General features: G+C 41.1%; 3 protein-coding genes and 1 pseudogene across 6 annotated transcripts; 1 reads left to right on the top strand and 3 right to left on the bottom strand.

The window, feature by feature from the left end:
* Positions 1–22,687: 22,687 nt before the first annotated feature.
* Positions 22,688–39,834, bottom strand: LOC125170461 (putative methyltransferase-like protein 21E). Its single transcript, XM_047867127.1, has 4 exons — positions 39,765–39,834; positions 28,880–29,043; positions 27,605–27,722; positions 22,688–23,351 (listed from the first exon to the last, which is right to left on the bottom strand). The coding sequence occupies exons 1-4, from the start codon at positions 39,832–39,834 to the stop codon at positions 22,912–22,914; spliced, it is 792 nt and encodes a 263-aa protein (XP_047723083.1). The 3' UTR covers positions 22,688–22,911.
* Positions 39,835–44,187: 4,353 nt separating this feature from the next.
* Positions 44,188–122,638, bottom strand: BIVM (basic, immunoglobulin-like variable motif containing). 4 transcript variants are annotated; one of them, XM_047848714.1, is made up of 24 exons: positions 122,254–122,638; positions 115,531–116,127; positions 108,322–108,448; positions 98,675–98,770; positions 97,333–97,437; positions 97,025–97,119; positions 85,755–85,887; positions 84,307–84,393; positions 81,987–82,083; positions 80,892–81,123; positions 70,832–71,007; positions 68,377–68,492; positions 67,822–67,905; positions 66,475–66,535; positions 64,089–64,232; positions 62,110–62,317; positions 60,626–61,726; positions 56,972–57,219; positions 53,705–53,824; positions 53,324–53,537; positions 52,417–52,561; positions 48,038–48,238; positions 46,581–46,665; positions 44,188–44,876 (listed from the first exon to the last, which is right to left on the bottom strand). In XM_047848714.1, exons 2-24 carry the CDS (start codon positions 116,006–116,008, stop codon positions 44,286–44,288), a joined length of 4,944 nt encoding a protein of 1,647 aa, XP_047704670.1. In that variant the 5' UTR covers positions 116,009–116,127; positions 122,254–122,638; the 3' UTR covers positions 44,188–44,285. The 4 variants fall into 4 exon arrangements, with proteins under 4 accessions (XP_047704670.1, XP_047704642.1, XP_047704651.1 ...); XM_047848686.1 differs by lacking the exons at positions 80,892–81,123; positions 81,987–82,083; positions 84,307–84,393; ... (5 more) ...; positions 115,531–116,127; positions 122,254–122,638 and adding an exon at positions 76,332–76,837; XM_047848695.1 differs by lacking the exons at positions 44,188–44,876; positions 46,581–46,665; positions 48,038–48,238; ... (10 more) ...; positions 70,832–71,007; positions 122,254–122,638 and adding an exon at positions 120,936–121,395 and having other exon boundaries at positions 79,456–81,123.
* A 110-nt stretch (positions 122,639–122,748) lies between these two features.
* Positions 122,749–137,786, top strand: POGLUT2 (protein O-glucosyltransferase 2). The gene is made up of 10 exons (XM_047848728.1): positions 122,749–123,259; positions 125,169–125,374; positions 125,497–125,702; positions 126,475–126,552; positions 130,152–130,324; positions 130,432–130,669; positions 132,687–132,896; positions 133,587–133,676; positions 135,488–135,595; positions 137,554–137,786. The coding sequence occupies exons 1-10, from the start codon at positions 123,078–123,080 to the stop codon at positions 137,569–137,571; spliced, it is 1,509 nt and encodes a 502-aa protein (XP_047704684.1). The 5' UTR covers positions 122,749–123,077; the 3' UTR covers positions 137,572–137,786.
* A 3,394-nt stretch (positions 137,787–141,180) lies between these two features.
* LOC125175424 (non-histone chromosomal protein HMG-14-like) lies at positions 141,181–141,486 on the bottom strand (annotated as a pseudogene).
* Positions 141,487–144,179: the final 2,693 nt, after the last annotated feature.

Below are 144,179 nucleotides of genomic sequence, written 5' to 3'. Positions count from 1 at the left end.
CAGTAATTTCATTCCATCCTGATTTTACCGCCCTTCAAATTCATCTCCGCTCGTGTTGCTTATGCACATTTACCCACATGCTCAGCATTCTTTCTTACACTCCTCGCTTCTTCCTTCTGGCTTCCATTCCCTTCTTCCTGGAGTAAATTAATGTCAATGTTTTTCATCAACAGTTTTGATGGTGGTACCCGACTCCGTCTTTCTTTACTTCTAAATGTCTTTATTTTGTCCTGCCCCTTGAGATATAGATTAACTGGTACAGAGTTTTTGCTAGCCACTATTTTCCCTTGGCACCTCGAAAAATATCATTCCGTTATATTCTAGCATCTATATCTGCTGATGATAAGTCTCTCATCAGCTTTTCAGTTATTCTTTTATAGTTGAGCAATGGTTTTTGTCTGGTTGCTTTTAAGATCTGTTTGCCTTTGGTGTTTCAAAATTTCATCAGGATATGTTTCGGTGTGGATTCATTTTCCTTATTCAGCTCTGGACACAGTGAATTTCCTAATCTGAAGACACATGTCTTTAGTCAATTTTTCCAGAGTTGCGGTCATCAAATCTTCAAGAATCTCCTTCTGCTCTTGTTTTCTTTTTTCACTCTGGAACTTCTACTAGAAACATGCTGGACCTTCCAGTTCTATCCTCTGCATCTCTAAACTTCCCTTTAACAAACTTCCACGTCCTACTCTTTCCGTGCTATATGCTTGATAATTTCAGATCAAGCTTCTAGTTCACGAATTCTCTCTTCATCTGATCACTACCGTTCTTTAGCTCTATTGCACTTTATTTATCTTACCTGCTGAGGTTTTTATTCTGATGACTATATTCTTTCATTTCTAGAAATTCTATTTGGTTCTTTGTCAAATAATTCCAGATCATTGTGAGAGTCTTGTTCTCATTCTGATCATTTGTTTTCTGCCTTTAAGTTTTCTGTACTTGTTGTCTGGTACTTCTACACCTCCATGATGTGCATGGAATCTAACCCCTCTGTCTTCTTTGCTCACTCCTCAGGACTTACTGTTTGTTGTTGTTGTTGTTGAATTTTTTTTAATGTTTATTTATTTTTGAGGCAGAGCACGAATAGGGGAAGGACAGAGAGAGAGGGAGACACAGAACCCGAAGCAGGCTCCAGGCTCCGAGCTGTCAGCACAGAGCCTGATGTGGGGCTTGAACTCATGAACTGTGAGATCATGACCTGAGCTGAAGTTAGACACTTAACCGACTGAGCCACCCAGGCATTCCAGGACTTACTGTTTTCTAACAGGTTTGAGTCCTGGTTCTATAACTGAATAGACATGTATCTTGAGTGAATTACTTAACTAAATTTAGTTTCCTAGTCTGTAAAATGCAATTAAGGAGTAAAGCACCCATCCCACAGTAGGGTTGCAAGTAGCAAATCAGATAATATGTATATAACACTGTAAGCTCCAAAAACATAACTTTTGTTACAGATTTCAGCTCTGGATTTTCCCCACTACCTATCACAAGGTCTGCTCAGTGAATATTTGATTAAAAAAATGTATACAAAATATAGATGGAAAAACTTTAAAACTTAAAAATATAGATTAAAAACATTGAAAGTTAAGTCAGTTATGATAAATTTTATTCTAAGGAGTTGTCCAAATGCTAGTACTCCTTGGGCTATGAATGCCCAACTTATAAATATCTCAAACACCCATTCATTCATTCATTCTCTATACAAGAATAGCCACTGTTCTAAAGATGAGATAAATAGAAATGAATGGTGCAGAGTTCCTGCTCTTACAGGGTTTGCATTGCAGTGGGAAGGAACCAACAATAAATAGATCATCTACCAGATAAGGAAGGAAAGAAGGGAGCAGAGAGGAAATAGATTATGATTAAGGCTTAGTCAGAAACAAACTAAATGGATGCATTTTGGAAAGCCGTTGAGTTAATACTTTGCATTTAAAGGACTTGCTCTGTAGTGACTGAGCTGAGATTTGAAAAGAGGGAACCAGCTATTTGAAGATATAAGTAAGAGCAACCAGGCAAATAGGACAATGGCTGCAAAGGTTCTTGGGGAGCAGGTTTTGTTCTTTCAAAAAGTGCAGCAGCTAGTGTGTCTAGAATGTAGTCAGAGCAGGGGACTGGTAAGGTCAGGTCTGTATTTTGTAGGCCTTTGTAAACCAGGGTAAGGGGTCCAGAGTTTATTCTATTGGAGCAGGGAAGCCACTGGAAAGTTTTGAGCAAGAAAATGTCCTCATCTTGAGTTCCATTCTTACAAATATCACACTGGCTGATCGATCTCTGAGATGGAGGACTGTTTGAGGAGATGCGGCGAAAACAAAAGGGGGACACTTGCATACTTTCTGCCTGGTCCCCAATCTGCCCAGAAACTGCTATTGCCACCAACGCAGACCATACTAGCATCAGGCTGTCTATACAGAAAGCTCTGGTCTCATACCGCCATCTGGTGGCCAGTACTGGAACTGCTTGAGCCTATAGCCTCTCAAGATCTACCCGGCTCTTCCAGAAAATCCTCCAGTCTTCTACTTCTCAATCTCTTACCAAATTCTTTCCAGTCCTACTCTTAAAAGCATATGTTATTCAATTTAGCAATTTTTCTGTTTCTACAAATAAAATATCAACAGGATCTCTTATTCTTTTTGATTGTAAGTAAAAACAAAGTCTGAATTAAATTAATAGACGAGGTTATAATCTTATTAGTGAAATTTATTATTAATTCTAATAGGCTTCGTGGAAATTGTGAGAATCAAGGTATCTTTCACCTTACAAACCACTAACAAACACTTGTAGAACATAACTATGGAATAAGCATTATAATTTATGATGTTACTTTACTAAAGAGATTGGAAGTCAATCTCCTGTATATATTTTTAGTGCAGAATGTGGTCCTAGATGTGTAATCATAACATCTGGAACAGCTGGTATGGCTGAAAGAAGTTCACCATTTTTTTCTTTGCTTAAGAAAGTAGCAATTTGAAAGATGAGGCTTTGTTTCGAATGGGAAAGCTATTTATAGCCGGCAATTGGCAATTGTTGAAGCACACTCCGGCTAACTGTGTGTATGTATGTATGTATGTATGTATGTGTGTGTGTGTATGTGTGTGTGTGTGTGTGTGTGTGTGTGTGAAACAAACTGCCTTTTACAGCAGTATAATGGTCAAATCTGAAAACTCTCAACTTTTTCTTGGCTAATACAAAGCAGCTCCTTTTATATTAATTTAAAAATATGACATTGGGGCCACCAATAGCCTTTGAGAGGAGTTGCCACTTGCAATAATATGGCTAATTGCAGTGATTGATATAAGGAGACCTACTTCGTTACACTGATATTTTCTCATCCATCACATTGAAAGATCCTAAGAGCAATGCTTATTCAACTTTATTCAGGAAACTTTGACACATTCTAGCAAGTCTGTTAAACATTTATTTTGCCTGGCATAGGATCTCCTGCTGCTTTTGCTAGGCGGAGGTGAAGCCCTGAATTTTTACCCCAGACGTAATTAGATTGGCTCTTACTTTGGGGATACTTTGGGGTCCTTCCACATCAAAGTAAGATCTGGATAAGAAGTAGAAAAACTCCTCTTTCTGGGAAAATTAATTAAAGCATGATTTCAGTAGCTGTTAATGTACCATAATGAGACAGGCCTGTTGAAAACCACTGTGCTCTTGGTAATGATCTTCTTTTCCCCAGCCCAGCCTTATTGCTGTATTATCCCAAAGTACCTCCTCTCATGGGCATATTCTATACGAAATGAGTTAGGGGTCTCAGCCCTCTTCTTAGCAGAGACTTGTCACAGGATCTTGCACCACCATCGGCAGCAATTAGCACTAATTGGTACCCTGGGCAGCAGTCGAACTGAAAGGTCAGTGATGGAGTGAGCAGGCAGGACGAATTACCCTTTCGCCTCTGGAAGTGAACTTATTGGCTCTATGTGGCGCTGCTCCGTCCCTGCCACCTCTGCCCGGCCTAGAAGCTGGATTTAGGGGGAATTTATTCTCGGAGGCTGTCAAACAAGAGTATTGGGGAAGGTCAGTTCACCGAGTGGGCAAAACAAAACTGCTGAGTTATGACCACGGAACAGCCATAAATAGGTCTCCCCTCTCCACCCCATATTACTTCACCCCTTCCTATCTCTCCCTCTTGCTTTCAGTTTCTTCCTATAATACTATAAATCCAATCAAAGCAGGTGCTCTGTCAGCATTTTCCTCGCCCTTACCACAGAGCCCACACACTGTCTGTGCTCATTACGGTGCACACCCGGGTCACTCGATGGCTGGGAAGAGACGGTGTCATTTGTCTCAGCTTTCCTTCTCTGTCTGTTCGTCCTACCTGCTTCCTGAGAGAGGAGGGGGATGAAGTGAAGAGGAGTAAAATGAGGCCAGTGCAAAAGTCTCTCTTTATAGAATATTAATTCTGCTAAGCGCCTTTGTGTTTGTCATTCGAATACCTTTACCCTAGCTACTTTAAGTCAGCGGTTTGAGAAATCCTTGAGAGAACTGTCAGGGAACAATTAATAATCTTTTCCTCTGCTACAAGTAGCCACCACATGACTTGGCATCACTTTCAAGACAACAGAAGGCAAAGGAATGTTGGCTTTCTGCCACCTTATAAAACTTGCTCCTCCCGTTTACTTAACTCAGATGCCAGCACTATTCTGAAGGCTGAGCAGAGAGGAATATAGAAAGCGGAGTGAGCATCTGATTAACAAAATCACAAGTAAACTAGAATACCAGCATAGAAGCCAACGGCCTTCTTTCTGTCTTCATGCTCAAGAATGAATCTGAAATTCAACAAAAAAACGATTCCGTTTCTGCCTTTGCATTGCCTAGAAAACACTTCTCACCTAGATTTTGAAGCATTCACTTGGGGAAAAGAACCAAGACATGGTTGACCTGGAAATAACTCAGCCTTGCAGAGATGCGAGAGCCCAGGCGTTAGCCAAGCCCAAGAGGAACCTATCAAGATCGTTTATAACTAGATCCGTGTGTCAACCCGCCCTACCCTCAACTCACTCAAGTGTTGGTTGGACTTGAAAGATTAGCCCAAAAGTGAAACCGCCAGAAGCATGCAAGGAACCAAAGTTGTTCTGATGAGTCCTCTTTTCTTTCCCTAGAAACAATTCAAAATGAAGTTAATGAGGTGCCTGGTCTGAACCTCATTCTATCTCAAAGCCTGGCAAAACACCAGGCAATAGGAAGTGTGCAATACTGTTTGTGATATGAAAGAGTGGATAAATACCTGGATGGCCACATAAAAATCTAATAAAGGAGTGCATTTTATGGCAACTAATTGACTTCATTCCATTCAGCCAAATTGATGCTCTTGGCCAGAGTCCAGAATTAAAGTGCCTGGAGCAAAATGAGAAACGTGTAACACTAGCTAGAGGGGTGACGTGCTTTCGTTTATTCGGTCAACAAACCTTCATTCATGCTTATGATGTGGCAGACCCTGTGGTAGGCACTTGAGCAGAGATGAAAAGCATCAACTCTGCCTGAGTTTAGCATCCAGTCCAGTTGAGAGAGCAGAGATGGAAACAAATAATGGCAAAGCAAGTGACCTACCTATCCTGGGTGGCACCAGGAGAGGGAGGGAAGGGGCTCCCAGCCCTGGGGAGTTGATACAGGAGGGACCTTGGAGCTGGGTCTTTAGAGAGGGAGCAGAAAACCAAGATGGGAAAGGAAACGGTGCTCCGGGCTGAGAGCAGGCAGAAGACTGAGCAGTGGACTGTGAGAGGTCACAGTGACCCTAGCAAGAGTGAATAGTTGTCCAGAAGGGAAAGGGAATGGGGCAGAGAAGAAAGGAGGCAGGAGGGGAGAAGGAGAAGGGAAAGAAGTGGGTGCAAACTCAGAGAGCTTGCCTGAGAAAGTCTGACAGGGGCCTGTGTGCTACCCGGAAACAAATCTGGTCTGTAAGCAGCAGGCACACATGAAAAGAGTCAAGTGGGGAAGCGACCCGATCACATCAGCGGGAGGACAATTCACTCAGTTTGGTCAGTGTCCCTTTTGTTCCTCCCTCACTCCCCCAGTAGCTTCGTGGGTGCTCAGAATGAATGAATGTTTGCAGAGAGATACTGCAAGATTCTGTTTAAACACACACACACACACACACACACACACACACACACACACATACACACACACAACACAGTGGAGGAAATCTTCTGGAGTAGAAGAAAAGTAAAGTCAGGGAGACTGCTATTTTAAGGGCAATGTTTAGGGGCTAAAACTGATGAGCCTTGATGGTTAAATGCCCCACAGGTTAAGAGAGAAAATGGACTTGAAGGGAACTCTGAGGTTTCTAGAGGGAAGATGGGTGGTTGAAGAAATGCTTACCGGAAGAAGACCAAAACCTCTATGTGTAGTTCCAAAAAAGAAGCACTTGGCCCTCAAAAAAGTCTCAAAATTTCCCTCACTGTGTTGAACTACTATATGTTTAAAGGCACGAACAAATGGCATGTTTCCTATCAGTGCCAGAAAAAGAGCAAAAAAATACTTTAACCCAGATGAGCCTCGTAGAGATCAAGGGAAGTATTATCTTAAAATATTACAGTTTAAGAAAGGCATCATTTGTGCGTCCCGTTCCTACAGTTTATAAGAAGGCAAATGCGACATTTGGAGTTAAGGACAAGAACGTGTTTCAGTGATAAAACCCCATGTTCATTCACTCTGAACCTCCTGATTTTAAATGCAATCTCAGTTTTATCTCATCTGAGAAGAGTGTGCATTAGTTTTCCTATTAAAGTTGGAGCTCAGAAATCTGTGTAGCTGCCTGAGGTCTGGAAACAGTGAACAAGGTGCAAAGGTGAACCACATTTTATGCACATAGGAGACAGACAAGGGAGGCAGCAGGCCCGGGCCATGGTGGCCCCTCCCTCAGCCTCGCACACGTTTGCCTGCTCTGCACACCCCCGCTCCTTCGGGGATCCAGGCCTGTTCATTATTCATTTTGCCTTTGGCGCGCACAGCACACACTTTCAAACACTCGGACAGATGGATGGACACAGCGATGCAAATAGTCTCTTCCCTGTTGCAAAATGCACCTGAAAAATCACATTTTCCCAAGCTTCCCCTCAGGCATTTTAAATACTCAAAACCAGGTAAATTTTTCAATTCACTCAGAAGTTAACAAGTACTCCACAATTCAGGAGCTCTACTCAATCCCAAACAGAAGAGGTACTTTTTTTTTTAAGTTATAAGCTACATAAGTATGATTTTGCACAATAAGCTAGTTCATTGGGTTTTTAATCTTTATCAAAACTGTAGAGTAAAATTATTACTACTTCCTAACTGGTTCTAGCAAAGGTTTACATTCTGCTCCTACTCTTTTCTCCACAATCCCAGGAAATTAAGGATAAAGTGTTTGTTAACAATGTTCATGTTACAAATGTAAACACAGGAAAGTCAGAAAACATTTTACTAAGGTTCTCAAAGTCATTATAATTTGCCCACTCTGCTCTTGTGCAAAATCATATATCCTTGTACTGTTTTCCAAATCTATAGTTTACCGAGTAATGGATATGTGTGAGTAAATCCCTGTTTGCAAAGAAAATCTTCATTTTTACTTTTGTTGACTTAAATTCGTAATTCACATCAACTGAGCTACTAAATTGTTTACCTACACTCACAGTGAAGAACTTAATTTTTCTCATTGTAGGGCTTGGTAACTCCTATCAGGACAGTTGATCAAATCAACTATTCATAACCTACTCTGCCTCTGCAAAGCTGTGTTCTTTTTTCTCTCCAATTTGCTCTCTGAAACATACCAAAGATGATCTGAAGCATGAGCGAATTTAAATCCCACATGAATTGTGCCTGGCATCTGTACTTTGCTTTCACATTCAGGAAGAGCTTTTCCGATGAACTCTCTTACAGAGACTGTAAAGAAAACGGAAATGAGAGGTACCAAACTGAGCAGCCCACAGAGAGCCTAACAGAAGACCACAGATGCCATCCCCCCCACTCAGTTCTACCTGCACAGGATTTGTTAGTGGCAAACAATTTACTCTTTCTGAGCCCTGCATGAAACATTTTAAGGATCTAACTCCCAATACAACAGACTACCTGACACAGAATCACAGCTACCTGGTTGTATTGCTGCTAGTCTATTAAAATTCCAAATCAGCTTATTAGTGTCTTTGTGTGTTTCTTCGGTGAACAAAAACAAGGATTCTGAAAGAACTGTCTTTTTAAGCCAATAACAAACCTGGAGCCTATCAAAATGATAAGGCACAAAAACCTAGAGAATTCATTTTAAGTTGCTATCAAAGGAAAACAAAAAATGTGGAGGTCTTTTGACATACCAACAACTTCTCCTAATAAAAAAGAAAATGACATGCATGAAGACACTGACCAAGACAAAGGAGGGAAGTTGTATCTGTTAAAGACTTTTCACCTAAGTGACCATTTTCATTTGATGATGCTGAGCATTGTTGAGAAATTTAAGTAGATTCAAGGCTTCACACCTACATGTGCCTATTTCCATGAAAGACTTGAAATAGTTTAAAACAAGATGGTGTGGTAAGAGGATCAACAAGACAAATAATTTCTCTAGAAGAAACTGAAGTTAGAAAATAACTTCACTTCTCCCCAGTGACGTCATGGGGACCTATGCTCTGCTTGAAAGCTACTTGGTCAATAGAAATATAGCTATGAAAGGGACCTGTAAAAACTGGACGTGGAACAAAGACCCCCTGGGAATGCTGGCGAGGGTTTCTATGACTCCTGGGAGAGCCAGTCACTGCTGAGGCCCATCAGGAGGATCAGAACCCTCTCCCAGCTTTGCAAAATCAAGCAAGCCTCTGGAGTTCTTGGACAATCCAAAGAGGAGAGCCATAATAAGACTAATATTCTTCCATTAACCCTGGAGATTGAAGAACACCAATTTGTTTGTAATCTTTCTTTTTTTAAAGTGAGAAACATGACATTTTTTTATACCAATATTATGGTTCATGTCTATTCAACAGAAAATTCAACTCAAATAAAAAGCTGACATAAATATGCCAACTCTAGTGGTCAATATGGTCTCTGTCTCTATGCTATTTTGCAATGATCAATCTGTGTTGAATGGTAAGCAGGATTTCTTTTTAAAAAGAAAGTCCCGGGGTGCTTGGGTGGCTCAGTGGGTTAAGCATCCAACTCTTGATTTCGGCTCAGGCCATGATCTCAGTTTGTGGGATGGAGTCCTGTGTCACACTCTGCACTGACAGTGTAGAGCCTGCTTGGGATTCTCTCTCTCCCTCTCTTTCTGCCCCTCTCCCACTCTCTCTGACTCTCTGAAAATAAATAAATAAACCTTTTTTTTAAAAAGAAAAACAAAAAGAAAGTGCCAAAGCAGGTTTATTATTGTGACTTTAACTTTCTGAAGAAAACATAGTTTTAAGAAAATATTGAATGTGGCTTTCAAATTTCCTATATATATATATATGTATCTATAAGTAGACAGACAGACAGACACAGGAAAAATACCTAATGTCAAATATAAAGATCGGGTCCCTTCTTTGACCCTTCATTTGGGAGCCAAGTTCAGGTAGGTACCTACAATTTCCCAGCTACTCCAGGATGATGACCACTCCTTCTTATCCATTACTCAACTCTTGCATGGTTTTGGGTAATTTCATCAGTTACCAAAAGGGAAACACTGGACTCTGATATTGCGAAGCAAATAATTCTTCGAGTTTATAGAGGGTATTTCCACAGGAAACCCCGGGTATCACCTCTCCTGGGTAGACCCAGGCACGTACACCAATGCCTTCCAGTACTGTATTTCCTACACACCAGAGCCAGATTCTAGAAGGAACATTTCTCCATCCCCACTTATATTCCATGGGTAAAATATTAAGTATGTTCAGAAAAAGTGCTCTCCATCTTGGTTAGGCCACCTCTGCAGCACTGCCTCAAGTTTGGGGGGCCACAGCTTGGTTTTTGTTGTTTTTTTTTTTTAAGTTTATTTGAGAGAGAGCAGGAAGGGGAGGGGCAGAGAGACAGCGAGGAAGAATCCCAAGCAGGCTCTGCACTGTCAGTGCAGAACCCAACTCAGGGCTTGATCTCAGGACTGTGAGATCATGACCTGAGCCGAAATCAAGGGTTAGACCCTTAACCTACTGAGCCACCCAGGTGCCCCAGGGGACCACAATTTAAAAGGAGGTATCGAGTGACTGGAGTATGTATAAGGGATATAATCAAGATTCTCAAAGTAACGTCAAATGACAAATGATTGAAAAAGGACTAGAGATGTTTAGCCTGAAAAAGACAGACTGTCTTCTATTCTTCTCATTATAGTTTTGTAGAAAAGGTTTGTTTTGTTTAGGAAAGGCTTCTTTTTTTGTTGGATATAAGGAGGCAAGCAGATTTCCATTCCATATAAGGAAGTACTTTCTTATAATTAGAATATACTGCCTTGTCAGCGATAGGGGTCCCCTCCCTGAAAAAATTTTCATTCACCATCTGTTAGCAATACTTTAGAAGACTATTTTGCACTAAATAAGAGTTCGAACTCCTAATCTCCAAGGTAGCTTGAAATTCCAGGTTTCTAATAGTTTATATATTTGGTTAGTTCTAATATACTTAAAAAAAATTTTTTTGCATGAGAATTCTGAATCATTTCTGGAACCAATAGTTTCTTCTAAAGCAGTTCAATAAGCATCACTTGATCTGATTTTATGTCAGTAGGTATGATTCCCATTACCTTACAGATGGGGTAGTAGATAAAACTCTGAAAGCATGGGCTTCAATGTTTGACTTAAGTTCAAATCCCTACTCCGTTTGTAGCCTGTTGTGACCTAGGCAAGTCTCTTAAGCTCACTAAACTTTAATTTCCTCATCTGTAAAATAGGATAATACTATTTAGCTACAAGATTGTTGTAAGGATTAAGTGGGATAATGAACATAAAGAGCTTAGCAAAGTCCCTGGCTCAAGGAAACTCAATATAAGGCAGCTGTTATTATTAGACAACTCATATGCCCCTCAATGCTCCTGTGTCTGAGCAATGCACTATTGGAAGACGTTCCACGTGCATCCTCGATATCCACATATAGAAGAAGGTGGATGAGGGAGGGAAAGGACAAAAACCTCTGTGTGCATCAACCATGTATAGATAACTACATCTTAACATACATCTTTGTTTAATTTTTAATTTTGAGATAATTGTGGATTCACAGGAAGTTGTAAGGAATAATACAGAGATATCTCGTGTGCTCTTTACACATTACATGCCATTTTATGTAATGGCATTTTTTATGAAGTTAGTCATTGTTTTCAGGTTTTTCCCCCATCCACCTTACTGATGCAGAGTAGAAATAAATGTTGCTGAAAGCACAGAGAACCCCGGAGAGTGCCCACCCTTGGGACCTGTGCAGTCACTCTTGATTTTTCCCTTTAGCTTGATGCATCTCACTCACTGCTGAGACTTCCTTTCTACATAACACCTGTCCACAGCCTTGTGAAAAGCAGAACCCCTGTTCTGGGAGACTGAACTTGGGATGTTGGAAAATGGTGGTGTTGTGGCTCATTGAGCAAAGGATGTAGTTGGTGTTTAACATGGCAATATTCCAATTTCTATTGATTAGATCAATTAATATTCTAGTGCTGAGGTGAGGTAGTATGTTTTCCTTCATCCAAAAACAATTAATTAATCTGTATTGACTGAGCTCCAGGGGAAATGCATCTTAGGATATGCCTGGGGTTGGTTTCAATACAGTTGGAGGCTTTCATGTGGAAAATTCTCTATCTAGCAATTACATGCAATGAAAAAACTTGAAATTCATAAGTGATTCAGTAACTCAAAAGCCATGAAGAGTGCAGCAAGAGCCAAAGAGGGACAATCTGGGCATGATTAGTCAATACGCCAAACCAATAATTCCCCCCAAATGGCCAATCAACAGAGTCTGTGGAGAGCTTTGAAAAAAAACACAGATTTTTACACCAAAATGCACCCATCGCAGCCCCTCAGGGTTCTTATCCAGTGGGTTGAGGCTGGGCCAAGGAAACAGCATTTCTCTCCAGCTTCACAAGGGCTCTGATTGACGGCTAAGGGTGAACATTACTGCCTTGAGCACACTATTTCAACATGAGGAGTCTGTGTTCATATTAGAAAAGAGAAAATACACTTCCTTTCACACCTACTCCCAAAATTTTCTGATCGCTTTTATTTTAAAATCATTTTTTGCGATGATGATGATTTCCAGTTTTTCAAGTTACTTCATGGACATCGTCTACTTGGTGGTATTAGTATGCCAATTTCATGGAAGAATATGACTATTTCATCACAAATTTGAAAAAAGAAAAAAATACTATACTGTACTGCCAGAATAATTCATTTGTGGTAAAAATTCTCACCAAAGCCAACATCTCCCTTATCCAGCAAGTGGTGATGGTAGATGAAAACAGGGGTGCTTGCCCAGGTACACTTCTACACTGATGAGATCAGTAACTCTTCTCGGGGCACCTGGGTGGCTCAGTCAGTTAAGCGCCTGACCTCAGCTCAGCTCATGATCTCCAGGAGTTGGGGCCCCGGCGTTGGGCTCTGTGCCGACAGCTTGGAGCCTGGAGCCTGCTTTGGATTCTGCGTCTCCCTCTCTCTCTGCCCCTCCCCCACTTGCACTCTGTCTCTCTCTCTCTCTCTCTCTCTCTCTCTCTCAAAAATAAATAAAAACGTTAAAAAAAAAAACTCTTCTTGGCTGCGCTTCTCCCACCCCTGGCCTCCCCCTGACAAACTCCTTTGCACCACCAAGACTCCTGCCCCAAATGCTACCATTAGGTGTATATTGGAACTTCCCCTGTAAAGACTATATAAGGGTTGGGAGTCAAATCTCTGGTATAGGAGCATCAACACATTTTTTAATTAAAAGCCCATTTGAATATAGAGCTATTACATGCTATAGTAATAAAATCAAGCATTGACACTGTCTGTTCTTCAATAGCTTACAAGCATTTTATATTCAGAATCCCCAACCTAGAATTTCAAGAAGCATCCCCTTAGTCTTTGTGAAATAATCTACGTACCATTTTTCTCATTCCCTCTTTACTTCATAGTCTATTTATAACTATGCTTAAAGTGTTAGACTCAAAATGGACAGAAATGGTGCATAAACATAAAAGAACATTAAGTGTGGGGCACCTGGATGGCTCATTCAGTTAAGCATCCTGCTCTTGATTTTGGCTCAGGTCATGATCACACAGTCATGGGGATTCCACTGCTCAGGATTCTCTCTCTCTGCTCCTTCTCCCCCTCAAAATAAATAAATAAACTTTAAAAAAAAAAAGAACATTAAGTGCAAGTAAAAAAGATTAGTCCATAATTTGCAATATTGAATGAAGCTGTCCTCCCAACAAGTTAGAAAGAACGGAGCCTACAGGGACTTCCCTAAGGGGGTTCGTGGAAGGTTTCATGGGGGAGAATGTTCATTTCAGGAAGAGGGTACCTCTTAAGATATGAATCGTCAGATACAAAAGATGAACTGAATAGGGGAAACATAGAACAATTAGATGGAGGCATCTCCCTTATATGCCTAAATGCCCTACACGCCAAAGGCTGGAATATAACGTATGACAACAGTGGTTCTCAAATGGGGTCCCCAGACCAGGAGCATCAGCATCACTGGGGAACCCATTAGAAATGCAAGTTCTCGGGACCCATTCCAGATCTACTGAATCAGAAACTCTGAGCCCAACAGGTTGTGCTTAATAAGCTCTCCAGGTGATTCTGATGCACGCTCAAGTTTGAGAATGAATGCATTATAAGAAATCAAAATCTGGCAAGTCCGGCCAGGTATTTTTTCTTCTCAGGCTGCAAGAATCCAAACCTGTCTTCCCCACTACAGGACAGTCTCTTTCAGCGACCCCTCCCCATTCTCTTACTCTTCTCTTCCTGCCTCCCCTCCTTCCTCCCTCACACAAGTACATAAACATGAACACTCACACACAGCCAGGTGAACACCTGTTCAGCATTCAAAGACCTGAAAATCAGCCCTTCCTTTTCTTTTCTTAGAGAGTTTATTTCCTAAGAGTGCGCAGTGCTGAGGCAAGGGGTGGAATTTAAACAATCCCTAATTAAGGAGGACGGCACCACATATTTATCACATTATACTGTTGTGTATTTACCCCTTGTCGCTCTGGATGCATTTGCATATAATCTTTCATAATTCAATTCACTTGTTTAAATCATTTCTTTTATTTTCACTTCTTTATTCGGAAGGGAATGTTTTTTTTACAGAGCACTGGGGCCTCCCGGTGGCAATTTTAGGTAACTTCAGATTTTATTCTGGAAGCTTTGGAGGAATGGTATCCAAATCCTTAGCTTTTTACCTACTTGTCCGAAGAATAAGACGAAATCAAAGCAAGCTTTTTATCTGAGGTAGGTTATATTGGCACGAGAGCTGAAATGTCCTCAGATGTTGGCTTCGACTTCTTGCATGTATCAGACTCCTCGTTCAGTCACTGGCTTAGCAGAGACATCAGTCAGCAGGCATCAGTTTCTGGTCGGTGTAAACATTGACCAGGAATACATCCAACAGAAAGACTATCAGAGACCAACGTACTCTGCGATTCCTTGTCCTCACTGACCTTGAGGCTTGCTCCCTGGAGTTTCCATCCCTACCATCCTGCCTTTGAAGTGACTGCCCAGGGAAGCCATCTCCCACCAGAAGTTTGAGACACATCGTTTTTCCTCCTCTCGATCCTGGAACATTCCGTGACTACACTGGCTGAAGTCACTCGTCAGTGCCAACCTGCACAGTCCTCTGAGCTTCACCCTCACATGACAGCCTCTGAGAACTGCCAGCTTCTGGCACCATGGCAGCACCCGCTGAACCACATGGGCTTACATCCGGCCACCTGTCCAGACCCCTGGCCAGTGTTTGAGGCTCAGTCAGCAACATCAACCCCCCAGAACCAAGGTGCCTGTCATCGGATGAACCTCAGGCCATTTCCACTGAGACCAGCACTTTGCCGTGGAGATGCTGGTGAACGTCCAGTCTCCCTGTCAGAGTCCCTTTGCCCTCTTGTTTGGCTTCAAAAGCCTACACTGCCTGAGTCAAGGCTGCCCTCACCTTGAAAGATTGCTGAAAGGCAGTTTCTGGGAACCGGCATGCTCACATCACCCCGGGGCTTACCTCTGTGCTGAGGCAGTGAGCGTCAGCACCTAGTAACAGGCTTGTAAACACTAGCATCATTGACAGATCGGATGAGGTTTTAAAGTTCAGCCCCGCCCCCTTGGCCTTTTCTGCTGAGGAGTCACCTGAGGCCATCCAACACCCCTCCACTTCCTTCCCCCTGGGTTGTCTTTCAATAAAAGAACAGCTTGGCTTCCACCTCCATACCACCTTATACATGGGGTCTTTCTTTACCCCCACACTGGCTATTTGAAGATCACTACGTATCTTTAATCCAGTATTTGTCCAATGTTCCATGCAAAGAAAAAGTTAAGTATTTGCTGGGTATATACACACATTTCTAAAATCATACTCTTCATGGCACATTGTGAAAGGGAGTTCATCTCAGTAGTGTTCCACTACAGCTAATTTGTGCTCAGGAGGCAAATAAAGACAATATTCAGTAAATTAGATTGCTCAGAATTAGCTAGAATAAAATTCAAATTCAGGATGTTCTTGCAGGGCTCAGAGGGGAAAAGGGACATGAAGCACCAGCTTTGGTGCCACAGGGACCGGTTTCCCATCTCAGTCTACCCATAGGTGTAACCTTGGAGAAGCTGCTTACTGCCACTGAGCCTCGGTTTCTTCATACGTAATGCTAATGCCTCTAGGGTATTAAAAGGTATTCAGTGAGATGCCCTATGTAAAATATCTAAAATAGAGTGCAAAACAGTGAGTATTTCACAAATGGACTTATTTCAGCAAAGGGCAACAGAAGCCACAATTTTTTCCAGGGAGTAGTTCAAATGGGTCACTGTTGGCTGTCTGAAAAGCTTCCCACGTGATGTTCCTTCTGTCCAGAATGCATCTCCTCTCCCCTCTCCATCTCCAGCTATACGGGTCACTTATCCAGCAAGCCCTCATTGACTCCCTGGTTGGATGTTAGGTTCTCTCCTACCAGAACAGTCGGTTCCCCACCCCACTCCCCCAGGCACTGATCTCCCTGTCTGCCTGTTCACGTGGAACTTTAGGTCTCTGGGAGGAGTGGCCCATCTACACTGTTCACTGTGTCTACAGCCCCTGCTTGGCATATTGTGAGTTTTCAACAAATATTGAATTAATGAATGAATGAATGACAGCCATCAGATGGCTTCCTGGAAGAGAAAGAATAAACTCCAAAGGAAGTAAAAGGTAGTTGTATTAGTTGTCTTCTTGTAATTGCCTTTAACCCTCCTTGAGTTCTTTCAAAAATATGAAATCTGTTCCTAGTACCTGTAGCTCTTTGCTCTCTCCACTCCGAGAATGCTGCCCGTTCTTATTATATAAATTTATTACAACTGTATAATTATTATACCTAATTATAATCTTATAATTATTCCTCAATTCCTCCTTTTAATACATAATTATGAAATGCATTTATCATGTTTGACATCCAATTCTTAAATTGAATACCTATTAATCACAGAGATCCTAAGGAAGGAGGAAATCCTTGGTTTAAAAACTGTTAATAATTTACTAGATGCAAAGTGTACTTTTACCTCTGAACACCAGGTGGGTAGAAAACATTACTCATGTTTTTTAATCTAAGAATTTCTTACATTTTTATGGCCTGTTGTTTGGGCTTATTTATGATGGTTTGTGACAAAGAGACAACCTTTGCCATCATGATTTATACTCTTCCAACAAAGGAAACACAGAAAGAGATAAGAAACCCAAATTAAATCATGGCACTAGATAAGAAAACCCAAATCATGACAGTAAAAAAAAAAAAAAAAAAAAAAAACCCACAACAGTGAAGGTAAGCGGCTGACTCATAAAACAAAGAAGAGTATAGCTTTATAGGCCGTGGACAATGAAAATATGAAAATTTTCAAACCCTAAACTACAAAATGTAGCATTTACCAAATAACTAGTTTTCAGAAGCCTTGTGTCCTATATTTGTGGCATTATGAAATAACAGCTGGCTATTAAGATATTTGTTAAGGGACTGTTTTAATCTTATTTGGCCGTGCTTCTGCTTGGAAAACCAGACAAAATGCTTTGGTATGGTAAAGTGTTAGTGGTGGCAGCAGACAGCCAGTATCTTTTCAAATTTTTTTTTCTTAATGTAATTTATCACAAAATTTGACCTGGACATCTGTTTTCATGTTTAATGATGCTTTTAAATTCCTTGATGTTTGAGCGCCAGTTCTAAAACTTGATTGGAGTTCATGTCAAGACAACTGCCTTAGAAACGAGGAAACTGGGAGGGCTGAGAGGTAAAAATCGTCCTGTGAGCTGTCCCGATGAAAGCACAGCTCATGACAGAGGCCAAAGGTCATTTGGGAGGAACGGACATCGGTGGTGTTATGTGTGCCCAGCAGTCTAAACCCTACACAGCTACACACAGTCTGAGGACACACCAGTGTCCAGCCGGGGAACTTTTCATAAAGGAACTAATAGGACAACACAACTAACCGGTGCTAACTAAGGCCCCAACTGCCCTGTTAATACAGCCACGTAAGAATACAGAGCAGTGTCTTCCATTTTGTCTGGCACCTGGAAGCAGAGCAGACACTGAAACTGGGCTTGCAGGTAAGTATTCTGGACTGAATTTCACATCACAAACTCAAAAATACGAAAACCCGGATGTGGAAACCATTTGTGAACAATTTCCAGGCTCCAGAAAGAAGACCTAAAGAACTGGATCCACACACACACTCACAAGCATCTATGGTTTTTAAATCTTGCTTTGCCTGTATCCCCCTACACTGCGTGAAATTATTTATCTGTTCCAGGCCCAATCTTCTTTCTTATTTTTGCCTTATAATTTGATGGAGGAAAAAAATGCACATATTTGACAATTATTTTCGTCCACATGCAGACTTCATTGAAAACTAAGTTTCAATGAAGGAGGAGGCACAGGATATTAATTTTCTTCTAAGCGTATCAATAAACCCATCTGATCTACTTAAGGTTGACTTTAAATCTTTTATTTCTAGAGGAAACAGGTTGGCTCAGTTGGTTAAGCGACCAACTTTGGCTCAGGTCATGATCTCATGGTTCATGAGTTAGAGCCCTGCATCAGGCTCTGTGCTGACAGCTCAGAGCCTGGAGCCTGCTTCAGATTCTATGTCTCCCTCTCTTTTTACCCTTCCCCTGCTCACGTTCTCTCTCTCTCTCTCTCAAAAATAAATAAACATTAAAAAAACATTTTTTTAATCTTTTATTTCTGAAGCCCAAGGTTCCCAGTTTGCTTTCAATGTTAGTACATGTAAATCTTTTCTTGTATGAAAATCCTACCCAGTGGATATGTTTTACTTCCAAAGGATATTCAGAAATGATTTACCTGCTCATACACCAATGGTACTGTTTAAAACAAGTTGGAGGGGTGCCTGTGTGGCTCAGTTGGTTGGGCATCCGACTTCAGCTCAGGTCATGATCTCACAGCTTATGGGTTTGAGCCCTGCATCAGGCTCTGTGCCGACAGCTCGGAGCCAGGAGCCTGCTTCAGATTCTGTGTCTCCCTCTCTCTGCTCCTCCCCTGCTTGCCCTGTATCTCTCTCTCTCAAAAAATAAATGAACATTAAAAAAATAAAATAAAAAATTTTAAATAAAAAAATAAAACAAGTTGGAAACGGTCTCTGCCCACAAAGACCAGGCACTTACAGAGAACTTCATGCTCCTGAAACCCAAGGATTTAAAAAAATTAAATTAAAATAAATTAAAATAAAATAAAATAAAATAAAGGAACATTCTGTTATGTTTCCTTTCCTGTTTTTTTCCACAATAATGAATTTATACCATTGGCTCCAAATCTGTTCAGAAGTTACCCAATACCACAAATCTTTATCCCAAAAAAAGAATATAAATATGGAATAGAAACCAATTTTTTTTTAATTCTGGTTGACAAAAATTGGCACAAGTGAAATAGGACATATCAGTAAATTCTAAAATAGAAAGTTTTTGTATAGTATGTAGTTTCCTAAAGTCAATTGATACTGGCTGGGGCACAGCAATTTTTTGTGTTTACCTGTGTGTAACATGTAAATTTTTCTTAATTTTTTTAATGTCTATTTATTTTTGAGAGAGAGACAGAGACAGAGTGTGAGCGGGGGAGGGGCAGAGAGAGAGGGAGACACAGACTCCAAAGCAAGCTCCAGGTTCTGAGCTGTCAGCACAGAACCTGACGTGGGGCTTGAACTCATGAATGGCGAGATCTATCACCTAAGCCGAAGTCAAAAACCCAACCGACTGAGCCCCCCAGGTGCCCCCATAAATTTTAAGCTGCAGAGAATCGCTAGCAAGTTGGTACATCTGCTGTGAAGCAACAACTATTCTATGATAACCCTCTATTAAAACCTTGACAGTGTGTTTATTCTATTAGAAATCTGGAAAGTGACTGCAAGAATTGGACTAGGTTTTCAGTAGCATAGTTTAACTTGTCAAAAAAAACCACACACGTGCGCACACACACACACACACACACACACACACAGAAAAAGTGGAGTAAAGGCAAAATTCATAAACTACCTTGGACTAAAGTTAACAAATCAACTCCTAGCCATAAAATAAACTTGTAAGATAGAAAAGACTTCCTCAAATGACATCTTTTGAAATCAAATTATTATGAAACTGAATCTAGACAAGTGTGGAGAACCTAAAGCAAAAAGATAAAAGTAGACAGGCACACAGTGTGTGTGGGTGGGTGTTAAAATTTGCAAGTGAATGCTATAAACAGAATAAAACAATGGCTATGGAACGTTGCATTTGACAGACTGACACTTAGGAAAAGAAGAACCATATGGCTGGCTTGGTCCTAACTCGGTCTTGGAAAAGAAGGACACTTTATCTATTCTACCTAAAAATAGCTGGGTAGTGATAGTCAAACATTTAGCAGAGGAGCCATTGTATTCACGTGTTAGCCCTGGATTCCTGCCACCACAGCTAAAACCGTCCTAGAAGCTCGCGAGTCAGCTGTGAGGAGATTTGGAACTCCGCTGACCCGTTTGAAACTGCTGTGGTTTCAAGAGTCAACAGATACTATCATAACTTGTGGGTGAGGGGCACAAGCTCAAATAAATCCCAAACATACCTATGTGTGCTCCTCATGTTGGCCAGCCTCGGGGCTCCATCTCTGCCTTCTTCTCCTTCCTCTTGCTCCATGAACGAGCTTTACAAACCATCTCTAAGCTGAGGACTCTAACATTACATCGAATAGCTGGGCTCAAACACTTTAGAATCACCTTTGACTCCTTGGCACGGAGGGAATGTCTGTTGGCTCCGGCTTCCAAATGCTTCTACAAATGACCACTTCTCACCACCTCTAGGGCTCATTCCTGCTGCGGGCTCTGCCCTCTTGGTTACCTGGACGGCTGCCACAACCTCCTAACTGGTCCCTTGGCCACTTCACAGTATTCTCCAAACGGCAGCCAGTGTGGTCCTCACCCGGACTGATGCTGTCTCCCTCTACTGCAATCATCCATTGATTCTCCACTTCACTGGAAAAAAGCCCAAGTGCTTTCAGTGGCCCTAGAGGCAGTGGTGCACACTGTGATGTGTTGCCCAAGTCCCCTTCCGGAAAACTTCTTACCTGGCTGCTCGAAGTGCTGCAGTAGACGGACCTCAGCTGTCAGCATCCTTGGGGATGCCGAAGTCACCTCACACGAGGTCACAGAGCCTTCCCAGGGCAGCGTGCATCCAGTGACTGAGTGATGTGGAGTCATCAAGGCCCAACACAGCCATTCAGGCCATTCTCAGTTCAGGGCCCCATGGGGCCAGGCCTGCACTGCAGCTCGACCTTCTGTCCCACCCCTTTCCACAAATCTAGATACCAACAAGCACCCCTTGATCAAGACTGGTGAACAAGACACCACCTCAGAGTCTGCTTCTGAAGAAGCCAGCCTGCAGTGACGATCAGACGTGACCTGGCCCCCTCAGCCCCTCTGACTAACCAGCGTCTCCCCTCGCCCTGCTCCAAAGCACACTGGCCTTCGCTGTTTCTGCTCAAGGACTGGCACGCTCCTATCTTAAGGTCCTGGCCTGGCTGCCCCTTCTGCATAGAACACACTTCCCTGGATATATGCACCGCTTCTTCCCTCACCTCCTTCCTGCTTTGCTTAAATGTCACCTTCCAAATTCACCTGCACGAACCACCCAGTTAAGGCAAGAAACAAGGAAAAATATAAGGAAGGGCGGTTCTCATTCTCCTAATGTCTTTGCTTACCTTTCTGGGGACTGATCCCATTTTGAAGAGATGACTTCACCCATTTACAAAGGAGCTTGAAAATTGCTGTTCTAAATACATAAAAGCAGTGCAGTTGTAAAGAACACAGTCCCTAGGGGCACCTGGGTGACTCAGTCGGTTAAGCGTCTAGACTTTTGACTTCGGCTCAGATCATGATCTCACAGCTTGTGAGATCGACCCCCCCCCCCATCAGTCTCTGTGCTGACAGTGCAGAGTCTGCTTAGGATTCTCTCTCTCCACCCCTCCCCTGCTCACGTACGCATGCTCACTCACTCTCTCTCACTCTCTGTCTCAAAATAAATAAATAAACTTAAAGAACACAGGCCCTCTTCTCAGACAAGCTGGGTCTGAGGCCCACCCTCTGGAGCTGTGTGCTTGGGGCAGGTGACCACCCTCACAGCCCCAGCAAGGCTGCATGTGAGGCAGGGATAATGATAGTCCCTAGACTTCCTAGAAAAGTTGTGAGGATCACACAACTTTATGTAGTAATGGACTGTGAAACCAGAAAAGACCACATAAATGTCAGGAGTCCCTGGGAGACAGCCCTGTGGGCTGCACAGCCAAAAACCCACTGGGAGTACATCAGCCTCCTTCTTACACATCAGGACCCTAGGAAGTCCTTCTGTCAGCTCTGCTGGACCCTGAGTAGCTGACAACTTCCAGCAAAGCACAGGGCTGGGCTTAGGAGAAGAAGTACCAGCCTGAAGAACATCACAAAAGTGATAACCACCAACCAATGGAGTCTGAACCACTGGTACAGAATCCTCGTTTTTTACCCTCCTTGCACTGACTTTAATTACATCGGTCTTTGTTCTAATCTCTAAGGTCTGTGTGAAGAAAATCACGTAGGATTTCAGGTATCCAGGTCTATATATGTGCATCAGAAAAGCTTTAAACTTCAAAACCAGCCCTGTATCTAGTTATTTGAGTTTAGGAGCCCAAATCTTTTCATGTGTATTTTCAACCCAAAGTTTTTATATTTATTTCTCTCTCTGTGATACAACATAACTGTACATGGCTTGAAAATTAAACAATTACTTCTCCAAAATCTCAACTGTGTTAATGTTTGCCTCCAGTCATTTTTCATTTACTAGAATGAAATGTCCTTGCCTGTAACCTCAGCTCCACATGCATGATTGATTTCAGAGGTTGTGCTCGAGGCCTACCCTGCCAAGGAGAGACCATCGACCACCTATAAGGTGGCACTAAGGAAAACCACAAAATTAATCTCCTAGTTACCATTATATTATGTATCTGCCTTTTCAGATTTACTTGCAGATCCCATTGTAATCCATTTCTTTATTTCTAAAGAATCAGATAAGCTCATGTCTAAAGCAATAGCAATGTTCATTTTAGAGATATTAAAAATTATCCTACAATTACACATTAAAAACAATAGTACCATTTAATAAAATGATAATAATAATAAATGGTGCTATTGAGGGATAAGAAAAGTCGACTGTGTCCTAACCAATGACCACACGGTACGGCTTAGCCATCTTCTAGACTCAGGTGCTATATGTGGGAAAATTCCTGTCTGGGGTGAGGCAAGTGTATGAGGCAAGTGACTTGGGAAAGTCACTGCTACATCAGATCATCCAGGGTCTTCTTTAAAGGAACACTCTTCTGGAAACCACCTTTCCTTTCCTTGCACTCCTCCGGCTTTTCTTCACAGCTTTATACAACTTAATATTCAGGCTGGGGAAACTGGAAATCTCCTCCAGGTCAAATAACTCCTTAAATCTATCTACAAATTTATTTTCTTTCTCCAACCTGAATTTCATGACCCAGAGGATGACGGTAGTTTCTTTGCACAGATGGTCAAAGGTAATGAGGAGTTCTTCCAGGAAAGGATGAGCGTAGACAACATCAGCTGCCAGGATGTAGTCAAAATTGTTGGAAGATCTGGGGAAGTTCTCATCTAAAGCTACACCCCAGGAGAGTTCTTTAACCTGAGGCAAATGCTTACATTTCATTTTGGTGTTTCGGGAAATATTATATTGCAGGTTTCCAAGTAATTCAGGTAAATCTGTGGCAGTCACATGTGCACCTATGAAACAAAGAACAGTAGGAAAAGTAACCCTCGAGGGATAAGGTAAAGCAATCAGGTTTCAGGCCAACATGCATTTACAATTCTGCACAATCGCTAACCCCGCGGAAAAGACTGGTCACTACACACAGGAAGGAAATCTCTTCAAAACAGATGCTAAAGTAGCCTTATACATCCCCTTAAAAAAAAATTAGATTCCCATGGTACTTTTGCACTCCATTGCATTTTCTGTTCTCCTGGGGTTTTTGTTTTATTATTATTTCTGTTGTTATTTTCTATTTACTATACGCTAGGAGAAAAATAATCTAGAGAAAGGGAAAAGTCAAAGGATTTGGAAACTCCTGCATCAAAAACCATAAAATACCTAGGAATAAATCTACCCAAAGAGATAAAAAATCTATACACTGAAAACTATAGAAAGCTTATGAAAGAAATTGAAGAAGACACAAAAAAATGGAAAAAAGATTCCATGCTCCTGGATAGGAAAAACAAATATTGATAAAACGTCAACACTACCCGAAGCAATCTACATATTCAATGCAATACGTATCAAAATAACACCAGCATTCCTCACAGAGCTAGAACAAATAATCCTAAAATCTGTAAGGAACCAGAAAAGACCCCGAATAGCCAAGCAATCTTGAAAAAGAAAACCAAAGCTGGAAGCATCACAATCCCAGACTTCAAGTTGTATAACAAAGCTGTAATCATCAAGATAGTATGGTACTGGCACAAAAATAGGCACTCAGATCAATGGAACAGAATAGAAAACCCAGAAATGGACCCACAAGTGTATGGCCAACTAATCTTTGACAAAGCAGGAAAGAATATCCAATGGAATAAAGACAGTCTCTTCAGCAAGTGGTGCTGGGAAAACTGGATAGCGACATGCAGAATGAACCTGGACCACTTTCTTACACCAGACACCAAAATAAACTCAAAATGGATGAAAGACCTCAATGTAAGAAAATGTAAGGAAGCCATCAAAATCCTCAAGGAGAAAGCAGGCAAAAACCTCTTTGATCCTGGCCATAGCAACTTCTTACTCAACACGTCTCCAGAGGCAAGGGAAACAAAAGCAAAAATGAAATATTGGGACCTCATCAAAATAAAAAATCTCTCACAGCCAAGGAAACAATCAGCAAAACTAAAAGGCAACCGACAGAATAGGAGAAGATATTTGCAAATGACATATCAGACAAAAGGTTAGGATCCAAAATCTATAAAGAACTTATCAAACTCAACACCCAAACAGTGAATAATCCAGTGAAGAAATGGTCAGAAGACATGAATAGACACTTCTCCAAAGAAGACATCCAGATGGCCAGCCAACACATGAAAAAATGCTCCACATCACTCATCCACAAGGAAATACAAATCAAAACCGCAATGAGATACCACCTCACACCTGTCAAAATGGCTAACATTAACAACTCAGGCAACAACATGTTGGCAAGGATGCGGAGAGAGAGGATCTCTTGCACTGCTGGTGGGAATGCAAGCTGGTGGAGCCACGCTGGAAAACAGTATGGAGGCTCCTCAAAAAATTAAAAATAGAACTACCCTACGACCCAGCAATTGCACTACTAGGCATTTATCCACGGGATACAGGTGTGCTGTTTCGAAGGGACACATGCACCCCCATGTTTATAGCAGCACTATCAACGATAGCCAAAGTATGGAAAGAGCCCAAATGTCCATCGCTGGATGAATGGATAAAGAAGATGTGGTATATATGTACAATGGAGTATTACTCATCAATCAAAAAGGATGAAAGCTTGCCATTTGCAACTGTGTGGATGAAACTAGAGGGTATTAATGCAAACAAAATTAGAGAAAGACAAATATCATTTGGCTTCATTCATATGAAGAATTTAAGATACAAAACAGATGAACATAAGGGAAGGGAAGCAAAAATAATATAAAAACAGGGAGGGAGACAAAATATAAGAGACTCTTAAATATGGAGAATAAACAGAGGGTTGCCAGAGGGGTTGTGGGAGGAGGGATGGGCTAAATGCGTAAGGGACATTAAGGAATATACTCCTGAAATCATTGTTACACTATATGCTAACTAACTTGGATGTAAATTTAAAAATAAATAAATTAAAAATAAAATAATAAAAATTAAAGAAAAAAGTATTTGGAACCCTCAATGGAAAAATCAGAAATCACTGCTGAAATAGGTTATTTCAGTACATAGGTTATTTGCAGTGCATAGGTTATTTGCTAAAAGAATGCTGAGCCCAAGTCATGTGAACCGAAATGAGGGTATATTACATAGGCATTCTATCACTGAACAGGAGGCACTCAGGTGCAGAAAGAATTTTTAATGCAATTACATTGGAAATGTCATGACATCCATGTTTATGCACAAGTTCTCAGCTTGACCACTTTACAAATATGAATCTTCCCATCAAAAGATGTTTAAAACCTAGCCCTGACACACACATAGTGTTCCTACAGCCAAGGACCACAGATGCAGGACAGAATACTCGTATGAAGAAGATGTGCACAGCCTCTGAGTGAAAAGCGAATAGTAGTGGTCATTTTCAGGAAGAAATTGGAAGAGGCAAAATTGTAAAAACCAATAACCAATAAAATTTGGCCCTTAAAGTAAAATTTGAGCAGTAGCAGAGACTGAATATAACGTGTAAATAAATCTAGGGACTGGCCAATTCCACATCATCAGACAAGAAAAGACTGGTGTAAGAAATAAGAAAGCAGAACTGGGAGAGAAGTATAGCACAGCCCAGACCAGTTAAGAAACCACTCCTTAGTCACGATGACAAGTTTCTCTGGCCATTGATTATGTTTTGTGGGAAATATGAAACATGCGTATCATTGGTAGAATCAGAGAAATATGAATTGTCACATTCTAGTGTGGGTGGGTCTATCATTTTCAACAAATCTCTTTAAAATCCCAAGATCAGGAAGACCTCCTCCCACCACCACCCCCAACTGCCCAGAGTGAATATGAACTACCTGACTATGAAGATCTTTGTGTCTAGAGAGCAGAACACCATCTGTCTCCATCTTTTGTTATTTGTGTTGTTATACAAGTAGCCTAAAAGGACCAATTATTTTTAATGGAACAAATGACTTTCTGAAGCACAAATGTGCTCCTGATCAGGAAGCCTTTGGGTACAAATCCAGTAGTACCTCTCTGAGTACCCATACTAAATGGAATACTGACTTCAGAAAGCAATATCTGAAGAAGCAATTTTAAAATATATATGGAAGACTTCAAGGGTCCTATATTTCCCCAGAATTTAGAAAATTGTAAATTGCTAAATTTTGAATTCCTCTCAAGATTGTAGACTGGCAGGTGTGCACTTCTAAAGATCAAGAAAACCAAGACAGACCTGGCGAGCACCCATCAGAGAAGGCAGCTAAACAGAGGCAATGCAACAGGTAACAACAAGAGAGGAAGTGAAGCAGGCTCAGGCATATGTAGAGACTGTCACACATTCCATGAGACAAGGGAACACTGGTAAGAGAAGAAGGGGTCCCAGAAAAAGAACAGAGGTGAGCTGGGAAAAGGAATTCAAGGGGAAACACCTAAAATTAGAAGCAGACATGATTGATAATACTCCTTCTCTCTTCCAACAGGTACTTTTTCACGAAAGCACAGGGCTCCAAAACCCAAAAGGAATATCTGGCTGCTCAGGAATGTTGAAACAGGGCTACCATTTAAACAAAGATGGCCAGAGCCAGCGCAAGACATCCCCCTGGGCCTTGTATCCCACATGACTCCCCTAGCAGCCAGGAGGCCTGAACACAGCTCCCAGTTACAATACACTCGTGACTTGGTTCTCCATGAGCAGAATTAATACAACTTCACAGAAAATTCTGAAAGAAACCAGTAAGGTGACTTTAAAATTGGCAGTGTTTCAGAATGCCTGGGTGACTCAGTCGCTTAAGTGTCTGGCTCTTGGTTTCAGCTCAGGTCATGATCTCGCGGTTTCGTGAGTTCGAGCCCCACATCAAACTCTGCGCTGACAGTGTAGAGCCTGCTTGAGATTCTCTCTCTCCCTCTCTGCCCCTCCCCACTCGCTGTCTCTGTCTCTGTCTCAAAACAAACAAACAAAAAAATAAATAAATAAAATTGGCAGTGTTTCTTGATGAAGCCCATTCAAACAATTAAGGAGCTAAAAATTAGCCTAGGTTATAGTAAACTAGACAGCAAAAGCAAGTAATTGCATCTGATCATGTAATTCTCTGACCCCATTCAATCAAGAGTCCTTACTTACCAAGTAAACTTGCCACGATGGAGACCAGCCCTGTTCCAGCTCCAATTTCAATCACATTTTTGTCAACCATATTATAGTGCTTTACATTTGTTTCCAGAAAATAGCATAGAACAAGGGCCTATGAAAGTTAAAAAAAAAAAAAAAAAAAAAAAAAAAAAGGGCTCGGCAAGTAACAACAGAAACTGAAATTAAAGTCTATTAGATAAATACACCATATACACTAATACTATATGTATGTACATGTGTGAACATGTGTATGTGTACATACACATCACAACAGAGGTACATCCTCCAATAGGTTCAATATTTAGACTAGAAAAAGTCCTTGGGTACTGTTGGGGAGATAAGAGAAATGAAACTATGGAACTCAATTGTGTAGGTTTGATTATCTTTAAATTTTTTTTAATGTTTTTTCTTTTTATTTTTGAGAGAGAGACAGAGAAGAAGAAGGGGGCAGATGGAGAGAGGGAGACACAGAATCTGAAGCAGGCTCCAGGCTCTGAGCTGTCAGCACAGAGCCCAACACGGGGCTCAAACTCATGAACTGCAAGATCATGACCTGAGCCTAAGTCAGATGCTCAACCAGCTGAGTCACCAAGATGCCCCTGATTATCTTTAAAGACAGCAACTTCTGGGGTGCCTGGGTGGCTCAGTCAGTTGAATGACCAACTTCCGCTCAGGTCATGATCATGGCTCGTAGGTTCAAGGCCCGTTTCAGGCTCTGTGCTGACAGTGACACCTGCTTGGGATTCTCTCTCTCTGCCCCTCCTCTACTCGTGCTCTCAAAAATAAATAAACATTTTTAAAAAATAAAATAAAACAAAGAAATCAACTTATAATAATAATAGTCATTTCAAAGAAGTGTGTGGGATTGGGGCAGACAGTGGGGGGGGGGGGGGGGGGGGTCTGTCCCCTTCATGGACAATTGGTAAAGGATTGGTGACATTTTAGAACACTCTGCATGTTGAGACTAATAGATTTCATTATGACTATTTAACTCAAATGGAGCCAGTTTTAATGGGAAATAAAAATGTTTGCTATTGTAAACTCCAATGGTCACAAAACACTGGCAGTGTAAACAGTGCTTGTTGTCAATCAACCCTTCAAGTCAAAAATAGAACTGATTGCTGGAAGTGTTTTCCCAAGTTTTAGTGCTGTTTGAGGTCATAAACTAGAACAATAGAACCTATTTTCTTTCTTCCAAATAGTACACAGTAATGAACAAAACTGGCTGAAAAATCATTGAAAGGTAGCAAATTCTATGTGAAATTATACCGATGGCCAAACGACAGCACCGTAAGAATCCATGGCTTCAGTAATTCGAATCTCATGACCAACAAAATGAAATCCCTCCCAGGAGGTGGTTGTTATTAAACTTGGAACAAAACATCTTGCCATGATCTCTGCAACCACTTTCTTGCTGTCATCATCTCTCTTCTCTGAAAGGAAAAGAAGAAGTTAATGGTTGTGGTTGTTGTGTTAGTAAAAACCAGGAAAAAGAACTGATGGAAATGTAGCATTTCTACTTATTCTAAGTTACTTTTGAATATTCATTGACCTTATCTGCAGTATAAAAGCAAGGTGAACTATTTTAAAATAACTCATACTACAAGCTAACATTTCATATGTCCACAGCTTTCTGATTTTCACCAAAGTTGAAATCACCATTATTCATTTCTGCAAAGCCATGTGAAACAAACAATAATTGATATTTTTTAAAAAAGCAATTATTTTCAAAGGCTACCAATCTATCTAAAACAAGAGAAAGATTGGCGATGAAACATAAGATCTTGACTATTCATATTGGGTACACAATGCAATTGCAGCTATTTCAAAAATGCATCATAGTATTCCCTTTATGACAAAAGATATTCAATACCACCCAACAATATACCCTTGTATTATTTTATTATTACTTATTTTAAGTACATTACTTTGGGACAATTAACGGCATCTTAATATCCAGGACACTGCATAAGGTTCATAGGCAACATCACCAGTTACTGAGCACATTTTAAACATGCCAGACCATGTTAAATATATTATATATGTAACTTCATGTAATTTCTTTTATTTCATGTAATTTTTGCAACAGTTTTGTGAGGTAAGGCATTATTCTTTGTACTTTTACAGATAACAAAACTAAAATTCAGAGAGCTTTATTAACTTGACCAAGCTCATGCAACTTGTAAATGAAGGAGCTAAATTTGAATTCTTTTGGTGGCTCCAAAGCTCCTTCTCTACTCCTAAAAAGCTATAATGTAACTTTTAAAAACTAGCCATCTCTAAGAACAAATTAGTTACAGAGCAAGATACACACCTCTAAGTCTCTATTTCCTTATTTGTAAAACGTGACAGAAGAATCTACATCAAATAGTGTTGGGAGCTTTAAATAAGATGATTCATGTAAAGTGCCTAGCACCTTGACTGCTACCTAAAGCTTGATAAATTATTATCATTATTATAACTGTTATTGTACTTTGGTCATGAAACTAATAATATAACAAGATCACCATGTAAACAAAAATACTGGATTGTGAGGTACCAGACAGAAAATTCTATACTTCCTCATAGAAGCAGAGAGTAGAACGGTGATTGCCAGGGGCAGGGCTAGGGGCAAGGGGGAGATAGTGGTCAAAGGGTACAAAGTTTCCTTTATGCAAGATGAATAGTTCTAGAGATCCAATGTAGAGCATGGTGACTACAGTTAATAATAATGTATACTTGAAATTTTCTAAGAGAGTAGATCTTAAGGGTTCTTACAAAAAGAAAAACAGTAACAACGTGAAGTGATGGATATGTTAATTAGCTTGTCATGTTCATTTCTATATATCTATACATATAGACACATATATCTATTTTTACATATATGTAATATATATACATATATACATACATATATATAATATATATCTATACATATATATAATATATAAGGGTGTGTGTATGTATATATATGTGTATATATATATATATATATATATATATCTCAAAACATCAATCATACATCTTAAATGTATATAACCTCTATTTAATAGTCGATTATGCCTCAGTAAAGCTGGGGAATAAAAGAAAATTCCAGAGTTAAATAAAGAAGGGGTAACTCACCATGGTGGTGGTTACTAAGGGATGTCTTCACAAAGGAACTGTCTTAAGTTTAACCTTTGATCTATGATTTGCATTAACGGAGAAGCTATTTATTTCTTATACCAATTGTTAAATTCCATTGACTTTTCAAGTCTTGTTTCTGTGCTTTTGAGTCTGGCTAGTCCTTCTGGCCACTTCCCCCACCTCAGCACTGAATCCGGGTCTAGTTCTCTTCAACATAGTTCTTAACAGGTAAAAGAAGAAGGAGGGGAGGGGAGGGGAGGGAAGGGGAGGGGAGGGAAGAGGAGGAGAGGGGAGGGGAGGGGAGGGAAGGAAGGGAGGGGAGGGGGAGGCAGGGAAGGAGAAGGGAGGGGGGAGGGGGAGGGGAGGAGAAGGGAAGGGGGAGGGGAGGAGGGGGGGAGGGGAGGGAGGGAGGGAGGGAGGGAGGGAGGGAGGGAGGAAGGAAGGAAGGAAGGAAGGAAGGAACATACAGACAGATATACATACAACAGTGGAGTCTTGCCTGATGAGAGTGCATCATGACCTGATGGGGATGATTAACTCACACCTCAGTCCTGAGTCCAAAAATAAGCAAGTAAATAAACAAATAACAAATACAAGTATTTCCAAAAAACTGGGGAGCAGTATAAAAACTTCTCTTTCTGGTCTTCATAGAAAATAAGCTCCTGCTAGAAAATTTATTTCCCAAATCTCAAAAAGTTAAAAACTTTCACAATTTCCAACATTGCAACTATTCAAAGTTTTAAAACAGATGCACCACTCAAAATTAAAATGTCATAGAATCCTAGAATGTCAAGATGGAAAACACCTCAGATACCTTCTAGCCGAACCTTACACCTAATTTGGGAACCTCATGTTCCTGTTGGGTGTAAACTACATAGTCAGCTTGTGCAACCTCTTTCAGCATTTCCAATGAAGATAAATGTGCTACTTCACGAGGTGCATTTAGAAAATGTGACTATTGAAAATTCTTCTCAATATTAAGCCAAAATCTGACACCAATTTTTGTGTCTATTATTCCTAAAAGTAAGCTTCATGGTGAGCAAACTTCTATTTTTAAAATGTGTTCTAAAATTTTAGCAAAGGGGAAAATATGCAAATACATACATGGCCCCAGTGCCAGTCTTAAAAATTCTGGACTCAAGAGTATGTGAAAGCCTCAAGTGGCTTTCAAACTTCTCCATTGCACTGAGGCAAGAATAGAAGTGACAGTCTTGAGTCCCTGAGTCCTAAGAGAAGATGTTATTGCCAGCTCTGTCCTCTTAGCTTCAGTAACATCATTCCCTAGTGTTCGGGGAGCAGAATGGCAAGATGGAGGTAGATCAAGTTTGACACTGTTGAAAACTTTCTTCAGAGGCCAGAGTCACAGGAAGGACTTCCTGTCAACATGATTTCCCGTCCTAAATTCTGTGATCCTTCAGTAGAGTCCTTCCAAGGATCCACACAGAACCAGGTATCACCCCCAAAACACTCTAACTTAACAGCACACTATAGGAAGGGCCCAGTCTACACTCCAGTCTACAGCACCACAAACACTGACCCTTGGCAGAGATCTAGAAAAACTTAAGAAATGAAAAACCAATACTTTTAGTAAAAGCCACCCTTGTAATCAATTGCACTGCACTCTTTCAATGATGGCATGCATTCACATGCAAGAAGGACTCTAAGAACCAAATAATGTTGGTAATATGCTTTTCTTGAACTTTAACTTTCATCTCATTATATTCACATGCCTTGCTAAAATGGGGTAGGGGAGGAGGCAGATTTGCTGTGGATGTTCTTTGGGGAAAAGCAGAGAACATTAATTGCTTCCCTGACCTTTAGCTGAATGTGCCTTCTTGGACCTCCTAGCATACTCTCTGTAAATGCAGTGCTTTCTGAGAAGTTACCCAAGGTATCAGGGATTAATAGATGTTAGAGTACACTAAATCCCAGGAGTGTCTCCTAAAGTTCCAATCTTTGATATAAAAACTTTGCCAGTGAATATTTACTGCTACAACCTGACATCTCTGACGTTGCACTTTCTTTTAAAGGTTAGTAGACCAGATTAGTGCTGCTGTCCTAACAAGAGTGTAATAGCAAATGATTCCTGTTTTTTACAGTCTTTCTAAATAAACAAAACTAGTCATTTTTTTAAGAATGACTACAACTTTACCTTCATAAAGAAGTGAGATCTAAAAATATAGATGTGAATATATTATTATAATCAAATTATTTACACTTTCCAAAATAAAGGATCTCCAAAGAGATTAATGAAACAATAGCCACTATTAATTGCTTATATACTTAAAAGAGTACAACTCTACCCATATGTGGTCATTCAAAATTAATTATATACCTAGGATGCTATGTATCATACAGAAAATATTGTCAGGTTGAATAAAATTTAACTGATAATGTTTTATATTAATATTCTCTTCTACATTTAAATAATATACAAATACTATAGGCATTCCTTAAGAAGTAAGTCTCAGAAAAATTTAGTGTAATTTATAACAGGAAACTACAATGTACCAAATTTGGTTTTTAAAATAATTTGTCTAGATGTAATATGTAGGATTTTAAAAAGTTGGGACACCTGGGTGGCTCAGTCAGTTAAGAGTCCGACTTCTACTCAGGTCATGATCTCACTGTTCTTGAGTTCGAGCCCTATGTCAGGCTCTGTGCTGACAGCTCAGAGCCTGAAGCCTACTTTGGATTCTGTGTCTTCTTCTCTCTCTGCCCCTCCCCCACTCATGCTCTGTCTCTCTGTTTATCAAAACTGAATAAATGTTAAAAAAAAAAAAAAAGCAAATACACCCACCCACACACACGCAGTTATTTCTATCTTAAAACTTTGCTGTTTTTCAGCATAAACTTCTATTTAAAGATTTAAATAACAATTTTAACAGTAGTTATTTATTTAAATCAAAAGACATGTTTAATATTAAGTTTTAGCAATATCACCGCTTTGATGACAAGAGCCTCTGAACTGAAATCCAGTGGAAAGAGCTGCGTTAGTTATAAGGGCATTCTTACATGAAACTTGTAATAAAAAGGAGAAATCTATCCTCCAAACATAATATTCAAAGAATATGTTTTTTAAAATACATGCTTATGTGGCGCCTGGGTGGCTCAGTCCATTGAGTGTCCGACTTCATCTCAGGTCATGATCTCACGGTTCGTGGGTTCGAGGCCTGAATCGGGCTGTGTGCTGACAACTCAGAGCCTGGAGCCTGCTTCAGATTCTGTGTGTGTCTCTCTCTGCCCCTCCCCCGCTCTCTCATGCGCTCATGCGTTCTCTCTCTCTCTCTCTCTCTCTCTCTCTCTCAAAAATAAACGTTTAAAACCAATTTTTTTTTCAACGTTTATTTATTTTTGGGACAGAGAGAGACAGAGCATGAACGGGGGAGGGGCAGAGAGAGAGGGAGACACAGAATCGGAAACAGGCTCCAGGCTCTGAGCCATCAGCCCAGAGCCCGACGCGGGGCTCGAACTCACGGACCGCGAGATCGTGACCTGGCTGAAGTCGGCCGCTTAACCGACTGCGCCACCCAGGCGCCCCTAAAACCAATTTTTAATAAAATAAAATGAATGCTTAGTTATTTGTTGAATATGGGAATGAATCTTAAGAAGATTAATGAATCAATAGATATTCTTTGGCCTTTAGTTAAGATTTGAAGACAAATTTTTTCCAAAAAGTAGTATCGTTATCATACAATGGAATTCTAATTATATTTCTGAAGAATATTTTTTCCACACATAGTCTCCCCTTGTTACCTAGCACTTAGGCCCTGGGACAAGTAACTAAAACTGAGTCATGTTACACAAAATGTTGAATCTTGACTTTCCTATATGAAAAGCAGAAAGCTTCTGATTATCTTTACTTTTAGATAAAAGTTATCTACTATAATCTTAAGAGTATTATTAATGAATTTAACATTGAAACAAATATCAAAACAAATTATAAATAAAACATAATTAAGACAGCATTACAATGAACTATGTTGCTATTTCGGGCTTACCTATTTTAATGCTCTTTGATACAAAAAAGTCTTAAGCACCATTTTCCTGCTATTAAAATCTTTGCTGACAGCGAATAAAATCTACCAGGTGCTCTTGTTCTCCTGAGAATTAAAGGTGTTTCAAGTATGAAGTGAAAATTAGCAGGATTCTGCTACATTATGATGATGCTTTTCTTAAGAGGAAAATTCACTTCAGAGACTGGATTGTAGTAAGCCTTCAAAAACAGGAGCTCTGTCTAGATTCTTCTCTTTTATACTTTTAAGGTCATTAACAACAGTAATAAATGGAAGGGCCAGATCACAGTAGTACACCCTCCCCCCCCCCAAAAAAAAATGTCTTTAATAGCTCTGACAGGTGAATTTAAGCTTCCATTTAAGGGTTGTCATGAAAACCCGTCAGCAAAATTTAAAGTAAAAACCCCTCTACTAAATGAAAGAGCCTTGTCATTCAACTGAATCTTCTATTCAAAGATGAATGTCATGTGCTTTTTAGAAATAGCTAGAGATTAAAAAAAAAAAGATGTTAAAGATTTTATTTTCCAATTAGTAAATGGTCACAGGCTAACCTGAAAGAATTCTGGATGTCTCAGCAATGTCAAGGTCTTGGGCCTGATGTTAAAACTAATCCCCGAGAAGATTTCACAAATATTTTTTGTCTGGAGTTCTGCTTAGTTTCAAGAATATACAGAGGCCGTCACTTTGATGCAGTGGATCAAATGAGGTCACATTTACAGAAGAAAGACAATTCGCCCTTTACTAGATGGCTCAGGATGCAAATGGAAAGGAAAAAAAGAACCAAAATTAGTTGTACTCAAAGTTTGCTTGCTGGGATCCCCATGGGGACAGACACCTAAACAAATGTGAATGAAGTGTGACAAGCACAATAAGAAGTATTTCTAAAGTGCTCTGGGAAGCACCAGTAGTGGGCGAATCTGGAGAAGCTGTTCTCAAGGAGGAGGGAAGAGGTAGGTGGCCAGGCAGAGAAGGGAGGAAGCAAGGTCAAGGGAGAGGAAAGTTCCCGGGGAGTGGTCAAAAGCCCCCCCAGAGTTGGTGTACAAGGTGCATGTTGGGGTGCTGTAGAAAATAAGTGGTTGCAGGGACAGGTTGGGGTTGGACTTGTGGGGACAAAGGGAACAACTGTGTGCTTCTCAGGTGAGGAGCTGTGGCAGGAACTGACAGGAGCAAATTTAGCTGACAGCAGCAGTGAAGGCTAGGTGGAAGCTGATTAGTAGAACACAGTTGCAATGATCCTGGCAAGAGCCGCAAGAGTTGAACTAGGGCGACACTGGGTCCAGGAGCCAAGCCTGCTTTCGCGAGCTGTAGAAGTTGTGGTAGATCCTCCCCTCGAGGGTAGCAATGGACATGCAAACGTGACACTCACCCTGGTGTTCTGAAGACGTCTGAGGCAGACTGTTATTTAAGAGTTATATTTATTCAACACGTGGAGGATGTGTCAGTTTAGCAAATAGTTGTTCAGGCTGCTTATGAATGATTTCTCACATTAGCAATTATATGTGCGGTCATACTCCCCCTACTACGTAAAATTTATCACCTCAGACTATATAGTTTGATATGTCCCCTAAACAGCAATACAATTACTAAAACTTTCTTCTTTATATATTAAGGTAATGTGGCTTATAAAAGCCATTGATCCAACTCTGGAAAGATTTATAAAGATGCTTGTGGAAGGTTTTCACCTGATATCCCTACAGAATACAGTATACTTGGTTCTGAAAAGAATCAACTGACTGGGGACCAGAAACAGATCATTCCTAATGAGCAAATTGTAAGTCCAGCCAATAGCCCCAGTTAGAGCTAATTCATTCATCCACTCATTTTACTGAGTACCTGGGCACTATGAATATAAAGATAGGGTAACACACACCTGTTATAATAGAGATCTAACTAGTTCACTCAAAAATAGAAAGAGAAAGCTCAGGAAAGCAGGACCTGAGCCCTGATGATTATGAGTCCTGGAGTCAAATGAGAGAGGGCAAGACGTCATGCAGAGAAAACAACATGTGCAAAGGCCCATTGGCAAAGACTCTTGACCAATTTTCCGGTTTAGGAAACTCTGAGAACTAAAATGTAGGATGAGTGGGGGCGGGGGGCGGGGGGGGGGGTTGCAGGAGATAAAATTCTTAGGTCATGCTAAGAAGTCTTGATTTTGTCCTATTGAAAAGAATGAGACACTGAGGAATTTTAAGCACAAGGCAAATGTGACAAGATTTGAATTTTTGAAAAGATCCTGCAGCTATAAAGAAAGATGTACAGAAGATAAGGAGGGGGAGCTGGCCTAGAGTAGGGGCAGCCAGGTGGAAGACAGCTATGACAGTCATGAGAAGAAATAATAAACACCTGAATCAAGGTGACTGACGCTGTCCGGGGGCATGAGGAGTCGGGAAACAGGAGTCGGTAAAATTGATGGGAGATAGTGATGAAGGGTATAAGGAAGGACCAGGCTGATTCCAGATTTCTGGGTAGCCAGGGAATGAAGTTGCCATAAACTGAGACAGAAAAGATAGGTTGGGTGGGGGTGTAAATCTGCAAAAGGCAAAAAAATCATGCAGATTATCCTGCAGTAGGACATGCTAGCCACAGAGCTGTGCTGTTCAGACTAAGGGAGCCTGCCGCCGGGACCATAGCTGCCTGACAGCTCCCGCTGTGTCCCTCAGAAGCCATGTCTCCCCTTGGGGCTACCCGCTAAAGCCAGCCCGCTCCCATTCCACAGATGACCCGTACCTAGTGGGTGCCTCGCTCCCTCTCCTCTCGAACACGTCAGACCTGCACCGTGATCTGATGGCTTCCCCCTGCCCACTTCTGTTCCTTCCTTCCTTATTCTCCACAAACACTTCCCCCGGTAAATCTCCTGCAACATTTAATCCCATTTTGGTATCTGCTCTGATCTGACACGGCAGTAAGGCCGATTTGGGAGTCGTGCACAGAAATCACTGAGCCTTGGGTTAGGACTAACCTGTTCCAAGACTGCAGACCCTGAAGAGCTATTTTGTAACACATTGCTATGCGGGCTAACAGCTGGAGAGTGGCTGTTGAGAGGTAGGCAACACAAGATATTTTGAAAAGTTAATGTGGATGAGGTGTTACGCGGCTTGGACTCTTGATGTAGCATTAGAAACCAGATAGAGGACGTTTTAGTGTCTACCACAGTCCTAACTTTAATCCGTGTATAATTTAGGTGACATCCTAGAATTCTTGGACCTTCAGGACAGTGGCAAAATAGAAGAACTGGGCTATGGGTTTGCTCCATCTTTTCCAAGCACAAGACACTTAAGTTTAAGAGTGAGGACAGGGAAAGTCAATATCCTTTAGCACCCAAGAAGTGAGTGTTCCACTGGTTAGTGGAAGTCTTTCCAACAAAATGCCATCTGATTCTCATGCCCCAGCAGCACACACTTACTCTGCCTGTGAACATATTTTTAAAGCTTTAATTGGCTCTGTAGATGATTATGGGGTGTGTTTTCTCATGTTATAAAATATTTTAATACTAGTTCTGTCTCAACCTTACCTTGAACCCCTTCCACTTCCTTTGTAACTTGCCAAATTATTGTACGCACAGTTGAAACCAAGTATTGTTACTAATGATAATGATAATGGCGAAATTTTATTCATAAACTGCACAGAAATCGCATCTTCATTCAAATCACCTAAATGGCTGGATTCTCCAAGTGATCATGACTTTAAATGTTTAGGTTTGCAAAAATCACTACAGTAAAACTGTTTGTGTAGAAGCCACGTAGGCTGCCAACACTGGGCACCCACCCAGCTCTCTTGGCCTAAAGATATGCTCACCTAGGTAGAGGCCACCTGGTATGCCTAAAAAAGGAAAAATTTAAAAAGCAGGACTACATTTCATAGAAAACTTCCACAGTGTATAGACAAAGGAGAGAGAAGAAAGAAGCCAAGATAATTAAATTTGTATGACAAATGTTCTACAAAAACATAGTAGTCACTCCTCCAAGGCGGTCAAGAGTGTCTGTCTGCACTTTTATCTCAAGGCAATGGGGACAGTTGCATTACACAACCCATGAAAAGTCACTCTTGATACTTAAAATGATGTAAAAATCAATTTCAAATAACTACTATTGCAGCAGAATTCAAACTTAAATTCCTCTATCCTCAGAGATCAAATTGCATGATGTACTTTTCTCTAATTAATACATCAGAGGAACCATAAACACAGACTTAAAATGTTTTTCTATAAGTCTAAATCATCTTTCATGCAGGCATTTATAAAAACTTGCAGCCCTACCTAAAACTACTTTTATCTCTCCTCCTATCTAAAAAGAAATAACTTAGAAATCACAGTCATGTATTTAGTGTGTAGCACGTGAGGAAAAATTTATTCTACTTTTTCGTATTTAAAAAAGACTCCAAGTACTTAGCAAGTCTATATATCTAATTTGTCTGTCAAAATTATCTATAACATATCATCAGGACCATAGGTACAGCAGTAGACATCACGCATTATTATAGATTTTTTCAGGTTAGCAAATACAAGCCAAGATACAATATGCAATTGGTAAGTCCTAGTTCTCTTTAAGACATTAGGGAACACTGGGGCACCTGGGTGGCTCAGTCAGTTAAGCAACTGACCCTTGATTTCAGCTTAGGTCATGATCTCATGGTTTGTGAGTTCGAGCCCTGAGTCGGGCTCCACACTGACAGTGCAGAGGCCGCTTGGATCCTCTCTCCCTGTCTCTCTACCCCTCCCTGCCTCTCTCTCTCAAAAATAAACTTAAAAAAAAAAAAAAAGATGCCAGGGTGCCTGGGTGGCTCAGTCAGTTAAGTATCCAACCCTTGATTTGGGGCCAGGTCATGATCTCATAGTCATGAGATCAAGCCCCACATTGGGCTCCACACTGGGCGTGGAGCCTGCTTGGGATTCTCTCTCTTTCTCGTAAATAAATAAATAAACTTAAAACAAAAAAGGCAAGACATTAGTAAATACCACAAACGTAAGCACTTCTATTAGTCGTTTGTCTTCTTAGAATTGGCTAAATTACATAAAGAAACATAAAATAATTTACCTTTTTGAGTTCCTGAATCCATTAAGTGATGAACTAATGGATGGCTATATATTGACGTTTTCTTGATCATTTCTTGAAAACTAGGCAAATAATATAATAAAATATCAAAGGGTAATAATTCAAAAGTGTGTTAAGTGCTTTTATATTTACCTAATAAAGCTTAAGTTAACATCAAATCTAGTATAGAAAATTCAATTAAAATTTCATATATTGATAAATCAGGATTTAAGATAGACCACCAAAACACAATCTATGCAATACAAATAAGAATTCGGACAGAGAAGAGTCAGAAGTTTTAGAAGCTACTGGAGAAAGAAAACATCCTTCACCAGGGACTACCTTAGCTATCACAAAAAAAGGCATCATCTTTATACTGACTGGTCAGATAGCAATCTTAACATTTAAGAGGTGATTAAAACATTGGGAGAAAATGGATTTTGTTCAGGGTAGTGAAAACCATAGTTTTCATCTGAAACAGCAGTAGATATAAAGTTCACTTGTTTCCATCACTGTATTAGTAGGAAGTACCCAGGTTCTAATAGCTCAACCACCAAATGGGCTTTTTAAGTAGCTTCTACTTTGAAGAACCAAATATGTTTAAAATTAATTATTCTGTGCCTCTCAAATAGAGCATATCCTGTGAACAAGCTGAAACAAGCTGTTATTCCAATTTAGGGAAGAAATGATTTGATGTTTTTCATCTCAGTTTTGGCTCCTATCATACGTAATCCCTGTAATACCATGGAGTTATAGAGCACTCCGTTCTTCCGGGGATCCCCAATCACTTTTCACAGCCACCACATTTTTCTTTGCAGTATGCCTCAATAAGTTAGAAGACCAATTATTTTCCCTACAGTTGACAAAGAAAACAAAAAGTCAAATGACATCCCCGCAGTCGCTGGTGAAACAACAGCAACAGTGGCCACGCGTTCTGTCCCCGACTTCGTTCCTCTTCCACTAAAAGACGCAGTGTTTATTACACGTGTCTGCCTAAAGCTCAACATTTATTAAATGTGAAATCCAGACATACCTAAACGGGTGGGCTGAGTTTCTAGAAGTTTAAAAAGTATCATCCACAACTTTTGTTTTGCTGGAGAGACCACTGAGGGTGCATGAAAGGCGAGCCCAGAAGCACGCAGTTTGCTACTGTATACACTGGCAGCGAGTCCTTGTGGAAGGGATTAGAATCCTGACAGCTGCGGCTTTGGGAGCCTCTGGGTATACAGCAAGGAGGCTGGAATGCCTGTAAACAAGGGGGCTGAAGAACAGCAGGAACATTCCATGCGCGTGTCTCATGAATAGAGCTAGAGCCAGTAGGCGAATATAAACACTCGGACAGGTCCGTGAAGACTATGTGGGCAAAGTGATCCATTTTTGAACCTCCATGCCAAGAGTTATATAAGACTTCACAGCTGTAATGTCCTGTGACGCAGCGGCCGCGGACTGTTTAGGTCACCTGCCCGGGTGTGAACATCATTTTTAGAATCACACAACCACGCCAGAATGTTAGAGAATGTGCTCTGGGCACTGGCATCAAGTTTCAATTCCTTCCTGCTCAGACTAAATAGGAAGGCTAAGGGTGCATGTTCCCTGTGCACCTGCACATGTATATGCCTGGCTGCACTTCGGAGCACATATACATTTCCCCAGGCACTGAAAATGCCCTTAAAAAGAAGTTACTATAGGTAACAAAATAGAGCAATATTATTAAGGTAAACAAAACTAGTGGACTGTGGGTAGATCTTCTAAGAAATACATTATATACCATGATGTATATACAAAGTTGACTTGGGGTCATGTTAATATATTGGACAGGACTAGCAGTCTGGGAACCTAATTTTAATTAGTCCTGTCAATAATCTGCTTGTGATTTTAAGCATTTAATTTGTTCCTTGGTTCCCTCATCTATAAAACAGGGATGTAAAAGGTATGCAGTATTTGTGGGATGAAAAAAATGGCAGGTAAAAAAAAATATTCCGCAAACTGCAAAATCCTAAACAATGAAAACTATTATTCATAGGTGGTTAATTCTAGGCAGAGGGCATTCTCTCTCTTTGGCTTTCTTTAAAACAAGAATAAAGAATCATTTGGTGAATAAAAATCACCTGTCTAGGGGCGACTGGGTGACTCAGTTAAGCGTTAGACTTCGGCTCAAGTCATGATCTTGTAGTACATGAGCTCAAGCCCCGCGTCCGGCTTTGTGCTGACAACTCACAGCCTGGAGCCTGCTTAGGATTCTGTGTCTCCCTCTCTCTCTGCTCCTCCCCCGCTCACGTTCGGTCTCTCTCTCAAAAATAAAGAAACATTAAAAAAAAATTTTTTTTTAAACAGAACCTGCCTTTTTCAAGGGGTTGTTTAAAAGATCACGAGACCTCAGTGCTGGATTTCTTAAGAGGCAGAATCCCTAAATCGATCATTTAAAGTGACATGATAACAATGATCACTTCAGTTACACTGAACTGTCTGAAAAGTACATGGATACTTCTGCCTCCAACTGTAAGTAGCTTATAGCCTACCTCTGCTTCTGAGAACTAGAAAAGCAAATTACACACACACACACACACACACACACACACACACACGAAAGGTCATCAGAGAGTTGTCAAGGCAACCAAGAATTCCAGGTTTTTGCTGACTATTGGGGTAAAGAGGCCGAGAGGGCAAAGGGGAGACAACAGGGAGGGATGCCAGTGGAATTTCAGGAGATCTCACAGAACCCAGGAGACAAAGTACAGTGTTTGGGGCCGGCAAGGTAGCCAGGAATTGGGAGCCCAAGATCCCAGAAAGCACAGAGAAATAAACCCCACACTCAGCACTGACTCTCCACTCAAGGCCTTTGCTCAATAAGATGTTTAGGGCAAGAGGCTAACTTCCCAACCAAAGAGTGGCTAGAAGCAGATGTAGCAGGGACCTAGACCTTCACGTTAGACAGCAGCCTAGGGGATGGCTGATCCTGGGACCCTGAATGACCTCATGGTGGACAGCTGCCCAACCGGCTCAGACTGGTCAGCCTGTTGACTGGGAGATGAATAACTGTCCAGCTTATCTAGGCCACTGCATATGAACATCTCTTTGCTACAGGAGCTCAGCCTTCACCCCAGCTATTGTAGGGCAAAACAAATGTAAATTATCTATTAAAGACAACAGAATTCAATTTTAACAAAAGTACTATCTACAAACACATATGCAGAAAACTCCCAATTATTAGGTAGCTTTGAGAAATGAGGATAATATGGAAAAGTTAATGTTCTCCCATTCCATCCCCAAAAAAGTGTTCTGCTTCAAATGCCTCCAGAGAAAAGAAGCATTAAAAACAGATCTGAGTATATTTACGTGGAAGCCATGGTTGACTCCAGAAGAAAGCTGCTAGAGAAGACTGGTAGAAGCAGACAAGATATTTCAAATTGGGAAAGAATAAGTAATAAGCAAGGAAAAGCAGCAGCTGCAGATCAACTATTTGAGAAGTTGGGCTAAAAGGTGAAAATAAACAAAAGCCTAAAAAAAAAAAAGCAGCCAACAGTCAGTCAACGGTTGTTGAAAGGTATCTGTATTTAGCATTCATTGGTGATGATGTCGATTATTTGAAGGCAGAGGAAGAAAATCAGTCAAGATGGAAAGACCAAAGATGTCAGAAAAGACACAGACTTGGGAAGACAGTACCTCTGAAGGCCAAAGAACCCAAGCTCAGCCTGCTCTTCACCATAAGCAATCAGAACTTTGAGAGCCGCTGTTGGGAGAGGTCTCAGCAGGAACAACACTAAAGTAACCGTGGCCAGGGCGCTCTAGAGCAATGTCTCTATCAACAGTAATCGACCTCTGGAAGCCACCCCTGAAGTCACCCACCTACATCGGTTCAGCCGCAGTCCTGAGCCCCCACAGCCACTTACACACAAGTTGGCTTGTGACAACCAAATCATCTTAAAAGAGAAACATTACGGTACAGAGGCTCCCGTATACAGTTAATACTCACAGGGGAATCACGCACCCCATTCCAGCTTCCTCATTATTTTGCTAGAACCACAGCAAACATACTTTTCAAAGGATGTGGCAGCAAAGTGAGGTTCCCTCCTGCTATCCTCTTACATGGCCGCTGAGGAAAAAGGGGAAGGTGCAGAAAACAGGACTTCACGTAGTTGTGGGCAACTGCCACTGTTATGGAATAAGAAATAAGGAGATCTTTCTTCTCATCGGGGTTGGAAAGTCAGGGGGAAATGCATATAGACACTGACCACTGACCAACAGAAATCCCTTCCTTTCTGTCAATGCTGTCAGAAAGCATCAGACACCGTATGATAATAGAAACATGAACAAAGACTGTGAATACAAGGAAATACTCAATGACGTGGAAAACACTAGAAAAACATATCAGAAAACAAGTAACTGTCAAGCTCTGCATCCGTAGTTTTACAAACCACACAATAAAAAAATTGTGCAAATACTTTTAATTGTACTATTTCATCACAACAAATTCATTACAAGATGTTAAGTTGTACCCGATGACGGAGAACACACTGGTTTAAATTAGCTTTTCTTCTTTCTCCCTCTGGTACCTCTCAGTTTTCCCTTTTTCTTCCCAAACACAGATCTGGCAGTCACCAGCACTGGTGCTGTCCCCGCTCGGTCATCATCACTAGAGCTGCTGCTGGTCGAGTCTTCGTCGCGGACAGGAGCAGGGCGCCCTGCTCTTGGCAAAGCTGGACGGCTGATGGGGGGCTCCTCAGCTGCTTTCCCCCTTTGCAGGTTCACCAAAGATACATACTCAGCATCCTCCCCAGAAGACGCCCCGGATGACGGCGAGAGGCAGGTGCCCCCCAGAAACCCACCACATTTATTCACTTGCTTAGGATCTGAAAGCCTCTTTCTTTTCAGGTTTGATGACTCTTTCCGTTTATTTGCCATGCATCTCTTCTGGGTTTTTCCTTGTGCCGTATCCAGGAACTCACAGTCTTTCTCCATGGCAACAGACACCGCTTCTATTTCACTGGCCTCTTCTTCTCTTTCTTTTCTCAGCATACATGTCACAGCTCTGTTAAGTCTCTGGCTCCTAATACCCTTAGCATCTCGTCTCTCCTGTTGAGCTAATCTAAAGAAAGAATCAATTCGGAGCTGTGTCTAAAAAAATGAAATGAAATAAAAAATCAGCCAAGGAGGTAAACTTTCTAAAGCAAATCAAAGAGTTCCACTTTGATCACCAGCTTCGGAGGGCTGTTTCAGAGAATATGAATTCATTCTCTCTCAAAAGCCAAATCTCTCCTACGTGATTTGCTGGAGATAGGTTTTATTTTTCTAGATCATACTGAAAGCAGTACTTGTACCACCTCTGTCACCCCCAAGTCCCCTGTACACAGCTCAAATAAGAACCCCCTTCCAAGGCACGTAATGAGACTGAAATATTTCTCAGTAGCCGAAAAGACCACCTCCTCCAGGAGCAACACAGTGTCACAGCTGTTTCCAAATTTCACTCTTCCTTTCTTTTGAACTCATCATCCTCATGCGATACACTGAGGAGACAACCTCACAGCATATTGGGAGTCGTAGGAAACAGGCATGTGTTTTGGTTAGCAAACCCTCTTCTAGGAGGACAGTTGCATTCGGGAAAAGTTATATGCCTAATGTTCACCACACCATTATTTAGGAAAACCTGAAAATGGAGGGCCTGCTAAGTAAACTCAACCAGTAAGTGAAATCTCTTCGATGAAATGCAATCTGGTCACTTGAAATTATGAAACCTATGCAATACAGAAAATAGTCCTCTGTTATTAAGTATGGGGGGAGTCAGATCTATCAGACTGCACTTATGTGTGACAACAAATCTATGTGGGAATGGGGGTGGGGGGGTGGGAATAAAAGAAAATAGACCTAAATGTTAACATCTGTGTCAGAGAAAGTAAATAATGGATAATTTTAATGCATTTTTTTTCACTCTCTAATTTAGGGGAAATAAATTTATACTAACTTCTACAAGGTAAGGGAAAAAACATACTATAATAAAATATATCTGAAATTAAGGAGTAATCAGTCACTAAGCCAAGAAGCTTTCCGAGTCTGTTGGCATACAACGTCTGTATTAGAGAGAGCCCTCAAATAAGCAACAGGAGACTCTTTCTGGAAAAGCATGTCAGTTTTATGTTTTTTTTTTTTTTTTTTCAAAACTAACCAAGCTTGATGACAATAGATTTAAATATAAGTATCTTACAGGATATGGTCCCATACGTACAGGTAAACCATTCAGTAGAAATATTTTGGAGGTTGTTCCTGGGGTAGGAACAGTTTTCTGTACGGGTAGGAACATACTCACAGATGAGCAAGACACAATTATCTACCAACTCGGGAGAACTGAGGGACATACAAAGGCCTCGTTTCTCCTCAAAAATCTCTCCTGCCAACATGCCATAATGATGATGATTCACATATAGAATTAAGGAGCATTAGTACTTGAGGAGAATTTAATGATCAGGATTGCTTTGGACTGGACACTTCCCCGACTTTTTAAAAATGAAAATAGCTCTGAAAAAGTAAAATATTCAACCATAAACACCTCAGTGTGTGATCCATTATTAGACTTTTTTTTTCAAAGTCAGAATGAATACTGCAAAGACACCAAAGTCCAGCCCTAAGAGTGAAATTCAAAAATTAAGACAAAGCGCAGTTTTCTTTTTCTGTTTTCCTCTGTTCTCTTATCTAAAGCATAATAATTTTAAAATGGATGTCATATGCCCTAAGATAAAAGAGTAACTCATCTTTAACAGCTGCCACTCACAGCCTTCCTAAGTTCACTCCTCACCCTGAATTTAGGAAAAGAGCTGCCATGATTACCTGCTGGGCGTTTAGTTGCTTTAATACTGGAAACAGAGACTCATCTGTCTTTGTCCTGTTCCAACCAAAATAACGCTGACAAAATATGCAGGCAGTTAAGGCTTCTACGTGTTTTTAAATATATTTAAACAAGTGATAAATAAAAAGGTCCAAAGAACTCACCCTAATTCCATTCCCCAGATCTTAGAGATTTTCCTATTTATAAGGAATAAGTGGTAGACAAAAGAATGACAATGACTTCAGTGTCCTCTAAGATAAGACATATCCAATTCTCATTTTAGGACATCAAAGACTCGTTACTATGGAAAACAGTTAACCTAGATTAAAAACAAGTTTCAGATATCATACATACGTCTCTGAGAGAAAAATATTGTAGTTAGACTAATACTGTTAAACGTTTAAACACCTATCCAAATCATTATTTAAATATGCAGAAAGGGGGGCGCCTGGGTGGCGCAGTCGGTTAAGCGTCCGACTTCAGCCAGGTCACGATCTCACAGTCCGCGAGTTTGAGCCCCGCGTCGGGCTCTGGGCTGATGGCTCAGAGCCTGGAGCCTGTTTCCGATTCTGTGTCTCCCTCTCTCTCTGCCCCTCCCCCGTTCATGCTCTGTCTCTCTCTGTCCCAAAAATAAAATAAAACGTTGAAAAAAAAATAAAAAAAAAAAAAAAATAAATAAATAAATAAATAAATATGCAGAAAGGAACATATAAATAATAATAAAAAACAAAACTACTAATCTTTTCTATTCTTTCAGAATGAATTAATACTTAGTTTGTGGTAGTATCTATGAATGCTTATCACTACTTATTTCAGGAAAGACCTTGTTTAACGCTAAAGAGATTATTCATGATAGCTAAAACACGGAAGCAAAGCAAGTAGCCACCTATAGATGGACAGATAAGCAAAATGTGGGGCTTCCACACAACAGAGTGTTATTCAGCCTTAAAAGGAAGGAAACTCTGACACGTGCTACAACACGGATGAACTTTGAAGACATTACGCTAAGTGACATAAGTCAGACACAAAAAGACCAATACTGTAGGATTCCTTAGTCAAGGAGGTCCTTAGTCAAAATCACAGAGACAGCTGACTGTGGTCACCGAGAGCTGAGTGGAGGCAGAAGGGGAGTTACTGTGTAATGGGGACAGGGTTTCGGTTCTTTCCGGATGAAAACAATATGGGGGTAGATGGTGGGGATTGGTGCACAACAATGTGAATGTATTTAATGGCACTGATGGGTACACTTAAAATGTTAAGATGATAAATTCTGTTCAGTGTATTTTACCACAAAAAAAAAAAAAAGGAAAAGGAAAAATCCTAAGGAGAGAGAAAAAGGAGCATCTTAGATAGACAGAATGTTAAGAAAAAGTGGATCCTAGTGCATGTTCCCTCAGTTGCAAACGGAAACACATACTTGGCTCAGCATTCCTTTACGTTTAAAGAAGTAAAAGGATATTCTCTAATTTTGTCGAGATCTGGCTTCCCCCACAGAAATGACCCCCTGGAGTCATCCACCACAGGTTTGAGGTAAGCGTCTGCCACAGCTGGGTTGGGAAAGCCAGGTGTGAGTTGCAGCTTGCGTAATTTTTTTTTCACTTTGGTGTCATAGGGGTCAGGTCTTATCTTCTTACTTTTTTGAGCTTCATGCCACCACTCTCTAGAAGGCAAAGGAGACAGACCACGACATTATAGTGGAAACGCTGCAGATACAGGCCTATACTTAGATAGAAGACGCAACGTCAAGTCCCAACTCCAGAACAAATCCTATGACCCACAGAGAACAACTTCATCATTTTTAATGTTCTTCACCACAACATGTAACGATGGCAAACACTGACTGAAAGCCTACCATGCCTGGCACCGTGTTAGCTCTTCTACACGCCGTATATCACACGGCCACAGTCTGACCACTGTCCTCACATCACAGATGAAGAGCTGAATGCCAGCAGAAGTCACTACCTGCTCAAGATTTCACAGCTGGGACTGGGAGGGTCAGAACCTGAGGATCTCCCTCCAGAGCCCACAGCTTCTCTGGGTCTCTTTCTTGCAGTAAAATGAAGTAAACTGTATCATTTACCTCAAACCAACTATAGTAACAGACCCAAGAATATTTAAGAATATGTAAAAATGCCAAGAACATGTTAAATTTTTAAAAATGCAGAACATGAGTCTATATAAAGTCTAACATCAATTTTGGGGAAAATGCATATATGTGAGAAAGAGAAAACATAAGCAAGCCAATTTAAAATAAGAAAAACAGCAACAACTATTATTTTACTGTGGGCTAGGCAATGTTCTAAGCAAGGACAGAGCTGTTCATTTTCTTCTTCATATTTTATTCCTTCCTCAGTTTTTCCATTGTGACCATAAATTACCATGGCAAGTTCAAGAGAGCCACACGTTCCGTGACTCTCCTGCCATCCAGAAGTGGCGTGGCATCCCTTCCCTCGAGCCGGGTGGGCTCTGTGACCAAGGAAGTGATGCTGGGCCAGGTCTTCAGGGGCTGCAGTTTCCACATCCCAGCCCTGAGAATATCTGCCTTGGAAGCAGCCGACATGCTGTGAGGAAGCGCCCGCTAGTGAGGAGGTCCAGACGGACAGGGTTCACCATTCTGGCTGGACTCCCGGCTGACAGCACCACTGGCCAGATCTGTGGCTCCAACTCCAATGGATCCTCTAGCCCAGCGGAGCGGCCCCCCGACACACATGGAACCCAAGACACGTCCACACAGCCTCACCAAACTGCAGATTCATGGGCAAAATCAATGGCTGCTGCTGTCTGAAGCCGCTGAGGTTTAACGTATTTTATAATACAGCAAGAGATAACCAGAAAAATTTATACAATTAGGAAACACGAATGGCATAAAGTTAAAATAAAAACATAAAGGTAACCCTCACCAATCTATACACTCAATGGAACTTAAAAAAACAAAACCTCTACCTCATGCTTAACATGCTTAACATGCTTACTAGTATCAGAAACTAACTCAGGTTTGCTCTCAGCCAGCCCCACCTCACCGATGCAGGAGCGCCATCTAGTGTTACAAAAGACTAATTGCAGTCTTCGCCGCAGGGCCAAAAGGAAAAAGGAAAAAAGAATACCGTTTCCAAGAATGCACTAAGGGAATACCTGTAATTCTTCCCCACTCTTTTGAATTTTCACCTTTGAGATAAGTAATTCGGATTGTCCGCTAGGAAGATCAGCACAACATGCTGAGCACTCCCCACAAGAAACAATCACCCTTCCTGAAAGCAAGAGGGCCAGGCACTCACATAAAGATGCAAGACAGTCGGCCAATCAGCCCTGCTGGCGGAAGCGACTGTGGTAAGACTGAAGGGTCTGGGCCCGGGCCAGGTGGCCTGCTGTTCTCTGGACCTGCTCTTTCGGGGCTCTTTGGGCCCAGTGTTTTCAGACCTCATTTTCCCCCAAGCATCCAAAATGTTCTGTGAAATATCCCCCAGTTTAAATGTTGGTAGCCAATTCAAAATTAGAGCCCCTCTTTCGTGGTTGACCAAACCATGCATAGCTGGGCTGAACTCGCAGGCGAGCCCAGAGCAGCTCCACCTTACAGGGGTGGAGGGTGACTGGCCAGGGCCCGCTTGGGAGAAAGGGAACGCAGAAATGAAAGCAAGGCAACGTCCTCAATTTTACTGCTCTTCAGCTTCTCTTCCTGCTCTTTAACTCCACATTGGCCTTAACACTGCCCAGCCAGGCACAGCGAAGGCTGCTCCTCTCTGCCATCGACCAGCTAGACAAGCAAACCAGAAACAGCTAAAGTGGACTCTGAAAATGTACACCATTCAACTGACAACAAACAAGCAAAATTTACTGAGAGAGAAAAAATGGCATAAATAGGCATTCACTGTATCACAAATTCAAATTTTCACCAACAAAAAAAAATTGGGATATCAAATTGAAAACCTAAATACCATTTTTACTTATCCTAAAATAATTAGGTAAGAACCCAAATATAGGTCTACAAAGACACTCAAATCATGTTTGTTTAGACTTAAAAAAAAATAAAAATAACAACCAGTTTCTGATTAAATTAATTAATCATGATACATCAAGACTACCACAGAGTCATTAAAAACTGATACTTGGGGCACCCATGTGGCTCAATCAGTTAAACGTCCAAGTCTTGATTTCCGCTCAGGTAATGATCTCATGGTAGTGAAATTGAGACCCACATCAAGTTCTGCACTGGGCATGGAGCCTGCTTAAGATTCTCTCTCTCCCTCTGCCCCTCTCCCCTGCTCGTGCTCTCTCTCTCTCCCAAAAAATGTTTATTAAAAAAACTAAAAACTAAAAATTTAAAAAAGACCCTGATAATAACCTATACATTGTAAAAAGTAGATGAAATCATCCCATTCTTATAAAAAGAAATAATACACACTTATATGAGTACACATGCATGTATGTTTGTATATATACAATGAATAGAGTATACTGTGCATAGAAAAGTCTAAAATTATATAAATCAAAATATTAATTGCTTTAATTCATATCATAATTTTTCTATTATTTGTATAATAAAGTTATTTGCAGTTTTTCAAGTTACTGATATACCATGACCTACAAGCTACCTAGTAAGTGACTTACAGTATATTATTTCCTCAATAATATGCAAATTATGAAGACAGAGATAAAGAAAGCATAAAATACATACATTGATATGTATGCTACAGCTGGAGTACAGCGAATATTAAAACCATTTCTGGGGGCGCCTGGGTGGCGCAGTCGGTTAAGCGTCCGACTTCAGCCAGGTCACGATCTCGCGGTCCGTGAGTTCGAGCCCCGCGTCGGGCTCTGTGCTGATGGCTCAGAGCCTGGAGCCTGTTTCCGATTCTGTGTCTCCCTCTCTCTCTGCCCCTCCCCCGTTCATGCTCTGTCTCTCTCTGTCCCAAAAATAAATAAATGTTGAAAAAAAAAATTAAAAAAAAAAACAAAACCATTTCTGTATTTAAGTTTTAATTTTAATCACTGATCCTTTAGAGACGAACATCTGAGCATTTTTCAGACACAGGAGGCACATCTGGAAAGAACTCTAAAGAATCATTAAGTCAACTACTACCAAACAGTATCTCTTGACAAGGTGGTGGTTAGAAAATACCATCACAACCTCACAAATAAACTACAAGCCACTGAACTGTGAAATTTATGGTATATGACTTATATTCCAATTTTTTTTAAATGTGATCAATGACTAACCTGAAAGAAAGAAGGACTTTCACAGACATCGTCCTAACTACCATCTCAGTACCCGAAGGACAACACAACCTGGGCTCTGGCTGGAAGGCAGCCCCACCAGGGGACACACCTGAGTACACTCAGCAAGAAGGACAGCAGGGCCCAATACAAAGTTCTCAGCATCCTATTTCCATGCCTTCTCTGCCTGACCGTTCAGAACACCTGACACACACAAGTACAGGTACATGTTTGTTTCTCTTCTTCCCCAAGAGCATGGGGCTCCGTGAGATCGCAGTGGAGACTTAGTTATCACTCCTACCCCAGTCTCGCAGGCTGTCTGACACACAGTCCCTACTAAATAAATATCTGAATGAATGAAACAGAAATTTCTACTTGACTATGAAATCCCATAGGCCTGGCTATGTACCCCTGAACTAGGATAAGTCTGGTGTCTCTAAAAACATTGTCTCTGATTTCATTGAACTATAGAAAAGGGAAAACAAGTTTAGTAACCCAATCTATTCCTCCTTCTGTTTTCCCAATGAACAGTGATTTGTAACAGTTCATGATGTAAATAATAGTTCTGTTTGTTACACTGGGTATTTACATAAACATCTGAATTAAATAAATTAACAAAGAACTTACGAGAATTTTAGGAGAGGTTCCAGGCCATGTCCAGGGAATTCATTGAGAATTTCCATGGCTGTAACACAACCTACAGTTGGTATTCCTTCTGTATAATCACTTCCAAGCAAATAGGCCAAATTTATTAATTTATTCCGGTCTAATCCTATAAAAGTAAAAATCATTTTATATTTTTAACATTTTTACTAGAACACACCAAGCAAGCCTCTGCCTCAGGGCCTTTGCACTCTCTAGGGCCTTTGTCAGACACGCTCATCCCTAAGGTATGTACAACACTCACCACCTCTTTTTTTTAGGTCCTAGCCCAAAAGCTACCTATTAGTAGTCTTTCCTTAGCACAACTCTGTATACGACAGCACACACACTTCCTGTGCCTATAAGTCACCCTCTCCTCTTTTACAGCTTTATTTTTCTATATGGTACTTATGTCGAATTATGGTTTACACTTATCATCTGTTTCTCCTACCAGACTTTCATTCTCCGCTGTTTCCCCACTGCCAAGGACAATACCCGGCATAGAGGAATTGATATATATTTGTTAAATAAATGGGAAAAGGAAGAATCACTGCCAGAAAAGCCAACAGAGGGCCACGAAGCTCACGACTCCAGCAGGAGTGACTCCCCCCTGCCTCCCCATCTCTACCACCTTTGGTTTACTCTGGAGACCTCAGGTAACCAGTCAAAGTCTAAGCAGGTCAGGTAATTAAAAATGCAGAACATGCCTAAACATGACTAGGGTTTTAATTCTTAATTCTAATTTAAAAATCCTATTCCTCTATATAAGCAAAAGATCACTTACATGAAAACTTGTATAGACCAACCATTTCCATTAATACATCAAATTAGTTCCTTGGACAGGAAAAAATTCATAATACAAATTCAAAGTAATCATACTCTGAAGTCTTACCAAGTTGGTTGTGAAAGTCCACATATTGGTAATATTCTACAAACTTGTTTTTATTAAAAAAGTTTTTATAGACATGCCGTGCTCCAAACAGCCAAATATCACTATCATCAGTGATCGTCCCAGAAGTTTGATCAGTCAAATCCAGGATGGCGCACTGAGCCTCTGCTTCCATGGGAGCCTCAATGTAGGGAATGCCAAACAGGCGAAGAAGTTCCTGAGGAGTTACAGACACGCAATCACCCCTGTGGAATGCAGGACCTGGCCGTGACCAGAAATGGGAGCAGTGCGTAAACATTTCACTTATTGCATTCCCTTGGGGAATCTGATTAAGTACAAGCAGCACTATGTACCGTTAAAGAAGGCTTGAGCTGGTACACCTACCTGGCTTTCCAGGAACATCTGCCCTGTCACGGTAGCAGCAATCCGTTCTTGCTGCTGTTTTTGTGCTTTCAGTGAATTCTGTTGTTCTAACAGGTTGCTCTCCAGAGTTTCCAGTTCCTCCTATAAAATAATTTCATCTGTAGATAATTATATTAATAGTCCAATTAAACTCATGTCTTACAAAAAGCTTGCATTTAGTCTGAGTAAATTACCAAATAAGCTCTCTTCCTTATGAAGTTTTCCACTTGGATTTCTGAGTAAGTCTGTAATTTCTTTAGAGTTCCCTCACTAAATCACATGGAAGTGGAGACCATCCCAGACAGCAACCTACACAAAACAGGAGCCATCAGCAAGAACAAGATGTATGCAAATAGAAACTGTGAGTAAAGAAACTGTGGTATAGGGGGGCCTGGCTGGCTCAGCCAATAGAGCATGGGATTCTTGATCTTAGGGTTGTGAGTTCAAGCCCCAAGTTGAGTGTAGAGATTACTTAAAAGCAAAATCTTTTTAAAAAAGAAAGAAAGCAAACTGTGTTATACATGCATACAATGAAAATACTATTCAGCCATAAAAAAACAATGAAATCTTGCCTTTTGTGACAACATGGATGGACCTTGAGGGCATTATGCTAGTAAAATAAATTAGAGAAACACAATTACCACATGATCTTTCTTACAGGTGGAATCTAAAAAAATTTTTTTAATTAAAAAGATTTTAATAGGTTGTAGATACAGAGAATAAATTGGTGGTTGCTGGGGAGGCTGGGGAGGGGGAGAGATGGGTAAACTGCTCAGTTTTGGGTTTTTGAGTTTAAACAAATTGAATTTAAAAAAACCCTTGGGTAAGATACCACTTCCCATCCACTAGGATGACTAGAATCAAAAGAAGAGATATAACTGTGGAACCCTTGTGCACTGCTGGTGGGAATGGTGTAGCCACTTAGAAAACAGTCTGATGGGTCCTCAAAAGATTAAACACAGTTACCCTGTGACCCAGCAATTCTATCCCCTAGGTGTGGACCAAAGAGAAATGAAGACATACATCCTCACAAAAACCTGTACATGGAAGTTTATAACAACATTTTTCATAATAGCCAAAAAGTATAAACAACCCAAATGTCCACCAAATGATGAACGAATAAAATGTGGTATGCATCCATACAGTGGAATACTATTTGGCAATAAAAAGAAATAAAGTCCTGGGGCATCTGGATGGCTCAGCCAGTTAAACGTCCAACTCTTGATTTCAGCTCAGGTCCTGATCTCTCGGTTTGTGAGTTAGAGCCCTGCATCCAGCTCTGCACTGACAATGCAGAGCCTGCTTGGGATTCATTCTCTCTCTCTCTCCCTCTCTCTCTCTCTCTCTCTCTCTGTCTCTGCTGCTCCCAGCTCACTCGTGCACGTGCACACTCTCTCTCTCTCCCAAAATAAATAAATAAACTTAAAATTTTTTTTTTAATTAAAAAAAAAAAAAGAAGTACTAACACATGCTACAACATGGATGGACCTTGAAAACATTCTGCTAAATGAATGGAGCCAGAAACAAAAGGCACAAGTTGTATGCTCCCATTTATCTGGAATTTCCAGAAAAGACAAATCCACAGAGACAGAAAGTCAATGAGTGGACCACTGATGAGTGGTTCCCAGGAGCTGAGGGAAGACATGGGGTATGACCGCTAATCAGTACAAGGCTTCTTTTTGGGGTGATGCACAGGTTCTAAAACTGTGATGATTTCATAACTGTGAATACACTAAAAGCTATAAACTGTAAAAACTAAAATCAATTTCTATAACATCAAAAATATGAAATACTTGGAGATGAATCTGACAAAGGATATGTAAGAGTTATACACGGAAAACTGTAAAACACTGCTGAGAAAACTGCAAAAGATCTAAGTGAATCAAGATATATCCTGTATTCACTGATCAGAAGATACCTTGTTGCTAAGATGCTAATTCTCCCTAAATCGATCTGTTTATTCAACGCAATCTCATCAAAACTGAGAAGCTAATTCTAAAATTTATATGGAAATGCATAGGATTTATTACAGTGAAGCAACTTTGAAAAAACAAAGTCAGAAGACTCAACTTCACATTGCCTCAAAATTTGTGATGTTTTAGTTGGTTTTGGTATATCATACAAGGCACCAAAGCTCTTTTATTTTTCTAGCACCATTGAAACGACTATCCTTTCTCCATCCAACTGCCTTTGTAGCATTGTTGAAAATCTGTTGTCCATACACGCACAGATCTATTTCTGTACTTTCTATTAAGTTCTGTTGATCTATGTGTCTACCTTTATGCCAAGAGTAAACTGTCTTCATTATTGTTACTTGGTTCTGTTGCTGGACTCTACTTTGTTCTACTGATCTATGTATCTACCCTTAGCCAATATAATACTGTCCTGATTACTGTAGCTTTATAGTAAATCCTGATATCAAGTAATATAAGTCCTCCAATTTTTTCTTTTTCAAAATTGTTTTGAGTACTCTAGTTTCGTTGCTTTTGCGCATAAATTTTAGAATCGGCTTGTTAATATCCAACAAAAATTTCTGTTGGGTTTTACTGGAATTCCATTAATCTATGGATCAGTTTGGGGAGAACTGGAATCTTAATGATATTGAGTCTTCCCATCCAAAACTACATGTATTTAGGTCTTCCCTGATTTCTATCATTAGTGTTTGCAGTTTTGAACGTTATCTTTCACATATGTTATAAGCTGCACACACAGTATTTTATGCTTTTAGGTGCTACTGTATGTGGTTCTTGCTGTGGACTGAATTGTGTTCCCCCAAATTTCACATGTTAAAGCCCTAACCCCAGATGTGACTGCATCTGGAGATAGTATCTTCAGGAGATAATTAAGGTTAAATGAGGTCATAAAGGTGGAGCCCTAATCTGATAGGACTGTAGCCTTAGAAAAAGAGATATCTCCTTCCCTCTCTCCCTACCCTCTTCCTCCCCTCCTCTACCAGCCCCCTCCCGCACCCCACTCCACCCATACCATGTGAGGACATGGCAAGAAGGCAGCCATCTACAAGCCAGAAAAAGAGCTCTCACCAGGAACCAACAATAGCCTGCACCTTGATCTTAGACTTCCCAATCCCCAGAACTATGAAAAAATAAGTTTGTTATTTAAGGAAAAAAAAAAAAAAAAAAAGCATGCAAATAGCTAATAAATGTTCATCCAGTAACTCCTTAAAGCTCAAAAGCTGTTTAACTTGGCTCTTTCTTAGCAATAAGTTAAAACTCAATGTCATATTATTACCAAATTAATATCTTGCCATTCATTGACTGAACTGTCTGCATCTTTTTCAGCTTCGTCGCGTGGCTCAATATCCAAGGCCTCACTTCCAGAGTTGTGTCTTAGGGGTCCCTCGGAGTCACCAGAGGCTTCTTCCTTCTCAGTTCCTACTGGTTCCTCTTCATCTTGTTCAGAGGGAGGTCTGGAAGCTTCATGTGACTCAGCTTGAAGTTCATCACTACTAGGTACACTCTGGACCTCAATGAAACTTCCTGGACCAAAATGAACAAGATCACTTTATTTATAAGTGAAACATTAAAACTATCCTGAAATCATCAAGAGCTTTCCAAAGTATCCTTAAAAATGTTTCACGGTGGGACACCTGGGTGGTTCAGTTGGTTAAGTGTCCAACTCTTGATTTCGGCCCAGATCATGATCTCACAGTTTGAATTCAAGCCCCGCTTGGGATTCTCTCTCTCTCTCCCTCTCTCTCTGCCCCTCCCCTGCTCGTGCTATCTCTCTCAAAATATATAAATAAGCAAAAAAAATTTATAAAAAAATGTTTTACTCTCAAAAGATTTGAATTTAATAGAAAACATGTAACAATAACATATTACTATTAAACATATTTAATAATAAATATCTGTAACTTCACAATAAGCCTTTTCCATTAGGTAAACTGGCACTGCCTTTGAAGTTAGGAACCAAGCTTTCAAAGATTTGCATATAAGCTTTATGCAAATATGCTAAGTTAACTAATATTGTTTTAAAGTTCACAAAAGGGAATAATCAGAGATGTAAACAATCATGTAGGTTGTTAAATATGTTTTCATGCTACTTCACTAGAACATAGCAAAGAATGAAGCTGTGACTTAGCGGAAAGAATCCTGGATAAGTACTCAGGGGAAATAGCTCTTCTCTTACACTTGCCTTCCCTCCTCTCTTGTGTCTTTTCTTTTCTGTGAAAAAAATTGATTCCCTTCCTTCCCTTCAGGTGGAGGAGGCTGGATTTCAGGATGCAATCAGGACAGAGTGGGCTGGAGATCCCAGAGTGGGGACTGGAGCCAAGAAGACAGCCAGGACCAAGGAGGACACCAATGGGATCAGATGGTTACAAACTGAGAGAGAACAAGCAATTAGTTAATGTATTAAGGACAATAGGAGTCAGGTTTTTCACTGTTTGGAAAAGAAATTAGAACAAAGGTGGAAGCTAATATGAAATCTGTAATATTGGATTGGACTGCAGATACCAGTATGAACTTACAGATTTGTACATGTGTAATTCATACTTATTTGTAGAGAAATAAATATAGATGGGTGTGTGCACGTTTGTGTGTATACATAAATATATTTCCTGGCTTTGTCCCTGAGAGGGCCTGAAGCAATGACACCCCAGTAACGGTGAACACACTCAGTGTCCAGACCTTGGTTTCCAAACATCATGCTCCATTACAAGGACGAGGGCTCTTTGGTAAACTGCTTGGACCCAGGGACAGGACAGGGCAGGATAAGTAGAAAAGAAATCTGGAATATCTTGACCAGAAAGTAAAGAAATGCTCAAAATATAATGGGGAATTGTCCAAAGTCACAGGAGCCAGCCTAAAGGGGCCCACACTGGCCAAAGCTGGGACAATTCCAGAAATAAAGTACGACAGCATCATAAATCACAATAATCATAATAAAGTAAGAATTCTTGGGTCCACATTGATATAAAAAAATAATAAATGGGGAAAGGGGGGAATCTTCCTTACAGAAGGATGTAAACCAAAAAATACATAAGGAACAATGAACAAAAACACTATCATTTGGCAAGAAGCCTTGGGTCGCTCAGTCGGTTGGTCATCCAGCTCTTGATTTCGGCTCAGGTCATGATCTCAGTTGCAAGATCGAGCCCACAGCAGGCTCTGAGCTGGCCATTGAGCCTGCTCAAGGTTCTCTCTCGCTCTCTCTCTGCCCCTTCCTGGCTGGCACACTCACACACTCTTTCTCTCTTTCAAAAAAAAAAAAAAAAAACCCTACCATTTGGCAACATGATAGTAATCATTTAGGCAAAAATCATCAACGAATGCTAAAACAGGTGGTAAAGGTTTGTTCAGAAACAGCATATTTACACAGCCTCAAAAATTCCTTTCCATAAAATACTAATTACAAGGAAGAAACAGTATCTTTAGAATGAAACTCAGCAGACACCAGGAAAAAAGTGACCTTGTGTGTGTGTAGAGTCAATTCTCCCTATTCATTGCAGTATGTTCGATAAAGTCACTGCAAACTCCTAATCCATGAATAGTCATTGTTCACAGAGTAAATATATTTATAATCTCAAATCCTAATAACAACCTATCTTGGTAAATTCTGTTTTCTTTATCTTACAAAAGAGGAAATGAAGTTTAGGAGTGTTAAGAGACTTGCCTGAGGCTGCCCCACTAACAGGTGCCAAAACTGGGATTCAAACCCCATCCAACTAGACCCTGAGCCAGAGCTTTTGGTCTACACTTCCCTGCTCCCTTCCATATTCACGCTCTGGTCACCTCTGTAGGACAGCTGAAATAAGAAGTCACAGTGACATCTTGTTCAACCTCAACTGGGAACGGAATGGCAATTCTAACTTTTAGCCACTGTATTCAGGTCCAGGAATGACCACAAAGACACTACTGATAAGTATTGATTCTGCGTTACAAATAAATTTTAGTAAGTAGGCAACTTCACAAATAAAAACCTGTGAATAATGAGGATCGGCCATACATGGGGCACCTGGGTGACTCAGTCAGTTAAGCGTCCGACTTGAGCTGAGGTCATGATCTCATGATTCATGGGTTCAAGCCCCATGTCTGGCTGTGCACTGACAGTGCAGAGCCTGGAGCCTGCTTCAGATTCTGTGTCTCCCTCTCTCACTCTGCCCCTCCCTTCCTTGTGCGCTCTCTCTCTCTCTTTCTCTGAAAAATAAACATTTTAAAAAAATGAGGATAGCCATATAGAAGTCTATGTACATATAAATGTATATAGACAAAGAGATATGATAAAGCAAATGTGGTAAAATGCTAGCCACTGAGGTACTGGATAAAGGAACTAAGATGTTTTGTAATGTCTTTCAATTTTATTAAGTGTGTTATTATTTCAAAACAAGAAGTTATAAAAAACTAAAAGACTCACCTTTACCTTTTCCAACTAAGGTACTCCCTCCTTTTATATTTTAATTTTTTTAATTTTTTAATGTTTTTTATTTATTTTTGAGAGAGACAGACAGACAGACAAGAGTACAAGGGGAGAGAGAATAGAAGACACAGAATCCAAAGCAGGCTCCAGGCTCCCAGCTGTCAGCACAGAGCTCAATGCAGGGCTCGAACCCACGAAACATAAGATCATGACCTGAGCCGAAGTAGAACTCTTAACCAACTGGGACCCCAGGTCTCCCTTTAATTTTTTTTTAATGTTTATTTATTTTTGAGAGAGAGAGAAAGACAGAGAGAGAGAGACAGAGCGTGAGCAGGGAACTCCCTCCTTTTAAAAACAACAACAGAAAGAACCAACTTTGTGTCCTTGGCAAAGTCATTTCACCTTTCTGGGTCCCTAGTTCATCACCAGAACAAAGCAGGAGCGAGACTACACTAAAGGATCCCTCGGCTCCTGCGGATGAGAAACCCTGCAGTTCCGAATCTCTGAAACAGCACAAGCACCTACCGTCAGATTCACTTTCTTCAGAGTTGATTTCCATTGGCTCCGTGGACTTTGGAACCGAAATGAAGTCCTGGTCTGCAGATTCCACTGGGTTCTTGGCTGCAGATTCTTGGACGGTTTTCAGGAAATTCTCATTCTCTTTAGCATCAAACAATCCCGCATCTTCCAAGTTCCTTTTTGCCTCTGAAGGGACAATTTGTGTATTACTCGTTTCGTTCAAAATGACAGTGCCAGTGATTTTAGAAAGAGGACTTTTTTCACATTCTGCTTCATCCTCACTTGAAAGAACAGAGGAAACATATTTTCTGCCCGATGGACAAAGGTCTGGTTGCAGCTCAGACACTTTGGCATATGTTTCATCTCTCGATACAGAACTCGAACTTGTCGGAGGTGTCGGAGTCCCTTCTCCTCCACTCTGGAGTCCGGGCGCATCGCTGTGTCTCTTCACTGTGCTTTCTGAAGGAACTGGATCTTTTCTACCCTTAACTGCGGACTCATCACTTGTCTGAAAGGCTGTGTTCGCCACAGTGAACCTCGGTGACATTTCTTCTTCTGGAACACGAGATTCGCTGACGGGCTGTGACACATGAGCCGAGTCTGCCAGCCTCTGGCTACTGTCAAGGCTGGTGTCACACTCCTGTGCAGAGTTCACACAGGGCAGGTGGGGTCCTGCTGGCAACAGCATTCCTTTTCCATCAACTTTCTTAAGGCCTTCATCAGTTTCCTCATCAGAACCCTCCTCGGACGGCTTTTTCACTCCTGACGCTCCCGTCTGCACATCGTTTCCTGCGCGCATTTCCATGTCTTCATCGTCGTCGTCAAGAGCCTTCTGAATAGCTAAGAGAGTGAGCGGTGACACGGGTACGTTCTCCCCGTCAGACTGCCTTCGGCCCTCGTTCTCCCACTCCTCCTCCGAGCTGCCCCCCAGCACGGCAGCTTGCACAGCCAGGGACGTTCTTGGAGGAGGAGGGGTGGTGGCAGGCTCTTCCTGTGGCTTTAGTTTTCCACATGGAGAGGACTTCACGTCAAAAGACTTGCTCTGCATTTCACTGGAAGAAGGAAGAGCCTCTGAACCCACCCCTGCAGCTTTCTTAGCTTGAATACCTGAGGAAGAATTAAAACATTTCTCATTACGTAGTTTTACAGTAAGACACTATACCTCTAGTATGATGACTAAAACAACGCTGCTTCTCATAAATGAAGTTACAATTTTTCATTTAATCAGCACTGAGTTAATTTATTAATTTTAAAGTGGGCTGGTACATGAACACTGAATAACGTATAGAACTGCTGGATCGCTATTACTGGAATTAAATGTTAAAGCAGTAAATTACAAGAATAAAAATAAAGAGGGTTGGTACAATAGTAGGTAATCCATTAACAACTACATACATTTATTACTGCACAAGTAGAGAATAGTTCATAGAATTCAGAAACACGATAGATTTTTGGTTTCCAACCATCAGGTAAGTGATGGTGCCTGATACCTCTTATCAAGATGTAATGTGAAGTGTCTTCAGAGACCACTCTCCTCGACTCTACCTCCTTCAAAAAGCCCCCTTCCTCTTCATATTGTCTTTGGATTTGTCCGGACTGTTGCTGATTCATTTCCCTTTGGACATTTTCTATGTGTTGGTTTAGATAGTTTTTTTTAAGCAAGCCTTTGAGCTGGTACTGTGAAAAGTCATTAGACTCCTAAAAGAAAATAAATAAATATAATGATTCTTTTGTATTAAATACAGATAATATTCCCACATTTCCATCCCTTTCCCCAAAAGGGGACAAAGAGCAATTGATTTTTCCCATTGGTGATATTTTTGGATTATAAAAGTAAAATTTGAATACTAGCAAAAAACTATAACTGCCTTATTAAAAAATAATCTTTAAAACAGAAAGAACTGGGCAAAAGAAATCATGGATACTGTTTATGACTTAATGATTTACTCAAAAAACATTTATTGAACATGTAATGCATGCCAGGCACTGTGACATTTTGATTACGGCTTAATAGATAGGCAACCTTCCAGAATGCAAGTAAGGTGCCTAGCATGGTCCCTGACCTATAAAAGACACCAAATAAATCACAACAGCCACAGTTATTAATGATAAGTTAACATTTATAAAGCATTTCCTGGGAAGGCATTCTTCTGAGAGCTTTTACGTGTCATCCCATATTATTTCCAACCACCCCACGAGACACATGCCATTATCTCCATTTACAGATGAAGAAGCTGAGACAAACATGTTAACTACCCTCCCTAGAGTTGCAAGGCTAGTAAGTGGTAGATACGGGATCAAAAACAGGTTGCCAACTTTATATTGCTTCTATTACTATTATGTTATTATTTACCATCATTACTATTACCAATATTGCATTTGCCCAATGTACAGATTATACAAAGGTCCCACCTGGCTGACCTCGCACTTCCTTTTGCTATCAGAAACACAGATTCAATGGGCGGCTGAGCCACACTACCCTCCCATCTACAGACCCCAAGCTCCATGGTGGCAGGAAGAAAACAAAGGGGAGAAAATCATTAGGGACTTCTTCCCATGTCTTCCCACCGTTGTTTACATAACCCAAACTGTATCTCCTCAAAGGCCAGCCAGAGATCTTTTCACACTTAAGAAATAAAGTACTTGATACACAGACTGAGCCTGGATTTTTCCCCTGAAAAGAAAACAAATTTACTCCTAACCTTTGTATATCATTTCTGTGTACCTTCATATTTTCCTATGTTCACATACTTCGTGGAAAAAGAAAGAAGTGATAGGGAAAGAAAGAGCGCCTGTCTGCCTTTTGCATATTTTTGGTATCAATTTAAGAAATGTTCAAAAGTCTGTAGAAAAAAAAATGCTACATCCATTCATCAGGAATAATGCTGCTGCAAAATGCAGCACTGTCCTCCAGTGAGTTAGAGAATGATGTGAGAAATCATAGGTAGTAGCAGTAGAAAGGGAAACAAAGCTCATTTGCCCACTAAAGGCAGTAGTAACTTCTGGTGTAGCATGACCAAGAGACAAGCTTGACCCCAACTACGCACACCACCTGCTCCAGGTTTCTGTGGCTGTAGAGCCAGCACAGATGCTCCAAGCTACGGATTGAACCACTACTGAACACTTATTATGTGAAAGATACCAACATAGGTGCTGAAATTACAGAAGTGAGCACGACAGGCACAAGTGAATGCTCAGAACCAGAAAGAAACATTACAGGGTGTTACGAGAAGACAGAGCAGGAGGCAAGACTTGGTCTTAAACGGTAAGTCAAAAGGCTTCTTTGAAGAAGTGTGTCTAAGTTCAAACTTATAAACATATGACGCTTCCTAAGATCTCGGAGACACAAATGCTGTTTACTAGAAGTAGATATTATATAAGTAATGCTTATCAATTTCCACTTTTTTCTAATGGAAAATCTTGCTGAAGTTCTTAATCGTAAGCATGGATATGCTGTTGTATATTTCACCTCTGGCATTGCTTCAAATAATGTTCTTCTTCGCTTGGTAAATTCTTTCATATCAGTCAAGATTTCATGCTTTATTTCAAGAGGCAAGCTGCTGAAGTCTTCAGATTCAATATCTATCGCATGAGGATTATGAAAGAACTCTTCCTGTAAAGAGTAAAACATAACACCGTGAAATTTACATTTCGCACACTTAATTCTATTTATCCTGAGAGATATTTATTGCACTTACAAACATAGTTCTACATAATCTACAACAGACTAAACATAGTTGTACATAATCTGCACTAGGTACCAGTGAATAGACAGATTAAGGAATACAGCCATTCACTCACAGATTCATCCAGTAGAAAAAATACTTACCAGACACCCCTAATGTACCAGACACTGTTCTGGGTGCTAGGGTATTATGCAGCTCATGCCAGATAAAGTCCCTACTCTTAGGAGTGAACTAAAGACATAATAATGAAATAAATAAATAAGTGAATGAACAAGACAATAAAGCAGGTTAATCTGATTAAGAGAGTTGATTAGGAGAACAGGAAGAGAAAAAACATTTACTGGTAGACAGAAAAGACCTCATTAAAAAACGACCTGTGAGCAGGGACTTGAAAGACACCAACAAGCCTGATCAGGACATCCCAGGCTGCAGGAACAGCAAGTACAAAGGCCCTAAGGCAGGGATGAGCCTTTGATATTTAAACATTATTTGTAACTCCCTTAATTAGATTAGTTTTGCTTTGGTCTTAACCTATGATCAAAAGTGAAATAAAAAGTGAAAAATTCACAGACATGAAAAAGTATAAAACTTTTCTAAATTTTAACTCATTACCAAAAGTGCTTTAAAACTCTTCTATAAAGAAAATAAAATAATACAGTTAGCTTTCCTGTATGTAGGCATGGTGTATGTGTATGTCCAAAGCAGCCAGCACTGAGGACAGGCCAGTCATGCTCACAACACATGTTTTTCCCTCGGTAATGCTTTTCCCTCAGTAATGTTCCCAGCAGCCCTCTGAAGAAGCATCATTATTATTTTTCTTCTACAAAAAAAGAAAGAAAAGCAAGCCAGCCAGCCAGCCTTGGAGAAGTTACTATGTCTAAGATCACACAGCTAGTGAACAGGAGGGCCCACACTTAAATGCAGGACTTTCTGACCACAGTGCTCATGTCTTCACCAAGACTGCTATCTTTCACTACATTAATAATGCAGAACCTCTACAAGTTGAGGGATCCTGAGCCTGAGGTTTTAGCTCAAAGGTCTTTTTCCAGATGTACCAAAACAAGAGGAACATAAAAGACCAGTTAAGTTGGGAATCAAAGAATGTTACCCACTATTCAAGAAACTTGAAAAAAATTTTAAAAACTTGTATAGACATATACAATTCATAAAATTCATATGTATAGACATACACAATTCATAAAAATGTCATCCATTATAACATGTGTGGTCATGGTTTTAGAACATGACCACATGTTCTCTGATCCCTCTTTTCATGTAATCCCTCCCCTTAAATAGGGGGCGGCCTGACTGACCAGCTTCTCACAGACAAGACATGCAGGAGGGGAGACTGCACGACTTCTGAAGCCGGTCAGAAAAGGCACAGGGCCCTGCCAGGCACTGGCTCTTGGGATGCCTGCCCCTGGAACACAGTGCCACGCTGTGAACGAGCTCAGGCCACACGAAGAGGCCCCAGGCAGGTGTTCTGACTGACAGCATCAACCGGCAGACATGCAGTGAGGAAGCCCTAGAGGGGGCTCCAGCCCCAGCTACAGTCCATCTGCATCTACCCGGCAGTCATGCAGACAGCACCGCCTTGCTGAGCTCACCAACCCCCAGAACGGGGAGAGAAGACGACACACAAACAACCATTTCCACATCACCCGGTCACACGGCAATGGGCGAGTGGAACCTAAGCACAGATGTGGTTACACACGTATGCATACATGTATACCTGTCACATACAGATCACATACAGATGTACCCAGACACACACAAGTACTCAACCGAAATGAGGAGGGAGGGAGAATGGACTAACATATACCGAATTACCTGAAGTCATTTATGGGTGCTACCTTTTCTATATTTTTACACAGGTATGCATTACTATTTGTTGGTGGGTTGGTCGGTTGGTTGGTTGGTTGTAAAGGAAAGATGGCTTATTTTGGATATCTGGATATACATAATGGCCAACCAACTCCACATAAATGTGCGTGGGTGCATGTGTACTCATACATATATTCACACGTGCACACTTATACACACATGCACAGTAAAGAAGGCGTCTGTTTTTCAGGAACTTTCATAAATTCACGCCACCTCATTATTCATTTTTGTGTCATTCATTTCAAATGGTAGAACATATTCTGAATTCAAAAATTACGTATGTACCTGTAATGCTTGTTTCTGACTCATTCTTTCTTGCCATTCTTTTTCGTCTTCTTCTTCTGAACTGAAAGCCAAGCATACGTTTACAGTATCTATGATATAATGACTTATGAAAATACTGCTTGAGGCAAGGGGCTGCTAGCTACAGGGGCTACAAGGGTGAGTAAGATGGCAAGACATGGGTTGCCCTTGTTCCCACAGTCTGGAGGGGACACGTGTGAGGGAGCAATTACAGTATGATCTAGTAACTTCCACCACAAGAGAAGAGTAATAAGGAGAGTCACCTCTCTCCAATCTGGGGAGTCCTAAAAGCATTCTGGAATCTGGCAATTACACTGCTTGCCCTGAGCCCCAAGTAAGTGAGAGGTCTAGTTGTAGGGCATGAGGAACATTCATGCAGAGAAGTATTCCAGGCAGAAACCAAAGTTCTATTAACATCTGGAAACATGGGAAAGAAAGCCTGCCTGTACACGGTATAAAAACAGCGGGTGGTGAGGATGAGAAGCATGTGATTAAGGGGCTGGAATTTATCCTCAAGAAATGAGAAGCTAGGAAGTGTTTTAGGCTACACAATGACATTATCAGATTTGGGTTTTAACAGATTCTACACTATAAAGAAGAGATTAAGCATGGTGGGTAGGAGTTCCAGCCAAGGGTAAGACCAACCAAAGACAAAGACAGAGAAAGAAGTGTAGAAGCCACTACAGTAATTGCAAGAAAGGACGATGGTGGCAGTGATGAAGATAAACAGAAATGGCCTGACTCAAAAGCTACTTGGGGTCTCAGGAACCCCTGGGAAAGGTATGGGGGCAGGTAGGGGCAGAGGCACACTCCAACCACAGAAGCTGCGACCATTAACAGTGAGCGAGAGGAAGTGCCAGAGGAAGAGGGGCGTGAGAAAGAGTGGCCAGAAAGGTTCCCAGGTAGCTGGACAGCACGGGCACCGTGTCACACATGGCTGAAAAGTGCGGTCAGCTGAGGCCTGCAAAGCGTCTACTGGATTTAGCGAGGAGGACGCTGCGTGTGGTCTCTAAGCACGGTGGTAGGAGACAGAAGACACGGGCTGAGAAACAGGTAGAGACAGCAAGTGCATGCAAAGGGGATGAAACATGTGTACGAATGAAACATCAACAGTGCTAACACGGGGTCTGCAGAAAGAAGAGAACAATCAGCACAAACCAAAACACAAGTACAAGTTAGAATGAAAAATGAAAAACATTCTAAAAGGGACAGAGAATGCATTTTCAGTTGCATTCATTCCCACATGCCTCATCATGCAGATAAAACCCAAAGATTTAAGTCTGTCTAAATACACAGACAATTACTATTTGTAAAGAGTTAAACATTTACCTGTTTTTTTCCTCCTTCTGTAAAGGTGGCAAAGCATAGAGGTCATCTCTTTGAACTTGAGTAAGACTGGGGAGCGCTTCATCTCTGAAAAACACACACAGGCTTCGACACAGGTAACGGGATTTAGGATGTTAAGTCAGGATTTTGACGACACAAGCCCTGCTGAGGAGGTGAGAAGAGGGGAGACACAGGGCAACAGGTTTCTCGCTGCTGACCTGGCTGCCCAGGCCACTGTGGTGGGAAGTAAGCACGGCCTGGAGAGAAAGAGGGCGGCTCCCCAGCACCTCGGCCAGGGCCTCGGCTATAGGCATGGACACATGCCTCATACAAGTACAAAGTGCACGCAATGCATCATTACAGCCGTTCTCTCTCCTTATCAAAGCTGACACCCACCAGAGAATTTTCACAACTTCAAATTACCAGGTCAAATGGACACCCCACTTACCCCTCTCATGTTACCACCTATTATCTGCTGAGTTAAGGTTAGGGACAGCATTAACCCAACAAAAAATTAAAAGTTTTAAGTCTTTAAAATTAATGCAATTTGCCTCTTGCCTTTTGCTTTTTAAGGCAGTTTTGATAGCTTGTCTTTTCAAAAATGTTTTCAAAAGCTTCTCTGTAGTTTTTTTGGAATCACTGGTTGCCAAATCCTTTCTCTGCCTTCTCTTAGCCTGTGAAAAGAAAGGGTAGAGGATTCTATTTCAGGGTATTAGTATATTAAAAATATTTCTCTAATTTTTTTCTATAGAATGTGGGTTTGTCTGAGCTTTCAGACTATGGATGCTTTAGTATTTCCTCCAAAGTGTTGTTTATCAGTGAAAATGTTCAGGTCTCTGATATGTAAAGCACACCGAGTTTCCCTCTAGCGATTACTGAAAGAACTAACTAGTATACAGTATTTGGGAAATGATTAATTTATTTTCAGTTTCTTTTAAATATCCTTTAATGTCCCCAGAAGCCTAAAACTTAACAATATAGTTAAGTAAATGCTTCTCCAAAGGATTATATCAATTAACTAATGTACTGTGTAAAAATCACTGTTATACCAAAACCAATTTCTGCTATTGGCCTTTATAAAATAACATTACTCAGATGCCACCCCGGCCCTCAACATCCAAGATTATATCATAAGAAATCCTAAATTATAGAGAAGTATCTTGTAAGTAATGTCCAAGTAGGAAAAAACAGAATAGTCTCCATGCTTACGGTAGAATATAAGGAAGAAACACAAAACATTCTCTTCCCTTCTAAATTAAGATATAACACTGTGGAAGTGTAAGGTGTACAATGTGTTGATTTGATACACATATATTACAAAATGATTACTACAGTAGTGTTAGCTAACACCTTTAATCATGGGGCAGGGGAATTGGGGAGATGTTTACTTTAGATAAATTCTGGAGTTCTTTCCTGTCTAATCCTTCCAAGGAGTGCCTGATACAGTGTATCCTGGATAATTTAAAACTGCAACATGCGAATCTACACCTTTTACTCAGGGAACAAATATCCCCAAGCTACTGCAGATCCTTACTTTTATCCTATATTCTCACTTACTTAGACAATGCCTGTCCAATGTAATTATGAAGTGATGAGCTGGCATTTTCAACACATAAAAGTCCTATGTCCAAATGGGTGCTATCATTTGGGGCATACACAATTACTCCAAAGTTCACGCCTTTGTTCCAACATTGTTTGAAACTACTTTCAGAATAAAGAAACTCCTGGGGCGCCTGGGTGGCTCAGTCAGTTGAGCATCCAACTCTTGAGTTAGGCTCAGGTCATGATCTCACAGTTTTTGGGATCAAGCCCAGAGTCAGGCTCTGCACTGACAACACAGAGTCTGCTTGGGATTCTCTCTCTGTCTCTCTCTTCCCCTTCCCCACTCTTGTTCTAGGAAGGAAGGAAGGAAGGAAGGAAGGAAGGAAGGAAGGAAGGAAGGAACTCATTATAATTGTTTTATATCCTGGCTAATTTCCTTCCTCGATAATCCACTTTAATCACACCTGGCACCACACAAAATCACCTATTCCTAACATCCCATCAGTGTTTAAACACTGAGGACCCACGATCTCAGATTCAGAGCATTTCCCCAACAGGTTCTCTGTAGCGCTCAGCAGCATAGCTGAAACATGCATATAACAGCTACAAAGATACTCTAGAAGGAAAAATCCCAAGTGTAAGAATTTTAGTAGTTTTATTAAAAGTTGAATTTTAGCATTGCACCCAGGAGGTACTCTCACAAATAATCCTTTTTGAAAAGAAAAAGTGTTGGGAAGCCTGGGTGGCTCAGTCGCTTAAGCCTCCAACTTCAGCTCAGGTCATGATCTCACGGCTCGTGAGTTTGAGCCCCACATCAGGCTCTGTGCTGACAGCTCAGAGCCTGGAGCCTGCTTCAGATTCTGTGTCTCCCTCTCTCTCTCTGCCCCTACCCTGCTCATGCTCTGTCTCTCAAAAGTAAACATTTAAAAAAAAATTCTTTTAATAAAAAATAAAGATGGGGCGCCTGGGTGGCGCAGTCGGTTAAGCGTCCGACTTCAGCCAGGTCACGATCTCGCGGTCCGGGAGTTCGAGCCCCGCGTCAGGCTCTGGGCTGATGGCTCAGAGCCTGGAGCCTGTTTCCGATTCTGTGTCTCCCTCTCTCTCTGCCCCTCCCCCGTTCATGCTCTGTCTCTCTCTGTCCCAAAAATAAATAAACGTTGAAAAAAAAAAATTTTTTTTAAATAAAAAATAAAGAGAAAATTAAAATTATACATGAACTTTTTTAAATGTTTATTTATTCTGAGAGACAGCAAGCATGCGTTCATGCACAAGTATGGAGGGGCAGAGAGAGGACCCCAAGCAGGCTCTAGGCTAACACAAGGGCCCAATCCCACAACTGCGAGGTCATGACTTGAGCTGAAATCAAGAGTCAGAACCCAACTGACTGAGCCACCCAGGTGCCCCAAACTTTTCTTTCTCTCTAAGAATACAGAAAGAAAAAAAAAAAAAAAAAAAAACAGATGACTCTTACCAAAGTCTGTTTCTTCAACAGTGGAGCATCCCCATCAAACACAAAAATAGGACGAATTCGAAAAAATAAGAGTTTGCAGAGCCGATGAAACAAAGTGAGAAGATGAGCATTTTCTATCGAGTTCCCATGGCGATCCCGGACTCCTCTTAGTGCCTGGTTCAACCAAATGCTAATATCTGGTAGAATTGTTAAAGTAAAGATTTTGGACTTTCTTCCCTCACCCCCACAATTTCAACTTCCCAATAACCGATATCATCTAAACATTGAAACTAAGCACTCATCACAATTCATTTGAAATTGGAGAATGTTTAGCCCTGATGGAATCTACCTAAAATCAGTTAATTTTATTTGAACCCTTGTTACTACTGTTCACATACTGAATTTTAAAATCTTACATCAATAGATGTGTCCTTTTAGAAAATCTAATTGCAAATAATTGCTTCTTTAAAGAAAACTAATCTCTACAGAATTTTCATAAATTAGCACAACTCTTTTGGAGAACAATTTGGCAATTCATAGCAAAAAAATGTAAAAACTTGCATTCTATTTTACTACTTCTTCCAGACATTAGTCCTCAGAAAATCATCATAGACTTACAATAAGAGTTACTTTCATGAATGTTTACAGTAATAAAAACATGAAAAACAATGTAAAAGGTTTCCAACAGATCTTTAAACTAAATCATGATATACTGATTTGCTGAAATACCAAAGAGCCCTCAAAACTGGAAGCTACAGAAGCATATATATAGTGATAAGAAAGACAATCACAAAACATTAAAGGAGACACAACAGGTCACAAAACTCCGGAATGCATAATTACATTTTATAACATACAGGACACGTTAAATATAAAAAGCTAGAAGTTCAGGTACCAAAATATTAACAATAGTTATCTCTTTTGCAATTACAAGTAACTTACATCTTCTTGGAGTTTGCTTATATTTAACCTTTGTAAAAACTGCTTCTTACCAAATTACTTCCTACGTGTCCGCACGACAGAGGGATACAGCACGGCGGGTCCTCCCCTCCCCATCTCCTTGCCAGCTCCTCTAATTCTCCACTCAAGCCTGGCTTCAGCAGTGCTCTCCCTCAGGCCCTCTCCCCTCCTCCTGCTGCACAGGCTGCCTAGGCCACCTCAGCACCCCCACACCACACCCTCTCCCTATGTGAGCTCTGTCCTGACCCTCAGACTAGATGGCCTAGATGACACCTCTACCTGATGCCTCACAGATGTTCCCAACTTCACATGATCAAAACTAGACACAGGTCTTTTCTACCAGGCTGCTTACGTCCCCATTACAGTGAAACCTGTTCACTGGAGTCAGATCACTGAATGTCATCCCCTACACTCCCCTCATCCAAACACTACCAGATCCTATCAATTCCACCTTTCAGCCCGTCTTGAAGGTAGACCCTTCCTGCCTCCAGGGTCTTCTCACTTGCCCCTTCTTCTGCCTGAGTTTCTCTCTCTTAGCCTAGTTATCTCCAACTCATAGGTCCCGGTCTATGCGTCACTTCCTCAGCCCAGACAAAGACCTCCACTTATGTGCTCCTATTCAAAACGTATTGCTTATTATGTGGCAGAAAACCCACTGAGGATATAGCACTGAACAAAACAAGGGGTTTGCCCTTGTAGAGTTGACAATGTAGTGGAGGGAAAAACCAAACCATGGGCTCCATGCCTTGTCTAGACCATGTTTTTGTGCACTGCTCCCCTTTCACAGGACATATAGGAGTCAACAAATACTTGCTATTAAATGAGCTGAACAGTCAAGTATTTAAATGAATGTATATTACCTAATTTATAACTGTAAAACAAATTAGGGCAATCAACAATTAACTTAATAAATACTATGAAAAAAATAGTGGAAAGCAAGCTATTATTATATTCATTCCTATATTTGAGTGCTACTATGTGCCAGGCTTATCTAAGATCCCAAGATCTTGAGATAGAACAGTAAACATAGCCCTGAACAAAACAGATATGGTATCCATCTCCAAGAAATTTGCACTCCAATGGGGAAGATGAACAATAAAATAGAAGAAAAATGAATAGATACATATTATATATTATAGATATACTATAATACATATAGATATAATACAAAAAAAGCAAATAGAGCAGAGTAAAAGGACAAGGGGGGCGGGGATCAGTAGCTCTTTACTTAGGGAAAGCCTATGTGAAGAAATAGTGGAGTCCTGAATGAACAAGAGGAACAGTGAGATAAGAGGGACAGCAAATGTGAATGCCCTAAGAGAGAACCATGCTTCCACTGAAGGACAATGTGGCAAGATCTGAGCCAAAGGAGCAACAGAGTTGATGTGCATGTGCAGCCACCGGAATGTGACTTAAAGATCACCCCAGTGGACGAGTGAGGAATAAACTAATTATAATATCCCTAGTAAAAGCACACAGCAATGGTGGAGACAAGAAGTGGCAGGATAAAGGATCTACCTTGGAAGTAGGATTTGGTGTTGACTTAGTTCTATACTGTATTGGATAAAATATTCCTGCCTGGCTTGTTTCTGGTTGCTACACTGTTGGACAGTATTAAGTTTCTACTTAAACCATTATTTTGAATGTTATGATCAATGAGAAAACCTAATTTCAGATCAGTGGCTCTCAACTCTGGATATGGCTCTCAACTCTTCAAACTGGATAGGAAACTTTTAATTCATAGATTACTGAACATAGATATGCCTAAAATTCTAAATCAAAGATACTGAGATGAGTCTTTTTTTTTTTTTTAATTAATCTTAAGTGGTCTCAGCTAGGGTTGAAAGCTCCAGCTTGAAATTACTTTTTAAAATTATATAAAACAAGGCATTCTGAAAATATTTGCATATTTTGACTTGCCTAATTTCAGTCAGTTTATTTTTAAAAAAAAAGCATTAAATTCATCCCAGGGCTAGAAAAAAGTTAAATCCACAGCAAAGCCAGAATCACTTCATAGATAAGACCCAAAGGACCAATAACATTTTGAAACAAAAGATAAATTACTTTAGTTAGGTGATTTAAAATTTAATCTCCATTAGTATGTATAGCCTAAAGAGAGTATAATATTTTGCTAACAGATTTAAATGCAGTTTACAAATGTTAAGGTCCACAAGAGTCAAAAGTTAAACCGTTAATTATTATTGGATGCATTTAGATTATATAAATAAACAAGGCACTCATCCACAGATGGTTTAAAAAAATGTATTTTAAGGATCCAAGAGTAAATTATGAACATAATGTGTCATGGAAAATTTCTTCATTAACATAGAAGACAAAAATATTGGAATATAGGTCAGATATTTGAATTCGAATTCCCATGAAAATGTTACAAAGCTGGAAAGAGCCCAAATGTCCATCGATGGATGAATGGATAAAGAAGATGTGGTGTATATATATACAATGGAGTATTACTCAGCAATCAAAAAGAATGAAATCTTGCCATTTGCAACTGCATGGATGAAACTAGAGGGTATTAATGCAAGCGAAATTAGTCAGAGAAAGACAAAAATCATATGACTTCACTCATATGAGGACTTTAAGATATAAAACAGATGAACATAAGGAAAGGGAAGCAAAAATAATATAAAAACAGGGAGGGGTACAAAACATAAGAGACTCTTAAATATGGAGAACAAACAGAGGGTTACTGGAGGCGATGTGGGGGGGGGGGGGGTGGGCTAAATGGGTAAAGGGCATCAAGGAATCTACTCCTGAAATCATTGTTGCACTATATGCTAACTAACTTGAATGCAAATTAAAAAATAAATAAATATAAAAAAAGAAAATGAAACAAAGCAAAATCAACTATAGGACAGCAGTCAAATATTCTTTTTACGTATATATATTTATACACACACACATATATATACATATATATGTGTATATATATGTGTATATATATGTGTATATATATATATATATATATATATATATACACACATATATAAGCTTGTATTTATAACTGGAGGATCATTGATAGTCCTCTTTAAATGGTTTGTTCTTTCAGACAAACTTAATAACCTCATGAAAATTATTTCATGTCCCAAAAGAGCTCCCGAGTCATCTAAAACACAGGTCACCTGAATTCTAAATTAAATGCTTTATCTTCCTTACTTTGATTTTCCCAGAAAATCAGAATGCTGAACTTCATGCGTCAGCTCAGTGATTTTACAAATCATCAATTCTTCATAGAGGCTGCCACATAAAATGCCTAAGTCTTTGCTGAAGTTTGAAGGGTTCCTGTCACCAAAAACTGCTTTCCTTCCCATAGAGTTCTATGAAGAAAATCTTTAGAAAGCAGTGAAGAACCACTAGAGGGCAGCAATAGCGCGTTGCTTTAAAACAACAACAGACTCTCCCTTTCCCGATACAAGGTATCCTTCAAAAACTTTTAAGCAAGGCAAAACTCATTACGGGTGTATTTCAAGATTACTCACACTGCAGAAAATATAATCATCATCTTACTTTATTTGAAAAACTATCAGTGTCACATCGTGTACAAGTTGTCTCCACACTAAATGACAGCTCCTCACTCAGTGGCCCCTTCTGCAGGACTCCCACATACTCTTAAACTGCATTTACCGCCGACAGCAAGTATTTGCAGGACTCTTGTCCTCCTAGATTACAGCTCCTGTGCCCACCTAGGGACTGGCACAAGGTACCACCAGCTTCCAGAACAGCCACTCAAAGGTGAAGGAGGAGGAGGAGGGAGAGAAGGATGCTTAACTTACAAAAAGACCAAAACTTCAGAAATAGCATTCACAGGTTTTGATAAAGCAGAAAAACACTTAATTTCAAAGACACACAAAACCAGCCAGACATATGCACAAACGACAATCTTTTAAAAGCCTATCACAGAGGCCGGGAGGTTTAAAAAAAAAAAAAAAAAAAAAAAAAAAAAAGGCCACTGTGTACCTTTTGAAATCTTTTCACTGTTGTACTACATGAATTCCCTAGTCCAAAACTCATAATAAGAAATTGTAAAAGTTACTTTTGAAAAAGAAAAAAAGGTCAAACACCTGTCCACACTATCCTTGTTCTCTCTAATACGCGTAAGTGGAGCAGTGGAGCAGGGCTCAGGACCCGCGAGCAACACTACCGGTAGGAAGTCCGCCTCATTTAACTCCACGCTGACCCCCCCCCCCCAAGCCGACCGATGCTTTTAACCTTTACAATATTAACTAAGCTTTCACTTAAATAACCCCTTTACTCCTCATACCAACCCCGCGTGCAGATACTATTACTACCTCCACTTTGCAGACGAGAGGAGGAAAGCACTGCCCCTAAGTAATAAAACCAGAGGACTGCAGCCCAGCGTGGCATTCCTGCAAAGCGGGGGAAAGCAGACACTTGAAGAAAAAACGTGGCGAAGGAGATGCCACTGCTACCCCGCGGGAGACCGTCGCCCTGCCAACACCACGCTGGGCCCAAAAAAGGGAGCCGGGAGTAACTGCCTGACGCGGGTCCCTGCACCCGAGAACCGACGATGCGTTAAGGATACCCACGGCGAGGATCTTCCCTTCCAGCGTCTCCGGGCTCACTTGCCGCCCGGAGCACTCCAGCAGCTTCCAGAGCCCCTGGACCCCCATGAGGCCTCCGGCGACACTCGGCGGCGGGGTCGCGGGAGACCTTCTATTCCGATCCTACCACAGCCTGCACCACCGCAGGGGCTCGGGCGGAGCTCCCCCTGCTCCCACCCAGGGAAGATGGAAAATAATACAGGGTTTCCAGGGAAAACCGGCACCGGCGAAAACGGCACTTCCTGGCGGCTGACACTGCCTCACGGAAGAAAGGCGGGAGCCCAGAGAATGGCCGGCGTCAGGGAGGCGCTAGTCCTCCTCTCTCCTAAGGTTTGGCCCAAATGTGTGCCCTCTTAGCGGAAGAGCAGTGAGGGGACTACGCAGACGAAACAGCCAGGGGGTCCCCCAACACCTACTGTCCCGTAGAGTTAACGCGTAAACCCACACAAAATGGGTTAGGCGGACGGGTCTCCGCTTCCATTTAATAGCTGCTCAGGGCGGAAGTGCCGCCTCACAGCCCTACGTATAGTCGCTGCGCCTTTTCCTTCCGGAAGCGAGGGGGCGGTGCAGCCTCCGTGTTTGTGTCCTGTCATTCCCGAGCTTGCTCCACGCTGGCGTTCTGTCGCAGCCAGATGTTGAAACTGTGCGCTGAGGTCATTGATTTCCATGTGGTTTTTCCGTACCATCCCCCCCCGCCCCCACCGGCCGCCACTTCTGCAAACTCTTAATACCAACTTTAGGACAAAACTATCAAAAACTGGTTTTTAGCAAAACCACTTCCCAAAGTGTTGTTTTTTTGTTTTTTGTTTTTTGCATTTCCTCCATGTGTGGAATAATCCCCACAAATTGTTCCTACTTGTATTTTACAGAGGTTAATATAATTGCCTATTCTATTTTTGTTCCCCCCTCTCCCCACCTGCAACGTAGATTATAAACTTATTGAAACCAAGAATTATCTTGTTGACTGTTAGAGCCCCACTCCCAACACTTAGGGATTCCATAAATACCCCCTAAATGACCTCTGTCGGCCTCTAATCTAAAGCTCTCCAGTACATCTTGCACCCCCTGAAAGAGAATTTCCCCGCAAGCCTGGCAGCCTTTGGTCCAAATCCTGAGTGAGCCACACAAGAGCCCTGTGTTTGTGGGCTGAGTTGTGTGCACCTCTAAAATTTGGATGTTAAAGCCCTAAACCCCAGCCAGCACCTCAGAATGTGACTCTATTTGGAGATGGGGCCTTTTAAAGGTTAAAGTTAAAATGAGGTTGTGAGGGTAAACCTAATCCAATCTGACTGGCATCCTTATCAGGGAAATTTGGGGCACACAGAGAGAGACACCAGGGATGTGCACACTGGGGAGGACCATGTGAGGACACAGCTAGGAGGTGGCCATCTGCAAGCCAAAGAGAAAGGCTCGGGAAAAACCAAACCTGTCAACACCTTGATCTTGGACTTCCAGCCTCCAGAACTGTGAGAAAATAAATGTGTTATTTAAGCCACCCAGTCTGTATGGTAGAAGACACCATATGATCCTAAGCGAGTTTCTTCACCAATGAGAGTCTGAATAAAGTGGAGATGCCACCTCCCTGGGGTCGTTCTGAGGTCAGTGATTTAATATGAAACACCTAAGGGGTCATAGTGCTCAAATTAGTTTGTTGAGGGGGGCCTGGGTAGCTCAGTCGGTTAAGTGTCCAACTTGATCCTGGCTCAGGTCATGATCTCATAGTTCCTGAAATGGACCCAGCCCGGGACCCACGTGGAGCCTGCTGGGGTTCTCTCTCCCTCTCTCTCACCACTCCTCCCCCACTCATGCATGTGCACGCGCGCTCTCTCTCAAAACAAATAAACTTAAAAAAAGAATTGAAAATAAAATTAGTGTGTTAAATTAATGATTGAAGGAAAATATGCTACGGGTAAAACTAATGTACAAACTGTGATGGCTCACAGAGCAACTTGCCTGAGCTCTGTTAGGTGTCTGGGAAAAGGAAAATTTGGAAGTGTTTTTGCTGCTGCACCAGCTTGGCCTAAAGATGGGACACAGTAGTAGGGAAAGGAACAGTTTCAGGATTTGATCTAAATGAACATTTTTTATGCCTAAGAGCTGAGTAAAAACAAATAGCCAATGAAGGCATTTGAGTATTAGAAGTGCTTTTAAAACCAGAGCAACATTTCTTGAGTACAAAATATTCTTTTGAAGGAACAGGAACTAAGGGGTGTATGTTTGACTTACAGTGAATTGGTTCCTTTAGATGCTGCTTAAAGGGCTCACTATCAACATTCTGAGCAGTAAAATACACATCTTTTGGAGAAATGATAGCAAGAACTATCTACAAATCACTGTTCTAAACACTGTACGTGCATTAACTTATTTATTCTTCAAAACAATTTGTAAAATAGATGATATTATCCCCATATTACCAATGAGGAAATAAACACAGAAATATTCATCTTAACTTCCCCTACGTGATACAGCTAGCAAGTATAGAGCCAGTATTTGAGCCTTCAGTGCTTCTATGGAGACTCCTAGGAAGAGATGACCAATAAATCAAATAGGACAGGAGTGTTACTAATCTTGAAAGAGAAGTGTACAGTAACTTCCATATAGTTTTTGGGAAATTAGTCTCTGTAAACCTTACTATGCTCTTAATAACTGCCAAACTTGTATATCAAGTTATTAAGTAATCCTATATATCAAGACTTTTCTAAAATTATTTATGGCCAATAGGCAATCTGTATAAACTCATCCTCTTTTCCTAGGTGTCACTGTATTCTCCATGTTGCATTTGTCTCCTTTCCTCTTGGTTCCTCCTATCTACCTCTTCTCTTAAATATTTCATTAAACTCTATGAAACTGCTGATATTCAACCATGTTTGACCTACAAAAATGACAACTTTGTTTGGTCCAAGCTTATATAATTAAATTTTCTACTTCCTATTATGTAGTCTTACAGGAATCTAAAATTATAGTCATAATGTATATTGTTTCATTGATTATAAAAATCAGATATAAGATGGTTTCTTATACTACTTAGGCGGAATTGTCACGGGCTTCAAACCGAATTCCAAGGGTACTCCCTATGTAAAAGAAAGGTTCACAATATTCACATTATTAAAAGTAGAAAACAAAACTTTATTTGATGAAAACTTCTTAAAAGTTCCAGTGTGAAGTAACAAAATCAACAACCGACAAATCTCTCAGTCCTTTGCATTTCACGCAAAATATTCTCTTCAGAAAAATGACCATTTCACAATATATATCCCTGTCTGTAGGCTAGGCATGTCTGAGTGGATAAATGGGTATAAAATTCAAAAGAGAAGAAAATGAAAATATTTTAAAAATAAAAATCTGAACCCTCTCCTTGAGGTGTATTGCAATATGGTTACCAACATATTCAGCACCTTGTAAGAATCAAGTTACTGATTTGAGTCATGAACAGCCCCTGAAATGAAAGAACATGTCACAGGCTGACAGCAGAAGAAAAATTGACATCAACTAGAGAGGAGCTGAAATACATGAAATCCACTCTTTCTGAACTATTTAACACACTCACTACAAACAGCTAATTGTATGACTTAAAAAAGGAAGCAGCTCAGAGTTGGGAATATGGATATTTGTCCTCTGAGTGGCAATGGCATTCCTAATGCATCTTTAATGCTGTTAACAACATAGGACTCCACACTCAGGGACCAGTCAAATATTGGAAGATCTCATTTCACAGATTACCTTGGATATAGAAACTTTGAATTCCACTTTTCTTTTATTCTATCCCAAAACAAGGTTCACCGTAGACAGAAGTCTTTCAAGGCCTGAAGATCTTGTCAATGTTGGATGGTAACATACCAAGTCAAGAAAGCCAAGAATATCCCGAATCAATGCACCAATAGAAAAGATCAGTTTCTTGAGTCTTTGCTTTGCCTCTTTATTGAGGATCCTGAAAAAGTTAGTCAGGAAACAAATGAGGCAGGCAAGATGCTGCTTGCAAGTAAAAGAATTCTAGACTCGCTAAATAATTTTAAATGAGCTTTAACCATGAGAGAAAGCTAGAAATCAACAGCCCCAATTTTCTTTAAAAGGGCAGATGGTACCTTTTATCTTGAGTTTAGGAATAAAACTATCTGCAACAAATGTATGGCGATCGAGTTATAAGAAACCACTTCATGCTTAAGTATTTCAAATCATGATGCTATTAAGTGAATTTGTGTTTGATTTGTTTATATGTAATTTTATTGGATTTTGTGAAATTGTCCATAATGTTTGTATACTCTTTAAAAGGACAATAATCTGTGCTTACCTGCTTCTATATCTGAAATCACCCATCATAATCATATACAAGCTTATTTACTGGAGAACTACAAGGTTATATTTTGTACCACAAGCTCTGTTCCTATTTAGTGTAGACTTAATAAAACCTTCTACTGTCTTAATGCAGTCTTGTATAGAGCAGTCGTGTGTATAACACAAGTTGTTCAATACCCAACATGGTCAGTCATTCCCATCATAATCACTGTAACCCTGGTAACCACTGTTCCTTCTCTCATGGATACTGGACATCTTTTTCCATGCCGAGTCCTGATGGAAACTAGCACTGAAAGACCGGCCCAGGCGCCCATGCTGCTTCTTGGAGATATTATCTTCACTCTCAGATTTGGCTATTCCCTGGGCATGTGTTGGAGGTTGTGATTCTTGTCTAATGGTTCCAAATGGAAAGTTCCAAAGGCCAAATCGTTGCCAATTAAGTCTCTGGAATGCTATGATGCAATGCAAATTTCCCCCAACCTGAGAAGAAAAAAAAAAAAAGGTTGGGTTAAGAAAGTGAAAGGAAATTAATTATACTAATAATGTGGGTTCCTATGAATTGCCTTATTTTTCCCCCTTCACCTGCCTCAAAACAGTACTTACCCTTTTCAGATACCATCAGATCACCTTATCCTGCATCATTCTTGACCAGCTGCCTTTACAAAAATATAACAATGCCCACAGGAGCCAAAACAACCCCCCACCACCCATATGACTCTCCACTGGTCACACACACTGCTGCTTCCCCATCTGCCCAGTCCAAACACCAAGATCATTCCTCTTCCTGTCTCCTATATGTTCTTGATGTTAGTAGGACCATATCAGTGGAATGTCAACTCAATCCACACAATCTACTTTCACTGAGCACCTCCCCAAGCCTCCTTGTTTGTACACATGACTCTGCTTCATGGCCACAGTTCATTTGGCTCAGAAGTGAACACCTGACCCAAGCTGGCCCAAAACTATGGGACTGAGCCTGGGCAGGCCACTCTCAGCCTATCTAGACTGCTCACCTGAAAGGGAGACATAAGTTGAAGTTCTTGATCTTCAGAAAGTAAATATTCAGACAGGTAAGAACAACATGTAACTCCCAGAAGAATGAGACAGAGAAGCTATTTGGCCCCTGCCACCATTCTTTTACCAGGTACCAGTCCCTTCTGATTCCGGGCTATCCTCCTTGTGTTTTCATTCTAAAGATACCCCTCTTTCCTGAACATAATTTTCACTCTTCTATCTGAGATAATCTGAACTGGATTTCTGTTATTTACAACCTAAGGAGTACTGAGTAAAACAGTGCCTTTTGTCGGCTTGGGAAATATCTTCAGCTACAATGGTGTTCTTACCTTCTTTGTTTTTCGATACTGCAGCCCCCTCTCTAAGTGTCGGATATCTAGATATTCTGGATTTTGAGTGTTGAGATCAGTAACAATATCTGCCCACCTATAGTGAAAAAGGAAGGATAAAGCACACTTTTCTCTAAGTACAAAATACCACTGTAATGGAACTTTTCACATGAGCAATTTGCTACAATATTACCATAACGATAATTCTTTCATAACAAGATTGTTCCACATCCTAAGCACTAATTCTTTTTTTATGACAAGTCTGCTTAACCAACTATTGCCAAGATTCTCAGTTCAAAAAATGGCTACTTTCATTATGAAATACATATTTATCAACCCGTTAAATGACATCCTGCAGGCTAGAGTAGAAAGAGCCCATATTTCCTTTTCAATTAGAGTCGAGTTTTCAAAAGATTTCAAAGTTAACATGTGTTTATTCACAGATAACATGATTTATTGTATAGAAAACACAAAGCAATTGCAAATTACTTTGGATTATAAAACTATTACTGGAATTGTGAGTGAGTCTGATAAAAATGCAAGATTCAAGGCCTATGTAGAAAAATAGATTGCATTTTTGTACACTACCAGAAACTAATTCAGAAGTGAAATTTTTTAAAGGAAGGTGCCAAGAGGTACAAACTTCCAGTTATAGGATAAATAAGTACTAGGGATGTAATATACAACATGGTGATTATAGCGAACACTGCTGTGTGACATACAGGGAAGTTGTTAAGAGAGTAGATCCTAAGAGTGCTCATCACAAGGAGAATTCTTTCGTTAACATACTGTAGTCATCATTTCACAATATATGTAAATCAAACCATCATGTTCTACACCATTAACTTATATAGCGATATGTGTCAATTATGTCTCAATAAAACTGGAAAACAGACAAATTTTTTATTGCAAATGGTATCGATTTGCAATACCATCAAAAAACATAACAAACTTATAGATCTGTACAGCATAATGGCTACAGTTAATAATACCATATGGTACACTTGAAACTTGCTGAGAGAGCAGATCTTAAGTGTTCTCACCACATATAGGCAGAAAGTGTAACTACGTAAGCTGATAGATATGTTAATTGACACTTGATTGTGGCAACCATTTCACAAAATGTAGATCAAATCAGCACACGGTACACTTTAAATATATACATTGTATTTGTGTATTACAACTCAATAAAGCCAGGAAAATAAAAAAAAAATAAGTAAAAAAAAAAACAAAATAACAATATCAAATATTGGAGAAGATATGAAGAAAAGCTGGGTTCTCTATACATTGCCTGTAGGAGTATAAAATGGCATAACCCCACTGGAGAACTTTCTCCCAGCTTCATAAATACACAGCTATCCTATAATCAGCAACCCCAATCCTAGATACCTATCCAAGAGGAAGAAAACATATAAACATGTCCTCCAAAAACTTGCACAATAAAATGTGGCAGATCCATACAGCAGAAAATTATTTGGCCATATCAAGGAATGAAGTTCTGGTCTATGCCACAACACAGATGAACACTGAAAACATTACTCTAAGTGAAAAAAGATACAAAAGTCCACATATTGTATGATTCCATTTATAGGAAATGTCCATATCAGGCAAATGCACAGAGATAGAAAGTAGATCAGTGTTGCCAGGGAGTGAGGGGAGGGGGCTGGGGAGTGACTGCTAATGGGTATGGGGTTTTAGTTCCTAGAATTAAATCGTGGTGGTTGATGCTCAACTCTGAATATACGAAAATCCACTGAATTGTATACATTTTTAAAAGGGTGAACCTTATGGTATGTGAATTTTATCTCAGTGAAGCTGTTACCTAGAAATTTTCTAACGATATAAACATTGGCGTTCCTAATAGCTTTACCCACATAAGACCAAACTCAAAATAATCCAAATGGTCATCAACAGAAAAATGGATAAAAAATCGTGGTACACTTACACTAGTTAATACCACTCAGCAGTAAAAAAAAAAAAAAAAAATCATGATATGCATGACAAAGTAGATGAATCTCACAAGGTTACTTAAATGATAGAAGCCAGATAAGAAAGAATATTTTATGACTCCATTTACATGAATTTCAAGAACATGCAAAGCAACCCATCATGACAGAGCAGAGGCTGTCTATGGGGACTGACAGGAAAGGAGAATGAGGGTACTTTCAATACAATGAAAATGTTCCATATCTTGATTGCAGTGATGATTACACAGGTATATTCATTTATCAAACTCCACCTAATTATACAATTAAGATCTGTGCATTTCACTATATGTAAATCTTACCTAAATTAAAGAGAATAAGGGAAGTTAACATACTTTTTACAGTGAATAGCAGGATGTTTTCTACTTGATTCTCCAATTAAGATCCAATACTCTACTTCTTGTGGTGAGAGGGGACCCCTGCTAAATATAAAACAGATTAAAAGTAGGCTTAATAAAGGTCATTCACTCCCTTGAAAGTATTGCTTCCACTATGTTAATAAAAAATATACTAAAGTTATTCAAAGATGACATTCATTAATACTAGAATAGATAATTGGAGTTTAAGCTTGAACAAACTTCTTAAGACCATTAAAGAGAAAGCATAAATAAAACTTAGGTCTTGATCTCAATTATAAAATCTAGGGATAAAAAAGAAAAGAAAAAAAATGAAATATACCACCTCTTAGAATCTAAAAAAAGAGAAAAAATCCTAGCATCCTACAAGTATTCTTCAGCTACTCCTCTCCTTTCACTGTACATTTAGAAGTTTTCAAAAGGCATCCTAAAAATGAAACCCTAAAGTCAGATGCCTAAATCCCACTCCGGGAAATTCAAGTAGATCTAGAGGGATTTGCACAGTTGTAAAGGCATCTCAAGTGATGCTTAGGTACAGACAGAGGTGTGGAACTCTCCCCTAATGGGTACAAAGTTGGACTACCTACTTTTTCATGTTTTATGTTTGATAGATGTCTGGAGTAAGGTGAAGCCTCAGGATGAAACCATAGAAGAAACAATATACCTCACCTCCAGAGAGATGAATAAAACATTTTAGGATTCAGAGAGATCAAGTACTTTCCCTCCTGTTCCTCATTCACAAAACTATAATGTCCAGCTTCCTGGTTCTCCCAGATCTCAGGATACTGCCCCAGCATCCCCCAACCCCACAGTGCCTTGAGAGGGACTCATGCTTGCATGGCCTCCAGCCTCAAAGAACCCATCCTATCCCCAGATGAGGAAGCCATGTTCTCCCTGGCTGACCTTCAGCCTTCACCAAAAGAAGAGGGCTGCCCTCTCCTCCTCCTCAATGACCGATGCTACCCACCCAGGAAAACACTGATAAATTCCACATTTTTCACTAGGAGGAAAGAAGATGCTTCTTAATGTGCTCAGTTGGGACAACTTTTTGACACAAGATCCCCTAACTCATTTTCCATGTGAACAATGGATGAAAACACAGTGACATAATACGTGAAGTCCTTTGCAATCATTTTGTAATAAAGGTAAAAGTGGTTTTTCAGATGTCTTTCATTGCACGAGTCTGAACAACAGCATCTAAGTGGATAATGTAAAAGCCCAATTAACCAAATGCAATTCTGCAAAAGAACTAGCTAAATATTTAGAGCATAGACTAACTTGATGCAAATGAAAGAAATAATCAAGGCTTCCAATTTCTGAGTGACTAAATATTTCCTAAATGCTTTCTTTTTTTGGTGAGTTACCCACATAAAATATGGAAATGCTTCTCTCAGTGAGTTATCCACATGAAATATGGAAATCCTTACCTGAATGCTTTATTAGCTTTAACAGGGGTTGCTTCAAAGCCAATTGGACAAAAATAATGATTTTGGCAATGATAGATATAAGCCAGTGATTCATCTTTCAATCCATGAGTTAACTTCGACAAGGCCCCAGAAGCTACACAAAACAAAAGCAAACAAACTGAGGAACCATAAAGCACTGTGGACGCTTTACGCAAATGACTAGCTAAGGACTGAAGGGAAGACATGACTTGGAAGACACTGACATTGCTGGGGGAAAAGGAGATTTATAGATACATAAAAATATGAATAAATGTAGTTTTAGTTTTACCCTTTTGACTGAAATTCAGATAAACTGAATAGGAAACTTAAGACCTGAAATACGTCCTTGCTTACCAAAATCTTCTAATAACACCTACTTGTCTACAGAATTTAATTACCACATAAAACCTAACACCTAGTGTGTACAACAATCATCTCAACTTTTCTGGTTGTGCACATCTGTCACGGGAAATTTCTGAATCAACATGCCCATGAGAAGCATTTTTGTTTATGGATACTATGGTACTAATAGGACTTTATAGAAGACATACAAAAGGTAGGAATTTTGAAATTAAATTAAAATACTGACAATATAGGGGTGCCTGGGTGGCTCAGTTGGTTACATGTCCGACTTCAGCTCAGGTCATGATCTCACGGTTTATGGGTTCGACCCCCCCCCCCCCCCCCCCCCCCCCCCGCATCAGGCTCTGTGCAGACAGCTCAGAGCCTGCAGTCTGCTTTGGATTCTGTGTCTCCCTCTCTCTCTGCCCCTCCCCCACTCATGCTCGCCTGCTCTCTCTGTCTCTTTCAAAGATGAACAAACTTTAAAAAAAATTTTTTTTTAAATAATGACATTCTATTATGTTCTTCTCATTCCACAGTGGTCATCTCACACAGTCCCAGGAATGTATATGTCCCCAGTTTGAAGAGCACTGATGTTGATGGGTAGATAGTACACAGACTCCAAAAATGCAGACTTTCCCCGCTAATACACACTTTAATGTTTCTACAAAAGTTACCCAGACAGGAGGGACAGGTTTCTCAAGCCAAGTAATGAGATAAGAACATCTCTCGGACAGGCTGATCATACCACAGACTCCTTCTTTTATATTTCCCACAGCTATATTAGTTGTGAAGTAATTTCAAAAGTAGTATCATAAGCAATAAGTTTTTACCAGCACTCAATATTTAAAGCCATTGACTGAGGTCTCATTAACATGCATCTCCCGGAAGAAACTAAATTATTCATGAACAAATAGCCCATTAAAACTGGAAAGCCTAAAAATAGGTGAAGTAGATGAAAGCTTGCAATTTGTGGTTTCTCTAATTGACTTTCTGGCCACTGAGATGGTTGGAGACCACTAAAAACAGCAGGTCAATAGCTGTAGCACAGCTAAGAAGGCAGGACCCCACCCTACCCCTGTAGATACACACGATTTGTGGGCTCCATGGAGACAATAACATTTCTGGCTTAAATTCTTTCTCCAAGGCTTCATGTAGGTCTTTCCCATAGATTTTACTTCATGGCCAGAAGCACCAGAACGTACCTGTATGGCAAGGTGATCTTTTCCACTAAAATCTCCATTTCATAATGACAAATGATAAATCTTTCTGCAGATTTTGGTTGACCTCCCCTGACAATTTAAAAACTGACACCCAAGGGCAGCTCTAAATGAAGAACCATCAGAACTAAAATTCAGAAGAGGGTCAGTATGTCACTTCCTTCATTACAGATGGGTTCTAGGATAGTGAGCAAACATAAATGTATGCATTTAGTCTCCTAACAGATTCAATAATTATAAAAGATGGTGACACACATAGTTGGTTTAGAAAAAACTCTTCAAACCTTTCTTAAAATTGTGAAAATGCCCCATAAAAAATTTTCTGAAATGACTAAAAGTTTTAATGAAAAGAATTTTTATTTTAGCTTCTTAATGGCTATCTTTAAGTATTTCACATTATCCTTCTTTAAGTCGAATGTAACACAAAACACCTGTGAACAGTAATGAGTCTAATTTCCTAGAATATATTCAGGATTTCAGAAGCAAATGAGATAACTAAGAAAATTTGCTCTCATTAACCTTCACATCTTTTTGTCCACTGTAAACACTCTTTGACCGTGTCCTCATTTTCTAGAAGACATGAGGTGATTTTTCTTCTGTAGCATAATGGTTATGGGCTTAGTGCTAGCCAGGGATGTTTCTGCTCCTTACCACAAGGTTCTGATTGATTTAGATTAGCAAGTTTTCTCTTAAAGGGCCAGAGAGTAAATATTTGAGGTTTGTGGGTCATGAGCACTACTCATACTACTCAACTCTGCCATTGTAGCATGGAAACAGCCATAGGCAATGTGTAAGCAAATGGATATGGCTGTGTTCCAATCAAACTTTATTTACAAAAAGGACTGTAGTTTGATGACCTCTAATTTAGATCAGTAATTTTCAGACTTTTTTCCATATGGAACCCTGCTGCAAGGAACGTTGACATGGCATACTAGTGCATAAAAAAAGCCAAAAGCAAGTTGCTGTGGCCAAAAAGGAGGTAGGGAATCTAGATCCCAAGTTCTCCCCCGACCCTGCACCAAGGCACCACCATAGCATTCCCATGGCTCACCTGAGCACAATCTGAAAATCACCATATTTCCTATCAATGGAAGACCCAGCTCTTGAAAAAGAGGTTGGATAATGCCTCTTTAGAAAGACCACAGCAATAGTTCTCAAGCTTGACACACAGGACTTGTTAAACACCTGATGGCTGGTACCCAACCCCAGAGTGTCTGAGCCAGCAGGTCTGGAGCGGGGACCAAGAATTAGTAGGTCTAACAAGTTGCACAGGTGATGCTGATGTTGGCATTCTGAGAACTGGCCTAGAGTTAAAGGAAAATTTCATTTAATTCAATTCAGTAAGCAATTTCTGTGCACCTACTAAGTATACCAGGAACCGCAGGCAAACAAAAGGCAAGTGATACACAGCACCTGAAGCTGCCCTCAGAGGGAAGATAAAACAAGTAACCTTAATAGAGAGTGGGATAAGACAGAGCCACAGAAAAGGGTTGTAATTCAAAGGAGGAAAAGCACATCAGGTTTGAAGAATCAAGAAAGGGGACATTCAAGACAGAACTTCACCAAGTGGTAGGATTTCAGCAATCCGGACAGAGGAACGGGCATGAGGAAAAAACAGGGGAGGGATGTAATTAGGGAACAGCAAGTCATCTACTTTAGAATCTAGGGTGTGATAGCGTAGCAAGGCCTACCGTACAGCACCCCAAGAATTTCAGGACAAGGTCAGAAAAATGTCACCCTCTGAAATAAAAAGACAGTAAATGCAGTATTTACTACATTGAGGTAGTCATCTGAAGACGTAACTTCCAGTCAGGAGAAGACATATCAATGTATTACTCATGGAAACTAAATTCAGAACGATGTTCAGCCTAGACCAGAGAATTTCTAAAAAAATCTGACACTTAGGGGCGCCTGGGTGGCGCAGTCGGTTAAGCGTCCGACTTCAGCCAGGTCACGATCTCGCGGTCCGGGAGTTCGAGCCCCGCGTCAGGCTCTGGGCTGATGGCTCAGAGCCTGGAGCCTGTTTCCGATTCTGTGTCTCCCTCTCTCTCTGCCCCTCCCCCGTTCATGCTCTGTCTCTCTCTGTCCCAAAAATAAATAAACATTGAAAAAAAAAAAAATCTGACACTTAAGTAACAAAGCAATCACTTCCAAGTGCAGGACCATGATCTGTATGGCACACAGAAGAAGAAAAGAACTAGGAGAATCAGCTGGCCAGCTGAACGGTGAGGAGATTTCCTGAGCTGCAGACAAGAGAATTCCGGTGCCTTGGTTTATTATATCTCTCACTGTAAGTTAATATATAAACAGTCTGGGTTTTTTTTGTTTCTTTAGCGTGAATTTGTTCTATACAGGTTGATTGATCATCTATAGGAAAACTGTAGAGAAGTCTAGAAGAATACATCAGAATGTATTTTACACGTTCAAAGACAAGAACCAGGGGGTGCCTGGGTGGCTCAGTCGGTTAAGCATCCAACTTCAGCTCAGGTCATGATCTCACGGTTTGTGAGTTTGAGTCCCAATTCAGGCTCTCTGCCATCAGCACAGAGCCTGCTTTGGATCCTGTGTCCCCCTCCCCCCTTTCCCCTTCCCCCGCTTATGTGCACAGGTGTATGCTCTCTCTCGCACTCTCTCAAATAAAGAAACATTTTAAAAAATCCTCCATTCCTTAAAAAATAAATAAAAACAAGAACCAGATTCTTTAACCCAGCACATAATATCATCCTACAAGACTCTTCCTCCCTTGACATCTTTTAAATACAACTGGTTCAGGGGCACCTGGGTGGCTCAGTCAGTGAAGCATCCGACTTCAGCTCAGGTCCTGATCTCACAGCTTGTGGCTTCAAGCCCTGCATCCAGCTCTGTGCTGACAGCTCAGAGCCTGGAGCCTGCTTCAGATTCTGTGTCTCCCTCTCTCTGCACCTTCCCTGCTCAGGCTGTGTCTCTGTCTCTGTCTTTCTCTCTCTCAGAAACAAACATTTAAAATATTTAAAAAATAATAAATAAATAGATAATAAATACAACTCGTTCATGTAGGACAGCAGTGAAAGGCCAGTCTGCATTGGCTTTGAGTGATGCTAACAATTTTATGCTTTAAGCAAGCACTAGAGAGCTCCTAAAATAGAAGGATCTATTAGCACTACTCTTTGAAAAGATCTACCTGCCACAGTGTCTAATAAGAATTGGAGAAACCAGTGGATGAGGAGAGCAGAATATTAATGCATCATCCAGCCGAGATGTGCTAAGGTTCTGTAGTAAGCTCATAGCAGTGGCCACGGTGAGAGTATCTGTGAGTAATATCGGGATAGAGCAGAGGTAGCTATTCTCTGTTACGCAAAATTAATGAGTTATGATACATACCAGAATAAAGATGACATACATGAACATTAGTATAACTGTTAAGCTAGCTGATTTTTAAAAATTAATCAAGGGGCACCTGGGTGGCTCAGTCGATTAAGCGTCCTACTCTAGATTTTGGCTCAGGTCATGATCTCACGGTTTGTGAGTTCAAGCCCCATATCAGCTCTGAACTGACAGCTCAGGGCCTGCTTGGGATTCTCAGTCTCTCTCTCTCTCTCTCTCTCTCTCTCTCTCTCTCTCTCTCTCTTTTCCCTTCCCCTCTGCGTGCTCTCTCTCTCAAAATAAACTTACAAAATAAGATGAATCGAGATTTGCCAGCATCAATGTTGGTAGCTAAGTGAACCAAGAGTTTTAAGGTATCTGAAGAATAATAATAGTAATATAATGGTAAAACTGAACCACTAGTTTGAACTAGTTGCTGACAACTTACTCAGAGTTTTATTATGAGTAATTACATCTCTGAAAAAAAAATACTTCCCTTCATATCAACAGTTAAATCTGCTAATTGTATCAAAATCCCTGTATTTTGTTTTTAGTCCATGAGTGAGCTCAGTTTCCACTGACTGAGGGACCGCTGCAAATGAGCAGGTCAGCAAACACTGGGGAGTTACAAAGTCGAAGAAACCTAGAACCCAGGAAAGCAGGCCTAACAGTCGTTACAGGATAACTTAAAAAGAGAATATACATTTCAAAGTATTTTTCAAGTGAACAGCAACCGGTGACAATGGTTTTCACTACTGAACAAATGAGACTACTGAGTCCACTGAGACAAATGAGAAAAGCCAATTTTAGAACTCTTTCTTCCACAAAGAGGGAGAACAAAAAGGTCTTCTGCTTGACACAGAAGCCCCTCCCTCTGACTACAATCAGAAGTTCTAGGGCGGCATGAGCGAGGTCACAGGGCACCACATATGGACTCAAAGGGCTACCGAAGGCAGTCCTTGCGGTCAAGGAGCTGGACAGACACGTTACAAAGATGAAACGTAAGGCTGCATATGCCAAATGGCCAATGACAAATGCAAATAATCAGTCCTATAGCAATTAAGAAGTGGCACCTTAAGTGGCAGGGAAAGCTTCAGCAATATAGCAGGGTTTGTGCAGGATAACATTGTTGAGAAGGAAGACCAGAAAATTCCACGGTGGGAAGCGGATCAATTATCCTTCAGGAAATACACACAGAAAAAGAAATAGTCAGGGAGGCACCCGGGTGGCTCAGTCAGTTGAGCGTCCAACTCTTGATTTCAGCTCAGGTCATGATCTCATGGTTTGTGAGATGAGTCCTGCGATGTTAGCATAGAGCCTGCTTAGGATTCTCTCTCTCTCTACCTTTCTCTCTCTCAAAATAAATAAATAAACTTTATTTTAAAAAAAGAAAAAGAGGGGTGCCTGGGTGGCTCAGTCAGTTAAGCGTCAATTCTTGATATTGGCTCAGGTCATGATACCACAGTTTATGGTGGGGGGATCGAGCCCCACAATGGGCTCTGCACTGACAGTGTGGAGCCTGCTTGGGATTCTCTCTCTCCCTCTCTCTCTGCCCCTCCCTTGCTTGCCCTTTCTCTCTCTCTCAAAATGAATAAACATTAAAAAAATTTTAATAAAAAATTAAAAAAAGAAAAAGAAATAGGAGTCGAGTATCGTGATAGGGAACATGAAAATAGAAATAAAACCGTGAAAATATATTATTAAAATTCATTTGAAGAAATGGCAGAAATCCTACTCCCCATGCCAAGAAAAGGGGGTTGGGTCAGGGGAATAGGTGAATAGGTAGTTTATAACACTCCTCAGTGAAAAAGACTTTGTGTATGTTGGAGGAAGTTTAAACATACGGGTAAAAATGTCTGTAGAGCCCAGTGCCACACAGCCTAGATTATTAGGGGCGCTGGTTAATCTACACATCAAATCATTAAATTAAAAAAGTCATAAAGAACCCAAGAAATAAAATAAATTAAATAAATAAAATACAAACCCTCAAAAATCTGCAAATGAGAGTTTCTAATAAAAGTATGGCATAAAATCTTAAAGGTGGACAGGACATTTGGACAAAAATTGCTTAAAATTCCAGAAGAGTGGTTCCTAAACCAACTGTCTCCGGGGCCCTATTAGTATTTTCTTACATTCCATTAATAAATAACGATGTTTCTTAATTTGGGAATTTGATTAAATTTACATAACTGACATTTCTGCTATACTCAGATTTTCTTTGATATCATATTCTTTCTGATATCACATTTCTTTCATATTATAATTCCTCTGAGTCTTCGTGATTCCCTTGATTTGCTTTAATTTTATTGACCTTTCTCTGCATAGAACCTGCCTCTCTATCTAGATGCTTGCTGATATTCATACAACAAAAATCCACAAACTTCTCTGATGAAATCCTCTTCTGATCCATAGGCAATAAGCAAGAAAAGAAATCCTGAGTCTCAGGCTGGTGTCTCCCGGGCCCCTCCTCATAATGCAGTCTTGGGACACCACCCTGAGAACTGTGTTATGGTATTTTTCCATTGTCTCAGACACATATGTGTGACATCCTCTCCATCAATTATTCCTTTATTTATAGAAAAGGTCTGCCAATCGCTGCTCTAGGTTAATGATTCACAGTGCGGACACATCCAAGTGGTTACACAAGACCCCTTGGGGCACAGAAACAAAATACTAGAACATTTACTTCTGTTTGTTGTCATACTTAGAAAAACTAAGCTCTACTAATATCTACTCTATGGATTGAGCATGCATGTCGCAAAAGGCCACATGTCACACACGTGCAGTCCCCAGAGAAGAGTCAGAGTCCCACAGAAGAGGTGCTGGCTTACATCAGTAATTACTGCTTAATGAATAGAATCATTATTATACTTTGTAATAATGAGAAAATGACTGTTTAAATCTTTTGGGCCAGAAAACGATTCTACTTATTTTGCGAAAATAAACATAAAGGTCTTAGGGCCAAATTATCCATTTTCCTTCACAAAAAGTCAAACGTCCCAAACCCACTTATTTGATGACAATGACACTCCAGTAACACTGATGTCAATTACAGTCATCATGGCAGATGCTTTTAAAAAATATATATTTTTTTTTCGGGGTGCCCTGGGCAGCTTAGTTGGTTAAGCATTCAACTCTTGATTTTGGCTCAGGTCACGGTCTCACAGTTGCATGAGTTTGAGCCCCACATCGGGCTCTGCGCACTGACCACGCGGGGCCTGCTTGGGATTCTCCCTCTCTCCCTCTCTCTCTGCCCCTTCCCTGCTCGTGCTTTCTGTCTCTCTCTAAATAAATAAATAAACTTAAAAAAAAAAAAACCATTTACTTATTTATTTTTAAGGGAGAGAGAGAGAGAGAGCACTCAAGCGGGGGAGGGTGGAGAGAGAGGAGGACAGAGGATCCAAGCAGGCTCCTGCTGACAGCAGAGAGCCTGATGCAGACACAAAGCTCAAACTGGTGAACCCTGAGATCATTGACCTGAGCTGAAGTTGGATGCTTAATCGACTAAGCCACCCAGCTGCCCCTGACAGATACTTTTCTTAAAAAGAAAAAAATGTAACAATCTAAAAATCAAACAAAACCCCTGTGCTAAGGAGAAATAGAGCATTTGGGAGAAAAAATGTTCAGTAACATTTCTATTGGTATATAATTTTGTTGGTGAAAATGAGGTATGTTAATTATAAAAAATACTAGCCATATAATAGCTCTAAAATGTGCGAGGACCGTTAAAAGCAGCCAACACTAGGACCCACAGAGCAAGTGGTTAGGTTTGAGATCTGCAACCAGGAGACCTGATCTGACACCTAAAAATATCACTCACTAGTTGTGTAACTCTGTTCAGTTTATTGAACTTTCTGCACATCTCAGTTTCCTCATCAGTAAAGGGGGGAATGACACATCTGTGCAGGACTGATATGGAATTAATGCAAGTAAATCAGTACAGTGCCTAGCACAACTAAATTCCCACTAAAAGATGGTTTTACTACTATAAAGCCAATGCTTAAAAACTAAGAAATAATAATATATAGTAAAATGTATCAAAAATTCCCTTCATTTCAATGAAATTACCCTCGAAAGTTTACACCATATGGGCAAGGTGACAGTGGTCAATGTGATATACCATATGATCATGGCCATGATAAACATCTTTTTTTACAGGCTGATATTATAAGCTATCAACACCATAAACTAAAGTACAGACCTGGCAAGGGTAAAAATCTAGAACCAACATAATTAATATTATTTTCCTTTAACTTGAAAAGATAAGGTATAAGGTGTCTCTTTCCTAGAACAAAAAATATATACATTCTTAGGAAATGTGTCATCTGGCTAATAAGGAGAAATTACTAAATATTAGTAAAAAGTACATTAGGGAACACCAGGGTTACCAAAGATGTTCCTTACTTGTCAGTGCTAATGTGGCTCAGTCAGTTAAGGATCTGACTTTGGCTCGGGTCTTGATCTCATGGTTCATGAGTTCAAGCCCCACATTGGGCTCTCTGCTATCAGGACAGAGCCTGCCTTGGTTCCTCATGCTCTCTCTGTCTCTCAAAAATAAACATTTTTTTTTTCAAGTTCAAAATTAAGCCAATAATCTAAATGATATGGAAAACTCTCTATATATCCATAACCAGTACTACTCCTGGTTAAACAGTGCTTGGTTTAGTTACTATATGCATATCGATGAATAAATCTGGCTTTAAGGAACAGATGTTGATCAGAATACATAAATTAATCACAGAAATAAGATAATATCCATGGTATATTGTTGTCTAAATAATTCTGAGTTTAGGACTGTTTCATACAACTAAACATACATAAATGTGAAAATAAACACAAATATATAAAATACAAAGTTTTTAAGCTGATACATCATTTTATCTTCCCTGTGATACATATACCCTACATCACCCTGCCAATGACATTACAAAAACACTGGTTAAAATATTGAAAAGATCGTTAAAATACGTAACTGATGCACTTCCAGAGATTAAAAAAGAGATAAAAATAGATCTTAAGAAGGCTTTTGTCCTGAGGGTTTCTGCTAAGCCCCATAAAATTTAAGGTACTTCAATGGGTGCAGGAAGGATGCAGGAAGTAAGCCTGGGGTTGCCCAGGATGGAGAGGGAAGGAAACCAGAATATGTCACCCAAAATATGCCTCTTTGACATAAAAATTATTTTGAGCTGAAGGCAATTAAGAAGCCACAAATGCAGGAAAAGCTCTCTCAACCCTCCCCCTCCCAACCTAAAGGCAGGATGTAAATTTTTCTTTTACTGGAGACAGACTCTTAGCCCAGAGATGGCACCAGAGGAATCTGCAAGCAAATCTTACTCCATTAGTGCCTTCCCAAAAATGTAACCTTCCCACAGTCTGCTGTCCTGGCACACTGAAAATGGCTTCCCTTTGTCCTGTCACTTCTTTACAAAGGTAATTGTTCTTTGTTGCAGAGGGTAAGTAAGCTGTCCTAAGCCACCACGCTGAGTTACTTTTCAGTGAAGTTTCTCCCACCTCAAGTTGTGCTGTAAGCACTCATAAACTGGCTTTCTCTTGTTAATCTGTCAAATATAACTAGCATATAACTAAACAATCCTTAAAATCAATTACTCTTGGGGCACCTGGGTGGCTCAGTTAGTTAAGCATCCGACTTCAGCTCAGGTCATGATCTCGCGGTCCGTGAGTTCGAGCCCCGCGTCAGGCTCTGGGCTGACGGCTCAGAGCCTGGAGCCTGATTCTGATTCTGTGTCTCCCTCTCTCTCTGCCCCTCCCCCGTACATGCTCTGTCTCTCTCTGTCTCAAAAATAAATAAAACGTTAAAAAAAAAATCAATTACTCTGTGATAGCCAAGACTATTCTATCATGGAACTTTGTCACTTTCAAAGTCCATTGTCCTGTTATTAGATGTTATTATGTAGGCCTAACATCAAATATTCTACAATCTTGGCATTCTTTTTTAGGAAGAGGAGCTACAAATTCCATGTTTCTTCCCGAAAGAGTTTTACCAGCATGCGTGCGCGCGCGCACACACACACACACCCCACAGGCCCAAATAATACAAATAATGTGTTGAAACAGTGTTTAGGACATGTTTCAAAACTCTAAAAGTTCTACATGCAAAGAGGAGGACAATTAAAAATATTCACCGGTATATGGGAAAGCACCCTACAGATTTCTATTACAATTTCCCCCTTGGATAAAGACATATAGAAGTAAAGACCGTGTTCAGGGTTTACAGAACGCCCCATTAATCAAATCAGCCAATCTTTGTGACGGATCCTAAAGTGTGTGTGTGTGTGTGTGTGTGTGTGTGTGTGTGTGTGTGTAAAAATCTTCCATGTGTTTACCTACCAGTTTCTCCGGCTGTTTTATTCTTCCCATGAGGCTTATATAGAACGTACGAGCATCCTTTTACGTGAAAGTGGTCATTAATTTGTCTAAACCATCTGCAAATGACAAGAAAATGTGCTCATAGCAATATTTCCATAGCACAGATAACATCAATGCCATTCCAGAGAAATTCGGGCAGCACCCAAGTTGGGCATATCCATAGCAGTTGGGGCCCAGCAGCTGGAAACCTGGTCCACAATCCACTTCTACAGCACTGCTATTTCACAGAACTAGAAATAAGGTATTGTCTGTAAGGGAGGACTTCATACCTCATAAGTGTTGTATTTCCAGTGAAAGGGCCGAACCTAATATCTTCAAATGGAGGTTGAAAGCCCAAAATATGTAAAGCTTCTTCTTGGGTAACAGGTGGCAGACTAGAAAAGAAACATTGCCTTTCATTTTACAGTTCCAGTCGCATGCAAATGATAACCTGTCTCAACGTTCATATGTCCATCTGATTTGGTTTTTGTTTTGTTGTTATTTTTTTTTTCTTCTTCTTCTTTTTTTTTTTTAATTTACACCTGAGTTAGCATAGAGTGCAACAATGATTTCAGGAGTAGGTTCCAGGGATTCATCCCTATGTGTAACACCCAGTGCTCATCCCAACAACTGTCCCGCATCTGATTTGTAAACAATTTTACTAATACAGGTGACCTTTGAACGATGTGGGTTTAAACTGTGCACTTACACACAGATTTTCTCTTTATAAATTCAGTGCAGAACTATAAATGTATTTTCTCTTTCTTAATGAATTTCTTAGTAACATCTTTGTTCTCTAGCTTACTTCATTGTAAAAATACAGCATATAATACATACAAAATACTACATACAAAATATGTGTTCATCTAGTTTACTTTATTGGTAAGGTTTCTGGTCAACGGTAGACTGTTACTAGTTAAGTTTTGGGGGAGTCAAAAATAATATGTGGATTTTAGACTGCCCTAACCCCTGCATTGTTTAAGGGTCAACTGCATTTTTAATGTTTATTTTGTCACAATAATGCATACTTACTTTTTTTTAATTTTTTTTTAACGTTTATTCATTTTTGAGAGACAGAGAGAGACAGAGCATGAGCGGGAAGGGGCAGAGAGAGGGAGACATATCTGAAACAGGCTCCAGGCTCTGAGCTGACAGCACAGAGCCTGACATGGGGCTCGAACTCACAAAATTGCGAGATCCTGACCTGAGCCGAAGTCAGACATTCAACCGACTGAACCACCCAGGCGCCCCAATAATGCATACTTATTATTTTCAGCTAAAGGCTTATAAAAAATAGCAATTTTCTTCTCGATTTATGAAAAATCTATTTTTAAAAATGTCCAATTACAGGAGTGCCTGGGTAGCTCAGTTGGTTGAGTATCTGGCTCAGGTCATGATCTCAGAGTCATAGGATCAAGCCCTGCGTGGTGCCTGCTTAAGATTCTCTCTCTCTCTCTCTCTCTCTCTCTCTCTCCCTCCCTCCCTCCCTCCCTCTGCCCCTCACCCCACTCTAAAAATAATAAAAATAAAATAAATAAGATATTTAAAAAGAAATCTTCAATGACAGAAAAAGCAATACAAAGTAACTTTGGAATTTGGAGTTTAGGGATACCACTAAATTAACATACTTACTTTCCAGCTCCTATTGTGCTGTACAAGAAATTCCAACAAGAAATTAATGAGGAGATGCCACAAGAAGTCTTATATTGCGGTCGGCTTATGCAGTACCTGAGAAAACAAAACGTTGCTTTCTTCACTTGAATGAATACAAAATATGCATATAGAAATATAACACTCATGGCAACTAAATGTGTTAACATAATGAAAACTTCTCTCATTAAAGCCAAGGTAAAATCTTTACTCCCTTAAAATATTTTTGTATTTATTAAACATATCAGAAATGCATGCACAGCAACAATAAACCATCCAGTTTAATAAAGTTAGCTAAGTTTAACCACTAATTAAAGTAGATGTTCTCCAAACCAATGGAAAAAAATGATATATAAATGCAGATACCAACTACTAAAATTTCAGCATAAGTTACTAGTTGAGCTGCATACATGATTATTTGCAACTTCAAAAATACTGGAGAAATGAAACAAAGCATTGTCCCCATGTATCAACTTTTCAGAGATTTTTCAACTCAGACTACAAAACATCAATTTATCACCCACTGTGTCCAACTAAAACCAGCAGCTCCATTGTCACAGAGAATTTTTTCTTTTTAGAATTTTATTTTTTAATTTTATTTATTTATTTATTTATTTATTTTATTTTATTTTTTATTTTTTTTTATTTTTTTTTTTGAGAGAGAGCACGAGCTGGGGAGAGGCACAGAGAGACGAAGGCAGAGGATCAGAAGCAGACTCCACACTGACAGCAGAGAGCAGATGCAGGGCTTGAACTCACGAGCCGTGAGATCATGACCTGAGCCAAAGTCCAATGCTTAACCGACTAAGCCAGCCAGGTACCCCGTTATCACAGAGAATTTTAAAATGTAGCACAAAATCCTTCCATAGCACAATTTCATTGTACTGACTAATCCAGACAATTTTCCAAACAGTCATGTGTCAAGAGAAGTGACCACAGCTAACATGAACAGAGGAGAAAAGAAGCAGACTATTCAATTTAAAAAAAAAAAAAAAGAAAGAAAGAAATAGTGGGGCACCTGGTGGCTCAGTCGACTAAGCATTTGACTTCAGCTCAGGTCATGGTCTCACAGCTTGTGGGTTTGAGCCCTGCATCAAGCTCTGTGTTGAGAGTTTAGAGCCTGGAGCCTGCTTCAGATTCTGTGTCTCCCTCTCTCTCTCTCTTGCCCTCCCCGGTCATGCTCTGTCTCTGTGTCTCTCAAAAATAAATAAGCATTAAAAAATTTAAAAAAAAATAGTATTGGGTTTCAAATTATTTCCCTAACTGCTTTTTTTTTTTTTTTTTTTTTTTTAAGTAATCTCTATACCCTTGAAGCTCAAACCCACAACCCTGAGATCAAGAGTCACAGGTTCTACTGACTAAGCCAGCCAGGCGCCTCTCCCAACTACTTTCTAATGAAGGTGCAAAACAAAAAGGAGAAACAAGATTTATCATCACTAAACACAGTTTTAGTATTACCTTACAATTAATTACAAAAAGAGGGGTGCCTGGGTGGCTCAGTTGTTGAAGCATCTGACTCTTGATTTCGGCTCAGGTCATGATCTCACGGTTGTGAGACTGTGCTCCTCCTTGGGCTCTGAGCTGAGTGAGGGGCCTGCCTGGGACTCTCTCCCTCTCTCTCTGCCCCTCCCCATGCTTGTGCATATGCTCAAGGGTGCATATGCGCTCTCTCTCTCTGTCTCGAAATAAATAAAAATATTTTAAAAATTAATTACAAAAAGAAAAATTGCAGGTGTACGTTTATTTGTATATGTGCATATAATATGCATAATGCACATACATAAGTCAACAATGACCCTTGTATCTACAGGCTTAAGATACAAAAGATGATTATGGTTACTAAACTATACGGTTATTATATAGCCACATAATACAGGGATTGTTATGGATTGAACTGCACCCACCTAAAAAAGATACACTGAAGTCCATGGGGCACCTGGGTGGCTCAGGCAGTTAAGAATCCAACTCTTGATTTTGGCTCAGGTCATTATCTCATGGTTTGTGAGACTGAGCCCCACATTGGGCTCTGCACTGACAGCATGCAGCCTGCTTGGGATTCTCTCTCCCTTTCTCTCTGCCCCTCACCCACTTGCAAGCACGTGCTCTCTGTCTCTTCTCTCTCTCTCTCTCTCTCTCTCTCTCTCTCTCTCAAAATAAATAAATAGGGGCACCTGGGTGGCTCAGTTGATTGAGCATCTGACTTCGGCTCAGGTCATGATCTCACGGCCCATGGGTTCGAGCCCCGCATCGGGCTCTGTGCTGACAGCTCAGAGCCTGGATCCTGCTTTGGATTCTGTGTCTCCCTCCCACTCTTCCCACCCCCCTCCCCCCACCACTCATACTCTGTCTCTATCTCAAAAATAAATAAACATTAACAAGTTTAAAAATAAATAAACAAACTTTTTTTGTTAATTAAAAAAAGATACGTTGAAGACCTAACCACAGGTACCTATGAATACAATCTAATTTGGAAATAAGGTCTTCACAGATAAAATCAAGTTAAGATGAAGTCATACTTGAGTAAGTGTGGGCTCTTAATCCAAGATGGCTGGTGTCCTTATAAAAAAGAAAAAAGGGACATGCAGAGAGGAGAGTGCCGTGTGAAGACCCAAACACATGAAGGGAAAACTCAGAGACAGAAGTGTCGCAGCAGCAAGCCTAGGAATACCAAGGACCACCAACAAGGCACCAGAAGCTAGGATGAAGCAGAGTCTAGCCCTCGGATTTCAGAGGGAATGTGGCCCTCCCAACAGCTTGGGCTCTGACTCCCGACCTCCAGAACTATGAGCCAGTTCCTGTTGATTTAATCCAGCCAGTTTATGGCACTTTGTTATGGTAGCTCTAGGAAACTCATATGCTAATCATCATCCAGGAAACACTATAAACTGCTTTACATCCACAAAAGCAAAAAACCCTGAACACATTATGAATGGTTTTGTTTATAGCTATTTGCAAGGCTGTTTAAAAAAGAACTCCTCCCACAGAAATGACCCTGACTTGAGAAAGTGTTGGCGTTACAGGGCTCTCATATTTCAAACTCAGAAGCTAACTTCCGTAAGAGCTCATGTATTCATAGCTACCACCTACATTCTGTTCTGCAACTAAATTTCCAACAAATGGACTTAGCAGTCACCATGACTTGTTTCCTGATGCTCTTCCATTCCTTATTTTTTCTCAACAGATATCTTGGGTGGTTGACATTCCTTGTTGAGTGGCTAAGAGCTCATGGCCATTGCAGTCACTCAATTCTTGCATGACTGGGAGTCTGTTGCTTCCATACTTGAATGACAACATAAATAGGACACTTGGGTGACTTTTTCTGTCCTGAGAAACATGATTCCACTGTAGCCTGATAGCTAGTACTGCCATGATGTGAAGACTGAGACCAAAGGGGTAATTTCCCTTTGTACTGGTTTTGCACTGTATACCCATGACTCCTTATGCTTGAACTCTAGTAACTCCACCAGAACATGCCTTGGTGCTGATCAATCTGTATCGGTTTTCCTTTCCTGGGACACAGTTTGCACTTTTATATCTGTAGACTCTAGCTTTTCCTTCTTTTGGGAACGTTCCTTCCAATTGTGTCTTTCAATATTTTTTTTTTTTTCTATTTGTTCTGATCTCTTTCTCAGGAATACCAGTTACTGATATTTGGAGCCTCTGTCTGTTACCCATATCTATCTGTTGTTGTTGTTGTTGCTGTTTTTAACAATTTTATTTTTAAGTAATATCTACAGCCAATGTGAGGCTCAAACTCATAACCCCAAGATCAAGATTCATATGCTCTACCTACTGAGCCAGTCAGGCACCCCAATATTTATCTGTCCTTTAATCCTTTTTATATCTTTGTTATTTTCCATTTGGGTTTTGTGCAATTTCCTCACACTGACTCACCATTGACTTAATTATGTTTTTCACTGGGTTGGGTTTTTTTTTTCCTGCTTCTAATGTGGTTTTCACCTGTGCAATGACTTTGTCCTCCACTTCTTTCTGTGGGTCTGCCAATTATTTCCCCTTCTGTAGTCATATAATCTCTTCTTTGACTTCATTTTGAAAAATTGTATGAATTATAACTTTTTTGATATAAAGGGCTTATTGTCAATTTTAACTTTATTTCCTTGAATAACTCTTCCAAAGATGTATATGCCTTCCACAGTTGCCCGTTTTTATTTGCAATTTTTATACACATATATCAAGTTGCTTCCTCTGTCTTTCCTCATCCTTGAATAGAGCCGATTATCACTGAAGAGCTGTTTGCTGTCTTCAACACCCCATCATCAAATTTGTCAAGTCTGCCCCTCATTTTTGTTTTGTTTTTTTTTTTATAATTTTGGTAAAGACACATAACATGAAATATACCATCTTAACCAGTTTTTAAGGGTACAGTTGAGTCATGTTAACTATATTCAGTGTTGTGAAAGAGATCTCTAGAATGTCTCCATCTTGCAAGACTGAAACTCTACACCCACTGGACAACACCTTTTTCCCCCCTCCCCCCAGCCTGTGACAAACACCATTCTACTTTTTGTTTTTATGAGTTTGACTACTTTATACTTCATATAAATGGAATCATACAGTATTTCTCTTTTTGTCACTGGTGACCACCATTCTACATTCTTTCTCTTTCATTTTGACAACTCTTAAGTACCTCTTACAAATAGAATCACACATTATTAGCCATTTTGTGTCTGGCTTATTTCACCTAGCATAATGTCCTCAAAGTTCATCCATGTTGTACCGTGTGTCAGAATTCCTTTTATTTTAAGGCTGAATTAATATTCCATTGTGTGTATATACCACATTTTCTTTATTCCTTCAACTATCAATGGACACTTGGGCTGTTTCCCCTTCCCAGCTATTGTGAATAATGCTGCAATGAACACAGTATGCAAATATCTCTTCAAGATCCTGCTTTCAATTCTTTTGGATATATACCCAGAAGTGGGATTACAGGATCATATGGTATCTTAGCTCAGGCTGCTATAACAAATTATGACAGACTTAGTGGCTTCAACAACAAACAATTATTTATTTCCTATAGTTCTAGAAGCTAAGAAGTCCAAAACTGAGGTGCCAACGAATCTAATGTCTGGGGAGAAACTGCATATGGCCATCCTCTCATTGTGTCCTCACACAATGGAGCAGAGACAGAGGAGGAAGCAATCTCCCACTTCCTGTCCTTTACAAGGTACAAATCCCATTCATGGGGGCTCCCCCTTCATGACCCAATCACCTCCCAAAGACCCCATCTCTTAATACCATCACATTGGGGGTTAGGATTCCAATATATGAATTGGGGGGAGACACAAACATTCAACCACAACACACATTCTATTTTTAACTTTTCAAGAAACTTCCACACTATTTTCCATAGGGGCTGTACTATTTTAGATTTTTATATTCCTACCGACAGCACACAAAAGTTCTGATTTCTCCACATTCTTGCCAACAACTATTATTTTCTGGCTTTTTTCATAGTGGCCATCCTACTGGGTGTGAGGAAATACCATATTGCAATTTTGATTTGCCATTTCTCTGACAATGGTGTTGAGCATCTTTTTGTATGCTTGCTGTCCATTTGCATATTCTTTGGAAAAATGTCTGTTCAAGTCCTTTGCCCATGTTTTAATTGGGTTCTTTGGTATTTTTGTTGTTGAATTGTAGGAGTCCTTTACATATTCTGGATATCAACCCCTTATCAGATGTATGATCTGCAAAATATTTTCTCCCATTCTGTAGGATGCCTTTTCACTTTGTTGATGGTTTTCTTTGATGCACAGAAGTTTTAAGGTTTGATATGATTCTATTTGTCTATTTTTGCTTTTGTTACCTGTGCTTTTGGTGTCATATCTCAGATATCGTTGTCAAATTCAATGTCATGAAATTTCCCCCTAAGTTTTCTTCTAGTTTCATAGTTTTAGGTCTTTACATTTATGTCTTTAACATATTTTGAGTTAATTTTTGATAAGCAGGGTCAAGTTCATTCTTTTGCAGGTGGATATCCACTTTTCCCAGCACCATTTGCTGAAGAGACTGTCCTTTCTCTATTCCATGGGCTTGGCACCCTTACGGAAGATTGTTTGCCCATGTACATGAGTGTTTCTCTCTGGGCTTTCTATTCTGACCCATTTGTCTACATATCTGTCTTTATGCCAGGATCACACTGTTTCGATTATGTAGCTCTGGGAGGTTTTGAAATCAGGAAGTGGGTGGCCTACGTTCCACTCTTGCCATCACTACCTTCCCAGCAATTCACTAGAGGCACTGTCCTTAGCTAGAAATTAGGAAGTAAAATAATCCAGTAGCGATCAGAGGAGCAGGATGTCTCCTTCCACAACCCCTACCTGCATTTCTGTAGTGCTGAACTGGATCTCCATCAAGAACTCTGATGTTCCTCCCCTGGTGCAGTGGCTCACACCCCTAGATCTAACCAAAGGGTCACCGGATGGTTTCAGGACTGCCACATGAACTTTAGGGAAACCTGTACCATTTGAGGCTAATAGTAGTCTTTGCAGTTCTTGGTGTCCTCTCCCTGTTGGTCCAGAGTGCAGAGGATTTGAGAAGCATGTATTAGAGACTATGGTTTGGGGATATTGTTAATTCTTTGTTTCAGGGAAGATAAGAGTTTTCCCCTATTTTTTATTTTCTTGTTATTGTTTCCATGGGTTTGAGGCATAGAGGCCAAGGGCAGGCCACCCCAAGATGGGTCGCTTTGGCATGAACATTATTTTGAGCTGAAAGCAATCCAAACCCAGCAGATTCAGAAAAAGCTCATTATCCAGCCCCGCCCCCCCCCCCCAATCAACTGCCTGCTTTACCAGGAAGAGAGCTATTAACCAGAGACTCCCCTTTACCTGAGAAACTTATCTGCATAATAGGGTAATTTTTGTTTTTCAAAACATCTCCTTTCATCTCCCTACTAATAGCCTTCCTCCTCTTATCCACAGACTCCTACCCCTCTCCTTAGCTCACATAACCTTCATGTTACCTCAATGTCTTTAGAATTTCAATGTCTGTGTGAATTCCCTGTACATACGCTGAGTTTCTCCTGTTAATCTGTCTCATGTCAATTTGATTCTAAGTCCATCTAGAAGAGCCTTGAAGAGCAGAGGAAAGCTACCTCCCCAATAGAGAGAAGGAATGGAGTAAACAGACCTTATTCTGTCATATTTAAATCTCCAACTTCTATCCAAAACACCTCTTCACAAAGTCTTAGGGTCACTCCTAGACACCCTTAAGATTTTCCATATTTCTTCATCAGTCCAAACTTGTTTACTGGTCTTGTTCATGACCAGCCTAAAACTTTTACTGACTTTCTACTATCTCCTACGGGTGTTTCCATTCCAACCGTACTCTTGTAATATCTTCAGTGGGAAATGAGTTTGTCATCCTAACAGTGTTTCCCCTCAGGTTATTTCTCCCATCTATCCTTCCTCATCCAAGCCTTATGGTTTCACATGTTATACTATTAAAATACAATTACCCAAATTAGTTGTTAAAACAAATCTTAGGTCTAAGGGATTAGAAGCAAAAATGGGCAAAGGCTTTCTCCAAAGAAACTAAAATTACTGTTTTTGATTCTAATGCCTCTTCTCCAATACAATCTACATCCTGATTACTACCAATTAATCTTTTAAAATACCTTTTTGTTAAGAAATCATCAATGGCTTCTCTCTATGTCAGGAACAACAACAAAAAAAATCTAAATCCTTAGCCTGGTGTCCAAGATACAGATCATGACAGGTTACAAAGAAAGAATGTGAACTTTGGAGTCTGGCTCTCTTCAGTTTTAATACAAGATCTGCTTCTTCACCGTGTGATGTTAGGTAAGCTTCTTAGCTTCTGAACTTCACCCCAGACAAGCCTGTCTAATCTTCATTACCAATACGCAAGACACTCTCCTCCCATCCATGCAAAGACCTTTGGACCCTCCTCCATACCTCTCTTAAGACCCAGCTCCTCAGTGAAGCCTTTTGATGATCATTATTTCCTCTCATGTTGGTAGTTTATTCATACCCATCTTGTCTGAATATTCATACCCATCTTTGTCTGAAACCTGTCTGAGATATTTTATATTTCTCTGCTTAGTCCCCATTTCTCACCTACATTTTAAATCTGAGAAAACAAACACCATGTTTTGTGTATCTCTGTATTCTCGGCCACAGTAAAGGGTCCAATATTTATTAAATAGGTGATAAAATCTAACATTTTTTAAACCTCACACAAATAATTTTTAAAATCTCAACCCATAGGAGCACCTGGGTGGCTCAGTTGGTTAAGCCTCTGACTTCGGCTCAGGTCATAATCTCACGGTTTGTGAGTTCAAGCCCTGCGTCAGGCTCTGTGCTGACAGCTCAGAGCCTGGCCTGAGCCTGCTTCAGATTCTGTGTCTCCCTCTCCCTCTGCCCCTCCCCTGCTCAGGCTCTGACTCTCTCTTTCAATAATAAATAAATGGTAAAAAAAAAATTTTTGTTAATCTCAAATCATAGACTAGTAATATCTAAAAGCCATCATTAATTAAACATTTTTTTCTTTCAAATAGGAACTGTATTCCAAGGTAACCAAACAGCCACAGTTGATGAGTGAAAGCTCTTCTTATTGGAAGAAGATCACTAACTAATAAAGGGAGAAGATATAAAAGAAATTTGAAATATCACCATTTTCTAGCAAGGATTCAGGTAACAATCATCAATGGGTTTGGCTAAAACCACTAGGTGAAAAGTTAATGGGGACAGGATATTAGCCTGATGCCACTGTCCCCCCCCCCCCCCCCCCACTGATTATGTGATGGTTGCAGAAAGGAAGAAAAAAGAACTTGACAATGTGGGCTGACGCTGTCACCGCCTAAATCCGATAATCAGTCTTAGAATCTAGTACGGGACGACCAGATACTATGCATCCCCTGATGTGATGCAGTATGAAGAACAAAGGGTCACCGAGGCAGTACTGTTGCCTAAAATGTTCAATCAGAATCTAAACCAAGTCTGTATGTCTAACTTCCAGCTGTCAGGAAATACTGAGGCTATAGAAATAATTTAGACAACAGGGGGGAAATATCAGACAAATCCAGAAGGTAGGACACTCTAGAAGATATCTGGCCAAGTCTCTTTAAGAAGTTAATCTAGGGGCCCCTGGGTGGTTCAGTCAGTTAAGTGTCCAACTCTTGATTTTGGCTCAGGTCATGATCTCACGGTTTACGAGATTGAGCCTCGCTGTTGGGCTCTGCACTGACAGCATGGAGCGTGCTTGGGATTCTCTCTCTCTCTCTCTTTCTCTCTCTCTGCCCCTTCCCTGTACTCTCTCTCTCTAAATAAATAAATAAACATTAGAGAAAAAAAAAAAAAAGAAGTCAATCTCCTAGAATTTAAAAAACAAAAGTGAGGGGAGGGAGGCAGAGACTGTTCTAGGTTAAGAGACACATACAAGCCACAACAAGCAAACGCTAAGTGTGGTTCATGTGGTTGGGAACCACAATGAACAACCAGTTGTGAAAATACTTCAAAACAATGTGGAAAACCTAAATTTAGCCTAGGAATTAGATACTATGGAAATATTATTAACTTTATTAAGTATGACAACGCTATTGTGTTAAGTGTGGTTAAGGAAAAAAGTCAATTTTTAGAGATTACCATCTTCTGAGATCTAATACTTTCCGCTGCTTAATATCTTCAAGAGGAGAATACTGAGGCCACTCCCTCTGATGTCTTCCTTTTTTGTCTGAAGTTTTTTTCTTGCAAATTTGTTTCTTTACATTGCCTAGACACAAGAATACAAAGTAAGCAAAATGCTCAGGATGAAATAAGCCATTATGGGAGTATAATTAATTATGTAAAAGGGACCCCCGGGTGACACAGTTGGTTAAGCAACCAACTTCATCTCAGATCATGATCTTGAGGTTCACGAGTTTGAGTCCCACGTCGCATCGGGTTCTGTGCTGACAGCTCAGAGCCTGGAGCCTGCTTCAGATTCTGTGTGTGTCTCTCTCTGTGCCCCTCCCCAACTTGAGCTCTGACTCTCTCTCAAAAATAAATAAACATTTAAAAAATTATGTGACAAAATTAAAAAGTAACTGCCACTAGTTCTCAAAATGATATTGCAAACATGTTGAAGAAAGACATGTATCTTCAAGAATAGTCCCCTGGCTTAAAGAGAGAGAATAAATAAAAACAAGTTTAAGCAATCATGAGTGTAGTTCCTATCAGATTCTTACACTTCCAACTCCTGATCTAGTCCCTTCTCTAGGAAAAGAATGAATCGCAAAATCTTTGGTTTAGAAAATCAAATTACCAATGGTAAAATATTTAACTAGACCACTTTCCAGAAAATGAATCCCTTTGTAAAAAACAATAAAACCACATTAATGTAACTCTGTTAAGAAAGTAAAAGCAATAGGTCCAATAATGCAATGATGCGATATTTAAAAATACCTGCAGGCCTTACAGAGACCACAAAATGGATTAAGAATGATGCTCATGTGTACATTATGAAAACGTGACTTCAGCCCCAGGAACTAGAACGGAAAACAAAGCCTTCTTTCTGTGTGTGTGTACGTAATGAAGTGTGCACGCACACACACGCACGCATGTGCACACGTGAGCACATGCAAGCAAACACACACACACACACACACACACACACACACACACACACACACACCACTCTCTCCAAAAGACATGTAAAGCAAATAGCAGGGTCACCTAAGGGGGAGGAGAATTGGAAGCTAGACAAAAAGAAGACAAAACTGAGAATGAGACACTGCACTGTTTAATTTTTACACTTTTTGTTTCTGAACGATGCTAATGGATTACTCAGGCAAAAAAAAAAAAAACCCCACCTATTTAGTTAAAATCTTAACTATAGAGAAATGATGGTTACCAGAAGGGAGGTGGGTGGCTGTGGGGGAAATAGGTGATGGGGATTAAGGATGCACTTGTCGAGATGAGCACCAGGTGAGGTATGGAATGTTGAATCCCTACATTGTATGCCTGAAACGAGTATTACACTTTCTGTTAACTGACTGGAATTTAAATTAAAACTTTAAAAAATATATTAATAAATAACATCCAACTTTCATGTCAGTAAAATACCATTAACATTTCAGACAGCTATGCTCAAATACTTGAATAAATTTCACACATACTACATTTTCGATGAAGTGATCAAACCTGATATGAAATTATATTAGAGCTAATATTTTATTTTTATGAGTTATTCACAATGATAAGACATAGATCATCGAGAGATATGTCTAGAAAACAAACACAGGAAGGGGTTTATTTCATTCGCCTTTCAATAAAACCCAAACCAGCTGGAACTCAGAAACTACGGTGACACAGGGGATTTCTCTGATTTTTGTAAGATGTCATAATGACAAACACTGTAATATCCAGACACCAGTTTTTCCCCACTGCCTCTAGCTATTCGAAGTCTTCACAGAGAACACACAATTTCCACAGAGCTCAACAACCAGTGGCAAATATGAGCTAAGTCCCATTCGGACAAGTTTCTTCCCCTAATAAAATACATCTTAGAGACTGACAAGATGGAAAAACTACTGTCCAGCATTTCTCCGATGTCTTGTCTTCACTGCCCCATAATGCCTTAATGCCCTACGCAGTTTTCCCAGCCACTTAAAACCTTAGAGGCTAATGAAGCGTGCTGATCAGTGCCCTCAGCACCCCCTGGGGTGGTCTGGCCCCACACGCTTTCCTCTGAGGCTACCTAAGCCTGCCCTCTGTCCCCTTCAACTTTACGCCCTGGAGCCCCCCGGGCTAAAGAAGTGTGTGTTCCAAATAAGCATCCTTGGTAAATCCACCTGTTGCCACACGGGTGAAATTCCATTCAGCTCGGGAGAGAGGAAAGCTCTGGCAAAGTGGGAGCTAAGTTTGAGAGAACGTAACATACCCACGCCTGAACACTGTCTCCCCATCTCATCAACCCCAAGAACCTCTGCCCACTGCTGTCTGTCACCGCCATATTCCTTCTTCCGTTCCCCACCTGGCCCACAACACAACCATACAGCTCTGACACCAAAAGGAACACACATACACACACAGCTACCTCTATTCACCACGCTGCCTTTTAGAGAAAGGTCTGAGCATAGCAAAAAGTAGAGTATCTGCCATCTTTTTGACTTGAGGAACCAGGGGACAGAGTTTGGGGCAATCACTGTCACTGGAAAGTGAGGTGGGTGGGCACCCCAGAAATAAAAGAGCCAGAAAAGGGGAGACTCAAATTCTGTGCATAAATTTGGCCCCAATCTTAGGCTGACTCTGGAACCATGCGTGCACAGAGCAGACCCCAAAGAGCACAGCTAAGGCCAAAAAATATTGGACAGAGATTTCAAATGTCCTTAAGGGACAGAATTTGTGGTTTTAGTCAAACCAAATCTATTGGTGCTAAAATTAAAAACAAACAAATGAACAAACTTGAAATAAAGCACTCTTTGGAGGAATATACAAGAATCCAAAATCAACACATTTCCAATACCCAGCATACAATCCAAAATTATTGAATATGTGAGGAAACTAGAAAATGTGACACCTTCTCAAGAAAAAAAGATTAGACCAACTCGAAGATGACCCAAATTTTAAAACTGGCAGATAAGGATTCTATCTTATCTTATTTTAAGTAGGTTTCACACCCAGCACAGAGCCCAACATGGGGCTTGAACTCACAACCCTGAGGTCAAGACCCGAGCTGAGATCTCAAGCTGAGATCTTAACTGACTGAGCCACCCAGACACCCCAGCAGATAAGGATTTTAAAGTGGATATTACAGGGGCACCTGGGTGGGTCTATCAGTCAAGCATCAGACTTTGGCTCAGGTCTTGATGTCATGGTTGGTGAGTGTGAGCCTTGCTATGGGTGAGCCCCACTTCTCTCTCTCTCCCTCACTCACTCTCCCTCTCTGCCCCCCATGGGATTCTCTCTCTCTCTCTCTCTGCCCTTTGCTCATTTGCACCCTCTCTCTCTCAAAAAAGAAAAAAGAAGAGAAAGAAAAGAAGGATGAAAGAAAGGAAAGAAGGAAGAAAAAAAAAGGAAAGGAAAAAAGAAAGTGGATATTATATCTATGCTTTATGAGATAGATAAAATCTTCCAGTAAGGAATGAGAAGATAGGAAACCCAAGATAGGAAACAAAAACTACTTTAAAAATGTAAACTCCAGAACTAAAAAAAAAAATAATCTGAAACAAATAATTCATGGAATATACTTATCTTTAAGAGATCCACTTTATCTTTTTCTTCAGCTATCAAGTTTTTATCAAAAGGAAGATGAATCATGTCTTTTCCGAGGCGAGCTGACTGACACACAATGTTACATTCGTTTCAAGTGTACAATATAGTGATTCAACAACTCTATATGCTACACTCACCGTAAGAGTGGCTACCATCTGTCACCACACCACACTATTACAGAACCTTGACTGTATCCCCTACGCTGTACCTCTTACTCCCATGAGGCATTCACTCTCTAACTGGAAGCCTGTATCTTTCACACCCCTTTACCAATTGTGCCTGTCCCCCACCCCTCTCTCCTCTGGCAACCATCACTCTGTTCTCTGTATTTGTAGGTCTGATTCTGCTTTGTTTGTTTGCTTGTTTACTCGTTAGTTTCAGGTTTTAGATTCCACGTTAAAGTAAAATCATACAGTATTTGTCTTTCCCTGTCTGAACTATTTCACTTAGCATGATACCCTCTAGATCCATCCATGTTGCAAACGGCAAATTCTCATCCTTTTTTATGGTTGAGCAGGAGAGATGCACTTTAAATATAAAAAGATACAAGTTGAAAATAAACAGACAGGAAAAGATACACCATGCAAGCACTAGTCAAAAGAAAGCTGGAGTAGCCAGATTAATATCAAACAACATAGCTTGCAGAACAAGAAATATTACCAGGAATAATGAGGGACATTTCATAACAATAAAAAAGGTCAATTCAACAAGAGGAAATAATACTCATATTGTGTGTGCACCTAATTAATAGAGCTTCAAATTACATGGAAGCAAAAATCAACAGAATTAAATGCAGAAAAGATAACAATCATAGCTGGAGATTTTTAACATTTCGTTTTCTTTTTTTTTTAATTTTTTTTTAACATTTATTTATTTTTGAGACAGGGAGAGACAGAGCATGAACAGGGGAGGGTCAGAGAGAGGGAGACACAGAATCTGAAACAGGCTCCAGGCTCTGAGCTGTCAGCACAGAGCCCGACGCGGGGCTTGAACCCACGGACCGCGAGATCGTGACCTGGGCCGAAGTCGGCTGCTTAACCGACCGAGCCACCCAGGCACCCCTTAACATTTCATTTTCAGCTGTGAAGAGAACAAGACAAAAATTCAGTAGTGACACAGAAGATGTGAACAACACTTTGACCCAATCACAAACACTTCGACCCAATGTGTATTTCTAGAACACTATACCCAACACCACACCCATCTTTTCAAATGCACATGGTACATTCACCAACATAGACTGTGTGTTGGGTCATAAAACAAGTCTCAGCCCATTTTAAAAGATGAGTTCATATGTCCTCTGTCCACAATGGAAATAAATTAGAAATCAATATTGGGGCACCTGGGTGGCTCAGTCAGTTGAGCATCAGACTCTTGATTTTGGCTCAGATCATGATCTCATGGTTCCTGGGATCAAACCCTGCATAGGGCTCTGGACTGACAGCGCAGAGCCTGCTTAGGATTTTCTTTCGGTCTCCCTCTCCCTCTGCCTCTCCCCTGCTCACATGTGTGTGGGTGTGCACACACACACTCCCTCTCTCTCTCAAAATAAATAAACTTTAAAAGAATCAATATTTAGAAAAAGCCCCAAAGTATCTGGAAATTAAGCAGCATACTTCTCACAGTAACATATATATCGAAGAAAAAATCACAAAGGAGATTATAAAATACTTCAAATTACATGATAATAAAAATACAGTGTATCAACCTTCGTGGTCTGTGGCTACCAGAGTACTTACAGAGCCACGTTAAGCACTAAATGCTGGAAGCAGAAAAGTTTTGAATCAAAACGTTGGAAAAAGAAGAACAAAGTAAACCCGAAGTAAGTAGAAGAAAGAAAATAATAAAAAGCAAAAATCAATAGAATAGGAAACAAACAATTGAGAAAATTAACCAAGTTAAAAGCTGGTTATCTGAAAAGATGAGCAAAACTGATACACCCCTAACCAGAAGAAAAAGGGAGAGAACATAAATTACCACTATCAGGAAAGGAAAGAGGAATTATTGCTAAAAGACCCTATAGACATTACAGGGATAAAAAGGACTATTAGAAATAACTTTGGGGAGGGACACCTGGGTGGCTCAGTTGTTTAAGTAGCCAACTCTTGGTCTCGGTTCAGGTCACGATGTCATGGTTGGTGAGATCGAGCCCCGTGTTAGGTTCTGCACTGAGAGCTCGAAGTCTGCTTGGGATTCTCTCTCTCCCTCTCTCTCTCTCTCTCTCTGCTCCTCTCCTGCCCATGCCCCCCTCCCTCAAAATAAATAAAAAACATTTAAAAATATTTTAAAAATTACTTCGGGGGGCCTGGGTGGCTCAGTCAGTTAAGCGTGAGACTCTTGATTCTGGCTCAAGTCATGATCTCGCAGTTGGTGAGATTGAGCCCTGCATCGGACTCCATGTTGACAGTGTGGAGCCTTCTTGGGATTCTCTGTCCCCCTCTCTGTCCCTCCCCTGCTTGTGCTCACTCTCTCTCTCACTTGCTCGCTCTCTCAAAATAAATAAATAAACTTTAAAAAAGAAAAAAAAGAAAGAACTTCATGCCAACAAAATTGGCAGCTTAGATGAAATGGACAAACTAAAACTTGACAGAATCGATGGGAATCAAGACAACTCCATGATCACAGTTAGAGATTTGTTACACCCCTCTGTAAAGCCCTCAGAAAATAGGAGAGAACACTTCCCAACTTGTCTTAGGAGACCTACATAGCCCTAATTCCAACAACCTGAAAAATATATTACAAAAAAATTATAGACCAATCACCTGTAAATATAGACACAAGGTGAAACCCCCCTGACACGCTGAGAATACAAATTTACATGACATTCTGGGAAACAAGTCAAGCTGACAAACAAACAAGAAGTATGGAGGTTTTACAAAAAGAAGCCTAGAAGTAAAATACAAATCCCACCTCCACCTCCTCCTAGCTATCGTCTTTCCACAAGCAACTCAACCTCTCTGAGCCTCAATCTCTTTACCTATAAAATAAGAGTACCCACCACATAAAAATCCTGTATTACTGTGAGTTCAAAAGAAAGAAGTGAAAAGCAGTAGTGTCTGCCACAGGGCCACCACCCTGCAATTGCGAAGGCTTTGTATTGCACCCTGGGTGAATAGCGCCCTCTTAAGTTGTGCAGTACACAACCTAGTCAGTGGTACCTGGAGACCCTGCTGGGTGCTCAAACAATTTTAAAAGGAAAAAGCCACAGTTATACAGAAGAAAAAAACTAAACGTTTAGTTGGGAAAGATGAATTCATGTCTCTGCAAAACTAAAAAATAGTGGTATGTTATTCTAGCCACCTCATTAACCATTTCTAAGCTACTGTATACTTATCTGCATGCAATACCGGTATTTTACAGCATTCTTAGATTTTTCAAAGCTCTCAAAATGCTAAGGTTATGTGTGCAGTTTCCAGTGGCAAGCCATTAATGAACTAAATGTCCTCTGCCCAAGTTATTTCTTAACTACAGTAATAGACATGATAGCAATGGTCCTTGTATAGCAGCATAAAAAAGGAAACCATGCTTAATGGCAAGCTTAAACAAGATACATTGTTTTCTTATTATTTTCACATGGGAAATTCACGCCTCCTTCCTTACCTGATTTGTGTTTCAAATTTGTGGTCACCCCATCAAATTCAGACTTATCAATTTCCCATGCGAGAGGTAGCTTGCCCAGGCTATTGGATAAGTTGTCCAAGCTATTTTCTTCATTGTAGATGATCTCTGATGTACTAGTTGGGATGCCAATATATCTTGATGGGTTATTTCCCGCGGATAAAGAGGTACTATCAGGAAGACAAGAAGAGCGGGTTGAATTTGGAGGTTTATAGATTGAGGTTGCCTGGTTGAGAAAGGCATAGTCTGAACAGATGGCATAAATTTTCTCCCGAGTATGGGTCACTGGACAGCTCCACGGATAATGACCATCTCCTTTGGGGCCCAAGGGTGCCCCCGAGGCACGAGTGCAGAAAGACTGTACAGCACCGTGTAGATTCTCTTCAGGAGACTTTCTCTCGGATTTGTGCTCACCATTTCCAGAATCATTTGCCCTTTCTGCTTCTGCAACGTTAGGCATTGAATGCAACTATAAAAGTTCTGTTAAGGAGAAGTTGCAACTCTTTCTGCTACTCGAAAACCAACTGTGGCAATCGTTTAGAGCATCCTACAGAAACTTGGGAGCTGCAAAATGGGATCCTAAGAAAAGAGGGAGGAGAAAGAAACATCAACAATCCGCTAGACACTACAAAAGACTAAGAAATATATCAAATGTTTCACACGGGTTCATTCAATGAATATTTTACAACTACTAAACACCTAGAGTCAAAATCACCACCCATCTGCTTTATTAAAAAATTATTTTACAATAATGCTTTAGAATAATAAAAAAATACAAACAACTCAATTAAAAATGGGCAAAATATCTAGGGGCGCCTGGATGGCTCAGTCAGTTAAACATCCGACTTCAGCTCAGGTCATGATCTCGTGGTTCGTGAGTTCGAGCCCACATCAGGCTCCGTGCTAACAGCTCAGAGCCTGGAGCCTGCTTCAGATTCTATATCTCCCTCTCTCTCTGCCCACCCCACGCAGGCTCTGTTTCTCTTTCTCTCAAAGATAAATAAAAACATTAAAAAAAAATTTTTTTTTAATAGGCAAAATATCTGAATAGTCACTTCTCCAAAGACAGTGTAGAAATGGTCAATAAACACAACGAAATGATGTTCAGCAGCATTAGCCATCTCGGAAATGCAAATCAAAACCACAATAAGACACTATGTCAACCCAGCAGGATGGCTCTAATGAAAAAGATAGACGATAAGGATTGTTGAGGATGTGGTGGAACTGGAACCCTCATACACGTCTGATGGAAATGCAGAATGGTCTAGTCACTTTGGAAAACAGTTCCTCAAACACTTACAGAGTGACCATATGATCAAGCAATTTCACTCCTAGGTATACAGCTACGAGAAATGAACACATATGTCCACACAAATGTTCGTAGCGGCATTATTTATCATAGCCAAAAAGGAGAAACAACCCAAATATCCATCAATTGATGAATGGGTAAGATAAATAAAATGTAGTTTATCCATGCTACAGAATATTGGGCAATAAAAATAAATGAAATACTGACCCATGCTACAACACAGATGGCCCTTGAAAGCATTATGCTAAATGAATGAAGCCAGTCACAAAGGAGCAGACAGTGTATGATTCCATTTATATGAAATGTTCAGAATAGGCAAATCTCTAGTGACAGAAATTAGATTAGTGGGTTACCTACAGCTGGGAGGGAGGAGGAGGTTGGGGATGATGGGGTTTCTTTTTGTAATAATGAAACTATTCTATAATTGATTGAGGTGATGAATCCACAACATTATGAATATACTAAAAGCTACTGAACTGGACATTTGAAACAGGTGAATTGTATGATGTGTGAATCATATCCCAATAAAGCTGTGCATGCATCACAATTATAGTTAGTAGTCACTAACTTCTGGTCAGTCTCAGGAAAAACTCATTTCCAAGTCTACACCAGTTCCTTTGGGGAAGAAAACAGAACAGTTTAAATAGCAACCAAGGGCATTTGAGGAAGTCGAAGATTTACAGGACCTTGATGAGTCAGACCAGCACAGGTGGTACAGGAGGGCACAGGGTGCAGATGCCAGTTCTGAGTGTGCCCACCCCACAGGGCGCTAGTGATAGAAAAGTACTCAAGAGACACAGCCCGCCCCAGATAACCAGTCTGATGTTCACTAGTCAATATCTCAGCCCATTCACTTTTTAAAAAATTAGAAGTGAGAATAATTTTCTTAGGTTACAGAAAATGGTTATATAAAACCCCTCATACAAATATTGAATGACAAAAACCTCTAAGGCCATAAGAAATAACAGAAGAAGGATTGCCACAAGAGCCGTGGTCCCTCTAAATCTGTGAGCAGAAACTAGTAAAGGTAAGGCATGTCCTACATGTAATTTAAGGTAACAGAGTTCATTACAAGAAGGACTCCACATATCCTACAAGAGATTCCATTCCCTTTATTTTTAAGGAATGCTTTCCTTTTTTCTTTTTTAATATTTACTTATTTTTGAGAGAAAGAGAGAGAGAGAAAGAGAGAGAGAACGAGTGGGGGGGGGCAAGAGGGGGGGAGAAGATCCAAAGCGGCCTCCAGGCTCTGAGCTGTCAGTACAGCTGACTAGAGTAGGACACTTAACCCACTGAGCCACCCAGGCACCCCAGGAAGGCTTTCCTTCCATTCAAACCTTTGGGGAGTGAGTTTTTTGGAACTGGTGCAGTTTATAGTTATTTGCAGAAAAGTCGGTTTGGCTGGAACCTCCCCACCAAAGATGGAACCCCCAACAGTATCATTTGGGAAACTTCTCTTGTTTTCAAGAAATCCTGGGAGTGCTAGCAGTGGATCTCTTCACAGAATGCTTTAAGCCTTCTCTTTCTTCCTCATCTCCTGGTGTCATGGTGATGTTGGAGGAAGATGCAAAGAGAAGCTTGTATCTGAGGCTGTACAGACCACACTGGGCTTTTCTGAGGAGTCGATTTCTCTGATTCTTAGCAGATGACCTAACAAAGCACTTTCTACTGATCTGTTGTCCTGGTGCCTTTCTCTGAGAGCCAGCGTGGTGGACGGAGGTAGGTATTATTTGTGGCGTTGGGGCTGTATGGGTGGGTTGCGATAGGGTGCATAGGGCCCTGGTAAGTAAGGGGTAGTGACCCAAGGGTGTTGGAGTCCATCGGAGGGAGTGGTGGGGACAGAAATGCTCCGGGCACTGCCCTTGTCTCTTCATCTCAAGCTTAGTTTCTACTTTGTCACAGCTTCCTTCCTCAGATTTAATAGAAGTGTGCCCATGGGACCAGCTCTCTGTAGCGTGGGGATGTTATGAAGAATGCTCATTTGGAACATATAGAGAATATTCTTATCAAAAACATAGGCAAAAGGAAATTAGTGCATTTGAGCACAAAAGGTAGGGCTGAGGGGCGCTTGGGTGGCTCAGGTGGTTAAGCATCTGACTCGACTCTTGATTTCTGCTCAGGTCATGATCTCACAGTTCACGAGATGAAGCCCCACATCAGACTCTGTGCTGACAATGCAGAGCCTGCTTGGGATTCTCTCTCCCCCTCTCTCTACCCCTCTCCTGCTTGTGCTCTCTCTCTTGTGCGTGCTCTCTAAATAAATAAATAAATAAATAAATAAATAAATAAACAAACAAACAAATAAATAAATAAATAAATAAACTTTTTCTTTAAAAAAAGGTAGGGTTGAACTTTCTGGAAGCTAAAGACAAGAAAGAACATAGCACTTAATTAACAAAAATTTAATAGTCTGGTTTTCTTTGCGTTTTGGGTTTGTTTGCTTTTAAATAATGGTCACTCAACAAGCATGATCGCTTTGGTTGCACTTCTACAAAAAAAAAAAAGTGAAGATCATCCACATAAGGGCATAATTTATATCAATTGTCAATAAAAGCCAATACCGGTATGAAAACGTTCTCCTTTGAAGCATCGTTTATGGAAATTTCTCTTTGAAAAATTGTGTAATGTTTCTAGATTTTTGTCACAGAAGTAAAACAAATGACAGAGAAAACTACTACAAAATACCAAGATATGACACAAAGAAAATGAAAATCATCCAACTCCCATGACCCAAACGCTGCTGATGTTTATTTTCTTCCCTTAATATCTGTCAGATCTGGGGAATGTTCTCCCCATGTCAGTGTGAGCCCCTGAAGCTAACTGATGTTCGTATTATCTATTATTATCGCGTCCTCAGGCTTTCCTATGAGTGAACTGAGCACAAGTTATTACTGATAACAGAATCATTAGAGACAGCAATCACTGTATTATGTTGTAATTATAGCCTCAGGAAACACTGAGGGACAAAGGTGCAGTTGTCCCTCCACTAAATAGCCTGTAGCTTCTCTGGTTTGGTCACACCTCATATCTCCTTTTGTTCCTATTTTGGTAAACCATTCCCAAGTCTATCCCCACTCCTAGCATCACCCCACCCCCGGGATGATATTTCTAATCTGACCTGTGCAGAGTTATTAGAAAATAAAGCTTGGACACATATATATGCTCACGTAACTCCCCTGCCTAAAACCTTCGGCTCTTAGAACAAAAAGCCAACTCCTGGCCCCAGGATGGATCTCCTTAGCCCCATCCCTCTCTCAGAGCCCCCTTCCTCCTTCCAACTTTCCAATCTCTGGATGCGTTCTGCTCCTACTCACCCTCCAGTATTTGGTTAATCCCCATTTAATTGCTCATATCCTTCCATGTCACTTTCTGGGGATTCTTTCTTTGCTCCCCAGACCAGGCTAGGTCACCCTGTGCATACTCAGTACCTTTCCTTAACAAGTCTTACCAGGGCTATCCCCAGGGAAGAGCATTTTTTAAAAGTTTCATCAACAAAGACTTAACTTGTAAGTGCCTACATCATGCCAGGCATTATTTTAAGCCCCGGATTAGGAGCCTAGTAGATTCCAGGAAGATTTACTAGGAGAGGCTTTACGAATCAGGGGCTGGACATTAGGCTAAACAGTCTCTTTTTCCTCCTCCCTGGGTGTCGTCTGTGAGAATGATGCTTCCTAATCCAGGTAAGAGAGGAGATGCTCTATTACGATTTTACTAAGAATGTCTAAGGACCTAAGGCTCAATTTAATGATGCTGTCAACCAGCATGGCACAGGCAACAGAAATACTGTTTAACTGTGAGTGAACAAAATTTTATAAAATGCACCTGTAAAGTAACGATTTTTAGAAGTCACTAGAACGAACTGTTCTGTCAAATAAACGCTCCATTTGTAAGGTCAGTATCCATCGCCTAGGCTACATTCTTTTCGGGTTATATTTCCAATCCGTATTTTAAAGTATCAAGTTGGCTTAGAGAACGAAAGACCTTCAGAAGTCTCTTCAGCAAGCCTCCCCATGTGACAACTATTATCTGTATTCCATACGGAAGGCCAGTGAAAGGTAATAGCATGGAAGTGACTTACTAACAGTGGAAAAGGCGCCCACGAGCTGGGCCAGACGCGCTAAGCCCCAGCGGGTCAGGTCTCGGTCCTCCTCCCCGGTGTCCTCCACACGCGCACTAGGCCCCTTGCCGGGCTCAGAACCGAGCCCCTTCCCGGGCTGCGGCCGCGGGCCTACGAAGGATACCGGGTCCTCCCGGCGGCGTGCAGCCCAGGCTCCCGGGGCAAGCGAGCGGAGCTCCCACCTCCCTGTTCTGCGAAGCTCGCGGCGCCGCCAAGCTCAGAGGCCGCCGGGACCCAAGCGACAGTCTCGCAGGCCGGTCCCCGCCACGCCGAGCCTGTGTGTGAGGAGGCGGCGCCGGGCGAAGGGAGGAGCCAGGCTGCGCTCCCAGCCCGCGCCCCTCCGGCGTCCTCCTCGGCCCGCGCGCGCTCTCCGGGACCCAGCCCCCCAGCCCCGGTCCCCGCAGCGAGGCCTCCGGGCCGCTCCGCCCGCCTCCCGCCTGGGCCGGAAGCCGGAGTCCGCCGCTAGGGGGAGCGCTGCGGACGCCCGCGGGGTGATCGCCTCCAACCCGCCCGGGGCCGCGGGAGGTTCCGGACTCTCGACGCTCCAGGGCGGGTGGGACGCGTCAGTTACTGCCCCCGGGCCAGGAGGGAGTCGCCTATTTGAGCTCTGAATGCACCAGTTGAAATCGATACTCAAGACAATTGCAAAAAATTAAAAAACAGACGAGCCCCGCCTGGACGCCCACCCAGGCCAGCTTTTGCCCGCGGAGCCCCCCGGCGGGTCTGGGTTTTCCGGGCAGCTGGCAGAGGTCCCGAGAGGGAAGTGGGAGGGAGAGCTGGAGGCTCTGGGTCCGATACCTGAGCTCCGTGACCCCTCCTGGTGACCTCCCCCCCCCCCCCAACCCCCGGCCAAGGGGCAGACGTGCGGGGAAGAAGGGACGGCCACGGCGCGCTCCCGGCCAGGCCCTGCCCGGCGTGGCGTGGACACCCGCGCCAGGCAGGAGCCACCGGTATCCACGCGGACATCTCCAAATCGGGCTTTGTTCCCGAGAGCACTCGCCCCTCATCTCCCTAACACTCCCCCCATGTTGCGGCCCAGCTCTTCACCCCACTTTTTCCCAGGAGGAGGACGGGCACGGATGCAGTGGCCACCGCTCGGACGGCCACGGGGCTCCAGGGAGCCCACGGCCCCCGGCAACCCAGGCGGCCACAGGCGGCGCCCAGGACAGGCGGGCAACAGCAGGCCCTGCCCGCGGCGCGCGAGTGCCGGGCGGATGGCCCCGCGCGCTGGGCGCACAGCAGCCCGCAGCCACCTCCGCCCGGCCCACAGCCCCGGTACCTCTCGGCCTGTCCGGCGGGGTCGAGTCGCTGCGGCCGCCGCAGAGCCGGCACCGGACCCGGATCACAGCTTCCCGCGCGCTGCCCGCGACGTGCCTCCAGTTACCCTGGGGCTGGCGTCTCTCGTCCCATTGGAGCGCGCGGGGACAGCGCCCTGGACGGCTGTGCCCGGCGACCGGTTGTCAGATATCATTGACAACACCTTCCTTTCATCGTGTTTTATAATACCTGCCCTCTGCACGTGCGGAGGGTATGGTGACAATTTTTTTTCTTTACTCTTAGCTGTGCCCCCGCATGCCCCTCTGTTGGGCACCTTGTATGTAAGCGGTGACCGCAAAGTAAATAAACGAGTGAGAGTAGGTAAAACCTGGCAGGATTTCCGCTAGTCCTATCGCGAACTACATGTCCCAGGAAGCCGTGGAGCACGGACGCCACCGCGCCATCCACTTGGAGAGGGCCTTACTCAGCCCGGCGACACGCGGGCCAATCCCCTCGCCCTGCCCCTTGGGCTGGAGCCTGAGACCGATTCGCCCCCAAGGATGCTCCAGTTGTAAGAGCAACGCAAGTTTATCATTGTCGGGAGAAAGAGGAGCAGCGTGTTTGGAACGGGTGGCATCCTTCAGCCGGACCAGCCAGCGATCCGCCTGTGACTGTCCTGGGGGAGAGAGGAGACCCGCGCGCCTGCCCAGCCCAGCAAGCGACACCTTTTTGGAGTCGTGTTTCCTGCTGCGATCGGCCAACGTGCCCCTGCCCAAGCCGCCGCTGGTCCCGTCCACTTCTTCCACTTCATTTATCCGTGGATCATTTCGAGAGTCGGTCTTGTAAATGTTTAGCATTTTGCTGCTTTACTGCTTCTTTCTGGGGACAGTGCCAGCACTTGCCGAGACCGGCGGAGAGAGGCGACTGAGTCCGGAGAAGAGCGAAGTATGGGGACCCGGGCTGAAGGCAGCTGTCGTGCTTCCCGCTCGCTATTTCTACATTCAGGCGGTGGATACGTCAGGAAATAAGTAAGTCCAGAAACGGCTCCCTATTTTGGAATGCAGTGAAAATGGACCGTTTCTCCCTTTTTTTTTTTTTTTTTTTTTTTATCCGCCCAAGGTTTTTCCACAGCGGTTTAAATTCCAGGATATTTGGATGCTATCCACATGCGGTTGTAACAGTCTTTCCCCATCCCAATCAATTTTTCCCTGTAGCTTTAGAAATGTTTCCGGATTCCCTCTTCTCCTAGATATTCTGACAGGGGAGACAAAGCCTCTGCACTTTGCTGGAAGTTGTGTTTCTACCTACTTTTGCTTAAGCTGTTGTAAGGAATGTACACACCCAGCTGTGAAAAAGTCGGTTGGTTCATCCCTCTCTGGTGCTGCCCTCTGCTTTCAGGTAGACTTCTGCAGGTGAGCGAGTTTTGAAACACAGAGAAAAATGAAACACTATTTGAAACTTTACAGTTAAGAGGGAAAGTATCAGTGTGAGTCTCCTGTGTGTTTGTAACAAACATTATTGCATTCCTTTGAATTCAACCATTAAGATGATAACTTAAAACGGACTTTTAAAATTCACATACTTCTGGGGCACTTGGGTGGCTCAGTTCAGTCAGGAGAGCTTTCAGCTGAGGTCCAGATCTCAGGATCCTGGGATCAAGCCTGGAGTCAGGCTCCACACTCAATATGGAGCCTGCTTACGATTCTCTCTCTCCTTCCCTCTGCCCCTCTCCCTAAAATAGAAATAGAAATAAATAAAATGCTCTGTCTCTCTCTCTCCCTAAAATAAAAATAAAATAAATTAGAATTCACATACTTCTGTGAAATGATTGTCTTTTTGTTATTCGAGGATGCTGACCACATATATTTTGTAAGGGGAAAAAAAAAAACATCTTGGGTATTCCAAGAAAAACTTACAGGAAGTTTTCCAAAGCAGAAAAAAAAAAAAAAAGTTATCAATTGCGTCACTTGGGTATAGCAATTGGGGAAACTAATACCATTTTAACAATCTTAATAGCAGAAACACTCACTTAAAAAAAACTTTTAGGGGAGCCTGGGTGGCTCAGTCGCTTGACCGAGGGCCTCTTAGTTTCAGCTCAGGTCATGAACTCACGGGGTTCATGGGTTCGGCCCACCAAAGGCTTATGCTGACAGTGTGGAACCTGCTTGGGATTCTCTCTCTCTCTCTCTCTCTCTCTCTCTCTCTCTCTCTCCCCCCCCCTCTCTCTCTCTCTCTCTCTGCCCCTTGCCCACATGCACCCTCTCTCTAAGAAAGAAAGGAAGAGAGGGAGAGAGAGAAGAAAAAAAAGAAAAAGAAAGAATCATTGAAAGAGATTTTTCAAAAGGTTGTTATCTTTACAGGCACCATTTGACCACAAATTTCCAGATGCATGAAATAAATAGTAGGTGGACAAGAGGGTTTGTGTGTGTGTGTGTGTGTGTGTGTGTGTGTGTGTGTGTGTGTGTGTGTTGGTTTTTGGTTTTGTTTTAGGGAGAGACAGAATATTCAGCGGGCTCCACACTCAGCATAGAACCCAACGCGGGGCTTGATCCCACAACCTTGGGACCATGACCTGAGCTGGAAACAAGAGCCAAACACTCAACCTACTGAGCCACCCAGGCACCCCAAGAATATGTTTATATGTGGAATGCGTAAGTGGGTTCTATGTTTACATGAATATGTAGCCTTTAGATATTCCCTTGAAATTTTCTAATGAAATGTTTATGTTATTGTGGCCTTCTGCCATCCTCTTCTTTTTCTTAAATCTCTGATCCATCACATTCATTCCGGCACTACAAGCATATGAGAGAGGCAGCAAGCATATATGTTAGGGGGAGAGTTTGAGAAAAAGAGTAAGGCTGACAGACTGGAGAGCAGAATCTTTGTGCATTTGTGCCTTAAAATAATCTTTATATCTTACTGTTCTTCCCGTGACAGGTTCACATCTTCTCCAGGTGAAAAGGTGTTCCAAATTAAAATCTCAGCACCAGAAGAGCAGTTCACTAGAGTTGGAGTCCAGGTTTTAGACCGGAAGGATGGGTCCTTCATAGTAAGATACAGAATGTATGCAAGCTACCAAAACCTGAAGGTAGAAGTTAAATTCCAAGGTCAACATGTTGCCAAATCTCCATATATTTTAAAAGGTAATTTGGAATATAATTTTACAACAACAGTGTTAATGAAGCCATATAATGGATATTTGTTACGTGTTTTGAATGGTGAGTGAAATTGTTACGGTGATATTTTGTTACTTGTGTGTAATCAGGGCCAGTTTACCATGAAAACTGTGATTGTCCTTTGGAAGATAGTGCAGCCTGGTTGCAGGAGATGAACTGCCCAGAGACCATAACTCAGATTCAGAAAGATCTGGCACATTTTCCTACGGTCGATCCGGAAAAGATTGCAGCAGAAATCCCAAAAAGATTTGGACAAAGACAAAGCTTGTGTCATTATACCTTGAAGGACAACAAGGTACAATTAAGGTTTGCTTGTTTGACTTGGTGACTTTTTTTTATTTTGTTTTGTTTTCCTTTGACCTTTTGGCTCTAAGTAGCTACTGAGTTTTATTAAGTATCATTCAATGAGGAGCTGGCTGGTTCAGTGGGTGGAGCATGTGACTCTTGATCCGGGGGTTGTGGATTTGAACCCCATGTTGGGTGTAGAGGTTACTTAGAAATAAAAATCTTTTAAGGGGCACCTGGGTGGCTCAGTTGGTTAAGCGTCTGACTCTTGGTTTCAGCTCACAGGATGATCTCACAGTTTGTGAGTTCGAGCCCCACATCAGGCTCCGTGTTGCCAGTTCAGAGCCTGCTTGGAATTCTCGGTCTCCCTCTCCCTCTGTCCCTTCCCTGCGCGCTCTCTCTCTCTCTCTCTCTCTCTCTCTCTCTGAAAATAAATAAATAAACTTTAAAAAATAAAATATTTTTAATACATAATTCTGGGGTGCCTGGGTGGCTCAGTCGGTTAAGTGTCCAACTTCGGCTCAGGTCACGATCTCACAATTCGTGAGTTCGAGCCCCACGTCGGGCTCTGTGCTGACAGCTCTGAGCCTGGAGTCTGCTTCAGATTCTGTGTCTCCCTCTCTCTCTGATCCTCCCCAACTCACGTTCTGTCTCTCTCAAAAATAAATAAATAGTTAAAAAATTGTTTTAAATCATTCTAAAGATCATTGTGATATATTTTACCTCATTGAAGTCTGCCAGTCCTGTTAGATTAATGTAATAAATGTTCATTTCTCTTTTAGGTTTACATCAAGACTCACGGTGAACATGTAGGCTTTAGAATTTTCATGGATGCCATACTACTTTCTCTGACTAGAAAAGTAAGTTTTTTTTTTTTTCCTCTCAGGTAAAGACACTTTCAGCCCAGGTTTTACAATATAATTTTTAAAAATAACAGCTTCAGTGGTACTCTATCCTGGAACCTTATTTAAAATACTATTCTTAAGCTTTATGTCCTGGAGAATACCTGCATTCATTTCCTACTGTTGCCGTCACAAAGTACTGCGAGCTTGGAGACGTAAAACAGCAGAAATTTTTGTTCTCTCGCAGTTCTGGAGGTTACAAGTCTGAGAGCAAAGTGTCAGCAGGGCCTTGCCCCCACCCCGACCCTCCTGAGAGCTGTAGGGGAGGACCCTTCCTTCCTCCCCCTGCTTCTCGTGGCGTGCCGGCCATCCTTGGCGCTCCTTGGTTTGCAGCCACATCACTCCAGCCTCTGCCCCATCATCGCACAGCCTTCCCTGCGTGTCTCTCTCTTCTAAGGACACCAGTCGTATTGAATCAGGGCCCACCCTACTCCAGTATGACCTCAGCTTAACTAATTATAACTGCAACAACCCTATTTCCAAAAAAGGTCTTTCTGAGATACTGGGGGTTGGGACTTTTGCTTATCTTTTGTAGGGGACAGAATTCGATCGATAACAATACTTTTGAAGGGAAAATGTCTTAAAATAAAGTTAGCTTAATACTCAACCTACTTTGAGCCCAAAGAAGACATCGTCTGTTGAATCCTGTTCCTTGGTATAATGAGCTTTCAGCAGGGTTCTGGTGGAGAACCTGACCGTGATAGTAAAATGGCCGATACGAAAAGCTCTACCCACATTTGTTACCAGTTGCTTAATAACAATTTATTAGATAATCTGTGTCTACATCTTGATTGAATTACTCATGGGAAATCATAGTATCTTCTCAGAATTGCATAGCATTTATAGTGAGTTCATCCTGAACATAGGTGGCTACATAGCATGCGTATTCTGCCTCCTTTAAGCTAAGACATCAGGGTGCTGCCAAGTTTTCCTTGCACGTGTATCAATCCATGGAAAAGTAAGACTGCCCTTCAGATATTTGCAAATGACATACAAGATAAAGGGTTAGTATCCAAAATCTATAAAGATCTTACCAAACTCAACACCCTGCCCCCCCCAAAAAAATTTATCCAGTGAAGAAATGGGCAGAAGCCATGAACAGACACTTTTCCAAAGAAGACTTATCCAGATGGCCAACAGACACATGAAAAGATGCTTAACATCACTCATCATCAGGAAATCAAAACCACAATGAGATACCACCTCACACCAGTCAGAATGGCTAAAATTAACAACTCAGGCAACAACAGATGTTGGCAAGGATGTGGAGAAAGGGGAACCCTCGTGCACTGCTGTGAATGCAAACTCATGAATGCAAACTGGTGCAGCCACTCTGGAGAAAAAAAAAAAAAAAAAAAAAAAAAAATATATATATATATATATATATATATATATATATATAACGGAATATTACTCAGCATTGAAAAAGAATGTAATCTTGCCATTTGCAACAATGTGGATAGAACTGGAGGGTATTATGCTAAGCAAAATAAGTCCTTTAGAGAAAGACAGATATCATGCGATTTCATTCATATGTGGAATTTGAGAAACTTAACAGAAGATCACAGGGGAAGGGAAAGAAAAATAAGACACAGAGAGGGAGGCAAACCATAAGAGACTCTTAAATACAGAGAACAAACTGAGGGTTGATAGCGGTGGGGTAATTGGGTGATGGGTATTAAGGAGGGCACTTGTTGGGATGAGCACTGGGTGTTGTATATAAGAGATGAATCACTAGGTTCTACTCCTAAAGCCAAACTACACTAAGTTAACTAACTTGAGAATAAAATTTTTTAAATTTTTAAAAAAAGAACATGAAAATATTACAGAACAATGTTGAGAAAGAATGTAAAAAAATACTGCCCTTCGGGACTCCAACTTCTCAAGATGCTTCTCAGACTGACCACAACAGTTCTTGCCTAAAAAGTAGGTCTTGGGGTGCCTGGGTGGCTCAGTCAGTTAAGTATCTGACTCTTGATTTCAGCTCAGGTCATGATCTCAGGGTCGTGAGATCCAGCCCCATGTCAGGCTTTGAGCTGAGCGTGTAGCCTGCTTGGGATTCTGTCTCTCCCTCTGCCCCTGTCCCAATCACAGGCTTGCACTCTCTATTTCTCTCTCTCCAAAAAAAAAAAAATATATATATACACACACACACACACACACACACACACACACACATGCACACATATATCGATGTTTACCCCAAACATTTACCTGTGGCTTGATATAAAACCAGGATCTTTGAACATGTCTGTGCCACTTGTTGGTAGAAGCAGCCTAGCTTGGAGTGCCAGCTTTTGTGTCCGGCTTCCAGAGTTTAGAGTCTGGTCCCACCACCTACCTACCTGGGGTGTATTTTTTAAATGGGAATGTCTGGCTCATTAACCAGGAATGAAGGGTAGAGTCCCAAGTTCTTTTTTGTAATTTTTTGTGTTCTAATTGTTTTCCAGTAATTCTTTCTCTCTTTGATCATCACAGAGTCTCTTGGCAGCATTAAAACCGAGATTACCTTTGTCATTTCATCCCCCCCCCCCCACTTTTCTTTTGAAAGAGAGAAAGAGAGAGAAGGAAAGTACATGCAAGGAGGGGAAGGGCAAGAGAGAATGTTTTTTTGGTGTTTGTTTTTTTTTTTAATTTGAGAGAGAGAGAGAAAGAGCACGAGTGGGGGAGAGGCTCAGAGGGAGACAGAATCTTAAGCAGGCTCCATGCCCAGCCCGAAGCCCAAGGCAGGGCTGGGGCTCAATCTCACCACCGTCAGATCATGACCTGAGCTGACATCAAGAGTCGGACGCTTACCCAACTGAGCCATGCAGGCGCCCTTCATCCCTTTTTGAAGCAAGCCTATTGGCCACTGTGGAGGCACCACAGAAAGGAAATCTAGTATACTGAGGTATACAGTATTGTGAAAAATCACTCACTATTCAAATTGGCCTAATTATCATTACCTGAAGCTTGTAAAGCTGGCCTTTCATCTGGTAGGATTTCTCATTTGTGTTTCCCTGCTCCCCGGGTGGTCTGGCTGTGCTGCAGGATAGAACATTACAGGAATGCAGCCAAAGTGAAAAGGCAGAGAAATGCCACTGAGGAAGGAACCAGTGCAGGATTCGAGGTGGCTGAGAACAGGACAGCGTGCACACCACGGGGCAGGGGGTGTAACGCTTCCTTGCAGAGAGGGAATGACATCCCGTCCCTTGCTGGGTGGCAGTCCCTGCACTATGGCTGTGTGCACCTCAGTTCGTGTCGCAGCCTAGCTCCCTGACCGCTCCCTGTGGGGTCTCAAGCACAGGGAGCTGGGGGCAGCCTGAGGGCCAGGGGCACCTGCACTTCAGCAGAACATGAAGCACATTCCCTCGCAAGGAGGTGAGTGCAGCCCAGACTGTGAGGGCTCCATTTCTTGGTAAAGAAGTGTTCCAGACCCAAGACCCGTTCTTCCCATTCTTCTGTGACCAGGCAGGGGCTGCAAGACTGCACGAAGCTGCCTTTCTCAACACATGGATCCATGGATGCTATTATCCACTGCAACGAATGTAAATAAGCTCTTCACTTTCTTTTTCCAGGTGAAGATGCCAGATGTGGAGTTTTTCGTTAATCTGGGAGACTGGCCTTTGGAAAAAAAGAAATCCACCTCGCACATCCATCCAATCTTTTCCTGGTGTGGCTCCACGGATTCCAAGGATATCGTGATGCCTACCTACGACCTGACTGACTCTGTTCTAGAAACCATGGGCCGGTGAGAGATGGGTCTAAGATGACCCAGAGCCTTGGTGAGTTCTTTCCCAGCAGCCTTTGCAATGTGACGGTTTGGGAGGAAAATCTGTTGCACTTTTTGTCTTCCAGAGTAAGTCTGGATATGATGTCTGTGCAAGCTAACACAGGTCCTCCCTGGGAAAGCAAGAACTCCACCGCTGTCTGGAGAGGGCGAGACAGTCGCAAAGAGAGACTGGAACTGGTTAAGCTCAGCAGGAAACACCCAGAACTTATAGACGCTGCCTTCACCAACTTCTTCTTCTTTAAACATGATGAAAGCCTATATGGTCCTATCGTGAAACACATTTCATTTTTTGATTTCTTCAAGGTATGACATCAATTGTGTCCAATCCTTTCTGTTTTTCCAAATGTCTTCATTTGGGGGAAGGAAACTGAGGCCTATAAATTCTAGGGGGTGAAAGAGGTGAGCACAAAATTTAGCGAACATCAAGGCATGAGGCCCTGGGGACCACTTTGGCAGCGTGAGGGGTACAAGGTACCCAGACTTGACATTAAACATGCATCAAGGGAGGGAGGCCTGGGTGGCTCAGGTGGTTAAGCGTCTGACTCTTGGTTTTGGCTCAGGTCATGATCTCACGGTTCGTGAGTCCAAGCCCCAAATGGGGCTCTGTGCTGACAGTACAGGGCCTGCTTGGGATTCTCTCTCCCTTTCTCTCTCCGCCCCTCCCCTGCTCTCTCTCTCTCTCTCTCTCTCTCTCTCTCTCTCTCTCTCCTTCACTCTCTTTCAAAATAAATACATAAATTTTAAAAATATATGCATCGAGGAAGCTTTGGGCCTGGGTAGGGCTAGAATTTTTTCCCCAACTCACCCTCAAGGTAAGCACATTTCAGCTCCAAATCCTTTCTTATTAATAAATACATGTATGTGATTTTACAAATTCTTCTCCCCAGAGCATCGTAACAGTCTAAAGAAGAGATAAACCAAGTATCTCACATCAGACTTTCTGATGGGGAAGTGTCTTGAAACCCATGCAAATGATCTGCCTGGGAATCCTGGAGATTAGGGAGACCTTTCTGTGTCTAAAATGTGGACTGCTCTTTTTTCCTGTGGAGGGATCCTTTTTCTAACTCCTTCTTCTAGGCAGTGGGACGCTGCCCTATTCTCTAAACCACTAAGTGGTTTTTTTTTAACTTTTTTTAAGTTTATTTATTTTGAGAAAGAGAGAGCAAGTGGGGTAGGGGCAGAGAGGGGGGCGGGGAGAAAGAATCCCAAGCAGGCTCCACGCTGTCAACACAGCTGACACAGGGCTCAAACCCACAAACCACGAGATCATGACCTGAGCCGAAGTCAAGAGTCAGATGCTCAACCAACTGAGCCCCCCAGGCACCCCTAAGCCACTAAGTGGTTTTTAAAGACCCATGTCATGGAATGAAAGGTGGACAAAAGGTACTCACCTGTCCTCGGAATGTGGGAAAGTAAGTGATTCGTCAGCTCTATCTGCACCTGTGGCCAGGTTTTCTTTGGATAGGTTCCACGGCAGCAGGAAGTCCTAAATAAGGCCGTAAGTTGAATTGTCATCACTTCCTCCGTATGCATTTCACCAAGACTTGTGAAAGAAAGAGAGGTTGCCAGCCATCCCTCATCAGTGGGTGTTGTGCCAGGCCTTTGCACTTGCTACAGCTAGAGAGTAATTGTTACCATGGCTCTAGGCATATTTGTATTCATAGCTGCTCTTGCATCTACGCTTGTTAATTTTCTCAAGACTTGTGTGTGGCCATCTGATGTTTAAAAGGTATGGTTGGGGCACCTGGGTGGCTCAGTCAGTGAAGCGTCTGATTCTTGATTTCTACTCAGGTTATGATCTCACAGTTGTGTGATCGAGCCCCGCATAAGACTCCACACTGAGCATGGAGCCTGCTTGGGATATTCTCTCTCCCTCTCTCTCTCTCTCTCTCTCTCTCTCTCTCTCTGCCCCTCCCCCACTCTCTCTCTCTTAAAAAAAAATTAAAAGGTACGGTTAATATGGCATAGGCTACCATGCTTAGGTGCTCATACGTGATCAGTAAAGTATTAGAGGGATTACAAAATCACGATAAGCCTATCTTTCCTAGGTTGTGGCCTTTGGACAGCAGTCTTAGTATTGTATTGTCTGCTCTAATGTTAGACTTGTGGCCCCCTTGTGAAATTTGGGAGAGCATCACAATAAGCCTTTAGCTCTAGGCCAGGTGTCAATATGATAGCACTTACTCCACGGCCAAGGCAGAGGGCAAAATCTGGCCGGTTCGTGTCTGCCAATGATGAGGCTTCAAGTGCGGAAAGAGGAGGGAGTAAAGAGAGTGGAGAAGGGAAGTGTGATGGAGGCTTCTCTTCTGCTGTTTTTCAGCACAAGTACCAAATAAACGTTGATGGCACTGTCGCAGCGTATCGCCTGCCATACCTCCTCGTCGGTGACAGTGTTGTGCTGAAGCAGGACTCCATCTACTATGAGCACTTTTACAATGAGCTGCAGCCATGGAAGCACTACATTCCAGTGAAAAGCAACCTGAGCGATCTCCTGGAAAAACTTAAATGGGCAAAAGATCATGATGAAGAGGTAAGGTCAGTCTCTCCTGCCCCACCGTCACGGGCTCGTTTTAAATGTCTTGTGCCCGAAGAGCATCCTGGATGCTGAGCCATACACCCTTCCCTCTCAGTGGGAGGCCACGCCCCCCCACCGCCGGTAGCACATCTGTCCCCCTCAGGGTGAACGCCGGCATGGGGTCTGGATTAACTGTCCACTCTGCATTTGAGATAAAAAGCTAGAGGTTGGCCTTGAGGATGCTCTCTCTTTTTTCGGTCAGGTTGATCAGAGCCTCAGGCACTGCCTCCCCTTTACTAACAATATGAAAATGTTCAAACGGGCAGGAAGAAAAAGTTCCTGCAGGATTGCATGAAGTAAACTTCAGGAAAATTGCTGAGAATTGTTAAGGCAGTTAAGCTTTGTCTTGCATTTACTTTACAAAGTCATTGTTACCTCATTTAATGTGTGCCTTCTCTCTGCAAGAGAGGCTTCATTCTAGAAGGTCCAGTATGATTCCTCAAACTTTCAACTCTAAAAAAAAAACCTCCCTTTAATTTGAACGTACTGTTGTTAAATGTTCCCTTTACCGCATAACACTACCCTCAAAGATTTTTCCTGCCATTGTCCCAGGATACATGTACCCTGAAGATCAGTTTGCATATGTGTGCACGGGGAAAAAAACATGTTTCATTAAGGGACTTTGTGTTGTAATTGTTCCCACAGGCAAAGAAGATAGCAAAAGCAGGACAGGAATTTGCAAGAAATAATCTCATGGGCGATGACATATTCTGTTATTATTTTAAACTTTTCCAGGTCAGTATTTTCTAAGAAAACAGACATACTGTTTGCAGTTGGGCATGTTAAGAGCAAATAACATTTCACGTAATAGTTTCTAAAAGTATATTAATATAAAGAGATACATACACTTCTCTGTGGGCAAAAACCAGGGACCAACATCAAATAATAAAGAAAATAGTACAAACCCGACATTAGCTAGACAAGAATGCTACAACATTATGGGGAAAGTATTTATGTTAGCACTCTGTATTGTGTGGTTAAGAAATTGACCTCTGATCCTGCCAAGTTATTGTGCATGGATCTGTATTTTCTCTTTGTACAATCTTTTTTTTTTTTTTTTTTTTTTTTTAGTATTTATTTTTGAGAGAGGAGAGTGGGGGGGGGGGGGTGGTGCCAGAGAGAGAGGGAGACACAGAATCAGAAGCAGGGTCCAGGCTCTGAGCTGTCAGCACAGAGCCTGATGTGCGGCTCAAACCCACAAATTGTGAGATCGTGACCTGAGCCAAAGTTGGAGGCTTACCCGCTTAACCGACTGAGCCACCCAGGCGCCCCTGCTCTTTGTACAATCTTGCCGCTGCTTTACCATTTCTTTGTCTAAACAGTGTCCAGTGTCTTCTGACCTATACTCCATATGAGCCATGGCTTCTTTTGGAAACTGTTTTCATGGGCCTAAGCATTTAGGGATTATAATCAAAGTATATCTGACAACTTAAAAGGGTATTTTTTAAAAATGCAGTAGTTAAAAAAATTAAAGCTAATAAAAAATTTTAAAAATGCAGTAGTTAAAAAAACTTAAAGATACTAAAAACTTTAAAAAATGCAGTAGTTAAAAAAAATTAAAGATAATAAAAAATAAAATATAAAAAATGCAATAGTTAAAAAAAATTAAAGATAAAAAAATAAAAAATGCAGTAGTAACAAGTAATTTCCTAATGATACTACTAGATCTAAATTAAGATTTTTTTTTAATCTCAAAATTGCAGGTATTGAGCCCCAAATCTTAGACTCCACTCCAGAACAGTTGATCTGTTTCTGGTCTGCACTGGCTCCTTCCCCTTTCTAACCTTCCCAGGGGCTGGTGAAGGGACGGAGAGGGTGCGGTGGAAGATTTACTGTCTGAATTTCTCAAGGTCCACAGGCTTGTGCTCACTCATTCGGATTACATTTCCTAGAGCATCATCACCTGGCCCAGAGCCTAACACACAGCAGGCAGATGATAGATCAAGGTGGTGGCCGAGCTGTGCAAGCCATGGTGGAAATATCTTCTAGCCTCAAATTCGCAGTCAAGGGCAGACCGTGTGCACAATTATTTTCACTTCAAGGCAGAAGCTGGCAAAACCAAAACCGTACAAGTCATATAAATGATGGGGGCACCTGGGTGGCTCAGTTAAGCATCTGACTTTGGCTCAGGTCATGATCTCAATTTGTGAGTTTGTGAGTTTGAGCCCTGAGTGGGGGCTCTCTGCTGTCAGCACAGAGCTCGCTTTGGATTCTCTGCCCCGCCCCTCCTCTGCTCCTCCCCTTCTCTCTGCCCCTCCCACTCCCCCCCCCACTCAAAAAAATAAATAAATAAATACATTAAAAATAAATAAATGAAGGATAGAATAAGAAGAGGTGCAGTAGCAATCAGCAGCTGGTGTCCAAAGGACAGCCACCTCTCAGAAACTCTGTTATTGGGGGGTTAAGGGGAGTATGATGAATTTTGCTTCTCACAACTTGACACATATGAATTAAAAGGACCATATCCTAGCAAATTCCACTGTATCTGATTTGGTGGATGTGCTCTGAGTTACAAAAGGCACACTTCTGACTTGTTGCTTCCACAGGAATATGCCAATTTGCAAGTGAGTGAGCCCCAAATCCGAGAGGGCATGCAGAGGGTAGAAGCACAGACTGAAGATGACCTCTTTCCTTGCACGTGCCATAGGAAACAGGTAACCCGAACCGGCAGTGGCAGAGCAAGAACTAGTCTTGTTCCAAGTCCTCATCCGTCCCTTCAGTCCTTCAGTCGGGCAGCCACTATTTGAGCTTCTCTGGGGGCCTGCCTGCCCTTCAGTCTACTGGAGGGGCAGATGCCATGGGAACAACATGGCCAGAGAAAGGGCACCGAGATGCAGGTAGGGGAGAAGTCCAGGAGCCCCCGGCAAAGTGGAAGAGAGCCTTTTAACGTGAGAATTCACATGGCCTTTGAATAGATGTTTATAATTTTAAAAGTGTTTTCACATGTGTCACGGGAGATGGCTTTGGCAAAACTCATCATCTCAGTTTAGAGATGAAAAATATATGACCGTGATTATTCATATATTACCAGATTATGCATTTAAGAGCAATCTCTGTTCATACCACCAATATATACTGATTTCATTAACAAATGGTAGATTTACACAGACTTGTAAGTCTAAAAGGAACTTTTAGGGGGGCGCCTGGCTGGCTCAGTCAGTGGAGTGTGCAACTCTTCATCTTGGGGTTGTGAGTTTGAGGCCCATGTTGGGCACAGAGCCTACTAAAATATTTTCTACAAATTAAAAAAAAAAAAAAAAAAAAAGGGACCTTAGGGGTCACCCAGGAAATGCCTTCATCTTACGGTTATAAAAACGAAGCCTAAAGAAGAATTTAGCTTATAACCACCCAGCTGGATTATAGCAAGGCTAGGACCAAGAACTAGTCTCCATCACCAGATTGTGTGCCTGGTTGTGTGTAAAGACATGATGTGGCAGGGGAGGGTTCTTTTGATTGTAATGCTTTTTGTTTGAATGAATATATACTATATAAAATTGTAGTGTATATCTCTACACTCTATGTATACATATAACATAAACATATACATATGTAATATATTGGCTTGACGTTATTTTAAGCAATGTCATCATGTCTCTAAAAGAACAAACTCAAAACTGTGGTATTGTGACCAAAAATGAGAAGGCAGATTTGGCAGTTATCATGTCTGACTCACAGGGGGTTTGAAACGAATTAAGTGACCGCTATCCAGTGGTATGATAGAATCAGTTTATATAAGTTCACTGTCTGTTACATATTAGGAATTTTGCACACTAGTTAATTTCTGGTACCTTGGAATCTGCCTGGTGGGGGAGAGTCACCATGACAACAGCAGGTGCTACAAATCAGTTTTGGTTATTTCGTTTTTTTGTTTGGAGTGCAAACTTGCCACTAAGTAACTAACCAATCCCCTCACCCCCACCCAGAAACGGTTCTTCATCAGTGTTAACGCTTGTCAGTGCTGGAAGTTCATTAAATTAGTTAAAGCCATTGACAAAAAAAAAAAACAACTTGCTAGACTTCGGGGCACCCGCCTGGCTCAGTCAGCAGAGCTTGCAACTCTTGATCTTGGATTGACCCCACATTGGGTGTAGAGATTACTTAAAAAATAAATAAAATGCTTAAAAAATAAAATCTTTTAAAAATTTTCCAGAATTGAAATGTACCCACTGATGAAATTTGTGATTTGGTATCACAACACTTCTGTTGGCTCCAAATGAAACTGGGCAGCTTCCTTTCTCCAGTCCTCTTTTTTTATTTTTTATCTTTGTCTGAGTGATGCTGGGGAGTGCCAACACTGACCAGTGGACTTAGAGGCTTCGTTAATTTCCTCCTCCTTGTCTGCTGTAGCCCTTCACTGATAAGATACATAACACAAAGCCCTTTACAGTAATGCAAACACTTACATGTTTGTGTTCCCCATCAGCAGTCCGATAAAATACAATGTGACTTTCCCCAGGAGGGATTCCGAGCATAGTCCCAGGCCCTACAAACCTTTAGCGCCCACTTGCGCTGCTTCCACCTTTAGGGGAAAATAATTAACAGACTAACTTAAGTTATCTTGACGCATATAAGACTTCTTGATGGTACTAAATATTTTGCTTCTTAATTGCAGACCAAAGATGAACTCTGATGTGCAAAATACCTTCCCTTCAAATAATGGTGCTCTGAAGGCTCTTTTTAACTGACATAGAGGAATGTTTTTTAAATATTGATTCTGTGGACAATATAAAGTCTGCTATGTGATTGGATTATGAACATATGTTTCTTCTTCTTATGCAGTATTCCTGTGACCATCCTTTAAAGCACAGTTTTAGAATTTTATAATAAAACCACTTTTATTTTAAAGACCTGTGTTGTGCTAATTATTAGCTGTGTTTGGACCGTGGAGCAGTACACAGAGGGAGTCTGGGCCCTGGCCTCCGTGTCGAGCATCACAGCAGCCACCACCTACGTGCACGCATGTTTTATATGACAAAGCAGTGACCTGCTGTCTGCATGCCACTGTTACTTTGGAGATTTCATCCACCGTGACCAAACATAATTCCAAAAAATACACCTAATAAGGCCTGCATCTGCAATCCAGTTTCTTGCCACTTCCCAGTATGCATCTTACAGTCCAGCAAAACCAGCTGGACTGTTCTGTCCGTTCCTTGTTTCTTACCTTCCTTGGTTATTTTTTCTCTTGGTCTGGAGTGCCATGACTCTCTTCTGGCTCAGTGACCGTCTGGTGCACATCTCTGAAATCACTCCTCCAAATCTCTGCATCTGTATACTTGAACCACTGTAGTTACCTGACGGTGTTAGTGATCTCATCATTACCAGACTTTAAGCAGAGATTTGACTGCAGAGACCATGATCTTCCACATCATCTAAAAGGGTGCCCACAACTAGAAAAGCTCAATGAATATCGAATTGGTGAATACCAAAAATCACTGAAATGTGATTAAGAGAATTAAAAACAGGCTAAAAAGCCCAACATTGAACCGTAATATAATGTCGTATAAATTTCTTTACCTAATGGTCTCCCTTCCATCTATCTTCCAGTTAAATAATCTATTGTATTTTTTTTTTACATTGTGGAATGTATCCTATGCACAGAAGACTATAAAACATGTATCTGCGTTTTGAAAATAATTGCAAGAAAACACCCATGTAATTATTGTCAAAGATTCTTTGTTTGGCCAAGGTTTAGTCAAGTTCCTGAGCCTTCAAGGGCCATCTGGGCACTTCCTTATAAAATACGGTTTCAGCAAAAACTCTGCTGAGTCCATTTAGTAAGAATCCCCATCCTCCACATCCAATCACTCTTGGTATCTATTCGGGTTCCTGGTCCTCAACTATCCCCTCTAGGTGATTGATCAGATTGGCCTGTCCTTAGCAAGAATCCTGTTGGGTCAGATTTGCCAGAATCCCTCCATAACCCTGATGTATCCTCTTAGTAATTTTCTATCCACTGACCTCCACCCTGCTCCTTGGCTGTAAATCCCCACTTTTACACACTGTATTTGGAATTGAGCTGGTTCTATACTGAGATCTCTTCCCCGATTGCAATAGTCCTGAGTAACATTTTTTTTTTTTTTACCACTTTACTGTCTAGCTCTGATTTGCTTGGATATTACCACTCAGGTTCAGAAACGGAACACTGCTATTCCTTAGAAGTTCCCCCTGTCTCTCCCCCTATTATCTCCCACTCACCTGCTCCCATGTGGCCAAGATTGTGACGGTTGTGATCATCTTTTCCTTGTACAGTAAAATCTTGGTTTGGGAGCATAATTCACTCCAGAAACATGCTTGTAATCCAAAGCACTTGTATGTCAAAGCGAACTTCAAGAACCATTGGCTCAGTTGTGATCATGTGACGTTTGGCATCACCTAATACTCGTACTGCAAGACATTGCCTGTGTATCAAGTTAAAATATATTAGAAATGTTTGCTCGTCTTGTGGAACACTCACAAAACAAGTTACTCGCAATCCAAGGTTTTACTGTACTTATTTATAGTTTTACCACCTACATATTCCTCCCTAAGCAATGTAGTTGAATTTTCTTTTTGTAAATTGATCTAAATGGAATCATACTGAACATATTGTTATCATTACTTGCCTGTTGAAGCACAGAGTGGCAGCACATTCATTTATATATGGAGGCAGTATTTCATTGTATCAGTAGGATTCCTCTTTTAGCCATTCTGTTACACATGGACTTTTGGGTTGTTTCCATTTTTGACAATTCTAATCAAAGCTACTATGGGCATTCTTATTCATGTCTCCTGATTACATCAGCTTTGGAATAAAATTACTGGGTTATAGAATATATATGTCTGCAATTTTGCTAGATAATGTCAAACAACTTTCCAACTTGATTGTCCCAATTTACATTCTCCAGCAGGGTACAGGATTTCCAGTTGCTGTACTTCCTTGCTAACACTTGCTGTTATCAGACTTTGAAATTTTTTGCTACTCTGGGGTAAAATGGTAACTTACTATGTTTTGATTTTCATGCTGACCATCTTTTCATGTGCTCACAAGCCATTTGTGTTGTGTTTCCTACTTTTTTTTTATTTGTTTATTTACTTACTTTAGTTCATTTCCCTACTAAGTTGTTTGACTTCCTGATAGATTCATAGAAGTGTATTTTAGAGCAAGTACTTTGTTGATTGACTCTGCTGCATAATTCCTACTTTGTGGCATGTCTTAGATTCTTCTGGCAGTGTTTTTTCATGTTCAAAGGATGATGATTTTTTTTCTTTCATAATTGAGTTTTTATCGGTTGTGCTGAGGACCAGTAAGACATCTCAATTTGTACACAATTCTTAACATACATATAAAAAATCTAAAAAAATCATATAGTTGTGATTCTTTTCTAAGTTATTCCAGTGACTTTCCAGCTTAAACTTTGGAGGCAAATTTTCCTTAACAGTATATCAAGTATCAGTATCTTCAAATGTTGACACAGTTACATTATTAAGTCCCATTAATTCACAATTTAATATCATATACACTACATACACAGATTTATAATCCTGCACAGCACATTAACAAAGTTACTAGGAAAACCAACCAAGATGCTACAGAACTTACAAAATTCTGACAGGGAGAGTCAAGATCAAGGAGTGGTTTTCTTTAGGAAACAATATTTTTTTTAATGTTCAAGACATATTAAATGCATGACAGACTCCCAATTGCCATTCAATATGCTTTGTACTGTAGAATATAAAAACACGCCTGGGTGGCGTAGTCGGTTAAGCGTCCGACTTCAGCCAGGTCATGATCTCGCGGTCCGTGAGTTCGAGCCCCGCGTCAGGCTCTGGGCTGATGGCTCAGAGCCTGGAGCCTGTTTCCAATTCTGTGTCTCCCTCTCTCTCTGCCCCTCCCCCGTTCATGCTCTGTCTCTCTCTGTCCCAAAAATAAATAAATGTTGAAAAAAAAAATTTAAAAAAAAACAAAACTACCCCATCTGTGAAATGTTGAGCTGATACCCAAGGCAGTCAAAGCCTCCCATATTCAATACCCCAATATTTTCTGATTGTACCAAAAAATACATAAATAACAAGAAAATGATTTCACCTCTTTAAAAAAAGCATTGACACTTAAGAAATGGGATGAAGTGGGTGTCTCTCCTTAAAAATGTTTCTAGAGCTACTAAAAAACTTGCATCTATAAAATAGTTGATCAAAGTACTCCTCTGGATTGTACAAGAAGGGGGACAGGGATGACTGACAAGACATGGTATGTATGATATTAATCAGACGTAGCTTCTTTCCCTCCTGCTTCATCAGGGGCTGGAATCTCCTCGTTTTTAGTGTCTCCATTTTCTGCAGGTAAGTCTCTTTCGTTTCTTGGTTAGCCACTTCAGCCTGGTTTCCCTTCGCTCCCCTTTTCCTCTTTGCTTGCACTTTTTTGTCTGAAGATTTATCCCTTCCTGCCCCCTTTTTTGGCTTCATTTCCATTTTTGCAGGAGCAGGTTTGGCTAACAACCTCCCCCCATCTCCTCTTGGACTCCTCCTTCGCAGCCCCCTTGGCAGAGCTGGCCTTCCTCTTGGGCATCCTGAGGGCGGGCTGGGCAGGCAGAGAGGCTTCTCGAAACCTAGCTGACTGGCCGCTGCAGGTCCTCCCAGCCCACAAGATGATGATTTCAACATAGAGGAATATATCAATCTTTACTTTAGTGGCCAGGGCTTTTTGTAACTTGTTTAAGAAATTTTTTCGAATTGCTCTGTCACTAAGCGGGTTTCCTATGTTATTTTCTGTGTAAGTTTCTTAGGGCTGCTTTGGCCAATTGTTACAAACTGGGTGACTTAAAACAGCAGAAATTTATTCTCTCAGAGTTTTGGAGGCCAGAGTCTGAAATCAAGGTGTTGGCAGTTTTGGTTCCTTCTAGGAGCTCTCTCTCTCCATGCCTCTCTTCTGGTGGCTTCTAGCTTCTGGTGGCTTCTAGCAATTCTTGGTGCTTCCTGGCTTGTAGACACATCACTCCCATCTCTGCCTGGGTCTTCATAGTGTTCTTCCCCTCTGTGTGTCTCTGTATCTTCTCCTTTTCTGTCTCTTATAAAGACACTAGTCATTAGATTTAGGGCCCATCCTACAAACAGGATGATCTCATGTTGAGAGCTTTAATTATATGTGTAAAGACCTGATTTGTAAGTAGTTACATTTCACAGATAGGCATGTCAGGACTTGGACATATCTTTTTCTGGTCACTAATAATTCTGCCCACTACCTCTTCTAAAAACATTCCTCTTGAGGGACGGCTGGGTGCCTCAGTCAGTTAAGCTTCTGACTTCGGCTCAGGTCATGATCTCACAGTTTATGAGTTTGACCCCCGTGTCAGGCTCTGTGCTGACAGCTCAGTCTGGAGCCTACTTCAGATTCTGTCTGTCTGTCTGTCTCTTTCTCTACCTCTACCCTGCTCACATTCTGTCTCTCTCAAAAATAAATAAACATTAAAAAAATAAAGAAAGGGGCATCTGGGTGGCTCAGTCAGTTGGGTGTCTGACTTCAGGCTCAGGTCCATGAGTTCGAGCCCCACATCAACCTCTGTGCTTGAAAGCGTATGAAATGCATACTTGAGGAATTGAATCTAACAAGAAATGGACAGGACTTTTATAGAGAAAATTATGAAAACTTGAAAAAAAAAGCTAATTAAATTGAAAAATATTACACGTTCAGGGATTGGCAAAATCAATATTAAAGATGTTATTTCTCCCCCCAACCTGGTATATAGTCAGTGTAATGCCAACCAAAATATGCCCTGCCCCTTTTTATGTGGAACTTTTCAAACTTTTTCTTTAAAAATGTATGGGCCTGAAAAGTACAAGAAAAATTAAACACTCTTGAGGAAGGATGAATTATAAGAACTTTCCCTACTACGCAGCAAAACTTTTTATAATGCTATAGTATTCAGGTGCAGGGATAGAAATATAGAACAATAGCAGAATAGTGATGCATAAACAGACCCAGCCCCACGTGTATGTGGAAACTCTATCTGCAATCAAGAACTGCTGAAAGGTTGGAGAAAGGTTGCACAATACAGTGCAGGGAGCTAGGATAGGAGGGTGTTAATGATTCTAGTACAAATTCCAATGTGAGGGGTGGTCTCCACACCACAAAGCAATTCTCAGACACAGCTGGGTGTCTTACAATTCAACTCAATTCTGACACTATCTACCTTGAGATAGCATCAGATTCCACAGGTTAAGAGCTTAGTCCCATAAGACTGCCCTCCACTTCAGACTGAAATCCCAAATCCAGGTTGTTACCCTTGCTTCTGACCGATTGGCTGTCTATAAATCATAGATTACCACAACCCCTTCTTTGGGTTCAATTAATTTGCTAGAAAGCCTCACAGAAATCAGGAACCCGTTTACTCACTAGATTACTGGTTTTTACAAAGGATATCAAAGGATATTAATTAATAGCTAGATAAAGAAACACATAGGGTGAGATTCCCAACCAAGGAGCTTATGCGCTTGGGCTCAGTGGCCCATGATTCTGGTTCACCAGCCTGGAAACTCTCCAAACCCAGTCCTTTTGGGTTTTTATGGAGGTTTTATGATAGAGGCATGATCAGTCAAATCACTGACCATTAGTGATTGACTCAACCTCAAACCCCCTCTTCCCTCCCAAGGAGATTGGGGGTGGGGTTAAAAGTTCTAAACCACTGGGGCGCCTGGGTGGCGCAGTCGGTTAAGCGTCCGACTTCAGCCAGGTCACGATCTCGCGGTCTGTGAGTTCGAGCCCCGCATCGGGCTCTGGGCTGATGGCTCAGAGCCTGGAGCCTGTTTCCGATTCTGTGTCTCCTTCTCTCTCTGCCCCTCCCCTGTTCATGCTCTGTCTCTCTCTGTCCCAAAAATAAATAAACGTTGAAAAAAAAAAATTTTTTTTAAATAAAAAAAAATAAAAAAAAAAAAGTTCTAAACCACTAACATGATTTGTTCTGTTGGCAACCATCCTAGCTACTTTACAAAAGTCACCTCATTGCCATAACAAAAGACACGTTATCACTCTCTTAGGAAATTCTAAGGGTTTTAGGAGCTCTGTGCCAGAAATGGGAATTAAGACCATGTATATATATTTCTTATTAAAATTCACAATATCACAGATACCCATATATGGAAGGAAAGCAACTGGATAGCTTGCACACAGTATATCACCAAAGGTCAGTTCCAGGGAGATTAGTGACAAAACACAAAACATAATATTTTTAATCAGCAAAGAGGCTATCTCTATATTGTACTAGT

This window comes from Prionailurus viverrinus, chromosome A1 (assembly GCF_022837055.1).
Source record: "Prionailurus viverrinus isolate Anna chromosome A1, UM_Priviv_1.0, whole genome shotgun sequence".
In the NCBI taxonomy this organism is placed as follows: domain Eukaryota; kingdom Metazoa; phylum Chordata; class Mammalia; order Carnivora; family Felidae; genus Prionailurus; species Prionailurus viverrinus.
This window is presented reverse-complemented; position numbering and strand designations above follow the sequence as displayed.

What these genes read in the sequence shown, in the direction of transcription:
- LOC125170461 (XM_047867127.1), bottom strand. Translation starts at nt 39,834, where the DNA reads ATGATCAAGAAAACGTCAATATATAGCCATCCATTAGTTCATCACTTA. An exon ending in GGATTCAGGAACTCAAAAAG is followed by an intron (nt 29,044 to 39,764) that starts GTAAATTATTTT and finishes TTTTCCTTTCAG; the next exon opens with AGAAGAGAGATGATGACAGC. An exon ending in GTGCTGTCGTTTGGCCATCG is followed by an intron (nt 27,723 to 28,879) that starts GTATAATTTCAC and finishes TAACTTTCATAG; the next exon opens with GCCCTTGTTCTATGCTATTT.
- BIVM (XM_047848714.1), bottom strand. Translation starts at nt 116,008, where the DNA reads ATGCCTAACGTTGCAGAAGCAGAAAGGGCAAATGATTCTGGAAATGGT. An exon ending in CCTGCTATTCACTGTAAAAA is followed by an intron (nt 82,084 to 84,306) that starts GTATGTTAACTT and finishes TTTTCACTATAG; the next exon opens with GTGGGCAGATATTGTTACTG. An exon ending in CAGAAGGAGGAAAAAAACAG is followed by an intron (nt 66,536 to 67,821) that starts GTAAATGTTTAA and finishes CTTGGCTTTCAG; the next exon opens with TTCAGAAGAAGAAGACGAAA.
- POGLUT2 (XM_047848728.1), top strand. Translation starts at nt 123,078, where the DNA reads ATGTTTAGCATTTTGCTGCTTTACTGCTTCTTTCTGGGGACAGTGCCA. An exon ending in ATCTCCATATATTTTAAAAG is followed by an intron (nt 125,375 to 125,496) that starts GTAATTTGGAAT and finishes GTGTGTAATCAG; the next exon opens with GGCCAGTTTACCATGAAAAC. An exon ending in ATTATTTTAAACTTTTCCAG is followed by an intron (nt 133,677 to 135,487) that starts GTCAGTATTTTC and finishes TTGCTTCCACAG; the next exon opens with GAATATGCCAATTTGCAAGT.